This window comes from Cornus florida, unplaced genomic scaffold (assembly GCF_030987335.1).
Source record: "Cornus florida cultivar Cherokee Brave unplaced genomic scaffold, ASM3098733v1 CherokeeBrave_3.0.0_Hap2_Chr01, whole genome shotgun sequence".
NCBI lineage: Eukaryota > Viridiplantae > Streptophyta > Magnoliopsida > Cornales > Cornaceae > Cornus > Cornus florida.
In genome coordinates, this window is record NW_026775571.1 from 44,313,227 (window position 1) to 44,457,405 (window position 144,179).

Genomic DNA, 144,179 nt, shown 5'->3' on the forward strand with positions numbered 1-144,179 from the left:
ACTGTACAAAACCCCCCTATACTAAGAATTGTCACCCTGACCTATCAAAAAATTGCATTTAAGGATAAAATTAAGGGATAAAATCACATAACCCCCCTCTACTTTCAAATTTGTACAAAAAAAAAAACCCATTAAAATTAAACACCCCCCTCAACTAAAAAAAGCTATCAAGTTACTCCAAAACTGATTACTAAGTTGTGAAATAACAAAATTAACCTTATGATTTAATGTTAAATTAATAATTAATAATTATAATTTTAAAATTACAAAAATAATTGTTTGACACCCATCCTACAAACCTGATATGCTATTGATTCATCAACTAATCCATCTTTTAATTTGGTACCTGCATACATTTTTATTCATGGGGAACTTTCTAGCAAAAATTGATTTTATGATTAAATCCTCCTATTAAATGAATGGTAATAAAAATTGACAACAAACAATGATAAACAAATCTTATACAATGAACAAATTATAGGTTTCTGAAGTGGAAAATTTATACAATTTGTCCTCATAATGCACAACATAACATGTTCTTCCAATCTTTTAACTTCTAGATGCAAAAGAACGCCCACCTTTCTAAAGTGGACTCCCAACTCGCCAGAACTCTTCGGATTGGTCCATGATGGCACATCGATTTTAGAAAGAGAGAGGGTGAGAGGAAGAAGACCCACTTAAAGAGGGTATTTTTGTCATTTTAAAATTATAATTATTAGTTTTTTAAAAAGATCATTAACATTCACTAATTGTTTTGGCACGAAAATGTTTCTTCTTTTTGTCGTAAATAATAACCATTATGCGAAGATGACAAACATAATAAATACTCTCTGTTTTTTTTTCTTTTCTTTTTTTTTATTTTAAAAAGGTAAGCATTGAGAAATTTTGTTCAATTAGCAGGGGAGGGTCATGGCCTCAAGTACACCAAAAAAAGCAAAAACGAGAGAAGACATCACAACCAAGAAATGCAATCAAACAAACAACAAATATAAATAATGAACACAAAGGAAACAAACATAATAAATACTTTCACCACCATCATTTATTGCATATAGATTATACCTCACCCTGTTTTGCAGGGTCATCAACATTGTTATTTGTGTTTTTTCTCGGAAAAATAGTCATTTGGGTTGTTGAAGAAGGACCATTTTTTTTCCCGGTTGATGAGGCCATGTCAACGAACTGGGAAAATTGCCAAAAAGCAAAAACAATTGTCCATCTAATTCGTTCGCTAAACACAATTACAAGACGTGACAAACATAACAGTGACAATGAATGTGGCCATAATTGTACAAGACGTTTTTGTATCTCTCATCCCATTGTTCTCCCTCTTTGACTAATTTAGAGTGCAATGTGTTGAACAAAGCATGAGGAGTTTCTCCATTACCGTTGGGACGAATTCTATATGAAGATGGCACCATCCCCTCCACCTCCTATCATGGTTAATGACAAAGAGTAATTAATTTAATAAAGAATGTCCTGAGTAATTAAGTACTAATTTTTAATCTAGCTATATTAAAACTTATTTTCACTATTTACATGAGCCAATTGAAGTTGGAAACAAACTACCCTAGCTCAAAATATGAATGGGAGTGGATTGCTACAACCAAATCATTATTCATCTCTCATCTTTCTTTCAATTGTAATAGCAGATTGCATGTAAATCGATCACTCCTTAAGGAAGGTCAAAGAATTAATATTTGGATAATATATAAAGATAAGGTCAAGAGATTAGCACCTCGTACCATTGTAGTTCTCTCTGCACTTTTATACATAAGAAAAGCAGCAATTGAATTGGTCTCAGCAGAGCATATCTAGTTTAAAAATAATTCCTAAAACATATATATATATATATATATATATATATATATATATATATAATGGTTTTGAACCCTGCAGGCATCCTCCCCATATTGGCCCTCACCTCAAGTTACTACATGTTATAGACACCAGCCGTTATAAATCACAAGTACAATGCATGGAAACCGGCAAAGAGGTGCGAATAAGACCATTCGGCCAAAAATAAATACATACCAGAAAGAAAAAGGATGATAATATCATTTAACAGAAACACATTTGATCAAAGTTATTACTCCTTTTTTTTTTTCAAAATTAAGAGTTCATTAATAGAGAAACAAACTAATACAAGATATCAATGGGGCATACTCCCAGAACTTAAAGAAGCTCAATGCCGCCAATCCCAGATGAGAAAAGAAAAAGTAAAAAAGTGAAACAAATAGAAATAGAATCGAAACAACAGGGAACACCAATATTTAAAGCAAATTCATTTCCTAGAAATACAAACAGGTAGGAGATAATTCTTCAGAAATAGCCATATAAAGAGAGATGGAATTGAGAGCTATAAATGACTGCAAGTCAAACAAATAGCAGGACAAAGAAATCCAAGTAAGGCTGTGCTCGGTAATTGAAAGACTCCAATAAATAATGGAAGACACAGATAAAAGCAGAGGACTTTGAAATTTAATGATTGCAGAAAAATGAAATTGGGGTAATTCCTAGTTAAGCTACAAATGTTTGTTGCTATCAGTAGGAAGAACAACTCTAAAACTGTATGTTAATATTACCTCACTTCAAGACCAAAAATAAAATATAAAAAATAAAGAAAATAAATGTAGAAATCATGTTTCTAGATGATAGCTGGTAATATATATATATATATGTTAAGTAGGTAACTCACACACACACGCATCATTTGTACCATCTAGAAACATCATTCCTATGATAGAATGTATCAATCAATTAATTGCATGGAACTTAATTGGAGTGGCAAAATTAAGTATAAATTAGGATGTTGTTGAAACTAGCTAATTAATTGCATGTAATGAATGAACGAATTTATTCAAACTAAAATCTAGGTCATGCTATATAATTTTTAAAAGAAATAAATAAATCAAGGTCAAGTTAATTAATTAAATATAACTTGATTCATGTAAAATAATAATAAATAAAGACAAAATAAATGAGCATAATTCATTTACATTTATATATCCATCTTTCATAATTTGTGAATTGATTTGCACTTGAGAATACTGCGACCATCTCTGCCATTCTATACATGTCCTCCTCATTAAAAGTCATCAATTCTGGTTGCCCCTTCTCCGATCCCATAAGACCAATGCCATACCTATGGATGCATGTATCAATCATATATATATATATATAATAAAAATTTGCATGCATCAGCAGCTAGCATTTATAAGATTTCATTCAAATTCAAATATAAGATATATACTTGTGTGTATATACTACATACCAAATCATTCGCTCAATATCAATTCGTTAAACAACGTCCATCTATTTGCTTCAGAATAATCTGAAAGTCAGATATAATTAGAGTCCTTGATCAATATTGAGAATATTATAAAAATTTTAAGAGTAAATATTAATTAATTAAACGCAATGCCCAGGATGGCTCAATATTGTAATTATGTTTATATTAATAATATTAAATTTGACCTTTCCAAAAAAAAAAAAAGGATTGCTCAATATAATTTGAGACGCTAGGCGACACTACTAAATGAGGCCTTTAAAAATTATACGACTATTTAGTTGAACCTTTGTATTGTAAGTTTTTATGTAATTTTTACTCATCACTAAGGCATCAAAATATTAGCATAAAAATTCATATTGAACAAAATATATCAACATGTGATGCATAAATTATTTAGGGTGTGATCAACTGAATGAAATTGGAGTATTGAAATTGGAATTGAAATTGTTGGAATTTGAGAAAAACAATGATAAGCGCCGAATATTGCATATTCAAGCGCCCTTTTTTGCATTAGTTAAGTCTATTTGTTGATTATGCTGTATATATTAGCTTTATTTGCATGTTTTTGTCTAATTTTCGGTCGGTTCCCCAAAGGAAGTTAAAAGTGTTGCTTTGATAAGTTTTTGAAGATCAAAGCACGCCGTTGCCAGAGACCGTCATTTTAGCCAAGTCCAGTGATCCGTGGAATCTATGACACTCTTCGCATGCTGTTTTAGGAAGTGTTTCACCATTAATCTGCGCAAAGAGGGTTCAAAAGCAAGAATTTCAGAGCAGAAGCTCATGTGCCAGCGGGCGCCCACCAAAATGCCCAGTGCCTTCGTCCTCCGCGGGCGCCCGCCAATCAGCAGACACAGGTGCATGGGCTGCATTGTTTCTTCCAATGCTATCCCCTTAACCCTTTTGTGTGGTCCTGATTTCTCCTAGGGTTGGTGAGCCACGAAAATGGAGGGAAAATGAGATTATTGTGGCTAGATAAGGGCTTGGAGGCTTTTGTTTTTTCTGGGATATCTCACATTTTAGCAGGCTTCTAGAGAGAAAAATATTGTAAGGTGGGGGGTTTGTGTGTTCTTGAGCTCAAAGTGCGAAAATGGAGTTGAAGATCACTCATTCTCCTTCCTCTCTTGCATCCATGAGTAACTAACTCCCTATCTAGAGAGGTGATGAAGCCCTCTCTAGTAAGCATGTTCTAGTCTTGGTTTAGTATGGGGAAAATGATGTATATATGCGATTATTTCACAATCTAGAGGTTACACTTGATGTAATGAACCTAAATTCGTATAAATGATTATGATGAATGTATTATCTTGTCTTAGATCATATTATCTCATGATTGTATGGCTTGAATTTTCATAATGACAATGGAGATGAGATTATGAAATGAGTTTCTTGGCATGTTGTATAAGAATCTTGATATTTCATAGCTTAGGACCCTCCTTTGATGGACTATTCTTGACTTTTGACTTCATGTGCTCCTATCATGTGATTGAAGGCTTGATAATCTCTAGCTTAGCAAGCATGTCTAAGGCTACACCCTAGTTTAGGTAGTTCAAGCATGTGTAACTTTGATAGGTTATTCTTGCCATTGATTTCATGAATTTCTTGAAGGAATGTAGCAATTTTGTGTTGTAACATTTCATGGTCACATATTTATATTGTTTCCTCAAGTTAATCTCAACTAACATGTTAATAGGGTAGGTAGTGGATTCACTTCCCTAATCCCCTGTAATGACCAGGTCATTCTCATTCCTTTCCTTCTTCCTCAAATTTTACGGATGAATTTTTTTCGTTGAAATTTCTTTTCTAGGTTTGATTTCTTGTCACTTAGTGTCGTCTCGAGTACTCGGAAATGGTTTCTGAGATTTTTTCTTGGGATTGATAACTTCCTTTAAGGACCGAGTCATTTTCACATTTTTCATTTTTCGTCACTATTCACTTTTGACTTTTCTCGGTTTCCATTTTTTCTTGCATAACCTCACTTTTTGTGCTCGGATTTGATTCCGACTTTGCATGCATCCATGATATTTAATTTCTAAGATATCTACATTTTTACTTTTGTAGAAAAACATATTAATTGTTTAATGTTCTTGTAAAGGGCATAGGTGCATGACTTTTGGTAATTATTCATAACTTGAGGGGTTGTAGTGTAATTATGCAAAGTAATTATTTTTCATCTTAGGGACCATTTTGTAATTTTATTTGGAAGATATTTTCAAAAAGGACTTGTTTGCAATTTTCGGAAAGTGTGACAAGTGTCACACTCTCATTGGTCCACTTGTTGACATTTGTGTGGAAACACTTTGGTGCCTTGGATGATGACATGTGGAGGGTGGAGATTCACCCACTTGTTGGCCTAGGATTAGTACACTTGTTGGCATGGATGGTTGACAAATGTAAGTTCAATATTAAGTCTTGGAAGTTTACATAGGATGGTGACAAGTGTAGGCTTGAGATTAAGCCTAGGAATGAACCATAGATTCATGACAATCGTAGGTTCACTATTTAGTCTTGCATTGTGTGTGTGTGAGAGATGGTGTAAGAGCACATAGTGAGTGGAGGATTTCTATCCCTTCCACTCACCATTTTACACTTTATCATTTTCATTTTCACTTGTCTTCAAGAACCATAACCTAGCCACCATTGGAGAAAAGCTTGGTTAATAGCTTTCTTCTTCATTTTGGCCTCCTTCCACTCACCTTAGACATAAAACCTTGGAAGACAAAAGCTTCCTCTCACTCCCCTCTTCATTAACCCTAAACTTGTTTTCCATTTTGAGCTTGGTTGCTTGGATTATAGAGATTCAATTCTCTATTGAGGTAGGGGTGGTTGTATGTTTATCCTCTTTGGGTTTTATATATATTGGAGCTTAATATATATTGATTACATACCTTTTTAAATTCTTATACTAGCATATAAATAAAGATTTTATATACTTGACTTAGGATTTGTGGATTAAAGCATGTATGTGACTATTAAATTGTATAGGTAGGCTATTATCTAATAAATTGCCTAATACTTATGATTCCATTGAGGTTTTATTATGGATATCTTGAGATTGCATTTATGATGTTAAGTAATATAGATTTCATTGAAAGTTTAGTATGAAAATCTTGTGTGTGGCACTTATAATTACTTGTAGGTATATTACTATATTTCATGATTTGCAATTATGGCCTATATTGATAGTAAATTAATATAACATGATGTGTAATATCATTAACTTGCCACTTTAGACATGTAAACCTTAAGACATAGGTTGTGTGGTTTTACCCTACTTGTGCTTGGTAGGTAGTTTCATGCATTGAGATTGCATAAATGTCATGAACTTGTTGATTTTTGGAAACTTGTAAGGATATGAGATGTTGATGGCTAGGGTTTGGCTCTAGTACGGAGGATAGGAATTCTCCTAAGTCATAGTGCGCACAAGGTAGTACCTTGTGGGTCGTAATTACCCAAAATAACTTGTATGGTCTCGTGGCCACATATCCTAGTCTTTCTATTATTTGATTTGCATTATATTCCAAGTTGTAAATCGTGGATTTCTTGTAGCTTGTGATTTGGTGATTTTAGTTTCAATACGGTTAGTGTATTTGTTCATGTATACTTGAATGCTATGTGGTTGTCATTTCAAATATTTGTATAGCTTGAGATGATCCCTTAGAGTACCTTGAAAACATAGACATTAGGTGGAATGCACCCTTGTGATGATCTATATTTGGTTCACATTATACTTGAAATTATAGGGTATATGCATGCACCACATCCTACGAGTAACTTGATTACTCACCCTAATTGTGTGGGTTATTTTACAGATAAGGAGACAATATTTGTGGATGCTCATCATCCATAGAGGCTCATGAGTACTTGAAGCATTTTTGTATATGGACATGCACTTGTTTAGTATGTTTTATCTTTTAGATGTTATATTTTGTATGCCATGGATGTATGGTATTTTAGAAGCTAAGATGGCTTCCTTTTTGTAATAAGTATCTAAGTATATTTGGAAGTGTTCATTTTACATGTATGACATGAGGCTAAAGGCCATTAACTCGAAAGGTTACAAGTATGTTTCCTCTAAAACTCAAGTATTGCCATTGTAGCTTATTTGTGAGAAATGGAGGCTTTGAATGCTAAAACTTGTTAATGGAATGTAAAGAGGCTTTAGGCCATGTTGGTACATCTATTTTATCATATTGCATGCACTTGCATACTCACTTTGGTAAACAACACCATCCTTGATGAAACAAAAACTCGAAGTAGCATTTTTAGGGAGTTTTACCCTATTCTGTTCCAGGGGCATTTTGGGTATTTCACAATGCATTTTTTTCATTTTTCATTGTGAGTCACATAGAAAATTCAATTTTGAGTGGGGTTTCTTCTTTGTGTTTTTCCAGAAAATGCCATCTTGGCCCTCAAAAATCTATATTTGTCCGAAAAATCCTTGCTGCCAGGTTTTGCAGATTTTTAGTGCAAAAGTACTTGGTACTATTCATCGACTTTTTTTTTGAAAAGTGTGACGATCGATCCAAAACTTCCGGGGGTCTTGTGGGTGTATTTTAAGATTGCATTTTCAATTTAGGCAATTTAAAAACCTTTCGATGCCCTATTTCCTTTCTTTGGGCAGTAGCTTGGAGAAATTTTTACCCCCTTGACCAGATTTTCTTGGGGGCATTCTGGGCATTTTACAATGCATTTATTTTGTTTCCGTCCCCATGCGGAGTAGGAAACTTGATTTTAGGGGGGGTTTCTTCTTTGATTTCTTCCAGAAAAGTCCGTTTAGATGCCCGTTTTTACTCTCAATTGTAACAGTAGTGGGTTGACGGCACTGTAGCTGTCACGGCCTTCATCGGGCCGCCACGACGTTGATTTTGTTTTTGACCTTTCTCCCTCATCCGGACTCCAAATCAAGTGAATTTTTTTTTGAAATTTATTAATTTTTCATTGTCTATCCAACGGTATGCTCGGTTGCATCCAGATATTTTTGAATAATTACCAATTTACCCTTTTAGCTTTATTGCTCATTTTTATTTGTTTTGTCGTTTCTCTTTCGTCCGAAATCCGAATAATGAAATTCTTGAGTCCATCATGATTAGTTTTTCACTATCTTCCCAGTGGTGTGCTTGATAGCACTTGAATCCACTTTTTTGCAAAATGACCATTTTGCCCCTAGGTTCCTTTTTGTCCGTTTTTGAAATGACACTTCCGCATTTGTTTTCCTTTGGGTTCCATGACTTCATTGAGGGTCACATTGGTGTCTTAGAGACGCATAGTATCTCTACCACCGTTGTTTCACCTTTCGCTTCCGCATTTCAGATCCATTATCGGGTCATCTTTTGGTCATCACTGACGCACCGGGTTTACAAAACTTGGGCCGTCACATCCCTTCTACATTATTTTTATCTTTTCAATTCCTTGCAAGTATTGTTTTATGCAATCTCTAATTCCTAGTTTCTAAGTGACAAACCAACCAAAACTCTATACCCTTTTTATCAAATTAAAAGTGAATTTAAAAACCTTAGTTGCCATAAATTAGCACTCCCAGTGGTTCGACTTACCTGACCAATAGCCCTATTTTACAATGATTTATGCTATTGCAATTGGTTGATTTATTATAGATCAAATATTAACCGATCAAACAACTAAAAAAATTTGATTTAAAATTTTCTCAAATTCTACCAATTTTAATTCCAATTCCAAATCCAAAACTGCAATTCAATGTAGCCGAGCACACTCTTAGAATAAATTATATGGACTAAACAAGAAATCTAATCAAATTACACACTTTATATAGTGAGCATAATACCATGAAAAACTAACTACTTTAGGAGACGTCTCTAGAATTATTAATGTAACCATGGTATTCCTATGGTTATCTAAAGCAAATATCATCTTATCCTTTTCTCTCTTTGTTTTTCTTTTTTTTTCCTTTTTTTAATGACAAAAATCTTTTCTAACTCTCTCAAATTAATTTAGTTTTATTTCAGTTTTGTTCTTTCTTTTATGTTTTTCAAACATTACCAGCGGTAAGAATTTTGTCAATTTGCCACTGTCAATGTCAAAGTAAGTTGAATCTTTGTATATCAAAAACAATGTAAGCAAACATAGCCTTGTATTATAGAGGGGAGTCACATAAGCCATAGGTTAAAAGGACAATTTTGGTAATCCTTATGGATAATGATTTTGGTGAATGAAGACAGAGAAGAGTCATAGGAAACTTTTTTTTTACAATTAAATCTATATTTATAGTATAAAAGGCAAGTGTTAGACCTAAATAGACTGTTTGCGCTGGAGAGGATCCTTGTCCAATAGATTGTATGATTTAATTATAAACTTAATTCCACAAGTGGAGGAAAGGAAAAAAGGGCGTTCGCTTTTTTCTAATCATATAAGATATTTTTATTGTAAGCTTATGCCTGCGCGCCCGTGTATATATATATATATATATATATATATATATATATATATATATATTAATTGCACAACCTAAAGACGTCAGTATCAACAGGGGGTTCATTTGGAAAAGGAGGAAATATAAATTTTTAGAAGTATTTGTGCAAAAGAGTGATTTTGTCGAAATAATAATGACTATTTTTAAATGGCATACTAACAGAGGGATAAACAATGTAAGCAATCGCAGCCATGTATATATTGTAATTGATAATATTACTTGATAGGGAAAAATAACCCTAGCCTATCTTGACTTAACAAAAAAGGGAATTAAATATTGACCTGCCACCAGATTTCTCCAACTCTCAGACGATAATATCTCGTTATTAAGGATAACCATTCTATTAGATAAGAATGATGACAAATCGTATCTAGAATAGGATTTGTCATGGGATAAGTTCAAATCTTATCAATGATAGGATTTCCACGAGGTAGGCTCCATGGGCTAAGGACAATGGAACTCCCTTATCAAGAATAAGGGAAGTGACTATAAAGACAAAGACGACTCGGGGATAAGGTACGCACAAAAAAACTCCTACTAAGCAAATTACGATTAAAATTCTCTATCGAGAATCCTTGCTGACTTGATCGTCGGAGGGTCAACGGCCGGCACCACACCGGTGTTTGACTTTGCCATCCTTATTTTGCAGGAAACGGTGTCGTACCAGACCGCGGCGAAATTCAACCTCAACAGTTGGCGCCGTCTGTGGGAACAGCGATTCCCTTGAATCGATTTATTACTCGTTGGGTATAGACGTTTGCGGTCCGGTATGGTTACCGAAGGAACACCGTCGCAGGGATCTGGTCAAAGGGAAGAGTCGGGTGAAAATCTAGACGTCCCAAATGACCAGACACGATTTGCAGCGTTGGAACTGCAGGTCCAAACTCTGAATCAGGGTATGGACCAGTTGATCCAACAAAATGCAGCACTCCTGCAACACCTTGTTCCACCGGTTCAACAGGGCTTGCCACGCCAAGACCTCTCGAATCCAAACAGGGGTAATGGGAATCTGGAAGAGCAGGATACTCATCCTCCCCGACATGAGACCGAAGTTGAACAAAGCCAGGTGGGAAACCGACATAGAGAGGTGATCCACCCCTTTCTTCCACGGAGTTCCCGACCCCATGAAGACACGACTGTCATTGAAAAGACCGAGGAAATTTCCCACGTTGACCTAGAGATACAGGATCTCAAGGCAAAGATGGAGGGTGTGATGCAGGCCATGAAGGGAAAAGGCATTGCAACCATAGATGGTTTGGTGCAGAAAACCAATTTGCCATTCAGCCCCTCGGTTATGAAATGCCCTTTGCCAAGCAAATTTAGAATGCCCACAATTGAGAGTTTCGACGGAACTAAAGATCCCCTCGACCACTTGGAAACTTTTCAGGCGCTTATGCACCTACACGCGATGCCGGATGAGATCATGTGCAGGGCTTTCCCAACTACTCTTAAAGGATCAGCACGGGTATGGTTCAACAAACTAAAGCCAGGAACCATCGAAACCTTTGAAGAATTGAGTAAGGGCTTCGTGGGCCATTTCATTGCTGGCCAGAGGCATAGAAGGCCGGCTACCCACCTCCTTACTGTGAAGCAACAGAAGGGAGAGTCACTGCGAGATTACATTAGTCGTTTTAACACGGAGATGTTACAGGTGGAGGAAGCGGATAACAAGGTGGCCCTAGCCACCTTCATGAGAGGACTTCAAACCTCAAGATTTCTCTTCTCTTTATCAGAGGAACCTCCTACCAACATGGCTGAGTTATTGGTTCAAGCTAAAAGACATATGAATGCTGAAGATGCAATGATTGCGAGAAAGGGAAAAGAAGGGGAGGATAAGAAGTCAGACAAGAAAAGGCCAGCCCTGACGATCAGATATGAAAAGGAAACCAAGTATAAGAAACCTATGGTCAACCAGAATGAAAGGGCATCTCGCTATAAGAACACGGAGAGGTATACAAATTACACTCCTTTAAATATGCCGATAGATCAAGTTTTCCTACAGATCCAGGATGAACCATATCTGAAGTGGCCACCGAAGTTGAAGTCAGATCCGGTAAGGAGACCTCGTGATAAGTATTGCAGGTTCCATAAAGACCATGGGCACGCTACAGAGGATTGCTTCGACCTTAAGGATCAAATTGAGACTCTGATCCGAAGGGGGCACATGCGAAAATTTATTGTGGGGAATGACGAAACCGACATTAACCCACTAAGAGCAGGCCGAGATAACCACCCTCTTGATCAACAACCAATAGGAGAGATCAGGGTCATAGCCGGGGGGTGTGCAGGAGTTGGAGAATCGAGCTCAGCCCGTAAGGCCTATGCAAGGAGAATGCGAAGCTCGTTTGAGGTGTGCGAAGTGGGAGCACAGATTCAACATCGAAAGATGCCTCGTTTAGGTGATCCAGTTATTACATTCTCAGATGAAGACATGAAAGATGTGCAGCAACCTCATGACGACCCTCTTGTCGTCACCATGATGATCGCTAACTATAATACTCGGCGAATCTTGGTAGATAATGGAAGTTCAGCTGATATCATTTTTCTTGATGCATTCAGCAAGATGAAGATTGGTAAGGAGAAACTCAGACCTACTAGATCACCATTGGTAGGATTCACGGGAGACAAAGTCTATCCTCTAGGAACAGTCATCCTTCATGTCACTGCAGGAACCAGCCCAAAGCAAGTCACTGTCATGGTCGACTTCTTGGTGGTGGATTGTCCATCTGCTTACAATGTCATCCTAGGAAGAGCGACCTTAAATTCGATGAGGGCTATCACTTCGACTTATCACCTATTAATGCGCTTCCCTACCGAGCATGGCGTGGGCGAACTAAGAGGAGATCAGTCCATTGCCAGAGAATGCTACGTTGCCTCTCTCAAAGAAAAGAGACAGCAGGAGGCTTTGATTGTTGATGAAGTTGAAGAGAATGAGCAAGACCGGGCTAAGCCAATCGAGGACTTGGTGGAGATATGCTTGAATGACACTGACATAACAAAAAAGGTGAAGATAGGGTCTCTGCTCCCCTCAGATTTCACAAATATTCTTATACAGTTCCTCAGACAGAATCAAGATGTATTCGCTTGGTCACATGAAGACATGCCCGGTATTAATCCAACTACGATTGAGCATCGATTAAACACAGATCCTACATTCAAACCTATCAGGCAAAAGCAAAGAACATTTGCCGCGGAAAGGAACATGGCTATATCAGAAGAGGTGAATAAGCTTATGAAAGCTGATTTCATCCAGGAGGTTCATTATCCCGACTGGTTGGCCAATGTTGTTTTGGTAAAAAAGGCCAATGGAAAATGGAGGTTGTGTGTAGACTTTACGGATTTAAATAAGGCGTACCCCAAAGACAGTTTCCCTCTACCAAGAATTGATATGTTGGTAGAAGGGACAGCTGGCCATGAGCTGCTCAGTTTTATGGATGCATACTCAGGGTATAACCAAATCTCAATGCACACGCCAGACAGAGATAAAACCTCTTTTATCACGGACAGAGGTTTATATTGCTATAAGGTGATGCCTTTTGGGCTAAAAAATGCTGGTGCAACATATCAGCGGCTAGTAAACCTGATGTTTAAGGACCAAATCGGAAGGAATATGGAAGTGTATGTGGATGACATGCTTGTAAAAAGCTTGAAAGCTCAAGACCATCTGGTTGATCTACAAGAAACGTTCCAAGTCCTCAGGAAACACCAGATGAAGCTCAACCCAAGTAAATGTGCCTTCGGAGTCTCCTCTGGGAAATTCCTCGGTTACATGGTAAGTAGAAGAGGGATAGAAGCTAACCCTGAGAAGGTCCAGGCGATTCTCAACATGCAGTCTCCAGCATCGACTAAGGAACTTCAAAGATTGACAGGAAGGATCGCAGCTCTGAACAGGTTGATTTCCAGGGCGACCGATAGGTGTTTGCCTTTTTTCCGTGTGCTCAGGAAAGCTTTTTCATGGACCCCTGAGTGCGAGCAAGCTTTTACAGAGCTAAAGGAGTATCTCACTTCACCACCATTATTGTCGCGGGCGATGCAAGGAGAACAGTTGTATTTGTACTTGGCAGTTTCTCCGTCGGCAGTAAGCTCAGCCTTGGTCCGCGAAGAGGATGGAAACCAGAAACCGGTATATTATATTAGTCGTGCATTCAAGGGGGCGGAAGAAAGATACCCAAGGATAGAAAAGTTGGCATTTGCTCTAGTTATCTCCGCGAGGAAACTCAGGCCTTACTTCCAAGCTCATACGATAATAGTATTGACGGACCAACCACTTAGGCAGGTTCTCCGCAAACCTGATACTTCAGGGCGACTCATGAAGTGGTCGGTAGAACTTGGAGAGTTCGATATCCAATATAAACCCCGAACGGCCTTAAAAGCCCAGGTACTGGCAGATGTTATAGCGGAATTCACACCAGAAGATGGGCCCGAGCATGCTGCAGATAAGCAGGAAGAAGCCGAATCTACTTGGACGTTATATGTGGATGGGTCTGTCAATGCCCGTGCAAGTGGGGCAGGGCTAGTAATTATCTTCCCAAATGGGGAATGCATCAAATATGCACTCAGGTTTGGTTTTAAAGCAACCAACAATGAGGCAGAGTATGAAGCCCTCCTAGCAGGCCTCAGGATGGCGAAAGCTTTGGAAGTTGAACGACTAGTAGCATATACTGACTCTCAACTAATAACTGGACAAGTCCAGGGGGAATATAAAGCCAAGGATGAGAAGATGAAGACCTATTTACATAAGATAGAGGATATCAAGGGCTTTTTAAAGAAGTTTTCTATTCACCGGATTCCCCGAGAAGAGAATGCGCAGGCAGACGCCCTGGCTCGATTGGCAACCACAGAGGAAGATAAAGCCATACCCGTGGGATATTTGGATGAGCCTAGCACGGTCTGGGATTGGCCACAGAAAATACACCAGGTGGCCCATGGCATGGAGTGGGCAGAACCCATTATCAGGTACATTGAGAACGAAGAGCTACCCCAGGACCGCATGGAAGCACGAAAGATTAGGATGCGTGCGGCAAAATATTCCCTCGTTGATGGGGTTCTCTACAAGAAGGGATTTTCTCTACCCTACTTGCGTTGTGTCTCCATTGATGAGGCAAATTACATTCTAAAGGACATACATGAAGGCCTTTGTGGAAATCATGCTGGGGGCAGATCACTAGCGCATAAAGCTATCCGACAAGGATACTTTTGGCCTACTATGAGGACAGATGCACTTGAGTTTGTGAAGAAATGTGACAAGTGTCAGAGATTCGCCAATGTCCCAAAACAACCAGCAGAAAAGTTAACCCCTCTTACAGGGCCGTGGCCTTTTGCCCAATGGGGGACAGACCTCATCGGCCCCTTACCCCAAGGGAAGGGATAAACTAAATACGTAATTGTGGCTATCGATTATTTCACCAAATGGGTAGAAGCTGAGCCATTAGCTCATCTTAGAGCGAATGAAGTAAAAAAGTTTTCTGGAAGACAATAATCTGCAGGTTCGGAGCACCAAGGGTAATTGTGACCGATAATGGGAAGCAGTTTGAAAGTGAGCAGTTCCTCGATTTTTGTAATGAACTTGGGATCAAAGTTCATTTCTCCTCTCCTGCCCATCCCCAAGCCAATGGGCAGGTTGAAGTCACGAATAGGACAATATTGAAGATGATCAAGACACGCCTAGAAAAGGCCAAGGGCTTGTGGCCTGAACAACTACCCGGAGTTTTATGAGCCTATCGCACTACCGTAAGAACCCCTACTGGGGAGACCCCTTTTGGGTTAGCTTTTGGAAGTGAAGCTGTGATCCCGGTAGAAACCAAGGTTGCTACCTTCAGAACCAAGTGTTTTGAACCTCAACAGAACGGAGTGGAACTACGATTAAACCTAGACTTGGTAGAAGAGAAAAGGGAGCAGGCCCAGGTCAAGGTTGCGGCTTACCAGCGGATGATATCCAAGTACTACAATGCCCGAGTCAAGCCAAGGAGGTTCGAGCCAGGAGACCTGGTGCTTCGTGAGGTTACCCCAGCTACTAAGGAAAAGGGGGAAGGAAAGTTAGCTCCCAATTGAGAGGGCCCTTATCGAGTAACCAAAAGCAACAGACCGGGGGCATACTGGTTAGAGTCACTTGGTGGGAGCCAGCTTCCCCACCCGTGGAATGCAGAACATTTGAGGAAATATTACCAGTAGGTACTCATGCCAGGCTGTGTTTTATTTTATTATCTCACTTTTAAAAGTGATAGAATGTTTTCAGCCACAATAAAGCAGACCAGTGTGTAACGGATGCTGATATTCAACTATCGATTATTATTTTCGATAGGTCTTTAATAAATGGTTATTCGTATTTATTGCACGTGTTTCTACTGAATTTTATAAGTCACATAAGGACTAGTGACACATTAAGTCCCCTTCTTTATTAAAAGAAGTAAGTGACTTTTCCTTACTAAAGGGACGAGCTGGGTGAAGCTCGTAAAAATATGTTCCTTCGAAAGAAGGACGGGCTGAGTGAAGCCTGGGAAAGTAAACAACAAGTATGGAACAATACCATGAAAGACAAAAGTAGAGCAACTATTCTCTGGATTCAAAGATATTCTGAAAAGTTTTAAAGGAACAACATACTGAGAAATCAAAAAACCTAATATATATATATATATATATATATATATATATATATATATATGACTAATACTATGGAATTCCATCTTCCTATTCGCTCTCACTTAGAACGTCATACCTAGAAAAGTCTATGTCTGGACGATCTTTGCCGACAAGAGCTTTGAACCGGTCAAAACCATCACAGCAAGCCTTGCCTATGAGCATCTTGAATTCATTAGAATTTTTAAAATTCTCCACAGCAGCTAGCTTCTCGAATTCCAGCTTATCAGAGTATTCTTTGGTAAGTTTCACTTTCTCATCTTGAAAGTTTAATTTTGCATTAGTCAAGTCATCTTCTTTTATTTTAAGTGTAGAAGTAACATCTTCATATTTAGCCTTGAGGGAAGCCATCTCTAAGGAAAGCTTCTCGTATTCTTTGGCGATAACAACAGAGTATGTAGTGCCCTATAAATAAATAAATAGTGGCGAACAGTTAAAAATAAATAAATAAATGAACGAAAAAAAAATAGATGCGCATAATAAGGGTAAAATCTCACCTGGCCGATTAGATGAAGAAATTTCTTTGAAAGCTCAGATGCTGGCAGACTCTGCAATCTGGCAGTGTTGTCTTTTACTTCCATTTTATGTAACCTGTCATTCGCGACATTAGCGTCATCGAGAATCGATTCCCCGTGGGAAAAGGCTTGGTTGGTTGATACTGAACAAAAACTTTCGAAACTAGTAGGAACCCCACCAAATCCGCTGAAACCTAGAGGTACAAGAGTAGGACCTGATAACACTCCTGGGCTTGCGGATGTACCATGATTCCCTTCTCCTACCCTTCGTAATTTTTTGGAAGCAGGAGTAGAAGGGAGATTACTTGACCGGACTTGGGCTAGGAGTCTTTTACTGAGCTTCTTGCCTGCATGAAAAGTAATAAAGGAAATACTTAATGAGATATTAACTAAAAATCAATAAGTTCACATATAAGTATGTTTGTTTTTCTTACCTTTCTCTAAGTGGGTGAAGGTTTCCTTTAAGCTATGAGCTCGTACATACAAATCTAAAGCCTCGTCAGTTATGAGATCGCTAAAGGTCTTTACTGGGTAAGAAGAGGCATTACCAACATGCTCGGCTTCTAGAATGGAGAGGGTTGGTTTGTCCTTAAATTCTGGGAAAAAGAATAATAAGTTGCACATAAAAAAAAAAAAAAAAAATTCTTATTCATGAACAGTACCCGAGGGTACTATTCACTTGGGTACAAAAAAAAAAAAAAAAAATTCCTATTCATGAACAGTACCCGAGGGTACTATTCCCTCGGGTGCAAAAAAAAAAAAAAAAAAAAAAAAAAAATTATTAATTTGGAAACTATATACAAATAAATCTTACCTGTTGGATCTGAATTATTCCATATAGTTGGAAATTTCCCGTATGCACCGGAAAAAAAGAAGAAACGACTCTTCCAACCTTTATTATTTTCAAGGGTTGCGACAAGGAGGAATGTCTTCTTTGATCTACACTGGAAGTACCAAAAATTGTCTTTTTTCTTCTTGGGATAATAAAAATGCAGGAATTGATTTACTGTTAGACGACCATTGCCACACTTTCCCCAAACAATCAAACAGCCTATAATAATTCTCCATGAATTAGGAGCAATTTGAGAAGGAGCTATCTTCAGATGAGAAAGAATTTCTTCTACAAATGGGTGAATCGGAAAACGCAAGCCCGCAGCAAAAGTCGACTCGAAAAAACATACCTCACCCAAACGAATAGAAGAACATCTATCTTCTGGTTTGGGTTTGTGAAGACGAATAGATGAAGGAATGGAATATTTAACTCTACAACTCTGTAAATTCTTATCATTCATTAAGGATTCTCCTTCACGAGGAGGTTGCTTGGAAAAAGCAGTCCTTGGTTTTGAGGAGTAATCAACACCAGATTCATCAGCATAGTCAGGATCGAGTTCTTCAACACTTTCAGAGGTTGAGTCCTCGGATTGAGATTCAGTATTCAAGTTATTTTCTGCACGAACATGATGAGGTATCGGATATCGCGAGAATAGCGAAACCACTTTGGAATTACACCAATAACCTGGTAGAGACAACTTGACCTAATTACGTATCTACAACGATCCACAATAAACTCACAGTTAGGATCCAGTTTGGAGGATTTCAGACCAAAAAGAAAAGGAAGGTAAATAAATAAATATATATTTATCTATTTATAGGAAAGAAAATTCTTTTTCAAGTAACAGTGAAGGTCTTGTAAAGGAGTCCTACTACAATATGGAAGGGGCCTGTAGTAAAAAGGAAACAAATGGAATATAGACAGTATTTCCTTGGTCCACCACGTACCCAGAAATAGGGGGCAACTGATAGGGAAAAATAACCCTAGCCTATCTTGACTTAACAAAAAAGGGAATTAAATATTGACCTGCCACCAGATTTCTCCAACTCTCAGACGATAATATCTCGTTATTAAGGATAACCATTCTATTAGATAAGAATGATGACAAATCGTATCTAGGATAGGATTTGTCATGGGATAAGTTCAAATCTTATTAAGGATAGGATTTCCATGAGGTAGGCTCCATGGGCTAAGGACGATGGAACTCCCTTATCAAGAATAAAGGAAGTGACTATAAAGACAAAGACGACTCAGAGATAAGGTACGCACAAAAAACTCCTACTAAGCAAATTACGATTAAAATTCTCTATCGAAAATCCTTGCTGACTTGATCGTCGGAGGGTCAACGGCCGGTACCACACCGGTGTTTGACTTTGCCATCCTTATTTTGTAGAAAACGGTATCGTACCAGACCGCGGCGAAATTCAACCTCAACATTACTTAAAGGTGATCGAGTTACATAAGCCATGGGTTACAAACACACATGACAAGACAGTACGTACAATTAATTTTCGGTGGCTAAAGCCTTTAAAAACTGATTGTACTAAAAACCATCTCTGGGCCCAAAAGCAATATTGTATGTTTCAACAATACAGGTAGTATACATGACACATTGACAACCTGGCCTTTTTCTGTACTGAAATGGATGTTGAAGGAACAGTGGTCCAGTTTCTTCTCCATTAATGCCTGTTTTATTAGACCTGAGTAGCAACGGCAGGTTCATTTGTTACGGGCTAGGGTTCATCACCGAAAAGTTGCACAAATAACCACCATTAACGGTTAATCAAGCTGTTAATTGTGGTTATTTGTTTTGTCAATTGTAAAAGCTTATTCCTTATTTATTTAAGCCAGGTGCTTAACCTAAAAAAGGAGGAAGAAGAAGAAGAAGAAGAAGAAGAAGTAGGCAATCCTCCCTTTGATTCTTTCTACCTTTTTTATTCCATTGAAATGATGTGTTTGTGTATTCCAAAACTCACACGTTTTAAAAATATATTAAAGGAGAGTTTTTTGAATTTTTTTTTTTTTGAAAGTTTAAGAAGATTTCTGTAAAAGAGCGATTTCAAAATGGTAACTTTTTTCATTATTAATGTGACCTAATGAACTTACCAGTATTTTAAACTGGTATCCTAATAGAGAGGGCTATTTGTCAAAAGGGGGAGAATACAATGGGGGTATAATACAAAATTGAAAGTTGAGGAGAGTTTTTTTTTTTTTTTTGTAACTAGAGGTATAGTTTAGTGTTCTTATTTTTTATTTTTGTAATTTATCTTATTAATTGTTGTGATAATCGCATAAATTTATTAGACTACAATATTATCTTGGAAAAAATGTGGTGTTTTTTTGGGGGAAAAAAGAAAGCCGTTTTATTTTGAGCCATTATATATCAAAAGAAACAAAACTAACTCCCGAATTATTAATGTTTACTTGATGTTTCAATGTTTATTTAAAGCACATATCATCATCCTATCTTTCTCACTCTCTCAAATTATTTTTGTTTTTGTTTCTATAACATTACCATCAGTAACAATTATGTCACTTTACCCATGTCATGTCATATAAGTTGATTTTTAAAAGGTAAAGTGCGAAAATAAAAAATACTTTTATTATATAAAAAGAATGTGTAAAAAATATTCATTCTATTTAGTATCATATAAATTCTTAATATTTTAAAATATGTGTAAATTGTTTAATTTTAGTAGGTTTTTTTGCACAAATAATTGATTGTCACCCATCCTACAAACCTGATATGCTATTGATTCATCAAATAATTTGGAAACTGCATACATTTTTATTCAATGGGGAACTTTCTAGCAAAAATTGATTTTATGATTAAATAGTCCTATTAAATGAATGGTAATAAAAATTAACAGCAAACAATGATAAACAAATCTTATACAATGAACAAATTATGGGTTTCTGAAGTGGAAAATTTATACAATTTGTCCTCATAATGCACAACATAGCATGTTCTTCCAATCTTTTAACTTCTGGATGCAAAAGAATGCCCACCTTTCTAAAGTGGGCTCACTCGTCGTCGACCAACTCGCCAGAACTCTTTGGATTGGTCCATGATGGCGCATCGATTTTAGAAAGAGAGAGGGTGAGAGGAAGCAGACCCACTTAAAGAGGGTATTTTTGTTATTTTAAAATTGTAATTATTAACTTTTTATTTAATATTAAATCATCAGGTTAAGTATGGAACAACTTGATTTTTTTTTTGGTTGAGGGAAGTGTTTAATTTTAATAAGATTTTTTTACTCAAATTTCAAAGTAGAGGGGGTTATGTAATTTTATCCCTAAAATCAGGAGTGAAGGTCATCGGAGTTCGAAGATTACCGATTTACCCTCTATTTATTTTATAGATTTATTATATGTTGTTGATGATGTGTCAAATGTAATCTCAATACCCAATATGTTAGTCGCTAAATGTTATGCATTTTAGTCCCTTAACTTGCATGTTTTATTGTTAGTAGTAATTTATTTGTGATTTTATATTTTTATTTATTTCAGGACTGTAATTATAAAATTAGTTCAGACCAGTGATTCCAAGCAATGTTGAAGATTCAAGTCTAATTATACTTAGAAAAGAGTCCAAGAGAAGTCACAAGTTGATGAGAATGGAAAGAAAAAGAAAAGGAAGAATCCTTCTCCAACTAGGAGGATACTTTCTCCAAAGTTTGTAACTTGAACTCGTTTTGATAATCTGTCTGTATCTCTCTCCTCGACTGTCAAAATAGCTAAATTGGGTTAAAAGGAAATTCGAAGAACTACAATTTTGTATTTAATAAGGATTTCATAAAACAGCTGTTTACCTTGTCAAAACTGAGTGAAAGTCTGTACGAATTTTAGAGTCCTTGTTTAACAGAATTTCCTTATATGTCTTTTATATGGCAAAAGGGAACTTTGGGACTGATCTTTTCTTATTTAAAGAGAGTTCTCTACATCATTAGAGCATCATACAGAGGAGCTTGAGACTAAAATTAGAGGAGAAGCATTCAGAAGAAAGAATGGATCAATCCGTGGCGGCGAAGATGTCTTACTTAACCACGAAGAATTCCATTTCAGTCATGCTTGGTTAAACGCTTTGCTAGGGTTGTGATGTAGTCCTAGCTTAGCACCACTAGTTTGATTGTATTTATTTATTGGAGAACAATTATTATTCATGCATGATTGTGTAACCTAAGGATCTTTAATTGACTTTTCAATAATAATCGGTTTTAAAATTTTAATTCAATTACAAAGTGTTTTTCTATCTTGTCTTAGATATTTGAATCTTGTGATTGAACACAACTCATTCACTTCTTGTAGTTGTAAATGAAATGGTTACACAATGGTTTTTCTCTAAATATAATGTTAAAGATTTGATGGATTATGCCTAGAAAAGATAGACCATACTATACCATAGAATAAAGTAGTTAGGTAGATGGTTTATGCCAATCGAAGATAGTCTATGCTTTGCTTTAATTTATATTATCTTCTAGCTGAATTAATATGTGCTTGTAGTCATGATTAATTCCTTATGCATGTTATATATATATCTCCAATAAATTGATGTAATTGATTGGTGGTGCGACATTAGTGGTGAAGTCATGTCCCTAGTTCTCTCTCTGATTTTCTACATCTTGTTTAATTATTGTTCTTTATTTTATTTTTCTACTTAGTTCATCTAGAATAAATCATCAAAATTTGGTTATCTTATTTTCAAGTTAATTTAGAATTTGAAAAATCTGTTAACAAACTTCATTAACATAAGTCCCTTCAATACGACACCCTTACAAGTAAGCCTCATCTGCAAAGATTCGTGCACTTTGCGAGTGGTACATATAAATCTTACAACAAGTTTTTGGCGCCATTGCCGGGAACTTGTTTTAGTTCTTGACAGATTATATTAAATTTTATAATTAATTTCAATTAGGATCTTAGTTTAGGATTTTATTTTATTTTATTTTGATTCTATTGACTATTTCAGGTGACAGTACATGTTTGGAAGATGTTCTTTGTCACTCTCTAAGATTCCATTAGACCCAGAAATCGAAAGGACTCTCAGACACTTGAAGAAAGATTTTGGAGGCCTTGAAAAGGAAATGATGGCGGATGATGGAGAGAACAACAGGGCTGTTGCAAGAGTGGTTCGCCGATTAATATATCACTATGATCCGGGTGTATATAACTCTTCATCTGCAGTTTGATATACTGAAGTGAGGACTACGAAATTAAGGTCAGTACTCTTTAGTTATTGCCTTTTTTTTACAGCCTATCAAAAGAGGATCCATACCGGCATTTGGATGACTTTGCAGAGGTGTGCAGAACAATAAAGATCCAGAGCTTTGACGATGTTCAACTGGTTCAATTCCTTGATAGCGAACTCCATCACTACCTAGGCAAAATTGAGACAAATTTTTTTGAACAAGTACTTCCTCATGGTGAGAAATACTCAATATCGCGATGCCATTACCTGTTTTGCTCAATAGCTTGACGAGCCTTTTCATGAGGCTTGGGATAGATTTAGAGACCTCCTTTGGAAGTGTCCTCGTCACGACATGCCAAAATGGCAACTTGTCAACTTCTTTCATAGGAGGCTCAATGAGGCACAAAAGTATATGGTGGATGCATTGTGTGATAAAAATTTTATGTTGAAGAGTGAAGAGGAGGCATGGCAACTCTTCAAAAATATTTATATAAGCATATTTCAAGAAAATGTAATATGAAAATTTTAATTTATTGAGTATATGACATTAACAAATTACGTTCTTCAATCAAGTTAACGATTAAAAAGGGAGATTTAGGGGAGGCAAGTGTAATTTCAAAAATTATAAAAAAGATTACTATAATTATGATAAATTATGGGAGGGAGAGATTCGCATAATTTATCCTAATGTATAATTAAAATAAAATTCAAATTCAAATACAAATTGATTTAGGTTGCTGCAACTTTATTCCCCTAGTTGAGTTGGAATTGAGTTTTTGAAAGAAAATCCAATAATTCCTATTGATAAAAGTAATTGCATAAATTGGTAAAAAAATTCAGGCTCGGGTCAGCGTTTGCCATCCCAAACTGTACTCGTATGACACGCGATTTTTTTTTTTACATATCTTTAATATTTTGTTATTGTATTATCAATTGTCCATTTAGATAACAAAAAGTACTTTAATGAGTCCTAAGTCCTAACATGACAATATTTAATTGACTCCGTGATTAATTTTTGCACTGTATTTATTTATTTATTTATTTAACCGTGTGGTAAACACGTCCGGTAAACACTTCCTTTGCCGCAAACTCGGCGATCTGTGACCACTCTGGAGGGATCTCATCGGCGACGGCGATCGGATAGGTACACATATTCTCTCTTTCATATTTCTCTTTCTTCTCCTCCTCTTCTTCAAATTGAAAACCCTTATTAACATTTTGCACTCTTCACTCAAACTCTAATTCTTCCTTTCTTTTCTTTTTTCGTTCTTCTTTTTCTTCAAATTTCTTTCATTCCCTTCAAAAAAATTGAAATGCCATCTTCAATTATACCCCTAAACCCTAAATCTCCTTCAACGTTCTCTGATTCAATTTTTTTTTTTTTTTCTCTCTCTTCTTCAAATTTCTTCTTCTTGTACTCATGTATGGGCGGTAAACTTCTCTCTCCTCCTCTTCTTCTTCTTCTTTAAATTTATTACTGCTATTTATGAACTTTTTTATTATATGTTTCTATGTATATATATATATATATATATATATATATATATATATATATATTCTTAATCTGTACTCACACACATGCCTCTACTAAAACCATGATCTTTCTTTAAGATGTAGGGGATTGGTACCACTAAGCCACTGAGGTGTTGATTATGTTTCTAAATTTTCTTTACTGCAAATTTTAGTGACATGCCGTTCAATTACTGCACTAATATTCTCCAACTACTAAACCAAAATTCATGCAAACAAAATAAAGTCATGTTGAAATTTACTAAAGCATGGATTTAGGTTCTGGAAGTTGTTTCTTTTTTTTTTTTTTTTTTTTTTTTTTTTTTTTTTTTTTTTTTTTGTATTTAGGTTCTGGAAGTTGAAATCAGATTAGAATCAAATGGCTTAAACAATGCATGAAATAGGCTTAAACTAACAAGCAAATAATTTTAACTCACAATGGGGTGGCTACACGTGGAGGACCATTTGTGCTTCGTTTGGTTGGAAGGATGGAAAAATGGATGGAAGAGATAGGAGGAGGGATGAATGAGATATCCCTAAGGAAGGGAGGGTGTCTTTCCCATTTTATGTTTGGTTGAATGGAATGAATAGTAGAAAGAATAAATGGAGTGATACTTTTTTCTTGTTTGGTTGGAAGGAAGGGAAGGAGAGTTCTTATATTATTTTTACCAATATACCCTTTTATATAAAATTATAAAAGTTAGATATTTATTTCAAAATTTTTGAAAAGGTTAAATTTGTAAATTGTCGATTCATAGGTAGTTATGCCTTCTTTCTTTCCCCCCCTTCCCCTCAAAAGTGGGCAGATAGAAAAACATAAAGGAAGGAGGGATGAAGCATCTCTCGTTGTTTCCTCCCTCTCTTCCCTTCCCTCCAACCAAACACGAAAATATTTATCCATCCCTCCTCTCATCCATCCCCCCGCAATCCTTCCCTCCAACCAAACATAGCATTGGTGTTCTAAGGCCCCCCTCAAGGTGGCCTTTGTTGCCTGGACTTCAGCGTTGGGAAATATCTTGACCTGGGATAATTTTAGGTGGAAGAGAAAGGTTGTGGTCAATTGTTGCTGAACGTGCAAGAGAGATGAGGAAAGGGTTGACCACCTTCTTTTGCACTCCAGTGGGTTTTGTTGTTTGGCTTGTTTGGGATTCGGTGGGTTATGTCTAAGTCTCCCAGAGGCTTGGTGGAAGCTTGGAGAGGTTGTATAGTGGGTTCTAGGCCCAAGTCCATGATTTTTGAAGGGTTACGCCTTTGTGCATCTGGTGGTGGTTATGGTTTCAAAGAAATAGGAGATCCTTTAAAGGGAAGGAAACTCCTATCGGTGCATTGAAATTATCCATTATTAACACTCTTTTTTGTTGGGTTCTAGGCCCAAGTCTATGATTTTTGAAGGATTACGCCTTTGTGCATCTAGTGGTGGTTATGGTTTCAAATAAATAGGAGATCCTTTGAAGGGAAGGAAACTACTATTGGTGCGTTGAAGTTCTCCATTATTAACACTCTTTTTTTTTGGGTTCTAATGAGAAATTGTCAATCCATGGAGAAAATAAATGATTTTTTTGGACTCTTTGAGAGCTTAGAGGTCCTAGTTGGCCTTGTGTAGCTTTTGAGGGATGCGTTCCCCTTTTGACCCTTCTTTTATACAATCTTATAAAAAAAATACTACTTGTGACGGCTCGAATTTCAAAGAACCCGATGCATCAACGAGTAACCCGTAAACTGACCCGATAACAAGTCCAAAATGCAGAAGCGAAAAAAAAAGGAAGAGGTCACTAGAGGTAAACAACACCTCTAGGACGACATGAGAACCGTATAAGAAGTCACAAGACTCATCTCAAAGGTGAAAGCGGAAGCAAACGTCAAAACGGGCAAAACTCGTCAACCAAGGGAAAAATGGTCATTTCATAGGTAAAAAGAGAATTTTGACTCTGAACAATCCAAATGGGGTCATTCTTGAGGCTATCTTTTAGGATATCCTTTTTTTTTTTTTTAATATATATATATATATATATATATATATATATATATAGTGGCAAATTAGGGGGTGGGGGGACTCGAACACGGGCACATCCGCTCGGGGAGCTGGGCGCTCTACCAACTAGGCCACTAAGTAATGTCCCAAAAAAAATCCTTTCAAACTCCTCTAATGTTGCCTAATCAGTTTTAAAAAACGACTCTCAAGTTCTTTCTAGGGTCCTGTTGTCCACTCACTGAAAAAATGAAATCTGAAAACTGAGGGGCCAAATGGGAGCTCAGGTTCCGTGCAACATCTTAGGAGTACCATGTGGCGCCCAATGGCCTAAACAATACCTTATGTGGTGCTATGTGACACTTGATGAACTGTTATAGGGCATTGTGTTTTCTCGTTGTTTGTTTGTGTTTGAAACTTCAAATTATGTTCTTTTTCTTTTTCTTTTCCTTTTTTTGATAAGCAAGTATTTTTTTTTTTTTTTTTAAATTCTTAGATGCACCCTGATACTTAATTCCAAATTATCCTTTAGGTCGTCAAAATTTTTCCTATGGGGTAATGAAAATATGACCTTTTAGGGGCTTTGGTCATTTTGTTTAAGGTGGTCAATGGTTAAAGATGTAAATCTAGGGAATTAGTTATAAGTCATACTAAATCCTCTCAACTTATTAGGAACCAAATACTTAATCAAGCTAGAGGCACCTCCAGATTGCCTGATAGAGCCAACATCGAGTTGTTCTTTACGACTCATTGAAAACTCTAAGATAGGCCCAAGCCCCAAGTCTTAACAATTTGTACAAAATGGGTTGTCTACACATGGTAACAAGACACACTAAATCTAAATCTAAGTCCTCCCCCAACTTTGTAGATGAATGAAGCTTGTTTTTTTGGGTTAGATTAGGCGATATTAATTCAAATTTTATAGGGTTACAGAACGGTATCTCAAAGTGATTGATGAGTTTGACATTCATATTAGAAAACTTTTGGTAATCATTTTCCCACCAATAGTGTAAAACATGAATGATGCCGCAAATTCTTTAGAAGATGGCATCCATGACGGAGTTTCTTACACCAAGGGAGTCGTGCTTTTGTTTTTGCAATTTTTTATTTTTTATTTTGGGTTTATTTATAAAGAAAAATATTGAAATTTGAGTATGTAGGCCTCTACAGCAGGAAGATTGCAAGTAAAATATTGGTCTAGATTCATTTATTATACCTGTTTTTTGTGGATAACTCTGATTTGAACATGATATTTGGGCTATGGAAAGATTCTATAATAATCACTAGAGGAAGTACTTGGATAAGATAACAAAATTTTGGTTTCTTATCATCGAAAATTAATTAGCACATCTTGTCACTGGTGCTGCACCATCACAAAATGTGTTGGGAAACGTGCAAGTTTTAAAAACTTTTCGAGGGATTTTGATTCATAGATCTTGATTCATCACATAGAGACAAGTTTTATACAAAAATAAAAATATGATGTATCATTCAATTAATGGATTGAATACTTACATCAAAGGTCTGAGTAAACCTTTAAAACTTTCCTCTAAAGTGAATGTTCTCACTTATTGTAGATCTCTTAGCAAGATGCCTTCTTCTTGAATCTCCATCTTCTTGGTAATTGTTTTGCCTTTAGGAATCACTCATAAGCCTCCATGAATGACCTTGGAAAACTAGGCTTGTGGGAGCCTCCATTAGATGAGAACATAAACCCTAATTTTCTAGAGAGAGAAAATTTATTCCTTTTTTTCTTTTCATAAAAATCACCCTAAAATATACATAGACCATGTATATTTATAGACAACATAAAAATAAAGAAAAGGAAACAACAAATCCTTCTCCATCTCTAATTCATATGTCTCAAATCTAATATGATTCCAATATCAAGTTGGGCTATGAGTGAGAATCCATTGGGCCTATTATTTTATTGGCTACAATGAATTAATAATTGGCCCGGTCCATGGACCCAATTTCAATTAATTCATAAATTAATTTCTACTCCACTAAAAGAAATTAATTGAACTCTAATTAAATAATAAATAACCTCTAAGTCAATATTGCACTTTGACCCCTCTATGCATAATTAGTTATCGGATAAATAAAGCCATCAATCCGACTACTTAATTAATATATCTATTTTGGTACCTCTGATTATTTCTGGCTCGATCACAATAAAACATTTGTTTGACAAAAATAATAATTTAATAAATAAATATATAATAAATCATTTTGTCTAAAATCATACGAAGGCCTTCGAATTTACTTTGTGATCAACCATAATCAATACAAAATAAATACAAGTAGCAATGATGCAAATATTGAAAATATAACCCTCTAACTATTAATTACATAACTACCCGAAGTGTCGGTCTAAGGATCCCGAAGAATCCGCCGAACAAATCAAAGTAATTATTAATTAATAAAAGAGTCTATACTTTTCTCATGCTTAAGAGTCAAATGCCATGACGGTGATAGGGAGTAATTGCATACGACGGCTCTCGCAATATATCTCAACCTAACGCGGATCCAGTTCAAGTCTTAATTAATTATGAGTCCATCCATAATTACCGACTATGAACAATTTATAATTACTATTTATATATCATGCATTGATTGCCATCACATACATATATATAAATATTTCTTGTAATTACATGGACACTATCAATTTCATAGTGAATCGAAACATAATACATTGAATTCACCAATTGTATAAAACATAAATATTTCAGAAACGTCAGGAACATATGTCAATTAATCCAAACAGAAATTTGCTATGCTAGGGCATATAAATCCCAACAAAATGTTGGTGTTCAATTCTTATGGTTTAGAACCTCGTTTTAATAAAATGCAAGTTGTTTTATTTCCTAAAGTATATAATTTTACTCTTTTCTTTCAATAAGATAATTGGACTTAGTATCCTCTCTCTCTCTCTCTCTCTCTCTCTCTCTCTCACACACACACACACACTTATGGATGCATATTTAAGATTTGAAATATTAGGCTTACCGCATACGAGTTGGAAAGTTAGGGTCAGGGTGGGAGAGAAATGTAGCATTGTTAGAAATTGTCCTTAGTGCAAATTGGATTTAATTTAGATTTGGATATAATATTGACATTTGTGCCATACTCTGAGCCTCCGATGGATAGCTCATAGTCAATAACCCATAACATGTCGGTTTTTGTCGCCACAGAGTTGGTTTTGATGGGATTATGATTTAAATGACCCCATTGATAAGCAATTTTACTGTAGCATTCAGTTGATGAGCACAGCCTATGAATCTCTTGTTAAAGAAGCCTTTATTTTATTGCACAGGTAATTGCTGCTAAAACAAATGGAAGGTTGGTTTGATGAGATTTTTTTTTTCCTTGTTGGTTTTGATGAGATTGTGATTTAGATAATGATAACTTTTTGACATAGGATAAGTCTGCATTTGTGCAGGATTTCGCCATTTAGCTAGACGAGATCAGTTACAAATTAATATTTCAACAGAGACATTATTATACTGGAGAATTGAATATTCCTTTTTCAATTGTTTGTCGATAGTTTTCTAATTCTATTCTGATTTCTGATCAATATTCTATATTGCTCTTATGATGTTAGGTCGGAACAACTTACTTGAGAATGATTTTAAGCGGATGCTCCCCGTTCTCTGGGAGTGTTTTTATGAATTATAGGAAATGTAACTCCAGGTCTTACTACTCAGCTTCTGTGAGTGTCTCTTGTTTGCCTGCCAAAGTTCCATCCTCTACCATTTGGAATTCGTCGAGATCTCGTCAAGAATTAAAATCGTTATCTTTTGGAGGTATGTAAATGTACTTGTCAAGTTGGTTTTTTTAATGTATAAGATTCATTTAAACTTCGTTTGGTATATTAGGGAAAAGAAAATTATATTCTAGTAAGTGTTTTGATATGGCCTAGAAATAGATTTTGGCTCAAGAAGTTTTTGTCTTGTGGACAAATAAGTTACATGATTCTACATTAAGAAAAAGGTTGGTTGTTCATGCCTTATTTATGTAATTATATTTTGTTATATTGAGTTTTTATTCTAAGTTCCTCAACATTATATGTTATTTTTGGCCCAACCTTTTCTGGAAATGGCTTTGAAGCTTCAACAGAAATTTGAAACCTACGACCTTGGAGCAACATCTGAGAGACTTGACCACGAGATGGTTCCTTCCACTTTAATGTCAATTGTGTACCAGAACCAATAAGCCTTAATGCTATCCATCAAGAATAGGACTGTTTGCGAGGGTTGATAGCCTTATTTCAAACAAATATCTTATACTATTCACGTATCTCAATGATATTGCATATTGTTAACTGATCAGGATGCACACATCATTTTTTATCTTATGTCAAAGTAAACCGAATTGTGAAGTGTATCTATTGACATTACATTGGATATAGGATGTTTTGCTATTAAAAAATGTCCTTCACTTCGTTTTCTTTTTCTTTCTTTCATTTTTCTATTTTGGCTGCTTCAAAAGAGATTAATAAATGAATTTCCTGTTTTGGGCCTCATGTCAAATGGATTAAATTCTTCATATAGGCTGTTCTTCTTTTTAACAAGAATATGCTAATCATTCTTCATTTAGATAAAGCTAAATTTTGATAGCAACTTGAAGATTGTATGTCGTGTTGGTATTCCTTATTCTTTGTTCTCTCTCTCTCTATATATGTGTGTGTGTGTGTGTGTGTGTGTGTGTGTCCTTATGCAGGACCAGCACTCTACATATTTCTGCTGCGTCAACGCCATTTTTAACTGGTGATCAAGGTGGCTTGTCAGATAGAATACCCATGCTAACAAGGCGGCAGAGATTTTTTATTTCCCCAAGAGCCTCAAAGAATGTCCCTTACAGTTTCCAGGACCCTGTCAAGAAGCCACGATGGTGGTGGAGGACTTTAGCCTGCCTATCCTATTTTAAGCCCCTCCGCGAGCCATGGACGTTTGCTAAAACAGCATATCATCTCCACCCGTTCTCAGAGGAAAAATGCTTGACATACCCTTTCAGGTTAGCTCATGGTAGATTGCCGTGGTGGTGGTTCGGAATGGCATATATCTTTATTGTATATCTTGGAGCGGTGAAGAAGGAATGGCCCCACTTCTATATGTTTCATAATATGATGGCCATGCTATTGCCGATTCCCTTGCAGATGATGTTGATTGTAAGCATTTGGATGCCACTCACTGTATATTTGGGTAAGGTTGGCATGCATTTTTGGACTGCTTTTACATTTGTTTACCTTTTCACGGTTCTGGTGTGTATGAGGTGCGCTCTTGCTGGGAAGCATGCCGATGCCCCATTTTTCTGTGATGCAGCATATATTCTGTCCTTGTATAGGAGGGGCAAATGATTATTGTGTTTTCTTTTTGTAGGGTATGTTGGTGACTTCTTTAGTTTTAAATTTGTTCATTTTAATGCTTTATTGCTCATTGATATTGGCTGTATAAAAACCATCATTTGGAATTTTTAAGACTTTGGAGTAGGAGCTGCTGTATAGGCATTGTGTTGTGTCTTTAAATTCCTTTTCTCTGATCCTATTGTATGTGTGCGTGTATGGGTAATGGATTTCAGGTGGTAAGCTTTTGGCTTGAACTTGAATGACTAATGGCGGCTTTTGCTTTGTACTTTTGTTTTGACCCGAAACAGAAGCAACGTTTTTACTTTAGAGTATGTTCAAAATTATTCAAAAACGTGTTTGGTAACGTTATATTTGTTGCAAGATTTTTAGAAGCAAAAATATGAAAACATATTTGTTAAAAAAGTTATTCATTGTTATAGTGCTTTTGCTACTGTGCAGAAACAACTGGGAGCACCAAATTGTTTTGGCCTCTTTTTCGAGAATGTTTCGATACTATTCTAATCGCAGCAAAAGTTACCAAACACGTTTTCTGGTTTTGCGTCGTTATTACACTATCCGGAGCGAAAAATACAAAGCAGAAATGATTGCCAAACACGGCCTTTATGTCTGTAACATTGCTTCATGGAACTTGAAATACAACTACAGCATACTAACCACTAAATAACACAAAATGAATGACATGAAAATATTCATGGTTACAATCCACGGGGATAATTCAAACGTCATACACTTGCTTGCCACTGAACTTGACCTCAATCGGGTTCACATTCTTGCCAATGGATCTCAGATTCAACCTGACCCCTTGACGGCCAGGGTTCACCTTCTCGGGGTACACCCCATCCTTGGGATGCAAGTATTGGACCTCCCCATTAGGGAAGACCCTATAAAATTGGTACGTAATCTTGTACTTGGACCTTAGTCTAGTACCAAGTGCCAAGCACTGTTCTTTTCTAGCCAGTTTGAGCAGGTTAGGACCTTGTCTCATTATGGCTGCACCACCAGTGGGCATTTCAAATATTTGTTCCTTGGGGGATTCCCAAGTGATCACATAAAATTCTTCAACTTGGGCCTTTCTTAGTAGCCCACCAGTGCTGCCACCAAAAATTGGTGAAGGGGTGGTTGGGTCCAATTCAGGTGTTGTGAACCCCACTGGCGCCTCTTTTGTGGCTGCTTCCTCCGCCGCGGCCTTAACGGTCGTTCGTGACGGCGCCATCGGGAATTTGAGCGTTTTGGGTGTGGTGAATGAGATGAGTGATGATTGTTTCCATGGAGCGACCGCACAGTCGCCTGATTTTGGGGTGGAGAGAGTTGGGGTGAAGAGAGAAGCTTGGGTTGCCATGGCCATCAATAGAGAAAGAGAGAGAGAAAGAGAAGGAGGAGGAGGTTGAAACAATGGTGGTAATAGTTTAAATTTTGTGTCGAAGGAGCAATGTCACGGGAACGTTTTGAATGGGTGGGTATTGGATAAGGTGATATACTGATATGTCTTGGACCAATTAGAATGTCACTTTTGATACGTAGTAGTTACATTATGTCACGACTTGTTTGTTCTTTATGGGTTTCCTTTTCGTTATTTATTAATTTATTTATTATTACTATTATTATTATTTTTGTTGAATAAGAGAAGAACTAATGTGTATAATTTTTGGGACACGAGTAAATAAAATAATATAAAATATTACATAAAGATAAAATAAATTAAAATAAAATAAAATCATATATTCTATAGCCATAATCATTCTCTAATTATAAAACTAAAATGTAAAACATTCTCGTGAATATATTATGCCAAAGAAGTAAATCTTCACGTGAATTTGGGAAATTCATTGTATTCTTAACTTCGGCTAAATCTGAAAATTAATAAGGTGAACACAATGGGCCAGTAAGAAAAGAACTCTAAATTCGTATATAATGAGAAAAAACTCTAAAAGAAGTTGACCAGATGGATAAGGTGATGAGGTGATAAATACCGTTAGCAACATAAATTCAAAAAGTAGTTTTGATGTAATAAATATGAAATTCAAATTATCGACAAAGGCTCTCCTTGAAGATTGCAACAAACTCCCAGCTCAGTTTACTATAAAAGCAAACTCCTATCAACCAATGAGGTACGGGCAATATTGAACTCCACTTCATTAATTGCTTAATTTATTTTTTCTGTAAGCTGGCCTAACCATCGGAGGTTGTTTGGTAGGCACCACACCGATGTCAAGAGAAAACGTTGTCGTTTCGGATTGTTGTAGACTAATTTTCATTAGTTGGCGCCGTCTATAAGAACTGAGGTAGTTCTCTTTAAAAACGATTATGGTCTTACGATCTGGATTGGAGCGCGGTAAGGGAACATCGTTGCAGGCCTCTGGTCAGGAAGAAATGTAGGGGGAACCCCCTTACGTCCCAAATGACCTAGAGCGCGTCGCAGCGTTGGAACAAGAAGTTCAAACCCCGAGTCAAACCCTGAATCAGGGAATGAATGAGCTGATCCGGCAAAATGCAATAATCCTATAACGTTTTGTTCCCCTAGGTCCCCCTCTAGGGCAAGGTCATCACCATAACGAAATCCCACCTCAAGATCATCCCAACCTAAATGCTGAGGAGGGAAATCGTGAAGTGCAAGGTAACGAGCCTTCCCATGAGGAGGCTCTTGCAGAACATAGCCAAATTGCTGATCAACATAGAGAAGCGGGTCACCCATCTCCCCCACGTAGCTCTAGACCATTAGCCTCGACCTACGTTGGTGAAAAGACTGAGGAGGTCACCCACATCGACCTACAGATCCAGAACCTCAAAGCCAAGATAGAAGATGTGATGCAAGCTATGAAGGGAAAAGGCTCTGCTACCACCTAGACGACCTTGTTCAAAAACCAAATTTGCCTTTTAGCCTGACTATCATGAAATGCCAATTGCCTAGCAAGTTCAAAATGCCAACATTTGAGAGCTTTGATGGGACTCATGATCCTCTTGATCACCTGGAGACTTTCCAGGCACTTATGCATCTCCAAGCTGTACCAGACTAGATAATGTGTCGGGCCTTTCCTACTACTCTCAAAGGGTCAGCATGGGTATGGTTTAATAAATTAAAACCAGGCTCGATCGAGACCTTTGCAGAGTTGAGCAAGGGATTTGTAAGTCATTTCATTCCAGGTCAAAGGCACAGAAGGCCAGCCACTCACTTGCTCACCGTGAAATAATAGAAAGGAGAACCATTGCGAGAGTATATCAAACGGTTTAACACCAAAATGCTGCAGGTAAATGAAGCCGATGACAAGGTAGCACTCACCGCCTTCATGGGAGGACTGCATAAATCTAGATTCATTTTTTCCTTGTCAAAGGAACCTCTAACCAGTATGGTAGAATTATTGGTCAGAGCCAGGAAACATATGAATGCGAGGATACGATGAATGCGCGAGAGGGGAAAAAAGGATAAGATAAGAAGGCGAATAAAAAAAGATCACAGCCTGGTGCTAAGGACGAGAAGGAGACCAAATTTAAAAAGTCTTCAATCAATCAAAGTGAGAGGACATCTCGTTACAAGAGCTCAGATAAGTACACCAACTACACCCTGCTCAATATGCCTATAGATCAGGTTTTAATGCAGATTCAGGATGATCCCTCCCTAAAATGGCCTTCGAAGTTGAAATCTGATCCCTCAAGAAGGCCTCGGGACAAATATTGCAGGTTCCACAGGGATCATGGGCATACCACGGAGGATTGTATCGACCTAAAAGATCAGATTAAGAATTTGATTCGAAAGGGTCACTTGCAAAGGTTTATGGCAGTAGATGATAGACGAGGTACTAATCCCGCACAAGGAAGGCGGACAATTGTCCTCCAAAACAACAACCAGTAGGTGAGATCAGAGTCACATTTGGAGGGTATGCAGGAAGAGGTGAAACAGCCACAAAAAATATATGCAAGAAGAACAAGAACAGAAGTGAATGAGGTGGGAATGTTCAACCCTTCGTTAAAAACACTCAGGTATGGTGACACTACCATTATATTTTCAGAGGCCGATGCCAAAGGGATACAACAACCCCACGATGATCCTCTGGTTGTCTCAATGGTCGTAGCTAACTACATCATAAGGCTTATACTTATTGACAATGGGAGTTCCGCTAATATAATATTTTCCCATATATTCGACCAAATGATGATAGGCCGGGAAAGGTTACGACCCATGAAATCTCATCTCGTGGGGTTTTCAGGAGATAAGGTATATCCACCAGGAGTAGTTACCCTTCTAGTGACTACAGGAACCAGCCCAAAGCATATCACTTTTATGGTTGATTTTGTAGTGGTGGATTCCCCTTCAGCGTATAATGTTATCCTTGCGAGGACAATCCTAAACTCTATTAGGGCCATTACCTTAACTTATCACCTCCTTATGCATTTCCCAACAGAGCATGGGATAGGTGAGTTGAGGGGTGACCAAGCCACAACTCGTGAATGCTATCTCACTTTTCTCAGAGAAAAAATGTCCCAAGAAACTCTGATAATTGAATGGGTAGAAGTAAAAGACCGAGATGAGGTAAAAAAAGCAGGAAGTTCGACGAGCCAAACCAATGGAAGACCTACTGGAGGTGAGCTTGAATGATGAGGCTAAGAAGAAAGTGAGAATAGGATCCTTACTTCGACCTGGCATAAAGGGTGAACTCATTCAATTTCTCAAGCAAAACCAGGATGTGTTCACTTGGACTCATGGTAAAAGGGAGATCATTTGATTCCCGAGCTTGATCAAGAATTTTCTTGTTGAATTTCTTTAACATACCTAAAAAAAAAAAAAAAAGGTACTTTAAAATAAATATACAATTAATAAATTTATAAATAGGAGAAAGGCGAGATCACCTGCCTTGCTCAAACTGAGTGAGGTATAGCCTTGTTTGCTAAAAAGTAAGGCTTACCTGCCACTGTAATTGCTTTATATTAAAATTGTTGCTCAATTTGCAAGTACTGCTCGAGTAGGACTCAATCAACAAGCCTTATTGGAGCAATAACACCAAAATTAGTCTCCTATGGATCTCAGACTCTATTTTTCCTTGTTTGTATGTTATGTACTTAATATATATTTACTCATCCATACAACCCACCTGACAACTAATGAAATATGTATTTGTGATATATATATATATATATATATATATATATATATATATTAAAGAGTTGGATTCCTTTGATAGCCTGTATACATAAATATATTGTTACATATAAGAATTGATAATGCAATGTACGTACACATGGTACATAGGTGCACTGAAAGACTATCTTTTGAAACCCTTTCTTTAATAATAATAAAAAAAATAAAAATAGTAACAAGAGTCTGAGCTCTCTAAATAAAAATTTAGTAAAAATTTGGCTCTGCCTTACTGAAATGAATAAGGTAGAACCTAAATCAATAAATTAGAATTAGGCTCACATGCCTTTTTCAAAATAAATAGATAAAAATAATAATAATCTTTGCATGATATATTGATGCCTTGCTTCAATTATCCTATCTATTTTTAAATAAAACTCTAAACATTTACTATGGAATTTTGAAGTCAAATTTGTTAAGTTCTAGAATTAATAAAATTCAAAAGAAAAAAAAAATTATATATATATATATATATATATATATATATATATATATATATATATATATATATATATATATATATATATAGTATGTACCGTCTTTTGTACAGGATGACTCAGGTTTGGGACCCAAGCCATGGACAAATAAGGCCTGGACAGTTACCAATGTGGAAAAATCCGACACTCCATGGTCAACGGCATTCAACACTTTTTCGAAGTCGTGAGACGAAGAATCAGGCACTAATTTGAAGTATGAAAAATTGATAATTAAAGATCATAAGGAACCCAAAATCATCAACAAAAATAAAGTACCGAATTTACCAGAGGAGTTTGGATTGTCCCGTACATGAGGAACAGATTTTCCTCCTCTGAAAAAGAGATTCTCATGAGGAGAAAATTCCAAATCGTCACCTGAAACATAAAAGAAACGATTTTTCCATCCTTTGTTGTTGGATGGATTTCCGGTAATGAGTACATTCTTCTTATCCCGGATGGAAAAATACCACCAATCACCCATCCTCTTAGGTAAGTAACAATGGAGGAATTGGGCAACTGTTAGCGAGCCGTTGCCACAAGTTCGCCAAAGAACCATGCAACCCAACATTGCTCTCCAGGCATTTGGTGTAAGTTGAGTTGGGGTAAGGTTGAGATGGTTAAGAACTTCTCTAATAATAGTAGGGACAGGGAACTGTAGACCAGACAAAAGAGCGAACTCTTTCATTAGGAACGGGAAGCCGCAGACAAACAGTTTTGGGAATCAAATATTTCGACCTAAAACGTTCTAAGTCCCCTGAAGTGAGTGAACATTCCATATCTTGCACCTTCTCTACAAGCCTTTTGAATGGTGAAAATGAGTCGTACTCGGATCCTTCCTCATCACTGGTCTCTTCGCGCAAACTAATCACTTTATATGAAGACATGGTAGGATCATATAAAGAGTATGCAACAAATAAAAGAGTGTCTACATTTTCAACCATCGAATACAAGCGTTTATCTGCATCAGAACTCGTGAATTCTTGAAACAAATGATTCAACGGACTGAAACGACTAAAATATAGGAGACAAGCAAAAAGAAAAAAAATATTGGCGATCCAAAGAATCCAGTATGTCTCTGTGTGTGTATATATATACGAAGAAGTTCTGCTACAAAAAGAAAAAATAATAATAAATTTTTTTTGGAAGATACTGAAATTTCTTCACCAAACATGAATGGCAGAGCTATCGAGAGACCTTACCCAGGTACGCTTTATAAAGAATTGGTAAATAGGATTGAAATTCAGTCTCTTGCTACACAAAAATTCTAATTGTTTTAGAATTCAAAACCAATATATATATATATATATATATATATATATATATATATGTATGTATTGCACTGGAGTTCTAATTGTTTTAGAATTGGATTAAGCATCACTGGGCAAACATTGTTTCCTGTTTATCATCAAATTTATCTATTAGAACATTCTACTTAATCATATTCTTGCTTTGAGAAGTTTTTTTTTTATAGTTCCAATTTTATCAAGATTTAAAATTATATATATATATATATATATATATATATATATATATATATATATATAAAAGAAGATAGAGGTTGAAACTAGAACATGCCCACTCACCAAAGAGGCCGACCACTGATTGCCCATTCACACTTATCTAATCCACACTAGAGCCACATATTTTTATTTTTCATTTTATTTTTAGCATAACCAATTCACTTATAATTAGATTGGGACTTACCTTCCTCTTTCATCAGGCCGCCGCCGGAACCGGACTGATACAATGAGGGTTAGGCTCGATCATTGGCCTTGATCTGCTCTGTCCCTTCATCACTCATCACTCATCGATTTTGTATCAGTAGTCATAAGGATTATAGCTCCTTTGACTACAAAGGGATCTACTACAAATGGGTTCACATCATGGGAGGCTGCTGTTTGGCCACGTTGATGATGGCTGTTTCTTTATTTTAAGGATGTGGTTGTAATGAACTCAACTCCTCTGTTGGTTTTGTGTTGTTGCTTTAGCTAAATTGTACAATTTATCATTTATTCATTATTATTTATTACAGAGTCATTTGGTAAAGTAACCTGGGCACATGAAACTAACATAAACAAATAGTTTTTTCTTTTTTGCTCATAACATATACATATTAGAAAGTGGTGAGAATTTACAGCACGATCCCGACTATTGGCAAGCCAAAATTCGGGACTGAGGGGCAACTGATGAGGAAAAACTCTAAAAGAAGTTGAACAGATGGATAAGGTGATGAGGTGATAAATGTCGTTAGCAACATAAATTCTAAAAGTAGTTTTGATCTGATAAATATGAAATTCAAATTATTGACAAAGGCTCTCCTTGAAGATTGCAACAAACTCCCAACTCAGTTGACTATAAAAACAAACTCTTATCAACCAATGAGGTACGGGCAATATTGAACTCCACTTCATTAATTGCTTAATTTATTTCTTCTGTAAACTAACTTAGCCATCGAAGGTTGTTTGGCAGGCACCATACCAGTGTCAAAAGAAAACGTTGTCGTTTTGGATCGTTGCAGACTAATATTCGTCAGTATATATAAAAAGATAAAAATATCAGGTATAATTAGAAACAAAATTGAAATATAAAAGAAACAAAAATGCATATAGTATAATCCAAACCCAAGTACTAACTCAAATCTAATAGGAAGTTAATCAAAATAATCTCTGACATGTATAGCGCGGATTCTGATAATTTTTCGGTGAACTGTTAACTCCCAACTAAATTCCAAAACAATTCTTTTAACTAAAGGACATTCACTCCATATTTTCATCTAATTATACATGTACAAGCATACCATAGGAAATGGCCTTTTGCAAAGGTGAAAGCATATAGAAAAACCAAGAATGTGTTCATGTATGAAAAGAAATGTTTAAATTTAACATTTTTTTTAATGCTTTTACTTCCTCAATATCCATGTTGATTTGCAATATAGATGCATTGGTTGTCTAAAGATTGACACCTGAAACATGATACACTTTGATGTTATTATTGTAATTGTTGTAAAATATTGTATAAGTTATCACATTGTACAGTATTGTATGAGTTGTCACACATGTACAATTAGTATTGTATGAGTTGTTACACATGTACAGTTAGTATTGTATAAGTTGTCACCTACCCCTCATTACCATATATAGAATTACTATATATAGGATTTACTTGTTCTCCACTCACCTACTCCTATAACTTCTCCTGTATAAACCCCATTATATTATTATATTACTCACTCAATAAGATATACGTTTTCATATATTCTCTCTCTCTCTCTCTTTCAACATAGTATCAGAGCGGAAATCGATCCCTCTTTAAATTTTTCCTTTTTTTTTAGTCTTATTCAGACTCCGATCTTAATTCCATCTCAGCTTCTCTCAGCAATCGCTTCTTGGCGATTTCTCCTCGGTTATCTCAGTTCTCATCTCGACAATCTCTCTCGGATCCCTCCTAGGCTATCTCTCAGTAATATCTTCTCAGTGATCACTCATCGGTGATCTCAGTTATCGTCTCGGCAATCTCTCTCGAATCCCTCCTCGGCTTTCTCCTTGATAATTTCTCTCGGGTTCATCTTGGCTCGATCTTAGTTTTCTTATTTCGGTTCCCTCTCGCTACTATATCTCATTTGTTCGGCAGCTCTTGTGATGGATACTAAGGAATCTTATCTAATTGGGTCAATCACCAGCACCAAACTGAAAGGCTCAAACTATCTTCAGTAGTCTCGAGCTGTAGAGGTGTTCTTACAGGCTTGAGGAAAACTGTCATATCTTAAATCATCCAAACCCACCACTGATTAAAAGATTATTGAAGCTTGGGAGAAAGAAAATGTTTATATTATGACTTGGTTATGGAACAACTTGGAGCTTGAGATTTTTAACAACGTGTCATTCTCATAATTTACCAAAGATATCTGGGAAAATTTCAGGGAAATGTATTCTTCAAAGAAGAATATTTCTCGTATTTATCAGTTGTACCAGGATATTTTTAATCTCTAGCAGGGAGATCGTTCTGTTAAAGATTATTACTCAGAATTGAAGGGCATGTGGGAAGAATTGAATGTCTATCAACCATTGACTACAGACATAAAACAACAAAAAGGGCATAGGGAGGAGTTTCGGGTGGCAAAATTTTTATCTGGACTTAAACCCAAACTAGCTCCAATTAGTTCGCAGATTTTGTCTAGCAAGGAGATACACACAACAAGTGAAATTTTTGCTTGAGTTTGAAGAGCATCTATTTATACCACTGTGATTGAGAAGGACAACCACTCTACTCTTGTTGTTCCCACTGAGTGACATGATACTTTTTGTGGAGGATGAGGCGGGGCAGAGGTCCTTCCAACCCAGGTCGTGGTACTCGTGGCGGTAAAGGGGGTCGTGACAGCAAGAAGTGTACTCATTGTGGCCGAAACAGTCACTATGTTGACTTCTGCTGGGCTCTCATGGCAAGCCAGCTTGGGCTAATCAAGCTTCGATTTCGGAGGAAACTACTCTCACTCCTGTGAATTAATAAGTTGTTCTCTCTAAAGCTGAATATGATTCTCTGGTAAAGCGTGAACGTGCAAATAAGGCCTCCTCCACCGCTACTATCGTTACTTCAGGTAATACGTATCTCTATGCTTCCTCTTCTACACATTGGATCATTGATTAAGGGGTATCTGATTGATCGGTTGGTTAAGTATACATCAACCTTCGCAATAGCACGAATCATTGTAAAATAGGGTTATTGGTCGGGTAAGTCGAACCACTGGGACTGCGCTAGTCTAAGGCAACCTAAGTGTCTAGAGTCATTCTTAGGATGATGAAGGGGTGTTCATAGAGGTTTTGTTTGTTGTCACTTAAATTAGGAATTCAAAGTGCATAAAACACTAATTTGCAAGGAATTTAGGATGAAAAGATTAAGAAGAGGAGACTAGGGAAGTGAATCCACCTCCATCCCTATACATATGCTAGATTAGACCTAAATTGGGGGAAAAACAACATATGATGGTCAAGACTTACATAGCAACACATGGTTGCCATGTAAGTAATCAAGAGGTACATTAGGTCTCAAACAAGTATAATCCATCAAAAGATAAACATGCTTAGACTACCTAACGAAGGTGTAGCTTATACACATTTACTTAAATGAGAGACTATCAAGTTCTTGACAAAATGATAAAGCACATGGAGTTAGAGATTAAGCATACACCATCAAAGGATTTCCTAAGCAATGGTCTATCAAAGTCACCTATCAACATGCCATGAAACCATTTCATAACCTTGCTTCCACTCTCACCATGAAAACTCAAGCAATATGATTACTCTAAGACATCATCTAAAACAAGATAATCAACTTAAAGAAATCATCCATACATGTATCAACATTCATTACAACAAATGAGGTGCTCTTGGTTATGAGAAGATCATAAAATATACATGGCAAATCCCCAAAATAGACTATCCTAGGACATGCTTACAAGGGAGGGACTTCATCACCTCCCTAGAGGAAGAGTTAGTTACCCATTGGAGCCTTAGAATGAAGAAGAACCATGGATCCTCCTTCCATTTTCGAGCTCCCCTTTCTTGCTCCAAGAACTCCTCTTCTTTTGCTCTCTTCTCTCTCCTCTATCTTATAAAAATGAAAGATTCATCAATTGTGTGGCCTCCCTCCCTTATCTTCTAGAGATAAGCCTCTAAAAACCCCCACCAACCAACATCTCCAACCAACCATTAAAGAGGGAAATTAGAATTGAGGAACCCAAGATGCAAGTGGCTAAAAATGGGCCATTTCCGGATGCAATTCTGCCCTAATTTCGAGCACTCGAAATAAGGGCTCGAGCACTCGAAATTGGAGCAGAATGCTCCATTCTTGCCTTGCTCCGCCCGAACTTACTTTGGTTAAATGGCCATAACTTTGCGTTCCAAACTCTGAATGATGAACCGTTTGAAGATTTGGAAAGCTAATTCAGAGCACTAAATACTTCATGTTTTGGTGGAGATCCAATTCTCAAGGATGGTTGGTCGAAAATGAAGATCAAGGCAGAATTTTATTGCTGCCAGGCAGTTCTGTGCACCTCTGGTAACAAGGCCATAACTCTCTGTTCCGAGCTCCGAATGACAAACCGTTTGAAGATTTAGAAAGGAAATTCAGAGCTCTAAATATGCCATTTTATAATGGAAGTCCAGATCTCGAGCTTTCTGGGTCAAAAGTGGCAATCAAAATCGAGTTCCACTGCTGCCTGAAATTCAGCTTTTGAGCACATTGTTGATCAAAAATCCACAACACCTTATTTTTGCTCCTTTTGGGCCAAGGAACCTGAAAATGCATAAAAACATAGAAATGAAGATAATCTACATAAATTAACATACAACGGACTTTACTAATGCAATTTAGGGTGCTTGAATATACAATATTCGGCGCTTATCACTGATCACATGACAGGCAACCTATCTTCTTCTTTTTTTCTGATATTTCTCATGTTTTCTCACCATCGATTGTTACTATAGCGAATGGTGCCAAATCGCCTGTTCATAGAATTGGTACCTTCTGCACTTCGGGTCTCACTTTTTCATCAATTTTATATATCCCTCAATTTTCATTCAATTTATTATCAGTTCGCAAAATCATATCAGATTTAAATTGTTTTTTCTCCATTTTCTCCTTCCCGTTGTGTCTTTCAGGATCTCAAGACGAAGAATAAGATTGGTGGGGGGTTTAAGAAGGATGGTCTTTACTACTTTCAGCCAACTACTGCTCCGACAGCTCTACATTCCACCTCATCTTCAACTTACCAGTGGCATTGCCGCCTTGGACATCCCTCTTCAAATAGTCTTCGAGCCTTGGTCCCTTCTTTAGTTGATTTTGCTAAGTTTAATTGAACTATTTACTAACTCAGTAAACATCGTCGGACTACTTTTAAGTCTCGTTTTGATAATAAAAGTTTAAAACCTTTTGAGTTAGTACATTTGGATGTTTAGGGATCAGCTCACATTACTGGTTTATTTGGTGCTCGTTATTTTGTGTCATTTATTGATGATTATTCATATTAAATACAAAATAGATAACTCTGTATTGTATATTGATGTATGAGAGTAGGTTACACAAGAGGGATTTATATAGGAGGGATTATGTGTGATGAATAATTAAACCCGATATATATATGGTAACTATATATATGGTAATTCTATACAAGGTTAGAATATATTATACAATATAATAATAATATATTCTACAATATATTCTAACAGCCCCCTTTAAAATCAATGTGGATTGAATGAAACCATCTTGAGTTTGGAAATGAAATCTTGAAAGTGGTATGGCGGAAGCGATTTAGTGAAAACATTAACGATCTGATCTTGTGAAGTGATGGACCGCAATTGTATGGTCTTCTAAAGAAGATGATGACGTGGTAGTGTTTATGTGGCAATTGATGACGTGGCGAAATGACGTGAAGGTGCTGCGTGGCTATATGACATGGCCTGACATGTGGTGCGGCGTGGATCTAACGCGGCAGTGGTGATATGGCAGGATGACGTGATGTTGACGTTGTCATCCCCGATGGTAACTACTATAAACTGATGGGTGATGAATTTGTGAAGAATCACCAAGTTAGAGGCGTATGTAAGCGCATGATGACCACTGATGGCGCGTGGTGGCACGGTGACAAAGCTGAAACTGGCTAAACCTACCGGCGGCATGTGAAAGCACGTGTGTGGTGTTTTCTAACTGTTTTTGGAGGCGTCGGGATGATTTAAGTGTGATCTTTTGCCTGGTATGTTCAGAATTGCGAAAAAACTTGCAGAAACTCAAATTCGAACCCCTAAAAGGATGTATGCTTGATGAACTTATTGGAAGCCATCAGAGAAGAAAGAAAAAAAATTAAAATAAAATAAACAGAGAACTTGGCTCTGATACAATGTTAAATACAAAAGAGAGAACTCTGTATTGTATATTGATGTGTGAGAGTATGTTACACAAAAGGGGTATATATAGGAGGGGTTATGTGTGATGAACAAGTAAACCATATATATATATGGTAACTATATATATGGTAATCCTATACAAGGTTATATATATTATACAACAAAGTAATAATATATTGTACAATATATTCTAACAATTCACGTTTAACTTGGGTTTATATTCTTAAAGATAGATCTCAAGTATTCTCTGTTTTTCAATCATTTTATGCGAAAATTCAAAATCAGTTTGATGTAAAAGTACTTGTTCTTAAAACTAACAATGCCCTTGAATATACACTTCATGCTTTTCAAAAGTTTCTTGAGTCGAGGGGCATTATCCATTAAACATCTTGTGTTGATAACCCTCAACAAAATGGAGTTGCTGAACGGAAGAATGACCCACTCATAGCTATCGCCTGTGCCTTAATAATTCAAATGCATGTTTCAAAACATTTTTGGGTAGATGTAGTTCTGGTTCTTGCTTATCTTTTAAACCACATGCCTTCTAGGGTCCTTCAAGGAAAATCACCTTTCCAAATGATGTTTCTTGACAAAAAACCATTATGCATTCCTCCAAAGGTGTTTGGGTGTGTTTGTTTTATTCATAAACTAAGCCCGAGACGAGACAAACCTAATCCTCATGTTCACAAATGTATTTTCTTAGGTTATTCTCACATTCAAAAGGGATATAAATGTTACAGTCCAACTTTTCGTAAACAATTTGTGTGTGCAAATGTGACTTTCTTTGAGGATGTTCCTTATTATTCCCAGAAAGGTAGTTGTTTGGAGGACTCTATTCTTCAAGAGTTTGTTCTTCCAACTCCAGTTTTTGATTATGACATCCCACCAGCTCTTCTTGTCTATGCTCATCTCCAGAAAAGAATAGTTAATCATATTCCAATGACTGAAATAGTAAACCCAGCCTTGCCACTTCCACCGGTCGCTTCAACGCCTGGAGATTCTTCCATCTCTCCGGACTCTGATCTTGATTAACCCATTGTTGTTCGGAAAGGTAAACAGTCTTGTTCCAATCACCCTATCTCCAATTTTGTATCGTATAATAAATTATCCTCCTCCTTTCAAGCGGTTTTTTTTTTTTTTTTTTTTTTTTTTGTCATTATCCTCTATTGCTCTCCCTAAGTCCTACAGGGAGGCACTTTTTTGTGATACCCCCTAGTTTCGGAACACGGGTTGATCAAGTCTGCGCACAAAATCAGAGGATATTATAACAATTGAAATATTTCAAACAAGCACAGAGTACAAAAATAAAAAAAAAATAAAAAAAAATAAAAAAATAAATAACTCGTTGAAGGAAAATCTATTAAATAATAAAACCATTAATAATTCTCCAATGGTTACAGCTCGGGAATCCCGTAACTCAAGGACCCCTTAACGAAAATCCACTATTCAGAAATTCATCAATACATACTGAAGTAATAATATCCTACTTTGAAATAAAATAGAAAGAATGGATAAGTCCTCTAGCTGCGGATTCTCAACCTTGAGACTTGAAACTTCTAATAACCTGAAAAACAAATCGCGAGTTAAACCCTACAAGTTAGCTCTCTCTACCAAGCCTCTGAAAACCAATAAACAAATCATCTCTCACCAAAACCAATCCTATTAAAGTTTTTATCTTTAATAAACAATAATGCACATATATATAAATAATTATATATAATACACTAATCACATCCATTAATAGATTCATTAAATTTAAAACCATTAAACAATGATTAAATTAATAATCATTTCTAGACCAATCCACAATTTCTTTTAAAGAGAAATTTCTTTAACCTTAATTCAATCCTAAACAATTATTAAACCATTTAAATAATAAAATATAATTAAAGGAATAATATATTTAATCCAATCCCTAATAATAATTGTAATTATTTAAATCATATATCCAATATTCAAGCTTTAACAAATCATTCATGTCTGCACCAATATTATTTTATTAATATAAAATAATATACTAACCTTTAAATACTAGATTATTCTAATATAAGAATATTTAATCATAATCCAACTTACACATTCAATAACCATAGATGAAATTTTAAACATCTAACACACAACAATTTAATTACGTTTTGGCAAATAAACCATGTCATTATAAATATATTTATTTATACATTGCCAATTCAACCATGCTTCCACAAGTATATTTATTTATACATTTAGCAAATCAATCATACCATTATAAATATATTTGTTTATATATTGGCAACTCAACTATGCCTCCATAAGTATATTTATTTATACATTGGCAATTCAACCATACTTCCACAAATATATTTATTTATACTTTTAAAATAACAACTCATCAATGCTTACTATGTATGTATTTTATTCATACAAATACCTAAGCAATATATTTAAGCCCCTGGCGACCCATCCATGCCTAGAATTCAACCATGTACCAAACTTTAAAATTAATTTAACAACAAAACAAATCATACATAGGCATTCTATGCATATTATACGCATATCATTAATTTAACAACGAGCCTATCAAGATATACCAAAATAAGAAAAATAATATTAATCATCTTAAATAATATATACATATACACATATATTATTTAATATTTATATGTGTATAACACCTTCCTTAATAATCTTTGATTATTTAAAATCATATATACATATATATCAATATATATCAATATATATATATATATATATATATATATATATATATATATATACTCCATTCTATACAAAATATAAATTAATTAAACCATATTAGAAATGGTTTCTCATAAATACTCCATTTCGGTTTATATAATTTTCTAACACCGTTTCACTAAAATGTAAGTATTTTCTATTAGGATGGGAATCTAATAATGAAATTGGTACCATTGGAAAGAGGACGAAAAATCCTTAAATTTGAACTCAAGAATGACCCAATTTTCGATTTAAGATGACTAAGTTATGACCGTTTCAATTTCTATGTGTCGAAACAGGCCAACAGGGATTTCTCACGCGCGCCCACGCGTTTACCATGCATTTGCACGCGCAGGATTCAAGCTCTGTGTGTGCTGGCGCGTTCTGATTGGCTGGAGTCTTTTAACTTTTGTGAGCTCACCCATATCAGATTATAGCATTGAGCTCACATGAATGCACCCACACCATATTAGCTCACTTGAGCTCATATGTATGCACCAACACCTAATGATCTCACCTGAGCTCACATGTATATACCCACACCAGACCTCTCACCTAAGCTCATATGAATACACTCACACCAGATCAACTGCCCATTAATTAAGACACATAAGAGGCCTAGATTCCATGCGTACCGTAATAGCACGCGTCGCATCACACCGAATCAATCTACTTACCTTTAAATGATCCCATGGTCTAGATCAGCGTGTGTACTAAATTTCTATGCACTCGCTCATACTGGATTTCAACCCTATTATTGCGCACATACTACTAACGCCTCCAGTGTGTATATGTATAAATAACATTTATATAATTTTGCCAAAACAATATAAAAACAATTCTAGAATAATTCTGAAAAATACAAAATAAATTTAGAAAATTTAGAAAAATTCCAGAAAATTCCCAAAACTTCTATAAACCCTAATTAACCATTTTGGGTCATAGATCAAGTATAACAATGATTTTAAATATATACAACCTATATATATAATTAAAATATAACAATTCTAAAAATAAAATAATAATAAAACATACTTTTAATACTCCGATTTAATCCTAATTTAATCAAATAAAATTTAACTTAATATTTTTGATTAATTCATTCTAACCAAGATTTAAATTAATAATTTAATTAAAGTGTTAATACTCAAGGTGAAATCTTTATGGGTTCTAAGAGGAAAGTTAGAGAAGAACTCACCTGAAGGTTTCAAAACGAAATCGACACTTCAAATTTTGATTGTTTCTTCCAATCCCAACGTACTCCTTCTCAGATCCGGCCTTCTCATTGTCAGCCCTTCTTCTTCCTCTTTCTCTGCCTATCTTATTTTTCTAACATGTAAACCTTTTAATCATAAAGTTTTATGTGTATATTTATACACATTAGAATCCAAATCCTATTCCTACTAGGACTACCAAATAAAATAATAAAATAATAATCTCTAAATAATATAATATATATAAACATATATTATACTACATATATATATATATATATATATATATATCTTCCATAATTAACTATTGGTTAATTAAATCATATATCCTATATATATCCATAAATAAATATATATATATATATATATATCATTCCATAACGTTTATTAATTAATTATATTTATATATAATTAAATATACATATTTATAATTATACAAAAATGATCATTTAAATAATCAAATAACCATTGACCTTTATTAATTAACCCAATAAGGCTTCATACAAGCCCAAGACCACATCTTTTGGTCCAACTTCCCTTAAGCTCAAATTCAATTAATTTAAATAAATCAAATAATTAAATAAACACTTAAATTAAAATAATTTATTACATGAATCACATAAATAAAATAAGAAATTACAATCAAGTTACATCATACCAATAAAATCAATACATCAATAATTTAATCAATAATCAAACACACACACAACAATCATCATATCAATCACGAAATATAATTTAATTAAAATAAGATAATTAATCTAAGCACTCAATTTAAATAAAACAAATCATTTAAAAATAAAATAAAAATAATTAATCCCAATTAAATCAAACAAATCATTTTTCAAAATAAAATAAAATTAATTAATCCCAATTAATAAATCCTTTAAAATATCAGGGTATTACATTTCTCATCCAGGGTGGAGGAAAGTTATGAAAGAAGAAATAAACGCTTTAAAATTGAATCATACTTGGGACCTTGTTCGTAAGCCTGCTGTTACTCAGGTTGTTGGTTGTCGTTGGGTTTTTACTGTTAAACAAAAGCCTTATGGTACTATTTACCATCTCAAAGCTAGACTTGTTGCTAAAGGCTACACTCAAACTTATGGCCTTGATTATACTGAGACGTTCTCTCCTATGGCGAAACTGAATTTTGTTCGTGTGATAATCTCTCTTGCAGCTAATCTAGACTGGCCATTTCATCAACTTGATGTTAAAAATACCTTTCTACATGGTGACCTTACTGAGACAGTTTATATGACTCAACCACCTAGGTTTGAGTCTAAGGATGAGTGTGTGTGTGTTATCTCAAGAAGTCTATCTATGGCCTCAAATAGTCACCTTGTGCATGGTTTAATAAGTTCAGTAAAGTAGTGGTAGCTCATGGTATAACCAGAAGCCAGGCTGACCACTCTATCTTTTTTTAAGAAAACAAAACGTGATATTGTGATTCTTGTGGTGGTAGATGATATATTTATCACCAGTAGTGACAAAGATGGGATATAAGTTCTAATCCATCACTTGAGTTTTAGCTTTCTTACTAAGGATTTGGGCAAACTTCGGTATTTTCTAGGAATTGAGGTGGCTCGGTCGAAGGAAGGCATTAGGCTTTCTCAGTGGAACTATACTCTTGATCTTTTACAAGATACTAGATATCTTGGTTCGAAACCTGTAGCTACACCCATGGAGACTAATGTAAAACTTAAAGTGGATGATGGTGACCCACTCGATGATCCAGAGATGTATCGGAGACTTGTAGGTAAACTTATTTACCTCATAATCATTCGTCCAGAGATCTCCTATGCAGTCAGTGTTGTCAGCCAGTTCATGACTAGTCCTCAAGTACCTCACATAGAGGCAGTTGTACACCTCTTGAAGTATCTCAAGGGTGCTTCAGGACGTGGTCTACTTTATCGATCTTCTCGACATCTTCAGATTAAGGAATACTCAGATGCAGATTGGGCCAGTTCTCCTTCTGATCAACTGTCCACCACGGGTTACTACACCTTCATAAGAAGAAATCTAGTAACTTGGAAGAGTAAGAAACGGCCAGTTGTGGCTCGTTCCAGTGCTGAAACAGAGTATCGTGCCATGACACACACTGCTTGTGAACTTACTTGGTTGAAAACTCTTTCACAAGAACTTGGGATTTTAGTCCATTACCTAATTCCTCTCCGTTGTGATAATCAGGCAGCTATTCATATTGCTAGCAATCCAGTCTACCATGAAAGGACTAAACACATTGAAATAGATTGCCATTTTATTCGATCTAAAGTTGACTCGAATAAGATTGTTACACCTTTTGTTCCTTCTGGTAGGCAGCTGGCAAGCATCTTCACTAAGGCGCTTACGAAGAACTGTATTGATTCCATATGTAACAAGCTGGGAGTGATCGGTTGATCAACTATACATCAACCTTCGCAATAGCACAAATTATTGTAAAATAGGGCTATTGGTCGGGTAAGTCGAACCACTAGGACTGCGTTAGTCTAATACAACCTAAATGTCTAGAATCATTCTTAGAATGATGAAGGGTTTATAGAGGTTTTGTTGGATGTCACTTAAGCTAGGAAATTAAAAGTGCATAAAACAATAAATTGCAAGAATTCAAGGGAGTGAAGTACAAGTAAAGAAGGCTAGGGAAATGAATCCACCTCCATCCCTATACACATGCTAGGTTAAGATTAATTTAAGGGAAAAACAACATATATGATAGTCATGATACATAACAATACTAGGTTGCTATAATATCCTTAAGAATTTCATTTAAATAGAAAGGCAAGAATAAACCATCAAAGGTTCACATGATCAACTACCTAAACTAAAATGTAGCTTAGAACATGCTTACTAAGTCAAGGATTATCAAGCCCTAATTTAAATGGTGAATGCACATAAAGCTAAGAATCAAGTATAGACCATCAAAGGGAAACCCTAAGCCATGAACTATCTAGGTTCTCCAACTCCATGCCATTAAAACCATTCCATGATCTAACTTCCATTGTCACAATGGAAGTGCAAGCAATATGATTAAGAAAAGTAACCATCCAAGACAAGATAAATAACTCACAATAATCATTTATAAACATTCAACATTCATTACAACAAAAATGAGGCTCTTGATCATGGAAAGACTATCAAAAATACATTGTAATCCCCAAAAATAAACTATACTAACACATGCTTACAAAGGAGGGGTTTCATCACCTCCCTAGATGAGGTTTAGTTGCCCATTGGTGAGCTAGAAGAAGGAAGAAGCATCATCCTCATCTCCATTTTCGTGCACCCTCTTTGGAGCTTGAAGAACACACCTTTCTTTTGCTCTCTTCTCTCTCCTCCCTCTTGTCAAAATGAAGGATGTCATGCATGTGGCCCTTAGTTGCCTTATGTCTTTCAACCAAGCTCTCTCTCTCCTCCAAAGACATTCCCAACTACTCCATAAAGAAGGAGGGTGGAAATGTGGAAACCAATGCACAAGTGGGCTGAAGAGGAAGCCATTTCCGAGCTGCATTCTGCCTGAATTTCGAGTGCTCGAAATAGGGCCTCGAGCACTCGAAAATGGAGCAGATTACTCCATGCTTGCTTTGCTTCGCCCGGACCTACTTTGGTAAAACGGCTATAACTTTGTACTCCGAACTCTGAATGACAACCCGTTTGAAGATTTGGAAAGCTGATTTAGAGCTCTAAAAACTTTATGTTTTGGTGGAGATCCAATTCTCAAGTTTGGTTGGTCGAAATTGAAGAGCAAGGCAGAAACTCATTGCTGCCAGGCAGTTCTGAGCACCTCTAATAAGAAGATCATAACTCTCTGCTCCGAACTCCGAATGATGAACCGCTTGAAGATTTGGAAAGCTGATTCAGAGCTCTACATCTTTTATGTTATGATGGAAGTCTAGTTCTTGAGTTTTCTAGGTCGAAAATGACGACAAAAGTCAGGTTCCACTGCTGCCAAGCTTCAGCATTGTGCCTTTGCATTCAAAATTTCAACAAAACATCATTCTTGCTTCTTTTAAGCCAATGAACCTGAAAATAAACAAAAATGCACAAATGAAGGTAATCTACATAATAAAATCAAATAATGGACTTAACTAATGCAATTTAGGGCGCTTGAATATGCAATATTCGGCGCTTATCAGGGAGTTATTGACATTTATTCTCCAGCTTGAGGGGGAGTGTTGTACAGTATTGTATAAGTTGTCACGTTGTATAGTATTGTATGAGTTGTCACACATGTACAGTTAGTATTATATGAGGGGTAGGTGACAACTCATACCATATATAGAATTACCATGTATAAGGTTTACTTGTTCTCTACTCAATTACTCATGTACCTTCTCCTATATAAACACCATTGTATTATTGAAATTATGGAAGGATTATGGAGAGATAGTTTATCCTTAAATCTGGATATTGCATCATCAAATAATGCTGCTTGACTTTGGGTTCTTTGAAAGGTTTTTAAAATTTTAAAAATTTTTAGGAACAACCAGTTAGCTTTTCGGTAGATATATTAATTTAAAAGTAGTAGCACAAAATTTACTTACTTCGCGATCCATAAATATTACTTTTAGTAGGCTTCCTGATCTTTCGTTGTTGTATTTGTGAATATTTCCTTTGCGAAGGACGATTATTTTCATTGTCCAAATTGATTGGTCAACACTCAGCAAATTGATTGTGTCAAATTTGCGACTACTGTAACATGTGTAGATGTTGGATACTATAAAAATTTACATTGTGTTTAGAATTTAGATTGAAGGAATTGGAAGGAAAGAAAAGAAAGAATGAAGAATGATAAATTGTATTTGGTTAAAATTGAAAAGAAAAAGAAAAGTAAAAGAACAAGGAATCAAAGAGAAATCAAATTCATGTAACTTTCCAGAGAAGATTAAATTTGATGAAATTGATGTTCAATATCTTTAACCATTAAAATAAAATCAAAATCAAAAATAAAAAATCAAAGAAATGAGTCCAAAGAGAAAACTGAATCAAAATTATTTCATAGAATTAAAAGAGAAATCAAATTCATGTAACTTTCCAGAAAAGATTAAATTTGTTGAAATTGATGTTCAATATCTCTAACCCTTAAAATAAAATTAAAATCAATACTTATGATTTAGTTTTTCGCAACTAATGAAACAATAAAGGGGAAAACTGGAAAAATACAGAGTGAAAAAAATAAAAACAGAATATCACAACCACGAGTGAAATCTTTTGTAGATATTCTAAGCAAACAAGCAAAGAATGGAAACAAGCACATAAAAAAACTCTCCACCTTTTTAGCCCAAAACAATGAAACTCTTTTCACGAGCTCAAATCAATTAAAATCAAAAGTCAAAATAGAAATAAGATTTACCATAACAAAAATTTACCTTGATAGGAAAATGTCACAAGCAGCGTCATGTTTATAACGTTTCCAATTAATGACGGCTGGGAAATACCTGATTGTCAAAAAAAAATTTCAATTCTCTGTGAGTTTTTAACTTTTTACCTTATTTATTCTCGGCAAACAAACATATAGAAAGGAAACAAATACACACAAAAACTCTACACCTTTACAACATAAATCAATGAAAATCTATATCTCTTTAGAGTCCAAATCAATGAAAATCAAAATAAAAAATTACCTTGATAGCAAAATGTCAAAAGCAATATTGAAATTGTTGCAGCACAAGTATTCACGTTTGTGGGTTTTCTGGTTACAGAAAATAGTCGTTTGTGGGTTCATTGTTAGTTTTTAATCCTTTCATCTTTTTTTTTGCCCGTTGAATACAAATTAATTTGCTTTGAATGATCTAAACGTGTTTTTTTTTTTTTTTTTTTTTTTTTTTTTTTTTTTTGTGAAAAGTAAATTATTTATTAATTAGTGAATCCTAGATAACAACAATCATACCTGATATCACCATATTCTAGCGTTATGCGTTGAAGGATTCCAAAAGCCAATATCCAGCAGATATAATTACGATTTTGTGGAACTGAAAATGGATACAAACGAAGGGGTGGGTTTTACATTAACGATAGGGTTTGTGTATTAGGGTAGGTTTTCTGAAGGTATCTATTTTGCATTAATTATATTAAGAAACGTGGTTACTATATTATAAGCAGAAACCACCTCTTTATTTATTTTTTTTATTTTTTTATCATATTAATAATAATAATAAACATAATATAAATTATGTGTACTAATAATAGTGCATATTGTTGGAAATGGGGCATACAAAACTGGAACTTTGGATGAAATTTGGAGTAAATTCCGCCAAGATTTTTTTGCCAATCTATAGACGAACGCATTCCTCTTTGCAAGGAGATGAACGTGATATATTTACTTTCTCAAATCTGTTTCCGAGTGAATGAGAAATTGGCTCCAAAGTGAAGTATTTGATAAGCCTAAATAGGTTTGCAAAATGTGGGAAGTACTTGTCCCATATGGAAAAAATGTTGAAACCATTTGAAGTTTAAATAAGTTAGCCAAGTTTGGGATTTGGATTTGGGCCCAAGGGCACCCAAGTTTTAGGAGGAGGACCTAGATAAGCTTGGGTTCAAATCGTTTATCACGCGCACCTCACCCGCCCGACCCTGTCTGGGCTTGGGCTTGATTGTAAAATATGGTTAATTTTTTATTAAACGAAAATGAGCATGTATTAGATTTTATTTTATCTTGGCTGGGCTTATTCAAGATGGGCCTATGTTTTAATTTTTTGGCTGGGCTTCAGACGGGTTTTATAAATGGGTTAAAAACAGTTTTCTGGTATTTTAAATTTAAATTAAAACCATAAAACAGTTTTACAGTTTTTTTCCAAAGGGTGCACCTAGTTTTGAACCATTGTGACCCAATGTTGCACCCACCTGAAAAGGCACCTTGCAGCCTATAAATACCCCCTATTTGGATCATTTTTAATTCACACCAAATCCATAAATCCTTCTTCTTTGATTCTGAATTTTCTCTTCTCTCTTCTTGCATACAGACCCTTGGTTTGTGGGTTCGGGTCTTAATCTTGTGGGTTCGAGCCTTAACCAATGAGTTCGACTCAGAGAATACTACACCAGTTCGCCTATTTCTTTAGTTTACAGTGCCACTACTGAAGAAAAACAAGTCATTATATCATGGAAGATAGACGTTACTGAATCTGTTAGCACTATAATGGGGCGAATTTGTCTTAAGGATATGGAATCAAATTCTAGTCTCGACTTATCTTCATATTCTATTGTTCTATTTAGTTTTATTTTATTACTTATATATAACTATATAATATAAAAAATAATATATATAAATTATTATTTTATAATAATAATTACAAATATACATTATATTTTTACATAATATTTAAATAAATAATATTATAATATATAATATAATTAGACCATATTTTGGACAACACATATACGTGTGCCTGTGAGTTTGGCGGATTGTTGGTTGAGAGACTTGGCCTTCCTCAGCTGATACAGCTATACACTTGCAACAAAGACTCTAATCAGTAACAGGAAGAGAAGAAGTTTGGTTGTACCTTTCTTGAAAGAGGAAGGGTGGTGGGAGATGAGATAGAGAGTGCTCTCTTGTCCATCTAACAACATCCTCAAAGTCTTTTGACTAACAAAGTTACAAAAGGATGTGACTTTGGCCCTGGGCTACATACATACATAGAATGATTATGGGTAAAGGTCTCATGGAATTGGTCAAATCAGCGGATTGAAATGAAATATATCCCCGATGTGGGGAAACTAGGTGTGGTTGGGCCAATTAATAGCTTGTTTTCTTAGCTTCCCTCGGCTACTAATAGTGTGGGATAAGACCTTACAACTATAAATATGAGAGCGACGTTTGTTTTATTTTTTTTCTTGTTTTTTATTTATAATAAAATAGTATGAATTTATTTATAATAAAAAAATAGAGCTCTTGAATTTTTTGTTATGATTTTTTTTCCCTATATACATTTATATAGGATCCATGATACTTTAATGAACCTTTTTTATGAATTTTTTTGTTATTTATTATATACATACATTAATATATTCTTATCTATATTATTAATAAGGCATGAATCATGATACTTTAATGAACCTTTTTTATGGAAAAATAAAAAATATTAATAAATTTCTTACACTTTTAGAATTGTATACAAATTTAAAAATATTGATATAGATATAGATTTAGATATATCACAACATATATTGTATTAGTATTTTCGTCCCATAATTTTTGTGAGTCGAATTTTTTTAAGTGAATATTTAATATAAAGACGGCAGTAATTTATAATTATATAAAAAAAATATGATTAAAAATAATATTAAATAACTTAATAATAAAAAATGATAATAAGTTAAAATTTTTGAAGTGAACAATTTAAATACGCGTTGGAGAGTATATACCGCATTATATAACAATCAAAATACCGGCCCAATATTGTTGACCCCAGTACGACTAGCTTATGGGATAACAATCAAAGTTTGAAACTTTTGGGACTTTTTGGTGCTACTTTGCTTGCACGCTGACCTTAAACTTCTATTTGCACTTGGATTTTTTTTTAGATATGAAAAACGGTTAAGCAATGTAGATGCCCATTTATTTTTCTTTCCTTTTCAACTTTAATTTTGAAGCAAACATTTTATACCTTTCCTCCTTTACTTTGTTTGCTTTTCCTTTCCTCTTTCCTCTTTCCTCTTTCCTCTTTCCCTAGATCTAAAGTTAGTACGGAGACCAAAGAGAGGGAGGGAGAGGGAGAGAGGTGTTCGTGCTGGACGTCGCTGTGGTCCTGCTAGATCTGTGATCCAATCATTTAGTGATTGATCGATCGAACGATCTCGATCTCGTCCTCTCAAGTTCCGACGTTTCTGTAAACTATTCATCTTCGAGTTTAAGAATTTCACTTTCGTCTGTGATACAGTTATAGTACTATAGACATTTATATCACATCATATATAGATATATTTAGCATATGAGAGCATAAAATGGGCGCCGCCAAGAAGAAATCCACTTCCCACACCTCTTCTAGTTCTGCTTCTCAAGATCCTGATATGTCGATCTCAGGCAAGTGTTTCAATTTTTGTTTGTTTTTTTTTTTTTCTCCTTCATTTCTTTTATATATGTTAGTTTTGTTAGTTATGTTTTGTGGGTTTGCGTTAGTTGAGTCTATATTGCAATGATTGTTATATTGCAATGATTTTGAGTTTGAAAATTTTGTATGAAATTGTTTGGGCTCATATGTTGTCTATTCGGTAGTTGTTTGTTTTATTGGAGTGTGAAAGTGGTTGTGGATGAGTAGAGTCTTAATTTGTTGTATACATAATGCTAAACGTGAATTTGTATCTGTGGATTCAAAGCTTAAATTACTTTCTTATCAATAATTGAATTCTCTGCGGGAGCAATGGACATTAACATAACAACTAAACCAGTTCGTACATTAACCAAATTCATTTTGGTAATAAACTTTGATAATCTGTAGCTCTGGATATTTCCGTACTTTCCATTTCTATAATCATATATATTTATACAAATGATATTATGTTTATGTACAATGGATTTATGATCCATCAAAATATTCCTCCCCAGAACATCATGTGAACTTTAAATTTGATGCGTTAACACTATTCCTAATACTCTCAGAAACTTTGACGAATTTCAGTATGATGGACTTTTCAATTATTATAGTTGTGTGTTCTGAATCACATGTTTAAATTAGTGAAGAAATTTTTTATTTTTATTTTTTTATAAGTAAATATGTATTAGAAAGCATTCAAAAGAGGAACTCAACCCAAACACTACACAAAGTCCAAGGCCAAAAGGGAGACTCAGGACTCAAGGAACCCCAGGAATCAACTATCTCCTTTATAGATTTACAATATCTCCTCATAACCCAGCTAAAAAGAGAGCTAACAACAAGAAATTTTATAGAAGATTCCTCTTGATCGAAGCATCTTCTATTCCTTTCCTTCCATAAGCACCACCAAACGCAAAAGGGCGCCTCCCTCCAAAACTCACGGGCATGGGATGCCACAAAACACTCCCTCCAAGCATCAATCAAACCTCTTGAAGACCGAGGCATGAAGTCCCCAACATTTGTTAGCCACGGTCCACGGGGCAATGCAAAAGGAGGTGATCATCAGACTCCCCATTCCTCTTACACATGCAACACCAATTGACAGTGACCTAAGTAATGAAGAAAATTCAATTGGATATTAGAGACTGAACAAAGGTTTAAGTTTCTAAGGATAGAATTTGTATCTATAAAGATAAAATAATAGCTTGACCTTGTTGGATTTCTGAGAACTGAGTAAAATTCAGATTTAGAATGAGTGTCAACAAAAACTTGTTTATTGGAATTTATGCAGCTTACTTCTTTCTTTAGAAATCTCGTGTTTTTCTCTCTTAATATGTGTATATATGTTTATATATACTCTTTTCTCTTTCTCCAGCAGCCCTCTTTCTATCTCTTCTCTATTGTTTCCGGAATCTCTCTCTGTCTTTCTTCTATAAATATATTTATACTATTTTTGTGCTGTTGACTGCTCCATCCTTGTATCTATACATGTACTTTGGGAGAGAATTGGCATAGTTATCCTTATTGGCTATGTCTATTACCCGAGGAGCAGCCTTCATTAATTCGTCCGTTCTCTATTTCCATTTTTGTGTGGTGTCTTTAGTACTGAAAGGGGCCGAAGGCTTGGTTGTATCTCAGGAGCCCTTTCTTACAAAGTCTAGCCCCTCATTCAGTAGTTTCCTTGTACTAGTGATCTTCAAACATCAAGAATTTCCCTTTCCTTTGTTTATTTAGCTGCCAACTATGTCAACTTTCCTTAAATACGCTGAGAAATTGTTTTGTCCGGAAATTTTCCTTCTTGCTTAATAATCAAAGAAAGGCAACCAACTATTTGTATTGAACAAGTCAATTACTAGTACTACAGTGATGCCACTTTCCCTTTTGGATTGAAAAGACACCAACTTATTTATTCACTCCTTTAAATTTTAAAAGTTCAATGCTCCGTTTGGTTGGAGGGATGCATAATGGATGGAAGGGAAAGGGGGACGGATTGATGAGGCATTCCTAGGGAAGAGGTGTTTTCCTCACTTTTTGTTTGGTTGAATGGAAGGGATAGTAGAAAGGATGTATGGGACTATGGGGTGACACCTTTTTTTTTGTTTGGTTGGAAGGAAGGGAGAGGGAGTTGCTATATTTTTTACCAATATACCCTCATTATATAAATTTATAAAAAATTTAAAAGTAAATATTTATTTATTTATTCGAAAGTTCAACCAAAAGCGCACATACCCCACAATATTGCCCCTAACAGGGCTACGCACTTTTAGGATGAAAAGTCTCGAGTGAGCTCATCTCGACATATTTGCAATTCTGTGACAGTGGAAGTGATAAAATGCATCGTCTAAGCTCACCTTTGTCTATAATTTTTTCCCTTATCTATGATGACTTCAACTTGTAACATAGTTCTTACTTCTTACAATTTCAGTTAATAATCATGATAATATATAGTTTTTATCTATCTTTTCCTGGATTCAAATATTGTAAGTAATATATTTGAAACATATACATGTGCGATGAACTTTTGAAAAATATTTGAAACATATACATGCACAACGCGTTAGGCTAGTGTAGTAATTCAATTTAAAAATGAACTTTTAAGGTGGAGTTTAATAATTATTTTCTCAATAAAAAAACGTAGTCTTAATAACTAGAAATACATTATTGTTTATGTGTGATAGAATTTCAGTAGGGTTTAACAAGTGATTTTGTAAATAATTGAAGGTTAAAATTGGTATTACATATTTGTAAGGCAGTTTTTCTTTCTTTTCCTCCTCTCTTCCAATATTGGAAGGTTAAAAAAACATGGGCTAGGAGAGCCGAGAGATGCTTCCTCCCTCCTTGCATCCTCCCTCTTTTCTCTTCTCAACCAAACAAGGGAAGTTTCTTCTGTCTCTCCTCTCTTCCATCCTTCCTCAATTCCTACTTCCAACCAAACATAGCATAATTCATGTAGGGACTTTACTTACTATCATATATATATTTTTTTGATGAGTAAGATTTCATTAAAGGTGCTCAAGAGGGGAGCGCTCCCAAAAGAATACACAAGACGCCAAAGGCGACTACTATAGCTTTAAGCTATCCACAAAATCCAAAAGATGCCCTAAATATTTACAATTGTGCCCATTTACCAAAAAAATTGAAGAATACAATATCTTGTATTTGAGAGACCAAACATGTGTCTCCTCACCCTCGAAGGATCTCCTATTTCTCTCATACCATAAGCCCCACCATAAACAAAGGGAATGACGCTTCAAACATCCCTAGCTCGGCTCTCCACTAGACACCATCTCCAAGCCTTAACCAACTCCACTGTGGATCTTGGGAACACCCAAGACATGCCAAACACGATAAAAAACATAGCCCAAAATTCTCTAGCCACTGGCAGTGCAGACGAAGGTGATTCACGAATTCCTCCGTTTTCTTACACGCACAACACCAGTTAACCACAGTATGTCGTCTCCTCCTAAGATTGTCAAGGGTAATAATACTTTCGTGAGCAGCACAACATGCAAAGAAAGCCACCCTCAATGGGGATTTTGACCTCCTAATTGCCTTCCACGGAAAGGGAGGACCTAGGATCTCCGAAAGGCTGTGATAAAAAGCTCTAACCTCAAACGCCCCTCTTGGAGTACTCTCCCACACCATCTCATCCATTCCCTCCCCCTCCACCACCTGGCTATAGAGCAAGGCTAAGAACTTTGCAACCTCCGTAAGTTCCCAATCATGAAACTCTCTACGAAAATGCACATCCCAAGTCAACCTTCCGCTATCAAGCCGATAACAGTCTGCAATCAAAGCATGTCTTCTCGAAGAAATCCTGAATAACCGAGGAAACCTACGAGACAAAGACAAGTCCCCACGCTAGCGATCCTCTCAAAACCTGACGTGACTCCCACTTCGAACTCTGAATCGGATACATTTGGAAAACTTATCCCACCCCTTCCGGATACGCTTCCAAGTGCCCATCCCCGCCATCACCCTCCCCATGACGACAAGCAATGACCCTCCTCCATAGTCGAGGCCTCTCCCTTCCAAGTCTCCAAAGCCATTTGCCTAACAAAACATTGTTGAACAAATCCAATCTCCGAATGCCCAAGCCCACCTTGTGAAGCAGGGAGCACACCTTATCCCAGTTCACCAAATGGTATTTGAACTCATCACTTTTGCCGCCCCATAGGAAATTCATTTGTATCTCCTCAAGTCGTTGAATAATGGCCTTTGGCATCAGAAAGATAGACAAATAGTAGGTTGGAAGGTTTGAAAGGGTGCTTTTCATTAGGGTAATATTCCCCCCTTTCAAAAGGTATTGCTTCTTCCACCCTGCAAGCCTCCTTTCAAAACGCTCGACCATGCGGTCCCAAACTGAAATGCTACTCGAAACAGCTCCCAAAGGGAGTCCAAGATAAGAAAATGGGAGGGTGCCAACACCACACCCAAGAATATCTGCAAAGTCCTGAATACCATCGACTGCCCCAACTGGGACCAACTCACCCTTCCCGATATTGATCTTCAGCCTCGAAACAACTTGAAAGCAGGCCAGTACACACCTTAAGAACCTCAACTGATCCACCCTAGCATCACAAAAAAGGATAGTATCATCTGCAAACAGTAGGTGAGAAATAACCAGCTCATTAGGACTGTTTCCCACCGAGAACCCTTGAATAAATCCCAATACTTCTGCCCTCCTCATCAGTCTGCTGAACGCCTCCATGACAATGATAAGATCACCCTGGTGCAAACCTCGAGGGCCAGCGAAGAAGCCAGCTAGGGAACCATTCACTAAGACTGAGAACTGCGCAGTCGAAATACATTGAAAGATCCACTTCCTCCATCTAGGACCAAAGCCCATCCTTTCCAGCATATACATCAAGAAGTTCCAACAAACATGATCATAAGCCTTCTCGATATCAAGCTTGCAAATACACCACTTGCGCTTCCCATTTGCAAATGAAGGCTTCCACCACCTTCCTCTTGTCCGGTTCGTTCAAAGCCCTGAACATTCCAAGAAACTATTTTGAGCTTCATAGACATACAATCTCTTTCCCCCCTCCCCTCTTCCACCTTTTCTTCTTCTCACTTCATCCTTCATCTTCTGACTTCCACCTCCACTTCTCCCCTCATAGTTAACATAGGAGATACGACTATTGAGCTCCCTCTCCCCCTTCCGGTGAGGAGACATCTTATGCCTTACCACAGTCCACTCATTGTCATTTGCTTGGAACATCTCATGAACGCTGTTAACGTTGCCTGCACTTGACAAACCCAGCAAATTACCCACCCCTTCAATACAATGCATGAACCATTCCCCATCTGTTCCTGCCATTTGAAGTGCTATTTGCGTATCCCGGACTGTGGCCAAAGGGATATCAATCCCAACAGTTCCACTGTTCTCCCAAACTGGTGGTTGAATTTCAGCACCCCCACCAAACTCAACAACAGGCAAAACCTCACCTTTACTTATCTGCAGGTCAACCATTTCCCTCTCCCTAGGGCGGAAAGGTCCTCTGCCCGCAGAAGCATCACTGGCCTCATGTAATATTGAACATCAAAATTATCATTGAGGCCAGCACAGTGGAGCTGTAGATCTGCACGAAGGGCTTCTGCAGATGCTTTCCCAATGCGTATCTTGGTTCCACTGCCAATGCACAAAACCACACTCCCATCATCCTTGCCACTTGACAGAATCTTCATCTGGTCACACTTTGTTTTAGCAAACTTGCCACTGTAATTAGAGAGAACCCCTGTATTGCCGGAGAAAACTGACAAACTCTCAGAGTCTTCCTCCGAACAACCGTCGGAACCAGTCAATTTCTCGCTATCTTCCTCCGCGGATGCCCTTTCAAACACAGGTGAAAGTTTCCCATTCTCCAGCAACAAACCCCCACCAAACTCTTTAATATAACTCCTCAACACCCCACAAGAAGGAGAAGAAGAAAAAGGACATATCTGAGAGGTTGAGACAGAGCACATACGTGGACAATTAGGAGACCCAGACAATTTCATCCATTTCTGTTTTTGTCTGTGAGACTATCTTCTGCCTTTTGCCCGGACAGGTTGAGCAATTCAGTGGTGCATCAACCTAGTTCCAACCTCCGCTCTAGCCCCGTCATCTCTTCACTTCTTTGATGTATTTGCCTTGGTTCTGTTCCTCAAGTTTGGATGATCATGAGCAATATCAGTTGAGCAACAATCAATCCCAGAAATTGGCCCAAAAGAATTACTTAAGGGAGGACCAAGTAATTGGTCATCCAAGGGTCTGGACTTCTGTCCACTGGGCTTAAGAACATGGGCTTCAGTCTGGAATCAACATTAGGAACCCAAGAGCCTGAAGACGTGCGATCCTGGCCCAAATGTTTCTTATAATTCTCATTAGGCTTGAACGAAGTTGGGCCCTTCAACTGGACCCTGTTATTCAAAGAAGCATTGGGCTCAGATCTGTTCATTTGATCATATAAATGAAAATGCCCAGCCCATGAGATCTGGACAAAAGAATCACGTGTCTTCCGTGTGCTAGAGTCGGCACGCGTCGAAGGAGCATGATTCAAAAACTGCCTCCCGTTGATAAGGCGTTCTATGTTTGCCACGTTTCCTGCAAAATCCTTGATCAGCTGGGCCAGCATCACTCGCGCCCCTCGGGTGAGATCCACCTCCCCATCTTCTTCTTCTATTTTGGTGGACAACCCTCTGCAACTTCCGACCATCCCTCCAACCGTGGTAGTGCTCAACTCCTTTCCTTCCTTTCGCCATCATATTTCACCAATCCTCCTCCCTCAACAGAGAATACCCATCCCCTCCTTCCAGACTCTCAGTTGTTGGCACAAGCTCAGGAAGAACCTCTTCCCATACAGCCACCTTGTAATCGAGGCGATCATCATGAACGAAAATTGACGGCGGGCACTCACATCCATCACTCACCATTGATTCGAACAAGCTCGGCATTCTTCCTTTCATCTGCTTCCACCCAAATAAAGCCGCCACACAGATCCCCCACAGTGACGAACAAAGCTTGACACCTGAGATGTAGGGGAATACCGTACAACACAACCCTCTCCATCCCCTTCTCCTTCGGCACACCGGAGCATCCCACCCTAAAGCACCAGTTGTCCACACGCAGCGTGGTCCTACCCCGGCAAAGGCATCACTCCAACTCCACAAGAGACTCACCAAGCAACCAACGGGCCAGTGGCCTAGCGGTATCAGCCTCTTATTTTCCAAAGGGAGATCAGTGGTTCAAGTCTCAAAATAGACAAGTGTGTGTGAGTACCAACTAGGAAAAAAAAAAAAAAAAAAAGACTCACCAAGCACGCGAGGCCCAATCTGCAATTTGCTTCATGTCACCCACTTCTTTGTCAAATTTCCCCACCGAACACGACCTGAGATCCTCCCTTCTTCTCTCTGTAGAAACATCGTCCAAGTAGATAGAGGACCTCTGTGGGGATTAGCTGCCTTGACTGTTCCCCCCTGAAACAGACGAGGCAGCTTTGCGTTCTCCAGAAAAGATTTCATATAGACCAAGGATCATAAACAGATACCATGATCATATTAACACTTATTCAAACCAAATTTTAACATGCTATTTTCAGAACTCTTTGACTTAGCTTTCCTTTTAGTAGATCTTCATTGCGAAATTAAATTTCTTAGTTTCCATTCATAGTTTATCCCTCTTTAATTGGAATTATTTCCTTCATCAAGATATTATCTTTTCAATGTGTGTGTGTTTGTGTATATATATTAAGTAATAGAATTCCATTACACAGTTTGTATGGTCAAATTTTTATTTAAAAAGATTTCTTCTATGAGCTAACAAGTTTTTTTTTTTTTTAATTGCAGAACTACAGGCAAAGCATCAACAGGAACTAGAAAATTTGACGCTAACAGCACAACCTTTCAAAACATTAAATCTTTTCATTTTGGCTAGTATTGAATATATCAAACGATCAGTATTATATCTTTTGGCGCATGGTGGGTTGCTTATGCTTTTGAGTACCTTTGTGACGATTCTTGGAATTTTGCTTGTGACCATTGATGGTCCTCATGAAAAGGTACTTTAGTTTGACAATTATTTTTGAAACTTTTTAGTCTGGTACATGTTATGATAACATAGATGACTTGCAAAATCATTATTTTGTAGATAAGAATTTAGAAAACTGTTGACTACTGTCAACGGAGGCTCCTTATTGATGTAATCATTGCTAAATAGGAATTCGAGTACAATCAGTTTATGGTGGCTCCTTGGCCTCTCAAACAGATTTAATCTCAAAGCTCCTTGCCATATACGATGAGGATGACATTTTATATTTCATGACCGTATTAGTTTTTATATATTTCTATTGAATACACCCGCATCCAACTGGGACGTGAACCCTGCACCTCATGTCATGGTGCTTACAAGTATTCAATTGATTTTTGGCATGTGACTTGTTAAAGTTTCTTAATACTTGTGAATGCTGATAGATGTTGCTTACCTATTTCTGCAGCATGTTGAAGAGATTCTTAAATATGTACGGTTTGGATTGTGGTGGGTGGCCCTTGGTGTTGCATCTTCTATTGGTCTTGGTGAGCAAAATTAAATGAATAAAATATATGCGTTCTAGTGCCTTGACCAGTATTTTGTTGATAATTACTGGAGCTGTTTTGGTTGACGTGCTATCGTGGTATGGAAATTAATTGTAACTTTGTTAGCTAAAACTTCTGGTATTACAATTCAAAGTTGGATATGCATGCATTATAACATTTATGTAGGTTTGGCTAGGCAAACTCTATGTGTGTGTGTAACTGCCCAAATCCCATGATCCGGTGCATTAACTAGAAAGCTCAAACCCGACCCGTAGACCAGGGCTACAATGCAGAAGCTAAAACCCATATTAGCCTACATGGCTAATGTGACCAAGAAAAGGGTGTCAAAATAAGTCCATTAATATCATAATAAACATTGAAGAACAATATAAGAGGTTCCAAACACGAAAGGAATGGTGAAGTGAAATCCATTTGAGAGTGTGTGTAGCATACAAGGGTGTAATTTACATAAGGAAACAAAGATACATAAAAGTGGCTCTAAGGCCTCATTACATTAAGTTCAAGTTATACAAAAGAGATGAGAAGAAATGGAAATCATTAGAGAACTCCAAAAGCTAAAATGAGTTCCCTAACCATTTCCATTCTCAAGTAAACACATTACATTTCCAAATACACCAAAAACCAAAATACTACGTAAGCATGCTAAACACTTCGCATGTGAACGTATAACAAAAGAGGTCCAAGCCAACACAAGTTGATCCAAGCTAAGGAATATGTGCATCCAAGAATAGCACCTCTTTACCTGAAAAATGTTAAATCAACTAGGGTGAGTAATTTACATTACTCCGTAGGAAAATGCATTATAAAGTTAAACTAGGTTTTTTTGGCCCCGCAAATATAGTACAAGCTACGTAAGTATGGGACATGCCTCCTAACGTCTAGTATAAGGGAATTCCTAAAAGTTCACCTAGAACTAACAATTGAATCCAATTCGAAAATATGATAAGCAAGATATATGCACTCAATGCAAACCAAGCCTAGCTACACTATTACATAGGTCAACTTGGAAATATAGACCGAAATAAAATAATAGGGATAACTTGGACTTACACACACACGATCACATGTATAATGTGCACTGGAAAAATAGCTATTACCGGGCTATTAACCCGCTGGGAACTACCCTAGTGGCCACTATACATTGGGGAGCTTGAGCTCACTCTTGAGAGCCAAACCTTCACATTCTCAAAGTAACATTGTCCCAAGTATCTCCCAAAAATCAACAATCATGTCCACAATGTATCACATACATACTAAACCGAATAATGCACTTCACATTTCACAAGCACACTTAAGTTCCAAGACACACACACAACATGTCCTATAGTCTTCAATGCTACTATGACATGGATTTCAATGCAATGACATTATTGAGCATTTTGTAATATCAAGGCAAAAGGGAATTAAAGCATGATAGCATCTCATTGTCAAAGTACACTAGTAACCTATCCAACCATCAATTTATGCTCTCAAATAATTATTCAATGGTCTACACATTAAATCCACTATGTAAAGAATATATATATATATATAGATATATATATCATAAAATAATTTTTACATAAGAGGCTATATGATAATATAAGCATTCAAGGTTGTAGTAAACTAAGTTAACCATAAAATCATAATACATGGACAATTAGAACCATTTGCAATATTCTTCATGCTTTAGAACATTAAACAAGTCTAGGTTATGAATTAAAGTATGCTAGAAACTCTCATAACTCACACAATACAAGCACTACATGCAATATATCCCAAAACACAAAGAAAGCTTTTGTTTAAAATCATACTACACCCCCTACCTCACCCTAGGAAAGCAACCTAGAAAAATCCAAATGCAAAGTGGTCCAAAGCCAAAACAAAAACAAGGGTTTTGTTGGCCTTGGTGTCCCCAAACTTTTCCCCTTCTATGGTGTGTCCAAAAGATTAAAGGAAGGTGAAGGAATTCAAGGTCCAAGGTTTGGCTTCAATGGAGGTAGAGAGAAAAAGTGAGGAAGAAGATGCAAATTAGGAGAAAAAGTGATATATATCAAAAACACATACCGTAGCACTACCTCTCTCACACACTACCATCCAAGCCCTCCACTAGTCACCATCCTAGCCCTCCACATGTCACCAACCACACTTTAACACATGGTCCAATAAAAACAAAACACTTGTCTCAACTTTCCTTAATTGCACAAAGGTTCCTCCAAGAAAATATCTCCAAAAGATAATCGCACTAATGCCCAAAATGAAATTATCTTCAAAAGATATTCGCACAAAGACCCCCGAAAATGAAAATGTCCTCACAACATAATCGCACAAATACCCCCACAAAATATAAATTAAAATGCATACTAGTTCTATGCAATTCTATAATGTCATGAGGGTAGAATATATAATGATTAAATGAATGAAGTGTTGGGAGCCATTCCCGAACACTTGACCTTGTCTTGGGCCCACACAACCCTAAGATGAAAAGGAAATAAAATAAAATAAAAATAATAAATAATAAAAAAAAAACTCAGAAAAATAAAAGATTACATGGTCATCACAGTGTGTGTGTGTGTTGGGTACTCCAGTGCGTGTGTGATGTTACCAAATTCTAAATATTTGGATTTAATAGTCCACTATATAATATATTATATTGTCATAGTTTGTTCAAAATTATTGGGTGATGCCGACCTGTTATCAAAGCTTTCAACAAGCTTTAATTTTGAATGTAACCAGGGTATACGTGGGTGTCAACACTTGAGATTGACCCAATGTGCACTTTTACATACAGTGCAGAAAAATGGTGTTAAATCAGATATGCATTATGAAACAAAATAAGATTCAGGTGCCTGATGCAGTTCAACATAAATCTGCTACATCAAATTGCTCGCCTTTTTTGTAGGATAAATTTTTGTGACCACTGACCACCATTACAAGGTTTTCTAGAGATCTGGAACTTGATTGCTTCATTGATTATCTTGTTATCTGGAGTGCTAAAACCTGACTGCTTCATTGAATATTTTGTTATTTGGAATTCTACTCAACGATACATGGACTCCTGAAAAATGAATGAATTATGTCAGTCAGACAAGCAGCACTCGTAGATGGGTATGACGTACGTGTCAGACATGTTTTGGGCATGTATTTACTGTAATTTAAATTTAAATTTAAAATGATTGTACATAAAAATATTTTGCTATGTTGCTTATATTACATTATTTATTTGAACCAAGTAAAAGAATTATTTACCTTAGAAAATAAATAAAAAATATTAACTCATATGAATATTTAGATGTGTCTCTGATACCTTGGATTCTATTATTATATATAAAGGACTCTTAGACACATCTGTACCATGTAAAGTAGGTGCTAAATTCAAGATATGAGAGTAATATGCAAAATTCTTGTCAGGATGAGTATAGAACTTCTCAATGGAACCTTTCTCCTTTAGTCTTCCTACGCTTTTCTCAATGTGAGTCAGACAAGCAGCACTCGTAGATGGGTATGACATATGTGCCAGAAACATATGTTTGGACATGTATTTGCAATAATAAAAATTTAAAATTTACAAATGGTTGCACATAAAAATATTTTGTTATGTTGCTTATATTAAATTATTTGGTTGAACCAAGTAAAAACATTATTTACCTTAGAAAATAAATGAAAAATATTAACTCATATGAATATTTAGCTGTCCTGTTTCCTTGAATTCTAGTATTTTATAAACAGGTCTCTTAAGACACATATCTGTACCATGTAAAGGAGGTGCTAAATTCATAATATGAGAGTAATATGCAAAATTCTTGTCAGGAATAGTATAGAACTTCTCAATGGAACCTTTCTTCTTTAGTCTTCCTACGTTCTTCTGTGTGATGTGTGTCTGTGTGGAAACTGTGCCATTCTGTTTTCCAAAATTAAATGTTTTCTGCTCATAATCGACTTTGAATGGGATAGTCGCAGGATTTTCTTAATTTTTTACATTAAAGCTTTTGAAGTCTGTTAGCTTGAACATTATATCTGAAGTTATTCAGCTTCTTGTGTAAGCTAGAATCAAATATCAATTAACTGTTGAAAAACACCATTCCTTGTTTATTTTGCTGCTATTTGATTAAAATAATAAGTATCTGTCTTTTATGTGTGGTAAAATCTTCAACCTTAACATAGCAGTACTGAGACTAATCGTGTAATGTCTCCCTATTTATTTCAGGATCTGGTTTGCACACTTTTGTCCTTTATCTGGGTCCTCATATTGCATTGTTCACGATAAAAGCGATGCAGTGTGGCCGAGTTGATATTAAAAGTGCTCCATATGATACCATACAATTGAAAAGTGGGCCCACATGGCTTGACAAGGATTGCTCAGAATTTGGGGCTCCGTTGTTTGCATCTTCACATGGTTCACGGGTTCCACTTAGCAGTATATTGCCACAGGTCCAGATAGAGGCAATTTTGTGGGGCATTGGGACTGCACTTGGAGAGCTCCCTCCATACTTTATTTCAAGAGCAGGTATGAGTACCAGTGTTATGTTTATGTAGTCTTAGATTACTAATGTTTCTTCACACGTAAACTAAGAAAATTGAATTTTCTGTGGGATGAATTAATAGCAATATTATCTTCTAAAAGTATTTTTGGACTTTTGGGGAACATTTTTATTGAGACTGGTGTATAAAGTTATGAGCATAATAATGTCAAATCAAGTCATGGGATTGTGTTTCCTTCCTATTTTATATGATGTTTTGTATTTAGGAATGTGTTTTGCCTCATGTTTACCTAACGTTGAGGTTTTCAGTCATAATTCCAACATTGATAAATCTTTAGTATTTTTGACTTCTTTCACGGATTGATGTTCACTAATTATGTTAAAATATCGGCTATTAGTAATCAGCTTAGGAGAATTATTAATGTGTTTGTGGCTATGGATGATCTCATTTTATGTATCAAAGGTTTTGATGGAAGCATGATTTTGTTCCCAGTTGTCAGAGTGCCTTCTGTATGCACATGTGTGGAAGGGAGGAGGGTATCAGTGGATGGGGAAGTTGCAATGTTTACTGTCACATGGATGACACCTGTGTAGAGTACTGGTTAAACAGTTCAAATATATATTGCTTGAAGTGAAATGGAAAAGTTCCTTCTGTATGCCAGCATACCGAAGACCATAAGTCCATCACCAACCCCACTCCATTTGTTTACTCTTCTTACATGGATAATTTCTGCAATAGTTGTTGAATTTATGCTATATGGATAACTGTTTCCTTCAGGTACACCCGTGTCGGCATGACACGGCATGACATGGGTATAATAAGTATGGGATACATGTCTGCACAAATACCCAAATTCGACACTTTGATTTACCAAATGTTATGTTGGAATAAGAAGAAAATATCAAATTCGATAGTTGAGAAGAGTTTCCTACTTATGAGATAGATGAAAATCCTTTTTTTTTTTAATTTTTTTCTTTTTTTTTTTTTTTTTTTTTTTGTTTTACACCTTGTTTAATTGAATTCTAATTTATGTGAACTTCTTTTGATTGAGTAATGATTATACCTTGAGAACAATCAAATCATGCATTAGAATGTGTCCATGTACCCTCACCTGATACTCATACCGAGTCCATGTTACATGCTAGTGATTTCTCTGCATATATGGCTAGTTTCTACCACATTTGCATTTGTTATGTAAGTAATGCTACGATCATCCTGTTTTGTCTGATTATATGCTTTTTTTGCTCATCTTACAAGGCAGCTTCTTAATCTTTTGGCAATCTATATCTTTATGCAGCATGCATGTCGGGTAACAAATTGGATGCCATGGAAGAATTGGATGCTTCTCAGTCCAAAGATAATGGAGTTGTAGCTACTCACTTAAATCAAATCAAGTGCTGGTTTCTGTCGCATTCACAATATTTGAACTTTTTTACAATTTTAGTGCTTGCATCGGTTAGCTTTCATTTGCTCTTCATTTTCTTGCAAGATTTATTGCAAGATTGTTTGTCAATTTTCTATTACTTATTAACTTCTAGTATATGAGATCCTCATTTTTGAATGAATATTTTTTTCTTGGATGATATGTATCTTCCTATGCCTCTTTGTTGAGGAAGAGGGAGGGGTTGCGAAGAATGTAGTGTTTTGCCACAGCTTATATGTTGATTGTTAATATGTATTCTGTTGGTTAACTAATAGGTGCCAAATCCTCTATTTGACCTTGCTGGCATCATGTGTGGACAATTCGGGATCCCTTTCTGGAAGTTTTTTCTTGCAACATTGATTGGAAAGGCTATTATTAAAACTCACATACAGGTTTGTGAAGGTCTTGTTCTTGTACTTCCATTTGTTGGACGCTTTTAAGCGCATGTTTATAGTTTTAGCTGCCATTATGAAGGTGTAAAACTGGTTTAGATTTTCAGACAATGATGTTTTGGCTTCTGATTAGTGCTAGGTTGATTATTCTTCTGCAGACAGTATTCATTATTTCAGTTTGCAATAATCAACTCCTTGATTGGATAGAAAACGAGTTGATTTGGTTGCTTGGCCTTATACCTGGTTTTTCTTCTGCCCTTCCCAATCTCATCGCCAAACTGCATGCAATGAAAGACAAGTATATGGCAACCCCTCCTCCTGTGCCCTCAAATATCAAGGTAGATTCTCATGCTGGATAAGGCTCCGTTTATTTTTTGGATGGAATTTGACAGTAGACTGCCCGATTTTGGACACGAATTGTCACTTTGAATGTTTTTTGCTGTGATTCATTTTATTCTGTTCCTTTTTCACATGTTTCTCAGGTGAAGAAGTGGGATTTGTCGTTTGCTTCAATTTGGAACACTGTTGTATGGCTTATGCTTATGAACTTCTTCGTTAAGATCGTGACTGCAACAGCACAGAGATATCTTAAAAAACAGCAGGAAAAGGATTTGGCTGCGTTGAGAAACTCTGAGCATCAAGGCTCATAATCGAGCCTGATCATTGCATCTCGATGAATGTGTGAACTAACTTTTCCTGCCTTTTTTTTTTTTTTCTTTTTTTGTTGTATTACTATTTTCTTCTTTTTATTCGGTTACAACTATAATTAATGGAATTTAAGTGACAGCTCTTTCATAACTAACCCATCAAAGCAACCGGAAAACTCTATTCATCTGAAGTCCTGCCAGAAACTTGTACAGATTATTTTTTTAAACTGTTGTGAATTTTGGCAAGACGAATTCTTTGCTTGGTCATCTTTTTGATTGTATTTTGGACTTTCGAAGTAATGATTATGGTACTTCAAAAAGCACCTTGGAACAGGCTTACACGACTGTGTTAGCTCTCTCTCTCTCTCTCTCTCTCTCACACACACACACACACACACATATGCATGCAGAACTGAACTTGGGTCATGTGGTCACGACCATGAGAACGATGACATCTCCCTTCCCAGCGACCTCTGAACAAGAGCACGTTCAGAGGGGGTTTTGAACTTACCAAAGATATTCAAATTACATTTCGACGACCTCACACTTGCTTTAGCAATCAGAAAAAAGATGGTCGGCATAAAACAGTGTGAATACCAAACCATCCAATTCAGCAGTGTGAAACCTCCCATTAATCCTGTTAGTGATTTATCGCCAAATCCAAAAGCTTTAAGCACATGAAACAAGAAGTCCCAAGACACATAATCCTATTAGCTGTTTGTTTTGGGGATGAGGCAGATACAAAGAATTGATGCCCTTTGAGAAGAAAAATTTGCACAACATTTACCATTGGGCCTGGACTTTTTTTGTTTTTTCTCGGAAAAGCAAACACACATTTTTGCACATGCCCGGGATCGTACCTCTCCCCTCTTCTTTGAAGATGGGAAACACACATTTTTGCACGTGCCCCCTCTTCTTTGAAGATGGGAAACACACATTTTTGCACGTGCCCGGGATCGTACCTCTCCCCTCTTCTTTGAAGATAGGGAGGCCATACCCCTTTGGTATTTGTCAACGGTTGTTTAATTTCATTAGTGTTGACTTCACTTTACAAATATTAACTGTGCTTGGAATTATGACACTCAAGCTTTGTGTTATCAAACACAATCAAGTTATAAGGTATCACCAAGTGACAAATGACATAGTTAGTAGAGCGTTCAGCTTCTTAAGTAGGTATGTCCTTATTCCTCTAGTTTGCAGGGATACAAAAACAAAAAATAAAAAATAAAAAGGAAGTTATATCTAAAGCATAATGAGACAACTCACCATGAGCTATTTAGGTTGGGTTTGTAAATAATTAATTGTTCTTTTATAAAGTGACTCTAGAAAAATAAACTTGAGAAATTAATGTTGTTCTATACTTTTGTTTTTCATCCTTAACAAAATAACGAAAGAGTTAGTTTCTAAGTTGACGATAAGGTTACTTTATTGCGATTTGAAAGTCACGGATCAAAATAAAAAACAATCTCTTCATGTGGTGTACATTTGACCATCTCTAAATCTTACAATGGCGAAAGCTATAATTTCCTAGTCAATACTCAAACTTTTGAATCTAAACTCAACAATAGTCGAAAACAGAAAAAATGGAAGCATGGTAATCTAATATTTAGGAGCTTAAAAGGGGTATTGAACAAACAAATTCAAAAACTGAGCTACTATTGAACTCCTACTGTCACTCACAGCATATATCTTTTATCAAAATCAGACCATAATACACTTACGTCTGAGTGTTTTGACTTCAACTTCATCTTCTCCAAAAGAACCTTCGAAATTATTTTCAGGCCATCTCATAAGTCCTTGGGCCTGAAGTATCCATGAACTTCTTCCACACAGGATGCTGCTTCCACACCCTCTCGACCATGACATCAATGGGCACGCCCTTCGTCTCCGGTAACAGGAACACCACGAACAACCCCATGGCCAAAATCCAAGCAGAGAAGAAGAAGAAAATGCCGGCACGCATGTTGCAGAGCATGGACAAGAAGGCCTGAGCGATGATGAAAGTGAACAACATGTTGGCGCTAACCGCGAACGCGAAGCCGGCTGTCCTTGTCTCCAGAGGGAACGTCTCACTTGGTATCAACCAGCCAAGAGGACCCCATGACCATGCAAAGCACATCACAAACAAACACACCAGCACCACCACCACAGCTGCTAATCCTTTGTCGAGGGAACCAGTGGTTTTCAATTTAGCCATTAGAATCACTCCTATTGTCATCTGCATTATTAGAAGCATATATAATAAACTGGTTAACCAATGAAGCTCAAATATTTATTTATAAAATTTGAAGGTTTTGAATATATAATATGGCACCATCAAAGTAAGCAAATCTTAGTCCCATTACGCAAATTAACTAGGGATTATTAAGTATCAATAGTGCTAATGACCCATATTTATCAGTTAATAGAGTTAAAAGGTCAAAAGTCTTATAGTTTCAAAAAAAATGAAATTGACCAAAATGCTTACGTGTACATAAAAAAACACTGTATACCCTCGCTGAAGTACCACTTTTAGGCACATAAGTATCACTTTTTGTGTACGGAGGTATCACTTTTTATGCATCAGGTATCACTTTGTTTTGTGCGCAGAGGTATTACTTTTATCACATATGTATCACTTTTGTTGCACATAGGTACCACTTTTTTGTGCAACACAAAAAGTGGTACAAAAAGTGCTTGATGATAAAAAGTGGTACCTGCATGCACAAAAAGTGATACTTATGTGCCTAAAAGTGATACCTGGGTAAACAGTGTTTTTCCATATTTTTATTTTTTTGAAATTATAAAAATTTGATTCCATCAAATGGTAAAAATAAGTCATTAGCACCATTTATATGTAATTATTCCAATTAACTAAATAAAGGAATTATAACGTATGTATAGAGTTTTTGGACCATTATTTACTATTTTATGTTGTCAAAGTCGTGATGTTTCAAAAAAATGGTGTTAATTAAAATGCTGACGTGTACATAAAAAAAAAACATTGTTCATTAATTGTCCAAAGTCCAATCTACCCGTACTATTTTAAAGTACTACTTTTGTGCATGTAAATACCACTCTTGTGTACATAGATATCACCTTTTATACACCTAGGTATTATTTTGTGCCGATCATGTCATAATGAAAAAAAAGTACATGCGTGAATAAAAAGTGGTACCTAATAATTTGGTCAGCACAAAAAATGGTATATGAAAATAGTAAAGATAATTTGGACACTGAAAACAGTATTTTTTTTTTGACCTCGAGGTTAGCATTTTGGTCAACTATAGCTATCCAAAATATCATTATTTTGATTCTATAAAATAGTAAATAAAGATTAAAAACTCCGTGTATAAGTAATCTATTCCTAACCAACAAGTGTTTCTTGGATCACATTCATGTAGTCACGACAACGGTTTTACGCGGACTGTGAAGTTACCTGATGTAAAGATAACCATGTAATTGTAATTTTCTGCAATATAAGTGAAATGTACCTGGCAAATGAACATCTGGACACAAGCTTGGAGAAGCAGTTTCCTCCTCCCAGCCCTATCCACAGCATAGATCGAGACAAAAGTGCTCAGCACATTCACAGTTCCGGTGATGACCGCCGACAACAGCGAAGCGTCATTCTTGAACCCGACGGTCTGGAACAAAACCGGTGCGTAGAACATTATGGCATTGATCCCTGTGAACTGCTGGAACACTTGCATCATGATGCCGATGATCAGCGGGGGCATGCTCGAGCGCTTCATCAGCTTCTTGAATGGATGCCTGACTAGTTTGGCTTGCTCACACGCCATTTTGATCTGTTCAAATTCGGCTTCTACGTCGCTCACACCCCTAATCTTCTTCAGTGCTTCTCTCCCTTTATTCTCTTTGCCGCGCTCAACCAGGCTCGTCGGTGACTCGGTGATGACCAGCGAGCCCAGGAACAGGAAAAGGGCGGGAACGCCTGCTAAACCTAAAGAAACCCTCCATCCATGTGGATGTAGTTTTGATGTGCCGTAGTTCACCATATTGGCAATGAGGATACCGATTGTTACGAAGAGTTGGAAGAGAATGTTGACAGCGCCGCGGTGTTGGACCGGTGCAATCTCGGTCAGGAAGAGAGGAACGGACTGCAATTTTTTTTTAAGGTTCAATTTTATCAGAACCATGGATGAAAACCTATGTGACTAAAGGTAGTTTTGATCTTTATATTAACTGCAAATCATGATAATATTTTATTTTTAGTTGTCTGTTTAAGGGATTATTACGAAAACATGGGTTTGTGTTTGCTTGAACTTGAACTTAAACTCAAATGCGAATGCATCTCCTTCAAAAGATGAGATTATACCAACTGGGTTAGAGAGGTTGGGAGGTCTAGAGCCAGGCACAGACCCATTAAGAAATTTTTTTTCTTTGCAAAATTACTTATAATTTTTTTTTCTTTGCTTGAAGATGTTTTGTTTTATGTCTTGATATGCCTTGATTAGGCTGTGTCCCATGTGGGGTATGTTCCATGTGTCTCTTGTATTTATTGTTTATATTTATAAAAAAAAATTTCCATTTAGAAAAAAAAAAAAAAAAAATGTTCTCCTTTTTTGTAAAATTTTTAAAAATAGCCTACTCAATTTATAATGATATTCACTATATATTAATATTGTTCAAGGCGGTTTCCTGTCATACAATTATCGTCAGTCTAGAGGCATTACATTAACAAAACACATAGTAACGTATGTATATACCTCATTGCCAAATCCAACTCCAACGCCGAAAAGGATCCTCCCAAGAATGAGCATCCATTTCTGTGAAGCCGCACAACTTAAGGCGGCTCCAAGCAAGAAAAAGCTCCCCGCCATAACAATGGTGGGTTGCCGGCCAAGTAGAGAGCAAGACTTTGATGCACCAAAACTTGCAACAAGAGCAGCAAGGTACAAAGAAGATGTGAAGAGCTGGAGAGATTGGTCATCGTATTTGCAATAATTGTTTTCCTTGGCGTGAAGTTTCCTTTCATGAACAGCCGGAAAGAATTTCATCAAGAAATCATCCATGGCCGTCACTCCACCTATATATAAAACCAGGAAATTAATGATCAGAGCCACAACCACCTTACTTGATCATGTGCACCATATAATTTATACTTCGATACAAATGAAATTATGAAATTACAATGCCTAAACCTGCACGGATGTCAGTAATAGACTCAGAATTGTATGAGAGGGGACGGCCTTGAATAATAAAAATATATAGTACCTGAAATTCCAATATCATAACCAAACATAAGGCCTCCAAAGGCTGCAAGAATCCAACATGCTACAACATAGAAAGTGATTTTGGATCTGAAATATGTGTAACTACTGTCAGTGGCTGCCATCTTAATTTGCAAACCCTAATTATAACATTCATAGGAAATGGTAGTGGTGATGGTTGTTTAATTATATATTCTCACTCTCTTGCTCTACACTTTTTGTTCCTATGAATTGAGAGGTAAAATAATGTTTTGAGATGTGGAATGGGAAACATTTGAAGTGTCCATTTTACTAATTTGGGGGTTTCTTAATTTGGGATGACATAAAAACAAAAACAAAAAAAACACTTGGATTTGTGGAACTGAGGACATTCTAAATTTGGGAAGGTGTTGGACTGAGGAAAAATAAAAACATTTGGTTTTGTGGAATTGAGGAAGACTATTGACGTTTATGCTTTATTTTAGGAGAAAATTAATGTTTATAATTAGAGTCACTTGCAAGTAGGATCTCCATGGACTAAATTCTTCGTATATTTAAAAAGTCTAGAGACAATCATGACGTGTTGGTCCATTTATTAGAATTAGGTTTGAGGATTTTGTGTGGAATTTTTTTTTGAGTTTCTTGACCCCGAAATGAGTTATCACATTTGTTAGTCTGTGTTTTTATCATTGTTGATTTACAGTAACGGAGTGGGAATAATAAATAATAAACAAAAAAGAAGAGGATTTGTCACTCACTCGCTACTTACTATTGAAGGTTTCTAATTGTATCATATAAGATTTCTTGTCATTGAAAAAAAATATTGTATCATATAAGATTATGCCATTCTTGTGAGAAAATTATCATTAAGTCCTATTTTTTTTGCTTTAAAAAGACAAGTAAATTCTAAAAAATTTCAATAGAACCAATAAGTTCTACTTTAAAATCTGTTTTCATTTAATTTCTAAACTACTAAATCTTTCAAATATTTTACCCTAAACAAATAGAAAAAGGTTTCTCAATTATGATTTCTTTTTAGAAATTGACATGTAATTTTGTTATATATATATATTGTTGTAGGTGTATTATAGCAACCACTACATATAGGGATGACAAATATCCTCACTCTTTTGGATAACCGATTATGTAAATAGAGATGAGAATGAATCTGTATTGAAAAACACTACAACAAAATACTGTTGTGGTGGCAAAATTTTAACAGTAGTTTTTAAAAAATATTAATGCTGCTATTTATATGTTTGTAACATCATTTTTAATAAATGCCGCACTTAACTGTTGTACAACATGAGCCCATTTTTTATTTTTATTTTTCATTATTCATTGGGAAAATTACGTATAAATGGAATCAAAGTTCCATATTTACTTAGAGGCTGAGTCAAAGTTCCATATTTCTCTAAAATGGATTGCTGAGTTGGCACATGATTTTTTACTGTTTAGAAATTGTGGTGCTTAAAATACCCTTCCACGAAGGTACTACTTTTTCTTCGAAGGTACTACTTTTTTGAACTGAAGGTACTACTTTTTGGTGTCCAGGTACCATGTTTTTTAAACACCCGCGAAGGTACTACTTTTTCTCCGAAGGTACTACTTTTTTGAACTGAAGGTACTACTTTTTTGAACTAAAGGTACTACTTTTTTGTTAGGGAAGGGCATTTTAGGCACCACAATTTTTTAAACAGTAAAAAACCATGTGCCACCTCAGCAATCCATTTTAGAGAAATATGGAACTTTGACTCAGTCTCTAAGTAAATATGGAACTTTGACTCCATTTATATGTAATTTTTCCTTATTCATTTCTTATTTGTCCATCGGTTCTCACTTTCTCTTTCTACCCCCACTCCTAATCGCTCATCACTTTCTCTCTTTACCCTTGTTCCTCTCTCTGATCTCTAGCTCCACACTGGCTTCTCGCTTGTCTCATCATTGTGGCTCTTAAAATCATACTCTAAACCCTAATATTACGAATTTTCTCACTATTTCTGTGTGGATTTCTTCTCTTTGTTTGCTAAGTTTTTCAATGGAGAGCTTGATTTACATTTGATCTCCCAAAATCAGACCGTGAACTCTATGCTTACGAGTTTTTCTCACTCTATTTAAGCATATATCTTCTCTGTTTGGAAAATTTTCAATCGAAAAGATTCATTTACATTTGAGATATATTCAGTTGTGCTATTTGATTTAGGAGCCAACTCGACATCTGATTCGTCAAAACAAGCCAACGTTCATCGCTGCTATCTTCATTTTTGTCCACTCGTGGGTAAATTTCACAAGCATTGCTCCATTTTTTTTTTTGGAATTCATTATTTAATTGGGGATTGAAGTTAATTTTGTATGAAACCCTAACTTTCTATGTATTTGAAGTTTGTACGTGTGTCTGTGTGTGTATATATAGTTGAAATTATACACACACACACACACACATATAGTTGAAATTATATAGATATAGTTATTGTTAATGCAAAATTTTTTGTCCTTTTTTATCTCATTTCTGTTCATATCCCTTTCTCTCTCTGTACGTGTGTGTATGTATGTGCTTTTATTTTCTAGCGTTTCAATTTGGGTAGTTCAATTTTATTTTTCTGGCATTTCAATTTGGCGTTTCAATTTTATTTTCCTTTGGTATTTGTGAGTTGTGTGTAATTAGGTTTATGAAGGAAGTCACAAGTTTCATCTTGGTATGTCGACCTTGATATTGGTATTTTTCTAGCTTTTGATCGATCTAACAAGAAACTTGTCAGAATATAATAATATTAGTATGAATTAAAAAAATACTTGGTGAGATTTTTGGAATTTGACTTGATCGATAATTTTTTTTTTTTGGAATAGTTAAACAATTCTATATATATATATATATATATATATATATATATATATATAAAATATTGTACACTGTGGCCCATAAGAGCAACAAGCAAGCCCAACAAACTAACACACAAGCCCAAAAAAACTAATACATCTAGTTGCAGCATGTATCAGGTACAGAGAGAAGACCCGTGAATAGCCATGGATAATGAATATGAAAATTGTTAGCGATGGATGTTCAGTGCAACTCCGTTGACGGACCAGCAGTAGCGATTAGGGCAAGTTCTATCCCTCGCCATCTCAATTCAGTCTGAAGGCATCGGTGGTGGATGATCAGCCGTTGGCGAGAGGACCCATTCAACAGCTAGGGCAGAGAAGGAGGGGTTCTTTGAAGCTTTAAGAGATTCTGCAATGGAGGATGTAATCAACCTCAGAACCCTCGATTACGATGACGGCAAGCTCCTGTAAAGTTTATTATTTCGCTCTTGCCAAATGTGGTATATAAAAATAGCAAAGGCAAGTCTACATACCCCATCTACAATGGTGTCTTGATTCCAATGCTAACAGGCCCAGTTAACAAATTGACCCCAGTTGATACTCAGTGTGTAAAATCGACATTTGTCTTAGATGAATTTCCATAATGGTGAGACAAATTCACACTTAAAAAATATATGGGAGTGCGATTCAGGAAGAGCTGAGCAAAGAATGCACATGTTACCCAATTCGCTATTACTCATACACTTGCTATCAGGGGTTGGAAGCTTTGATTGCACTGCTATTCAGAGTATCATCCTTTTATGAGAAATGGCAATTGAAGACCATACAAGTTTGAACCATGGGATATGAGATGGGGGTGGAGATAATGCAGTAATTGTATGCTTGAGCGAATACCCGCACTCTATATGATTAGGTCCTTGGATTGTGATGGAGGAGGAAGGCCAGTAAGCTCAGGTATGATCGATGTGAGCTAGTTAGGGAATATCCAAGTATTTGAGTCAATAAATTGACTGACTTTAGTATTGAAGTTATATCCCATTGCTTTGATGTCATTCTCCGAGAAACGCTGTGTGAGAGGCCCAATATTGAGCCAATGATCAGTCCAGAAGTGAGTACTATTACCATTCTTCACCTGATGAATAAGAAGTTGTTTGGCAAGAGACCTTAACTGTAAAATCTTCCTCTAGTTCCATGAACAAGATTGTGGAGCCTTCATTGTCCAGAAGCAACCATCCATGAACAAGTCCTGCTCTAATATACCCAATTCTTTACTTTCCCCCTGTATGCAGCTCCCGTATATGCCTAAGGATAGTAGCTCTATTCGCCTAACCAAGATTTAGAAGACCCAATCCACCATTTGCTTTAGGCTTGCAAACTTTGGACCAATCAACCCTAGACCCTCTCTTTGTAAGATCAACTTTAGTCCATAAAAACCTTCTTAAGATATCAATGATGTCATTAATGATCTTCATTGGCAATATAAAAATACTGGATAAATGCATTTGAGTTGAGATAAGAATTGACTTAGTGAGCACTAATCTGCATGCATAAGAAAGGATCCTAGAGAACCAATGATTAATCCTTGCTGTGATTTTGTCAAGAAGAGGTTGGCAATCAGCTACTTATGGAATTTATTGATTATTTTGGGACATTCTTGAGGATTTTGTTGAACAGATTGATCTGTGACAACTAGGGTTTGGCTCTAGTAGGCGAGCTCAAGCGTTCCAACTTTATAGTGGCCATTTTGGTGGTTCCCTTCGGATTAATAGTCCGAAAATAACTACGGTTGGTTGCCGGTAGTCTTATTCCAGAAGAACCATTTTACCACTTCACACAATATGTGCGACCGAGGGGTGCGTGTGTGATGAGATATCCCTTTTCTTTGTTAATTTTTAAGTTGGCATCTATGTATAGTTGCAACTTGACTTATTGTGTTATTTTCGACACTCGGTTTTGTTTCAAGTTGGCATCCTTGTGTAATTGTGACTTAAGTATTTGTTGTATTTCGTTTGCTATTATATGCCTACTAGTAATGAAATGGATGTTGTGTATTCATATTGAGATTCATATAATGATATGGATATGTCTAAGCACAATTGGTAGCTTAGGATGATACTTTTAGGATTTTTCCTAGAATTAAACGTTAGGGAGCATATCCCATTGTATTGTTGACATGTGCTACTCTTGTGAGGTCAAAGGAATATAATATGTGTACATATCTAGCATAGTTCCTACTGAGCATTGTAAGCTCGCCCCTCGTTGATTCCCCTTTCAGGTTAAGGCAAGGCTCTTAAAAACGACGCTTCTCATATTTGTTTTTGGAAGATGTATATGTATATCTGTTGCCATCTTATGTTGTAACTAATTTGGATATTATAATTCAAGGTAAGACGTATATTTGATTAAGTGTAAACTCACTTGAAATGTATGGTTCATTTTATATAAATTATTTAATGAGGCCACGAGGCTATTTTTATGTCAATGTATATGTTTCTCATCATTAATTGCACACTTGTATGAGTATTTGCATGCACATACTTTGATTCACGATGTTAATGCCATGGTTTATGTTTTATGAGGTTGGGGGTGGATTTTACATAGTACATAGCATTGTTAGGTACCAAGGAGGTGCCCATGAGCTTAGGAATTATTTCAAGCATGTTTTGCACTTTCTGGGGCTTAAAGCTCGAGCATTCTTCTCAATACTTGAGCATTACCCTCAAAACTCGAGTAATTTTTTTCAATGCTCGGGCATTTTTTCCTCAAAACTCTAGCATTGGCTTGAGAGCTCAAGCATTGTACTTTCCTTGAGAAATTTATTTACCACATCCCCATTTGTGCTCGAGCATTTTCTTTTTGAGTTCTTGCATTTTTCTCAATGCTCTTGTATATTTGTTCCTCTTTCTTTAAATGGTCATCTCTCTTTCGTTTTAAACCCGAATTACATTATTCTTGAGCGTAAATTGTAAGGTTTTGAGCTAGCTTTCAAATGGTGAATACCCCATCCTCTATATTTTTCATAAAATAACCATTTCACCCTTAGCTTCCGCATTATGACCTTTTACATTAGCTTCTGCATTTGTTGCCCGGGTTTTCGGGTAGGGTTTGCATCTATGTGACGGTCCTAGTTTTTCAAGCCAGTATATCATGTGATGACCCGAAATGAAAACACTCCGAATCCGACGATACTCATAGGTTATGTCGGGGACAACGAGTGAAACAACTTTAACCTTTGAGGCACCATGAAAATCCAAACCCGAACTCAAAAATGGTCGGAATTGGCTTCTAATAAGGGGGAAAGGTGCGCCTCGCTAAGACCTACGATAAACGCTAAGGCACTACGACATTTTACACGAGGGAAGAAGGTGCAAAAGAAGAAAAGAAGGTGGCAGCCCCTTGGGCTGCCATGTTTGCCGGCCAAGAGGGGAGGAAGAAGGGAAATGAAATGTTTTAATTTTATCACTCCCTATTTATAGTAAAACCCTAAAAGTGACCCGAAAAGGCCCCGCCAGGTCTGAAAAAGTAGAATTTGAGCAGACGCACTCAAATGGCAAAACACCGTGAACAAAAAAAAACAAAAAATGAAAAAAAATGAACAACGGTAGAAACGACGTCGAAAATCGAGTCCCGTGTAGAGAGATATGCCCCGAACAAGTTCGGCGCTAACCGGGGCCAAAAACCCAAAAACTGCAAGGAATGACCAGCAGCCAATCCTAAGAGTTCATGACTCAACGAAATATGAATCCCGTACGAGAATCTAGACTCAAAACGAGGCATTTTGTAATAAATTTCGTTAATTGCTTAATGACCCCTATAAAAAGGGATAACTGCAAAACTGTCCAGAATGAAAATATCTTCCAAAAGATATTTTTTAAAAAACCTCTAAATCAAAATATCTTAAAAAGATATTTATGAAAAATACCCCAAGAAACAAAAAATGTTTCTGAAGAATCTCTTCATCCACGCCCCTGCGGGAAAAAGAAACAACCGGCGAGTTTTTCTCCAAAAGTAAAGTTACGACTTTCAAGAAAACCAACTAGAATGAAAGTACGTGAAGTCAAAAATCAACTCCAAACACGAAGAGTGAGGTTACGCGAAAGGAAATTTCAACAAAAAAAATTAACCGGCAAAAATGGAGAAAAATGAAAGGAAGGAAAATGACCGGGTCATTACAATCTACTTGCTTAATGCACTGGATTATGGGATTTGGGGTATTACATTGAAAATATAATACCCATGCAATATATCATATTATGTTGTAACATTGTAATATCATTAAATCAAGAATTTAACATATTGACATTGTTGAATTGTCAATTTAAAGTTATTATTTTCACGATGTAAAGTTGTTGCATTGGGCAGAAGACATAAATGATACAGGAGAAGATCTTGGTTCAATTGCCAAGAATATTACATCTAACCGTGAGACACCTCTCCAACGAGTTGATATACTAACGCAATGTCAACCACCCCATGGGAGACCAAGGTAACAAGACGTCGAAATAAGGAACACAATCAGAAGTGACATGGCAGCACAAATAGTTACTAGAACCCGCCCACAACGTACCCAAGGTACGGTAGCATCGACAGCATCAAGTGCCCGCCCACACTTGCATTACTAGTTAGGTAATGCAAGGTAGCATCAACGGCAACTAGCACTCGCCTACACACAACCTGTATGGTAGCATGACAGTATAAAGCCTTAATTCTTCATCTGCCCTTAACAAGCTTACTCATGAAACCTATCGATACAAATGACATCAATGCCAAATGATCGTCACCAAAAGCACCACGGGAACCAAGCATTCTGTGAGAGTTGCGATATGGTCCAAAGATGTTCGGCCGGACCATTCTGGCCAATCCAAAACTCTGACAATAATATCATAGGCAACGCTGCACTTAAGGCCTTAAATCATCAATGCTAGAAAAACTGACAATCTCAAGTGCAGTTCTAGAATGATAACGGAATGAACTAATTAAAACAATTAGTCACAGAACATATATATATACAAGTATACACAAGTATACTAAGCAAAATCGAAACGGAAACGCAATATATATATATATATAAGTATACATTCACAAGTATATTAAATAGTACTAAATTCATAATATACAAGTATATAGACTCAAGTATACTATACTAAAACAAGGTGAAATATACAACGTGCAAGCACACTAGGTACAAGTATACTAAGTGTAAATGAAACTCCTTGTACCAAACAACTAAACACATAGTGTACAAGGGCAATTAAATATGCTACCTATCATATAGGGGTCAAGCATCAGAGACACGCTACACATCACCTATGACACCAGCATGTTAAACAGATATGGTATATGGAAAACACATTATTTATATCAGCACATAACTACCAAATAGTCACATCCCCTAAATATGTTTCTAAGGCATGCTCAAAATAACAAAGCATATAAACATGTAAGAATGACTATACAATTAACAATCCCACAAAACAATGACAAGAAGGAATGAAATGCCTCTCAAAAAGACGAACTCACTGAAAGTGAAGCCTAAAAACCCGGATGAGTCCAATCCCTCACCGCAAGGAAATGAATCATCTCCTAGAATGAACACTAAGGTCCCTGAAACAAAGAGTCTACAAGTCTTTTCCAAGATTGGCTCAAACACAAGGTGGAATCCTAACGCCACACAAAACAAATGACGAGGTAACGGATAGTCCCAATACTAGCCATCACGAGACGCCAACAAGCGAACACCTTTCAAGACGTCGATGAGTTCGATGAGAATTCTACAGGATCCTATCGGAACCCTAACACGAAATCCCAAGTCTTCAAGGACGAGGGAGAGTAATTAATTGCACCAATGCAATTAATTACGCAGAAACACTCACACCCCAACCTTAGCTTGTAAGAACTGTCCAAGGCAAGACAAAAAGAATCCTAGGTCAACGCACCTATTAAATCTCCAACCGTCACTCTAAGAAAAAGAGATACGAGAACCTCGCCGTTGAGGCTTACGAAAACAAACCTCCCAATCCCCAAGGAAGGACTCGAGTCAATCCCGACTCATCGTCCCATGACGCTAGAAACAAGACCCCAATGACGTCATCACATCAAGGTCACCACAAAACCCCAAGAGATGATACCAACACTCTAGACACTCCCCGACCACGTCGTAAAGCTATGAAGGAAAAGGAGACGAAACAGTGCCTCCCTGGCCCACGTCGCATTCCACTAGGCAAAGACTGCGACCCTACGCTCACGTGAGCCTTATTCGCATCAACCGTCAAACTAAGGTCTTAAAACACCCAAACTAACAAAACAAACAAGAAGGTTCCCCGACTTGGGGTCCCTACAGAAAGAATTCCTCCTACCCAAAGAAGAAACTCTGCAAGAGAAGAATGTATCCAAGGGATACAATGGACTCCAAGAGACTATACCCTAACATCAATCTCTACCAACCAAACTGGAACAACCCACACAATGCCCAAACAAGACATAAAATAAACAGTTACCAAGTAACATAGTAACGGACTACATACTTACACAAGTAGTAAGGAATCACATAAGGCATGTTAATGTATGCATCATACAGTCATGCTAAGATGAATAAACACATATAACACGCTAAGGCAAACAAACATATCCAACATGCTAAGCAAACAAGTGTAAAATAACAAGCTAAGACAACCAAGCATATACAATGTACTGAAGCCTACAAGCATATACGGTATGCTAAGGCAAACAAGTACATACAATACGCTAAAGCAAATAGGCATATACAATGTACTCATGCAAACAAACACATACAATATGCTAAAACAGTTAAAGTAAACTTCTAAACATACGTCTACATAAGCACGTAAACATGTTATCAAGAAGCAACTAAAAACATAGAGCATGACAACACAAGCATGATATGCACCCAAAACCCGTTTTCCTAAGGTTTTCGAACCTAGGAGCTCTGATACCACTTGTGACGGCTTTGGTTTTTCAAGTCAGTGCGTTCTGTGATGACCCGTAAGATGACCCGAAACGAAAACGCTCCAAATCCGACGATACTCCAAGGTTATATTGGGGACAACGAGGGAAGCAACTTTAATCTTTGAGGCACTATGAAAATCCAAACCCGAACTCAAAAATAGTCGGAATCGGCTTCTAATAAGGGGGAAAGGTACGCCTTGCCAAGGCCTACGATAAACGCTAAGGCATTACGACATCTTACACGAGGGAAGAAGGTGCAAAAGAAAAAAAGAATGTGGCAGTCCCTTGGGCTGCCATGTCTACCGGCCAAGAAATGAGGAAAAAAGAAATGTTTTAATTTAGTAAAACCCTAAAAGTGACCCGAAAGGGCTCCGCCGGGTTTGAAAAAGTGAAATTTGAGCAGACGCGCTCAAACGGTAAAACACCGTGAATGAAAAAAAAATAAAATGAAAAAAAATGAATAACGGAAGAAACAACTTCGAAAATCGAGTCACGTGCAAAGAGATATGCTCCGAACAAGTTCGCCGCTAACCGGGGCTGAAAACCCAAAAACTGCAAGGAATGACCAACAGCCAATCCTAAGAGTTCACGACTCGAAGAAATATGAAAATGAATCCTATACGAGGATCCAGACTCAAAATGAGGCATTTTGCAATAACTTTCGTTAATTGCTCAACGACCTTACAAAAAGGGATAAATGCAAAACTGCTCAGAATGAAAATATCTTCCAAAAGATAATATTTTCTTAAAAACCCCTAAATCAAAATATCTTCAAAAGATATTTATGAAAAATACCCTAAGAAACAAAAAATGTTTCTAAAGAATCTCTTCATCCACGTCCATGCGGGAAAAAGAAACAATCGGCGAGCTTTTCTCCAAAAGTAAAGTTATGCCTTTCAAGGAAACCAACTAGAATGGAAGTACGTGAAGTCAAAAACCAACTTCAAGCATGAAGACTGAGGTTACATAAAAGGAAATTTCAACGAAAAAAATTAACCCGCAAAAATGGAGAAAAAGAAAAGGAAGGAAAATGACCGGGTCATTACAATCTATTTGCTTAATGCACTGGATTATGGGATTTGGGGTATTTCATTGAAAATATAATACCCATATAATATATCATATTGTGTTGCAACATTGTAACATCATTAAATCAAGAATTTAACATATTGACATTGTTGAATTGTCAATTTAAAGTTATTATTTTCACGATGTAAAGTTGTTGCATTGGGCAGAAGACATAAATGATACAGGAGAAGATCCTGGTTCAATTGCCAAGAATATTACATCTGTATAAAGTTATTTAAGTTGAATAAGGAAAATAAAATTAATAAAGGCCAACTACTTAAAGATTTTGGAAGATATGCACTACAAGAAATTTGATGTTTTGCAACAAAAATTTATCCCTAAACACAAAAGTTGTTGCAAAAACATTTGAATAATGAGTCCTACCCTTGAGGCCTACAAATTGTCTTAATCCAACGTGTAACTGCCAGGTCATTCTCAAAAAAGAAAAAAAAAAAAAAAGAAAAGTTAAAAAAAGAACACTTCTCCAACAATTATAGGAGCTCTCTCTCTCTCTCCTCCATTGTCCTCTGTGATCTATCTCATTCAATTGTAGAAAATTGATATATATATCCATTTATTATTCTTTTTTCTTTGATCAACTGAATTTATTTTTTTCCTTTGTTCACTTAGTCAAATGAATTCAGTAATTTTTTTTTCAAGAAACCTCTTTTTATAGAAAACCCAACTTGAAATAATTACAGATATAACCAAAATTCAGCTCTTGGGAGTCAGAATTCCCAAATTTTGCTGGTTTTGGTTAGAAACCGTCAAGACATCGCAAAATCCCTTAATATAAACACTTTTCTCTGAAAATTTGTTTTTCCATCTGATTTTGGATGGTAATCAGATCATTGAGCTAGAGAAGTCAATGGCGTTCAAGAAATTGCAACAAGCCGCTCATTCGCTTCCATTTATTTTTACGACAGGTAGAAATAGATCGTACGTAATAGTTGATGTCTGATTGTGTTTATATCAATTTTGAAAGGTGAAGGTTTGTATAGACTATAGACGGATGAGTTTACATGTTTAATGTTTTGATATATATATATACACACACACACATACACACTATTTTTGTCACAACTGTGTGCTATTTGATTTTGGACGAAGAACGCCATAATATGAAAGATCTTTCTCTTTCAACATGGTTACAAAGATTTGGAGATAGAGAAAGATCCAATTGTATTTGAAAAATAATAGAAGGTAGAAACGGAAATTGTAACAGAGGGGAATCGAGGAGAGAGAGCGATAGTGCATACCTATCTCTAACGTGGCGTATTCGGATTATAAATCAACTATATGGGTTGGTCATAGTATCATTACTCAACCTTTTTAGCAATAAAAAAAAATTTGTTGCGAGGTCGTCCCCAAAAGCTCGTCACAGAAGGTTATGCTACAAAAAAATGTTGCAAAAAGTCTTATCTATTGCAACAAAAAATCCCTTGTTGCTAAAGATATGACAATTAGCGACAAATAATTTGTCACTATTTCTCCAAAATTTGTCACTTTTTTTTTGTTGCTAAAAATAGAACAATTTGAAACAATATCTATTTTGTTGCTAAATATAGATTTATTTGCAACAAAACTATATTTGTTCTCATTTGGCAACAAATACAATAGTTGTCGCAAAACTTAAGCATTGGCAACAAACTATTTTTGTCCATTTAAAATGATGTAATTTGCAACAAAATTATTGTTGCTTAAGTCTAAGCTATTGCAACAAACTATATTTTGTTGCTAAATACAGTTTCAGAGGGTCCCACATGAGATTTTGCAACAACATTTTGCAACACTTATATTTTGTTGCAAAAAAGTACACATTAGGCGACGAATGTGCAAGTTTGTTGCAAAAAGTTAAACATTAGGCAACAAATTAAGAATTACCATCTTTTGCAACAAATTTGATTTCATCGCTAAGCATACATTCCCAATACCAATATTTGTTGTAGTGATGAAACTTAAGGTTAATTGCACTACACCCCTTGAGGTATTGGTCAATGTCACTCAGCGGCTGATTAATTTTTTTTGGACAATAACACCTCCAGAGCTTTTAAAATCTTGCATCCACATCCCTCCTGACCAACAAAAAGATTTAAATGACCTTTGACAAGTCAATAATTACTTTTTAATTTTGAAATGACCTGGATGCCCTTTCTAACTAATTTTAATATAACTAATTGACCCTTTATTTGGTCAATCGCATTAATCTTTCTATCTTTAATCCTAATTTACACCAACACAATAGAACCACCACCACCACTACACCAAAACCATCACTGTGACCCACACCACACTGAAACAACACCACCACTACAACAGAAAAAAATAAAAATAAAAAATTGAAACACTCACATAACCACCAGCTTCACTACACCAGAACCACCACTGCCACCCACACTACACCGAAACAACACAATCACCATAACAGAAAAAAAAAAAAAAAAAAAAAAAAAAAAAAAAAAAATAAAATTAATTAATTAATTAAAACACCAAATAACCTGGACACCACCATAACCACCACAACTACACCACCACCCCCACAGTAGGAAAAAAAAAATTGCAAACAACCATGACAAACCTAGACACTACCCAAAAAATAAACCCACCACCAGCACGTCACCATGTTTTCCCCCAAATTCTGGGGACTTGCCTAGTCGCCCCTCTCAATTGGGCTTCCAACCCAACCCATATGAACTTGTCGAAGTAGTAGTAAAGTAGAGGTACGAAAAAGCCGCGTTCTGGTATATAATATTTTAGTATTGGATCGGTCTTTCCGATAACACTCGTGTGAGGAAGCCTCACACATTCACCGCAGATGTACTCACCTAGTCAAGAAATCCTACCGCTGATTCACCAACCACCTTGCTCCACGGCCCATTCATCTCCGCCTAACTACGGACAAATTTTCTTCAATTTTAGGGGTGTCTATCTGTGCTCCGCGCAAGACGTTGCCGACATCCTTGGCGTCACCAGCCACGATCACGTCACCATGAGATTAGAGCTTTTTAGCAACAAGAAACGAGTGGTAATATTGGAGCAAAAGGTGACACCTTTGGACCAATTTGGGTGATGTACCGGAAGGGAGAGAGAAGATTAACAATGGAGAGAGAGAGCTGGTAGGTAAACAAAAAGCAATCCAAAAAAAAAAAAAAAAAAAAAAAAAAAAGAAGAAGGTAAAGAGATTTAGGTAAAGAGTGAGGATTAGTAGTTTTGTCAATTAAAAGGAGTGATATTTTTGTGAATTAATTGAATTAAATAATTAAGGACAAATATATCATTTGAAACGAAGGGTGTCAGCGCAATTATCCCCAAGAGTTATGTATGAGTTGAAGCGGCACATCTTTATGGTTTGACAATTAGCTCCCTTGCGGTCCTTTGAATGAACGAGTTGGGGAGGAAGTTATGTAAGGGCTGGCTAAAGATGCTACCATGGCCAAATTTTCCGTGCAACCCCCGTCAAATCATAATAATCAATTTGTTATCGTCTCTGATGTGTTTGAACGGTTAAATGACTTGGCATAGTGAAGCTTTATCACTTGAAAAAAAAAAAAAAAAAATTTGTATTTGTTCCGTTATTTCCATCTTGTCACCTACATCTAAAATCATAAAATAGATTTTATTTCTGATTATCATCCCATTAAGAAACACTTCTACTTTTTAGAAGTCAGTATTAATAACAAATGGTCTCTGTTAGAGTTTGATTCAATTAGCCGTATACTTAGATTATAATAGATTACTAAGGAATCGATCGAGACTTATTTAGCTTTTTACTTTAGAACAGTGCTACTTTTGAAAACCATTGCTAACGCCGCCTAGACTCCCTTCATATGGTGTAAAAGGAATTCCAATCCTCCTAAAATAAGTCATTCTTTACACTGAACTTCACTAAGAGCACAAACCTAATGTTTTGTGAGTTTTAGTTTCTTTAACAAATGATCGAACATTGGAGGTTAGTCAAAATTCCCGACTCAGCAGACATTTGACCATTTCTTTGCCTTCTCTTTCCTATTTTAACTCGACCGAAAAAAAAAATAAATAAATAAGCAAATACCATATATCGTGTCAGGCAACAATTTTCTCCACCATTCCACTATGCTTTATATCTTTTCCTTGTATGACCATATAAAATACAAGAATCAAGGTTCTCTCGGTTCATAACCCCCTGATATGTATGAAAAGAAAATAGATTTCAACTTAAACAAAAAAAATAAAAAGAAAAAAAAGAAAAAAAGAAGGGGAACCAAAAAAGATTGGAGGAACCAGAATAAAGAATTAGTCAGTCGACCGGACAGCAAGGTCAGCTGGAGTCTTGACCCAGAAGACCAAGGAGTGGGAGCTCTGCATCTGCATTCCTCGAAATCACTCTTTTGTCAGTCCGCCGAGATCTGTCAACAAAAATATTTTGGATGAGGGCCTAGGAACTGAATAAATTTTAATGGTTCAAGGTCCACAGTATTGAGCATTGCTACATTATTATCTTTTCCTATTTGATGGGAAGAAGCGTAGCATTGCTACAGTTTTGACAATTTGAGGAGCTAAAGCTACAAGTGCTTCAGTGAGGGAGGAATGACTCTTTGACGAGAAAAGAAACTGCACAGAAGTCACAGTGGAACTCGACGTATAATACTATTATACTAAATAATCAGGTGTTCAACATTTAATCAATTGAGTATTTTCAATAACCATATAAAAAAATAATAATAAAACTAAACTAAACTAAGACTTACAAGCAGCCTTACTGCATCCTCATATTCCATTATACAATTATCCGTGTTCATTGGGATAAAATAAATAAATTATTGGAATGGGTTTTGTGCCCTTCAGCCAAAACCCAATCTTAATAAAAATAAATAAATAAATTTGATGAAGTAACTTATAGAAGAGAGAGAGAGAGTTAATGTAAAGAATTTATCAATGTAAGCAACAATTAGCTCGCAATAAATCAAATTCATAATTTCCATGGACAAGTAAGAGAGTTCACAGAAATATATGAATAAAGCAGCATAGAGACCTTACACTGGTCGATTGAAGTTCTACAGCAGTCGAATCCTCATTATCCTACAATACAGATATCAACTTCTATCATTACAGAGTCCAGGGATGTCTGGTTAAATTGAGAGCTAGTGCAACTGAAATACCTCAATTAACAAATCTTTTCTGGTAAGCATGCCAAGAACACGAGAAGCACGAGGAACAACAAATATATGCCTCAATCCTAATTGGCGGAAAAGATTATACACCTGTTCCATCAGCAAAATGCAACATTCCATCAGATAATAGTTGAAAGACATACAGCTTACCTTACATGCAAGTAAGATGATCATAAGCAAAATGACAGCTATAGAATAATACATCTGAAATTGTCACCTTTGTTAAAGACATGTCTTCAGAGACTATATATGGGGAGGGGTTCACAAATGGGGCAAGATCTATGTACATTTCCAGGTCATCTGGACTTAAATGAATATCATCAATGCATATTCCTTTACTGGAAACAGGTTTCACAAATTCGCTGAAGTTGTGCCTGGAATTCAAAAGATCCATTGGATTTTCAGGACATCAATGAATAGGCAATGATAAAACTACTACCAAGTCTTTACATACCTGATTGGCAATGTACCACCTCTTGGATCACAGGGCAAAGGATTATGCTGGAAGTCTACCTTAGACTGCAGAAGTACCAACAGATGACTGCATAATATATCAAAAACTCGAGTGACAAAATTTTCAAATAATTTCGCTGAAGATTTCATTGGAAAAAATACAACATTATACTCTTTAGGAATACAATGACATTTACATAAAAATAAAGGAATTGTTATGTCAACCTGCGAAGCATGAGTCCAATGACTATGGTTTCTCCACTCCTCGAGTGATCTATAACCTGGACAGGGAAAAAGAATGAAGGATTACTTAGAGATCAGATGAGCACTAAACTAAAACCAGAGCAAGGGAAAAGCTTAACTTACAGGGAAGCCATTGTGATTGTTGCTTCTCAACATAGAAACAACATCCATAACCTTAACAACGCGAGGGAAGTAGACAACCTATCATAAGGAAGTTGACAAACTTTGAGCCAAATATCGGGATGCTAGAGAAGATAACAAGAAAGCTATAACATGTAGGAAACAACCACACACAACAAAGAACCCACAATTTGACATGTTTCTTCAAAGTTATAGTCAACTTCACTCTTACAGATACCAATTTTTTTTAAATAATAAAAAAAGGCCGCAGAAAATACACAACCCCAGAAGATGACACCTTAATTTTTATTAAGGTTTTTAAGCTCGTAATTTTGAGAGAGTTCTCAGATCAGACATCTTCAGTGGGTGTTCACACATTATAAAAAAAAGGAATGATATTGACCTTTTGATTACCACAGGCCTCCTTTGCCTTCATATTCCGCATTTGGTATTTAGGCCTCGACTCAAGTAACGGAATGCCCCTCAAGCGAGCCTGTTCTTCATACAAGCCTTCATTGAATGCATCACCAACAGCCTGAAGTGGGTAAAAATTTAGCACCATTCACTGTGTAACTAGGTGCACCGTGCAAAACTTTCAGAACAAACCTTTGATATAAGAAGAACAAGCATGATAAGAGGTAAGAGCTTCAAGTTATTGGTAATTTCAACCATAATGACACAAAGTGAAACAGTCATCCGCATGGAACCTCCAAGAAAAGAAGCAGCTCCCAATAAAGCATACCTGAAATTTCCACCAAGATGCATAAAAAGAATAAAACAAATCAGGAAAGAAAAAATGAAGAAAATATAGTGCACTATGAAAATTTTATATCAGGATTTATTATTTTTTTTTAAAAAAGTGCAATGTATATTCTGCATCACTAAATGTGTATAAATTTTAGCAAAACTAGGAAAATAAACCGAATGCTTAAAAATTTCCCACAATATGAGCCAGGGGAAAAACCATGTGGAGACCATGGCAGCCCAATTTTTGTAAAAATCCTAAAGAAATAGGTCCCTATATATACAGAGTTCCAAAATACCAAAAAAAAAAAAAAAGTTTATCCAATCCCATTTTGATTAAGGAATATACTGGGCTTTCTTTGCTTTTCAGGTCTGTGTTATACATGACCACATCGTAGCATCCTCATTTCTGCTACATCTGGCTTCTTTTTCAATGCCCAACACTCTTCTACATCCAATATAGCTGGCGTAATAATCATCCAATTAGAAATTTAGAATTTTTCTTTAAAACTATTATATATTCGTTTGTCACAAAGGATCAAGGTTGTCAAAATTGGGATTCTATGTTGGATCCATAGAATTGGGATCGTAGGATTTGGATCAAAGATAGTAAGTTTCTATAAAACTGTAGAAAAAATAACTTAACTAAATGTCTAAGTAATTTTCAAACTAAAAAAGAACGAAGATAAACACCAACGTCAACAACATAGGTTTAGAAGAGTGTCAAGAAACATCATATTTTCAAGTGGTAGTAATGATTTACTTCTTTGCATGACGGAATATTGATTTATGGATGTTAACTAACATGTAATCTAAAAGCTTAAGCTGTTAGAGAGGATCTAACTTTAATATTTAAATCTTTCAACACGCTCCCTCACATGTGGCCTTCTTTTGGTTCAACACGTGTTTCAATTTTTTATCAGGGTGACAGTGAGGTTAGAACTCAAGACCTTTGGCTCTGATACTATGTTAACTACCATCTACTCTTTTTTATTAAAGAAACCACTCAAAGGGGGAGTGAAACCCAAGGACAAAACAAGGCCAAAAGCGCCTCAAGCCTTCAAAGAGGCCAGAAAAACAACCAACTCTCTACAGATCAAAAATCTCTCCCTTAAACCCAACAAAAAAGAGTAGAAATAATAAACAACTTAAGCATAGAGATAGGCTTTTCCTTTCCATCGAAATATCTCCGATTTCTCTCAAGCCAAATGCACCACCAAATGCACAGAGGCGTCGATGAGAGCCCCAATTGAAAATCCTCTCCAAGCCTCAATCAACCCTCTAGAGGATCCAGGCATAACCCAAGGGATCCCAAACAGCCCAATCATCAAATCCCAACAGTCCCTAGCCATGCTGCAATGAAGAAGAAGGTGATCAACAGTCTCCTCATCTCGCAAGCACAAATAACATCTATTAATCACCACCTGATTCCTCCTCCTCAGATTATCCTGAGTCAAAATCCTACCCAAGACAGAAGTCCAAGCAAAGAAAGCCACCTTAAGAGGAGCCTTGGATCGCCAAATAGACTTCCAAGGGAAAAAAACCTCCAGCACCAACCGTAAGACACCTGAAGAAGGACCTCACCTCAAAACGACTCTGAGGGTTAGGAATCCAAAGCCAACAATCAGGATCTCCAACTGTAATCGTCTGACGGTACAACAACTCCCAAAACCGGGTGACCTCCTCAATCTCCCAATCCTGGAAGTGCCTCCTAAACTGAACATCCCAAGTCAATCTCTCGTTATCAGGATGATAACAGTCAATCACCATAGCCTGCCTATGAGAGGCAATCCTGAAGAGCCGAAGGAAAGCGAGCGCAAGAGGAAGCTCCCCACACCAAAGATCCTCCTACAATATAATCCTCCTACCATCCTTGATTCGAAAACGAACATGCTTGCAGAAATCATCCCACCCCTTCCGAATGGCAGTCCAAACCCCCACACCCCTAGGACCACGCACCACAAGAGAACTCCACCCTCCATTGCTCTCCCCAAATTTATGCGTAATAACCCTCCTCCAGAGCCACCACCTCTCCATCCCAAACCTCTACAGGCATTTCCCAACGAACCCCCCCCCCCCCCCCCCCCCGGCGGGTGCTGCAACCTCTCAATCCTCTCCGCCACAGAGGAAGGAATGTGAAAGAGAGAGATGAAATAAGTGGGGAAGCAAGAAAGGGTACTCTTAATCAGAGTGATCCGACCCCCCTTAGAGAGATACTGCTTCTTCCAACCCGCCAGCCTTCGTTCAAATCTATCCACGACCGGCCCCAACTCCCCACACATCTCGAAGCAACACCCAGGGGCAACCCTAAGTAAGAAATAGGAAAGGAACTAGTGCGACAACCAAGAATCTGGACAAACCTCTCAATCTCAGGGACATCCCCAACCGGCACAAGAATACTCTTACCAACATTCACCTTTAATCGAGAGACAACTTGGAACCAAACCAAAACACATCTCAGATATCTCAACTGAGCCGCATCAGCATCACAGAGCACTAAATTGTCATCAGCAAACATCAAGTAGGAAATCTCTAACTGGCTGGCAGCATCCCCTGCCCACCCTAAAGCCTCTCAAAAAATCCAAATCAACAGCCCTCTTAATCAATCTACTAAGGGCCTCCATCACAAAGAGGAACAAGAATGGAGAAATAGGATCCCCTTAAACTAGAGAAAAAACCGGTCAGAGCTCCATTCACAAGAACTGAAAAACGAGCACAGGAAATATAAAACAGGATCTATCTCCTCCAACGCTCCCCAAAACCCATCCTCTCCATCAAGTAGAGGAGAAAACTCCAACTCACATGATCGTACGCCTTCTCGATGTCCAATTTGCACAAAACACCCGGACTCCCACTACTAAATCTGGAATCCACACATGCACTAGCAATAAGAACTGAATCCAAATTTGTCGACCTGCTACAAAAGCATTCTGAGAATCAGAGATGACACCATCTAAGACCTTCCTCAACTTAGAGGCCAGGACTTTAGCAATCAACTTGTAAAAACACCCCACCAAGCTAATAGGGCGAAAATTCCTAACATCCAAAGCCCCTCCCTTTTTCGGAATGAGAGCAATAAACGTGGCGTTCAAGCTCGAAAGAGCCCTGAGCATGGAAAGCATGAAAAGTGCACATCACCTCCTCACGAACCACCTCCCAGCACTCCAAAAGAAATCTCATGGAAAAACCATCTGGACCTGGGGATTTATCCCCGTTATAGCTCTTCAGCACAGAAAAAACTTCTTCTTCAGAAAACGGCTCCTCCAGAACAGAGCTCTCCTAACCTGATAAAGAATCAAACTGAAGCCCTGCAAGCAAAGGTCTCCAACCAGCAGTTTATGTGAACAACATCGAGTAGTAATCTGCAATACCCTTGCATATCTCCTCCTCCTTACAAAACACCTCCCTATCCACTCGGATTCTCCTAATGTGATTTGACCCTTCTGTGAGCATTGGCAAGTCTACTCTAAAAGCTTAAGTTGTTAGAAAGGGCATAACTTTAATATATAAATCCTTCAACACACCCCTCACGTATGGCCGCCTTTTGGTCCAACAAGTATTTAAAATTTTTAATTATCAGGGCGATAGTGAGGTTTGAACACAGGACCTACCCTGGTCCGATACCATGTTAACTACCCTGGTCCGATACCATGTTAACTACCCATCTACTCTAAATAAGACAAAAATATTGAATGGACCTATTCCACCCCTCTAGGTCGTTTGAACACAAGACCTATCCTGGTCTGAACTATTGAAATCAATTAAGACAAAAATATGGAAATAATCAAATAACTAGATGATAATTGATCAACGGCTGAATGGACCAATCCACCCCTCTAGGTCGTTTCTTGATCCACAATCATTATCTAGGACACTTTCCTTTCATCAACATGAAATAAAGGGGGAAAAAAATCTTCATTATGAAGCATGATCAAATCATTCACCAGTTAACTTATTTGTTCATGAAAATTGAGTTAACATAGTGGCAGTTATAAATTAGTGTCGCAAACACCAAAAGCATGTTGACATTTCTAAGGTGAAGATAGTTTTAAAGAGTTACAAGATCATTTAGACTAGATCAATCTCTCTACACACACATACACACATATTTGTGTAAATTCTGCTTCAAAGTTATATCTTTAAAGCCAGAACAGAACAATCCCTCTCTCTCCTCCTCAGCTGTCTTTAAAATCTTTATTTTGCCCCAACCATATTCTTCAAAATCACAATCTAAAATCCAACTAATTTGTTCAACCATGTTTCTGTAGCATTCATCCATTTCTGTTCGTGCAGCAAGACTTCAGCATTACCATATTCACTACCACTATACTACAACTTTAATTATGATTTATGTATTGAGGATTGTGCATGGTACATAGTTGAAATGATGCAATTCACAGTGGGAGATGGTTTTTTATATCATATGGAGTATTATGAGAAGAAAGTATCAGTATAGCCACTGTCTATAGCAGAAGCATGCATAAAAATAAAATATAATCTAATACTAACAAATGTGAAGTGACTGTGAATCATTAGGTAAAGAATATCAAGAAATACTCATGCATTACTGTTCACTCTCATGTTCAATCAATTCAACACAAAAATCATCATTTAGGAAAATTCAACACAAAAGTTTTGGAAAAAACTATATTATATTACTGAGTATTTCTTATATATTTGAAAAGTAAATGAAGTATTTTGATATTAGTATTAATATGTAGACTCCTTTGGGAGGTTCTCTAAATACTTGCTATGCAAACTTTTCACCCCTATACATCACATGATTGTTTCAAAAGCGTTCCATTTACAACATTCTGATTCTAAATTGTTCATTATAATCTCTTCTATAATTTCCTAAAGTTTCAAGAGATGTATCTGCATTTCATTAAATATTCACTCTTTAAAAAAATAAAAAAATCACGTCATTACCGATACATCAACATTTTCTTTTATTGATAAGCAATAAGAATCTGACTCTTAACCCCTTACTCTCTTAAAGATCTTATATTACCAAGTAAAAGTACCCAGTGTGGTTCCGTTAACCTTAGTTCATCACATTTTTTAAAATGTTATATTGCCAAGTAAAATTACCCAGTTTGGTCCCCGTTAATCAAGGGTACTGGGAGGGGCAGAAACCAAGCAGACCTAACCTTGGGCATCATATTACCAAGTGTTTTTGACAAAATTAAATAGAATATTTGGATACTAACATTAATACATAAATGACTTAGTAATAATCTCTAATGTTCACGGTGCAAACATTCACCCCTATACATCATATTAACATACACATTCCTTTTATAATATTTTGATTGTTCGTCATAATCTCTTCTATATAAAAAAATTTAAAAAAAAAAAATGTACATGTTATCAAAATTTTAAAACAAAAGGGTTAGATGTACGCAACCTCACCTCCACATACGGAGAGGCTGATTCCTTATTTTGAAACCATGACCTCCAAGTCACAATAAAGCAACCCAACCATTGCTCCAAGGCTCACCCTCGTCTTATCAAATTTTCATTCTTTCAATAATATATATATATATATATAGGTAAAATGCCCACAAAAAACAAAAAAAGACCCGAATTTCATTTTTTGGCATTTTACCCCACTGTACTTCTAATTTAGTAACAAACTCCCCTAAATTTATCCAAAGATTTGCAATTCCTCCTGCAGTTTGCTAAAGGTTACAAAAGTGACATCACGTGTATTTCATGTGACACATCAGTTTGAAATTCCTACTTTACCCTTTCTATTGACTAAAATGTCCTTGGATCGATTTATGATCCATATAAAACTGGGTTGTTGCTCCATTTAAAGTAAAAATCACAAATGCCATTGCTTCAATTTATACATTTTGAAGTTTAAATCTCATCCTCTAAAGAGTCATGCCCACGATACAATCATCCGTTGCGGAAGGGGGGAGGGATTGCAAAATTTTTGGTAAGTCCAGGGGGCTTTGTTTCCAAACTAGAAATACAGGGGGTTAGTTACCAAAAATTGATAGTTTCTTGCACTATGCCAAAAATATTTTCACATTTCTGCTGATGTATTAGATCCCATGAGGGCAATTTCACCATTGTACGACAAGGGTTTTGACCCGATATATAAACATTGTAAAACTGAAAATCAACATTTCCATGCTCACCAAATATTATATTCTTAGTATCTTCCTTATCAAAAATAATATTCAACAATTTTTAGAAAATATCATGAAACTAATAAAATAAATAAAAAAACTTCATTACCCATAAAAATAATAATAAACAATAATAAAATGAATAAAATAGAAAGGAGGTAAGGAGCTCACGTTCCCTCTTCAATGTTAAGCTTCTTGTAAAAGCTAACGACAAACATGCCAACAAGTCGCCCATATGTTGATCCAATCATTATTCCAGGGACAAATTGACCAGCTGGAACGGCGGTACCAAAAGTCACCACTGCTAAGGAATAAAACATAACCTGAGAAACACACAACAAAAACACTCAACTAAACTGTAGCACAAAAATGCAATGCAATTGTACTATACCAAACGAAGGAAAGAAAAGCTAGTTTTACCAGTTACTTTTAGAAATCTTTGTCATAAGTGCGTGATAAAACATCAACTTTTAGGAATCTTTGTCAAAAATGCATGATAAAAACATCAAAACACAATCTTTAAGTCTTTGTGTAATATAGTAGCACTCCAGAGGGATAAAAATGGATTTTTAAAAAGTTCACAAACAATAAAAACTACAGGATCGTAACTATATTACATTGATCTTGTAGATTACTAACATGTTTTTCACAAATAATATCACTTTTGCGCACAAATGCATCAGCAAACCATTAACAGCCCTCCCCCCCCCCCCCCCCCCCCCCCCAAAAAAAAAAAAAAAAAAAAAACCACCCACCCACCCATAGAGAGAGAGATGAAACCCAAAATAGCCCCCGACCCACACTATGTAGTCATATTAACAAGAAATCTAAGAAGACAACATTTCCTTTTAATGTATGCAACAAACCAGCAAGCTCAATTCCCTGAAACAAACATTTTGTGACATTTAATTTTTCAAAGGACTACGCCAAACATTTCTAATATATGTAACATATTATCCATACAATAACATATCTTCTATAGAAGAATATATATAAATTTTGTCCGCTTCGGATATTATCAATTTTAATTTTAAGAATATCAACTATTAACCACTACACAAATAATATCAATTTTAAATATTTTTAAAAAATCAATCATTAACTGTAGTAACCATGTTCGTTCTTGGGGAAAAAATATCAGTTATGATACTAGATGTCATTAGTTGATTGAGAATTTTTTCAGATAAAATCATTCTGCATTTGAACAGGAGAAAAGAAGTTCAATAGGTGTTGAACAAGAGAAAAGCAGTTCAATAGGTGTTTACCAAAAAAATCAGCAGGGTTTGGGCACTGTACTCATGAATGGTTTTTGCACTAAACAAATTACGTATGGCATCATCCTGCAACAAAAATTACATAATCTATTAGAAGATGGAAATAATAAAGACATGTTTATATACATAAACACGAGACAACAGATGCTAAGTGAAATTCACTAAACCTGAGTATTGAAGAAAATAGTTGCAAGGTCGTTATATTCCTTGTCCTTGCCACAAAAAAACTGCAGATAACATAGAATTTAAATAAGAATAACCAAAAGCTGATGCAGATGGAAATTTGAGTGACATATCTATCAAATGTAATTTCGAGAATAAGGGAAGGGGTAAAGGATTCAAAACTTATAAGAAAAAATAAAAATAAAAATAAAAATAAAAAAATTCATATGATTCATAAGTATATTTGTAGCTTTGAAGGTTTTAAAGAAATGAAATAAACAGCCGATAACATAAATGACCAAAGCATAAGTAGACACCTCTGCTACAATATGAGAACCGATAACGACTTTAAGATATTATAAATGAAGGAAGATTTTAAATGGATTATTATGAGGTTACACCTTGAGTCAAGGTTTAGGGAAAATGAAAAACCTAAAAAATTGAGTAACCTGGACCACGCACCAGCCTTCTACCTCAATGCTAGGCTCTTCTTAAGTATGAAATAGAAGTCTCATTTGCCAAACTATAAACAAGCTATGAAAAGTGATGGTTGAATAATTTTCTTTTCCTAACCTCAATCCTTCAGCTCAGAAAACAAACTGCAACAACAGTAAGAGTTCTAATGCATCTTTTGCTACTTCATTTTCTCATTCTACTAGTTTCCTCTAATTTTATCCTACATTATTTTAGTTTTAATTAATGGAGTACATTATGTAAGAAATCCTTAGACCTCGATGCGTAGCCTCACCTCGTGAGTGGACAGGAAAGGTCACTTCTGCTATTCGTATCCCACAACTACTTCAAGAGAATATCTGATCCAGTTGAGGAACAAAATGCTAACTCGAGAAAATCTTATCTAGTTGAGGGAAAAAAAATCCTCACCACTAGGAAAGGAGAACCATAGAACCCCCAAATATAAGTATATGACCTGAGGCCCATAACTTTTCATCTAAGAGTAGCTTATCAAACGTAGACCAAATCATTACTTTGGCTGTGGTATATATATACATATATATAGAATTAAAAGTAAACCATTATTTACCAAGGTCAAAGGAGTAGGCACGTGCAACATCGCTTTCAACTCAATCCTGTATTATTATTATAATTATTATTATTATATATTTTTTGACAAAATCAATCCTGTATTTTTAAGGGTGCTTAAATTGCAGAATATGGAGGAAATGTTTTCAATTCCCCGGAAACAGGTAGGTATAACCCAGGTTCTAAAAATCAACCAACGCAAAGCAACTCGGTCGAGCTGTAACAGACTTGGCTTCTTGAGCCCATTACACTGCTGACTTGGTAGTGCCTCGGGCTGACTCAGCCCAGTTGCTACAGTAGCATCCTTCAAAATTTTCTCAGTAACAGCCCTCTATCAGTTACCTACAGGTAAAAACGGCCCTCTATCAATTATAAACTCAATCAAAAACTTATATCTGTGAATCAAACCCCCAAAAGTACAGGATTTGGATCATAGAACTCCAACCTTTCAACCAATTGGTATCTTTTCGAACATCTATATTTTTTATTTTTTATTTTTTCACTTAGATCTAACATGAAAAAATTGTTTGATTCTAGATCTATAGACTCTAATTTTTGGATATTGCATAGAATATCCGGATCTACCAATTTTTCAATTATTGTCAAATTTCCTTAAAGGGTCAAGTGTTTAAGTCTCATATTTTCATATAGTCATTGTGTTACAGATCACGTACATACATTATACGATGAAGTTAGTATGTACGTGATCTATAACACAATGACCATATGAAAATATGAGTGTTAAACACTTGACCCTTTAACTTCATCATATTATAGATCATACAAAAGTTGTAGATTTTAGTTTTCAATTTTTTAGGTGGTTTATATTACTTTCTGTATATTTTGTTTGCTACTTCTATAAATTAATAGTTTGAATTTTATATTTAGTTATTTCGAAAAAAAATAAAAATTTGTATGCATGCATTATTATACACTATATAAAGTATGTGTTCTAACTTATACTTTCTACATAATACTTCATATAAATTATTTTTACACAATTTAATGTATATTCTTATTTATAAAATCCCCCTATTCAGGAGGGAAAAAAAATAATAATAAAAAATAAATAAAAATAAAAATAAAAAATATATATATATATATTTTACACAATTTTAATTTTGTTAAATATTTTGGAAAAAATAAGAAAATTATAAAAATTAATAGAAAAAAATTGGAAAATTATAAAACAATGTAAAGTCAAATCTCATATCAAATCAACTCCTAAATATTCATCCTAATCCACTAAACATCATGACAAACACATATTTATTCCAGAGTAAACTTTACATTAGCTTTCCCAAAAAATAAAATAAAAAAATTATTATATCAGCTTGTTTAGGTCATTTTTTTTTTATAAGTAAAGATTGTATAAAGAAGCGTTCAAAAGGGGAACGCATCCAAAAATCACGGACTTGGGCCCCCACTTTGTGAGGGTTGAAAACTTCAGGACCACAGTTACTGCTACTGTTACAGAACATCGGATATACTCCAGGACTGTTACACATCTGAGGCAGCATCCATGATTAAAAGCATTGGATATAGCATTTGGTTAAAGATTAAAGTTGTACTCCAATTCTCCCTTTAACAGTACCATTAGGCCAGTTGATCTAAGTTGCTTATGGTAACTCTTTCTTTCATGCACCTAACAATAAATATAACTATCTAACACTCATTACTCACATACAGATGTGAAGAAAGTTACGCAATTTAAAAGCAAAAAAACCCTGAGCAAAATAAAACATCAATCCCAAATGGAGTTTCAAAATCATTATCATCCAATCAAGCTAGATCAAAGAGTTTATGCAACCAGTCTAAAGATTGAAACTTCCAAAAGGATACCATCTCTCCCCCACCCAATAAGCATTTCCACAAATCGCACTAATTGCAGCATTATCAGTTTACGCTCAGAGTACATTACAGTATAAGCTAAATAAAAAGTAAGAACGAAATAGAAACTAAATATAGCCATGGAATAATCCAAAATGAACAGTAAAGAACAACAGCAGATCTTACATCCACATAATTCCCATACATTCCCGGCGGGCGAGGGCATTCAATACCAGAACTAAGATCTGGTTCAGGGCAGGAACTGCATTTTCTAAAAAGTGGCAATCCAAAGGAAATAATTGAAGTAATCACCGAAATAAGACACACTTCAATAATCTGTAATATCAAGGAGGAGCAAAAAGGTCAGCCTTAAGAAATAACATCGTATCAGTGGAAAGACAAACATAAGCCAACACAGCCAATTGCAGTTTCCAAGTCTACAATAGGAAGCTTACTTTGACTCGATTTCCTTTCAAATGTAGATAATTTCGACGCCAGTGAGTTATGTAAAGAGTAAGCTGATTGAATAAGGCTCCTGCAAAAAATTAATTAATAAATAAAATAAAGAAAAGATTGAATACAAAACATATGATCGAAGCTTTCTATATATTTACTATATTTTGGGTAAGAAATTAAGAATATTTCAGTGCACTACCACCTACCGAGAAGACCTCCTATAACACCAATAATTGCCATTGGCAATAACTCTTCAAATGAGTAATCCTCTTGACCACTGAAAAGAAAAGAAGTTAGCAAGCTATAAATCCTCAATAGGGTGATTATTATAGAAGATCAAAAGAAAGTTCGGATCTAACTCAGAGGTGTCCCATATTATGAAGCCGCCAGAGCCAAAATGTCCACACTTTCCACTCTTACACCACCCCATTGCAGTACGGACCACAACAGCCACAATAGCAGAAGTGAAGAAGACACGCCACATAAGTTGACTCCTCCACCTTCAACAACAAAATGTGAATCCATATAAATTAAAATAGCATTTAACAGTTGAATATTCAGATAAGAATATGCCCAGCTAATTTATCTAAATATACTTTCATATAAATGAGCCATGAACTGACTTAAATTTATAAGCAAAAATGTTTGCATATACATACATTCAATTGTGTGCATATGCTAAAATGGTTACTTACATGAGTGTCTGTATGTACTAAGATACATATAAAAGCACATACATAAAAAGATAAATTTTCATTTACAAATGATATGCAAAAAGGCAGATGTAATCAAGAAGGAAAAAGAATACCAAGATGTAACCTCTTCTAATGCAAATAGCACACCACCAACTGGAGCTCTGAAAGCAGCAGCGACTCCAGCTGCACATCCACAGGTTACCTTTTCAAAACATTAGACCAATAAAAAATAAGAACATCAGAGGCAATGTCACCTCTTTTGTAAAAATAACTGCAGAAATCACTTTTTGACACATTTAGAAACTCCACCTAAGCAGGGGCGGAGGGAGGGCCATGGCCCCACCAAATTTTTCTCAACCCTCATTTATACTATGTATTTATGGTTAGCAATAGTAATTTTGCATAGAGAAATTAAAGCTGGCCCCCCAAACTTAAAAAAAAAAAAATATTATTATGGTTACATATTTATGGTTAATGAAAGTATTTTCCAAGAAAAAATACTATTGTAACCATTGTTAAAACTTGTTAGAAGTCTATTTATATCATTTATAAATGTGCTCTTTAAAAAATGGTTCCAATTATTTTATTTTTTTATTTTATATCACTAGTTTTCTGTTCCCCCCAGCCCCCACACCCAACCCCCCAGCCCCCACACCGAACACCCCCCCCCCCCCCCCCCCCAATTTTTATTTCTCCACCCCTGCACCTGAGAAATGCTAATGGAAGCCAAATAAACTATTAATACTTGAACACTATATATTTCAGTCCTGAACTAAAATAGATGTATATTCTGGAAGAATGAATTTATTGCTGGATGTAGGGGTGCAACTTAGGCAGGCCAACTTGAGCCCAGTCCCATTTTCCATGGGCTTGGGCAATAATTTTTACGATTAGGATTAGGGTTGGGCCTGTGTTGGAAAATCTCAACCTGAACTTAATTAGGATTGGGCTTGGGTTGAGGTGAGCAACCCAAGCCCAACCCGAACCTGAATTTTGATTTTATTTTTAATATATTTTTTATTTTGAATATAATATTTATATTTATATATATATATATTTAAAAATTCAGGTCGGGTTGTTCAGTCAGTGTTCCATTTGTTATTATGTAACTTCAATTACTTCAGTTGTGAAAAAGTTACAGTGGTTCATCTTTTTACTCTTCTGAATTATTCTGCCTAGTGGTAGATAATGTGCATTCCAAGTGCAGAAAAGAATGAGAAAGTATTCTACAAGTTGCATAAAGTAAGTGCGGTACAGGATTTTTTGAGAAAGTCAGTGTGGTAACCCGTAACCTGAAATCTCAGCCCGAGTTGCAAGCCCGTATCCAACCCGAACTAAAAACTTTATGAATGGGTTGGACTCAGATTGGTTAACTCAGGTAGAAGGTCGAGTTAGGGTTGAACATTCACATGTCGGGTTGAGCTCGAGTTGTACCTCCAACCTGCTCGAGTTGCACCCTTGGCACTGGATGTGAAGATGCAAATAATAGAATTACTAAAAAAAATATTGGGAATACAATTGTACTACATTGGAAAACTTTGTACATGATAGTTATACGTACTCAATGAATGGAGAAATTTAGGGATTTAAGCTTTAAATCTTAAGCTATTAAAGTGATTAAAACCAAACAAAGGTATCATCTTGGGGGTAGATCATAAACACAAAAATGAGGGACCGTCAATATAGGGCTCCTCACACATCAAGGAAAAAATGCTTTAGCAAACCCATAATGATTTTTTTATTTATTTTTTTTAAAAAGGGTACCTTAGGTTTGGCCTAATTTCACTGGCGTGTCAAAATTGGCTGAAATTACTAAACCATCCCTAAGGTTTGGTGCGCATGATCTAGGGGCGTACACGGTCCAGTTCGATACGGTTGCAAACTAAATCGGAACCGAACAATTCCCAACGATTCTTATAAAATTGGAACCAGAACCATTCGGACATGGAACCGAACCGAACCATGAAAGACCGGTTTGGTTCTGAACCACGATTCTTCTTTGCATTTTGGCAGGTGAGTGAGTTGAAGAGGACATAGGTTGCATGACAATGGGGAGGTTGAGGGAGGAGGAGTGGGGGTGGTGTATGACGAGTTTGATGCCGATGAAGGGAGGGAAGGATAGAGTGACCAAGAGGGCACGAGGAGGAGAGAGGAATAGAGGGTTGTTTGGTGGGTTTAGTGAATGGGGATTGGATGGTGGATGAGGCTCGGGGGAGAGAGGTTTGGAGGTGGTGGATCAGGGTTTTGTAGGAATGGAGTGAGCGGAGAGTGGGTGTGCCGATGAATATTGGCGTTGTCATGGTGGCAGCGACGGTGGCGTTACTGGGTGTTGTCTTGGTGGATGGGTCTTGTCTGGTTGCCATTGATGAGTGTTTGAAGCTTTGCCTTTGAAACACATTAGAAATGGAGGTGTCATGTGGACCTATCTGATATACACGCACTTGTAATATGGTTTAGTATTTTGTAAGACAGACTGTAGCGTTGTTAGCTATACTGTTATATTATTAATATTATGATATACATATGTATTTAGTTATGGTTTGGCTCAGTCATAATGGCCCTGGAACCAGAACTGAACAGTTAACTCATGATTCTTTAATTTAGGAACCAGAACCGAACCGTAAAAGAACCTAACCAAACCAACAGTTCGGTTCGGTTCGTACGGGTTTGCCAATTCCAACAGTTTCTTGTGCACCCCTAGTGGGATCTATGTGACCCCCTCCCATAATAAGTTATATATTTTGTAATACCAAATATGCCCTAAGATCATTAAAAGGACATAAAATAGAAATAACCCTAGATTTCATTCTGAAATTTCAAGTTATTAACAAGGATGTTAAAGAAAATAACCTTGGTGAATTACCCAGAATGTAACCCATTTCATCTAAATCCTATTACTTAATATGAATTTTCTTCCCATTCCCACCTCTGATCTCACCCCCTTCCTTTCTTCTTCTTCCTCATCTACTTATTTTAGGTTGCTTGTTATGTGTTGGATTTAAACAAGAATGAAGAAAATGAATATGAGAGAAGAAGGAAGGGGGGGGGGGGGGGGGGAAGAGAAGTTATTTTTGAGATAGAGGAGGAAGAGCTCTAAAACAATTTGATAAAAGCATTGTTGATATTGTATCAAATTTCTCCCATTTAGGGTTATCGAGAGAGAGAGGATTGTGGATGAGAGAGATAGAGAATTGTTGATATGAAAGTCTCACTAATGGTATCGATTGAGAATGAATTGGTAGAAATTCTGAAAAATATTATAAGTAGGGGTTGAAGGCAGGGACTCATCACGTCCTTCACCCACCCACTTTCTCCGCACCATCACGTATGTCCACCACCACCAATCTCATTCATTCAACACAACCATAGCCCCACCCACCCCCTCCCCCCTCCCCCCCCCCCCCCCCCCCCCCCCCCCCCCCCCCCCCCCAAAAAAAAAAAAGCAAAAAAAAACAATTTCTGATTCTCTCGTTTCTCAATCTCTCTTTTCTTTTCCACTCCCTTTCAAACATTCATAACTACTACTCCAACAACACCAACCAAGGCCACTCCCTCTCAAACATTCATAACTACTACTCCAACACCACCAACCAAGCCCACCGCCCTAATGTCTTGAATTATATTATGATGTGTATTACTAGCAGTCTATTTAATTTTGAGTGTACATTATCATTCCATCTCATAAATTCCAGTTATTTGCATATATATGCTTGCTAGGGATTTGAACATTGGAATTTAAGCTTAAAGGTGTGAAATGATTCAGAAACTGCCTCAAGTAGTCAAAAGGAATCCATTAGCTTTTTTAAGTGGGCATAATCGTCTTTAAACTTGTACTGATTTTTGTTAATTATTTTATGGAATAAGTGTTTAATAAGCTCAAGGGTATCAAAGTCATTTTGCACCAACCATTCATATCCATTAGACGACAAACTCTGAGAGGGGGTCTGAATGTAGCTTCAGCCTTTCTTAGCATGCGTTTGTAATTAGATCAAACCTGAGAGAGGTCAGTGTAATTTACCATTAAAATTGATAAATGGAAAGACCAGACCAGTGCACAGAGGTTCTTAATTTAAGAACACATTGCATGGTTTACACCTCTCCTACATTTAATATCAAAGGTTTGGGCTGTATCCAGTCTACCTCTCCCACTCCCAACACCCTAAATTAATGGGGATCACACTGAGTAATGATCGTTATAACACCTTTCATACAAAGAGATGGGTTGAAGAAAATCACCGTATATTACTTCCAACAATATTCAGGAACTAAAAAAAAAAACACACACACAATAAAAACAAAACTTAAAAGAGACAAATAACATGCAAACAAAACCAAGTATGACAATCTTCAAAATTCTACACAAATAAAAGCTTCAAGGTCATGGCTTCATAGAAAGTCACTCACAAGATCACGGCGATCTCGATCACTTTTAAAAACTTGTAGCCACCTCAAACTTAGATGATATTTTGTTGATCCACCCTGATTTTTATTCATAAAATGGACAAAAAAATTAGTATATAGGCAGACATCGGACTAAAAATGTATGAAATGTGAAGTTCTAATAGCATAATGATCACAGTTAACTATGGTTTGAAAGTTCAATATGCAAAAGACAAGTGTAAAAAAGCTCAATTGGAAAATGACAAAATGGAAAACCAACATGCACCATAAGTAAGCAACACAATCAAATACTAAAATGCCACTTCCTGAGGACACAATAACCATGTCTAACACATTCTAGAAAACAAGAACCCTATCTAATGCGTATTTCATTTTCAATTGTTCTTATAATACAACTTTTGGTATTATGTACTACAGAATGTATTGAAATTGAATAAAACATATTTAATAGTTCATATTTAACACTCCCCTTTTAAAAGTTCAAAATGAATCCTGCACGTGCGCTCTCCCTCAATCCACAACATAAAGACCATGTCCCCAAAAAAATAGTAAGGCCTGAGTTAAATATTTATATGGACAAAAAATTTAAAACTTTTGTAGCATTGCAGTCCATAACAATCATTGACTAAACCTTAGACCAACAAGTTCCTCCTCAAGCATAGTTATTTCCAAATTTGGTATTGTTGAAGTGCACAACATGGTAAGAAAATCAACTAAATGCCTATTTTCTTTATATAATATATATTCAAGCATCGTGTGCTTACTTGTCCCAACAAAGAAGCAATGCATGCACCAGTATGAACAAGAGGACCCTCTTTGCCAAGGGCCAGACCACCTCCCACAGAACCAATGCTTCCAAATATCTTTAGACAGAGAACATATCACATATGAAACAATTATCATAAATCATAGTAAATACAGCAGAATTCCAAGAAATACCATCAGACCTTTCCAATCAAAGTTCTGAAAAGAAGGATGCCATGTGAATCAACGCCTGGACATTTGAATGATAATCAACGCCCTCTCAAAATATGTGATAACTTTGAATGGATAATTGACTACTCAATAAAAATGGCTGATTGACAAAGACAACTTACCATTCAAATAACCCTTGATTTCAGGAATACCGGATCCTGCAGCTGCTGGTGCGAATTGTGTGACAATATATACAGAAGAGAAGACTAAAACCAAGTTGATTAATATATATACTACAAATCCAGCCACGTAGGACTTTTGTATTATAGAAAAAGTCAATGAGAACTTCCATCCAGCAAAGTTCTCAACCGAAATATTAATGAAAACAGCAGCTAATCCAGTACCTGCAAGCAAGCCAAAAGGAACTCAGATAAATGAGCAAGCAAGGGTAGTTAGATAGCAAATTCAAAAGACAAACATTAAAGAGTCAAAATAAAAGTTCGAGTCCCCCATCGAAATTTGGGAGAACGAGATGTTATGAGTGTTATTAAGAATAGCTATCTCTATATGCCCCCCGAGCAAGTATAATCATAATATATTCTATGTTAAACAGCATTTTGCCGGCTATCCAAAAGTTCTATATCATAAGCAGGAGTTCTTTAAATAGTTTACAACATCATCCCTGAATATTGATTTATTTACACAAATACCATGAACCCAGGTACATCCTAGATGCTACCTAAGCTGCTATATACAATGATACAGAAATTTTTCAAAAGCATTCCATCTATGAACTGCTCCCAAGTTTGCCCCTGCTGGGAGCCCTCACTGCCACCTGGTTGAATCTCTGAAGGGAAATAGTGGAGGAAGTGAGCAAGAATCCCATTAGGAAACCTGCTTAAACAATTCCAGTGTAATTATTATGCTATCTTAAAGTCATTGCATCTGTCATCTATCAAACAGTTTTTAATAGTGATAATCATAAAAAAATTCCACATACATAACAGGTACGCAACAGATATACAATGGTAATTAACTTCATATCAACACAGCATTGAACAATACCGAAATTCCCATACTACAGGAGCAACCTACCAAACAAATGGCAGACTATTCACACAACAATAATACAAATCCATGAAACATCATACACTACTATGAAAGAGTTCAAATCTAATTAGGAAATCAACTCAATTTCCTGGCATATTACAGCCAATATACACCGATTAAAAGAAAAAAAAGTGTGAATTACCCTCAAGGAGTTTGAAACTAAGGCCTTGGGAAATTTATGCTACTTACTTGATTGAAGTTGCTAGATCTGACAATGGCTTCTTCATTTCTCAACATAAGTCATGATATGATAGAAGAAACAGGTATGCTAGGATGTAGACCAACAGATTCTCCTATTGAAGCTAATCAGTGCCTTAGAAGTGGTAAGGGTAGCCAAATAGATAAGGTAAGAAATCAAAGATTGGAGGATAAACTTATATTTCTATCTCATACTCATCCAGACATAGCATATGCAATAGAAGTTGCTAGTCAGTTACTGCAACATCCTTGCAGCACATGCCAAGAAGGTTTAAGCAATGCACAGAAGAAAACAATTTATAATCCAATATTTTTCTATCTGTTTCATAGTTTATGTCATTTCATTTCTCAGTTCTTTATTGTTCTTTTGCGAATGTATCATATTAACCTAGAGGCATTCACTGATGCAGATTCGGCAGGCTCGATTGATAAGAAAAACTAGTTCTGATTATTGCACCTTCCTAGGAGGAAATTTAGTCACTTGCTGAAGAAAAAAAAAAGTCAGTTGTGACCAAATCCAACGTGGAAGCTAAATACAACGCAAAGAGTATCTGAGCTTATCTGCCTCCAAACTTTGATGGAAGTGGGAATCATTGGCAACAGGCAAAGAAGCTTTATTGTGATAGCAAGGTAGTTATCGGTATTGCGCATACCCAGATCAACGTGATAGAATAAATCACATTGAACGATTTGTATGCTTCTGTGAAGTCGGAGGAGCAACTAGCTAATGTATTCACTAAAGACCTTAGCTAATGTATTCACTAAAGACCTTAGTATCAAATCTTTTTCTTTTTCATCCCACTTTATGCAAGAGTTTTACCTATACCAGGGGAATTCAAATAAGAAGAATTCAAAGATATGAACAAACATACTTTAGCAAGTCTTTTTCTTTTTCATCCCACTTTATGCAAGAGTTTTACCTATAACCAGGGGAATTCAAGTAAGAAGAATTCAAAGATATGGGCAAGCATACTTATTAAGAAACAAAGGCATGTTTGAGGAAAATAATACTTCCATCTTTGGGCATGTGGTAAAAACTAGTTCTAATGATAATATTCAAACCGTATTACCTAGTCTAAGTATATTAAAGTTACATCCAAATAAATAAATGCATGATCCATGTAAAGCTTTACATAGGCACAATGGTAATTTCATAGAGTGAAATGGATTGTTGCATGTGGATTGTGAAACCATTAGATATCTAAGATGCCACTCAAAGTGGCCTTCTTTACCTGGACAGTGGTGTGGGGCAAGATTTTGACACTTGACAACTTGAGGAGGCATAGACAAAATAATAGTTAACTGGTGTTGTATGTGCAAATGTTATGGAGAATCGGTGGATCATCTTCTTTTGCACTGTCCAGTGGCTTTTGTTTGTTTATTGTCTGTTGTTAGGCATGTTTGGAGTGTTGTGGGTGATGCCTAGATCTACGAGAGGACCGATTGAGGCTTGGAGAGGATACTTTGTGGGAGGTCATGCTCGTGGGTTTTGGAGGATGGTGCCGTTGTGCTTATGGTGGTGTCTATGGAGGGAGCGGAATAATAGATTCTTTGAAGGAAAGGAATCCTCGATTGTGGTTCTCAAGTCAACTTTTATTACATCTTTATGCTTTTGGGGTTCCGGAAGGCATTGTTCCTCCCCGGAGGAGACAATTGATTTTATTTCTTCTTTGGGTCCATAGGATCCTTTTGTTACTCATGAGGCGCGTTCCTCTTTTGAACGCTTTTTATTGAATTTGCTTAATTATCAAAAAGAAAAAAAAGAAGAAGATACCGTTAGATATAATTATGGAAAAATGTTTTGTACTCATCTCCTCTCAATGTCATAGTATGGTAACCTTTTCTTTTCTTTTCTTGTTCTTCTTATTCTTCTTCATTTTTTTAATAAACATATCTGGTGATTCTGGTCGTATGTGTATCCACTTCCTCTATTTCTCCCCATTATGTGGTTATTTAGACTTACCTTAGGCTTACTCCAGCCAAATGAGTTTGGTTTTGGAATTCTTGTTTTGGTGCCTAATGATATCCATTTGTCATTTTTGCTTCAATGATGTGCCAGGAAGTCATATATAACTCCATTTTACTATGTCTCCTTAGTTTACCCTTTCACTTGGTGCCTTCAACCTAAACTGCCCATCCTAATTCCTGTAGTTTTATGCTTTCTTCTTTTTCACTTTTCCATCTAAACATGCTTATGTTATCTAGAATATTTTAAGATATCCTGTCTATTCAAACAATATCCTCAAATGCTCGAGCAATATCCCAAACATTATAAGTTCTAAGCTCCCCCTCAAGTTGGTGCACAGATATCCCTCATTTCCACCTTGCATAAAGTGGAATGAAAAAGAAAAAGACTCGCTACTGTGGTCTTTAGGGAATACATTAGTTAGTTGCTCCTCCGACTTCACAGAAGCATACAAATCGTTCAATATGATTTATTCTATCACGTTGCTATCACAATACGGATAACTACCTTGATATCACAATAAAGCTTCTTTGCCTGTTGCCAATGATTACCATTTTACCTACTGTAACTATTAAGAGTTTTATCTATAACCAGGGGAATTCAAGTAATGAACTTGGAATGGAGCAATAAGACAGTAGGACCAGTTTGTAGATTTTTCTGCTTTTTTGTTCTTATGTTTAAAAGCTTCTTTTTTCCAATTTATTTTGGGATACATGTTTCTTGAACCTTTTTTTTTTTTTTTTTTTCATTTTTTCGAAGATCTGTATAAAATCAAGCATATGAAAGAAATGCATTTAACAATATATATATATATATATATATATTGAAAAAAAAAAAAAAAAAAAGATCATCGAAAGAACACTAAATAATCTAAGTGACATGTGAAAAGAGAGATTGAGATTTTGATGTTTAGGAATACATGCCAATAGTCATAAACCAAGGGCAGAACCTATCTACTCACCAATGCCAATGAGCAGCGCAAAGAACCATTTCACTGCCACATAATATCCAACGTAAAGCTTTCCTCTCTGTGCCTGCAGATATCAAATTACAAATCAAATCGTTTATATATATATATATATATGCACATATAGGTCGAACTAAAAAAACATAGTTATTATCAGAAACTGAACTCAGAAACACAACCTGCTCTTCCCTATACGCCCAATTCTCAATCACTTCATAGTCGAGACTCTCTACACTGTTTCCATCAGTTTTCTTCGATATGCCGACCTCATCCGCCGCACCATCCTCCGAATTCGGCAGCCGAGACCAGGCCAGTTTCGCACTCTCTATACCGTTCTGAAGATGATTAGATAACATGATTTTCAATCCTCTCTATATATACATATACATATACATATATATATATATATATGTATATAAGAATTGTAACCTTTAAGCTCAAAATTCTAATCCAATCCTAAACCCTAAATTTTGCTATAAAGAAAACCCAGAACTTTAATCCTCCTCGTGAACGATTTCAAGCAAGCTTATGAAGCTTCGCGGTTGGTGCTCTATTGCAGATCAGCCTACGAGATTCAAACAATTCACAGAACAAATATTAATTTGCTTTGAGAAGAAGAGAGATAGATACGTTTAGTGAGAGAATTGGGAGGTGGGTCTGACTATTCCGTAGCTTCGTGAAGAAATTTCTCTCTCTCTCTCATCCGTCATTTGTTTCTAAGCTCCTCCGATTAATGACTCTAATTTCCATTTCCTTTGTAATTAGGTTGAGATTGATTTTGCGATTGAGTTATGATCCGGTACAGCTAGGCTGTACATAAAAAATTTCACTTTTAGTTTTTTTCTGTTATACATGTTCTCGGATTATTGGTGCTGAACGAATCACCCATTGACAAGTAAGTAAAGGCGTAAATTTTAAGTCAACTTTATTTCACTTTTTAAACTTACATGTCAATTGATGATTGGCCTCAATGTAATAATTTCTTAGTGTCCAGATTTTACAAGTCATAATTCGCCATTAAATACCTACAACTTCCGCCCTGCATGCATTGAGTGTTTATCAAAAATAATTCTTTATTAAAAAATTCTTAGGTTTTTAATCTGATCATTTTTTAATCATTCTGAATTTGAATTATGACATTTTAGGAGTTGTTTGGATCATTTTTGATAAGACTCCACTGTTGATTAACAAAGACAGAGAATGCAAAACTCAAAACAAACTCCACGAGTAACCAACAATTTCAACAAGACACTTATATTTAATGTTATTTTTAAATTATTATATTTTTGGATTGGTAGCAGTAGTATCACCGTTCCAACAAGACACTTATATTTAAAATTATATTTAAATTATTATATTCTTGGTTTGGTTGCAGTAATATTATATAATATTCACTCTGACTCACTACATAATAATATAGTATTTGATTATTAATAGGAAAAGGTTATACTTGGCAGTAATATGTTATGGGATGCATATGAGGATGATGTATGGAATAAAAAGGAATGTGTGGTGCGCCTACCATTCATGGCGCTAAGTACAGTCAAAGGATGGTGACTTCGTGGCTCTTCGCTCAACCATTTTAGACCACGTGCGGAATAATAGTCAAAGACTCCAAAAGTATTCTACTCCACGTCAAATATTTTTCAGGATTTTTTTTTTATTTTTTAATATTTAATTATCGTAAAATATTTATAAAAAAAAAATATTAAAATTTAATAAAAATAATTTATTTATTAATTTTTGTCAAGTTATTTTACATACTCCATCCCAATGGACTCGACCTCAATCTTAATGTAAATTTTTGTCAAATACCAATAAAATAAAAATAAAAAAATATTTTCATAAAATAAAAAAAAAATTTATTTTTTATTTTTTAGCGTTTGATAAAAATTTAGGTCGAATATATCAAACGAGCTTATAAAATAATTTGTCAAAAATTAATAAATAAGTTATTTTTAATAAATTTTAATATATTTTTTTTCTAAATATTTTATGACAACTAAATAAGTGGAGGGATTGGGTGTTTTTTATAATTTAGGGTTAAATTTACAAAAACCTTCCTATATTTTTAAAATCGTGCATAAAATCTTCAGTAAGATTAAAAAAATTCATGAATTAACAAAACTTATCAAGTTACCCTCAAATTCTTAGTTGACCCATTAAATGAATTGTGAAATGTCAAATTTGATCTTGTTATTTAATTTTAAATTAAATAATACAATTATTATATTAAATTTACAAAATATTAGGGTGGCAGAAGAAATGATGAATATTTTGGCTTTACAATTAGGGATTTTTACATATAAATGGAGTTAGGGAGCCATATTTACTCATGGATGGAGTCAAAGTCTTATATTTTCACAAAAATGAGTTTGACCTAAATGATGACATGGCACATGAAGTTTTACTGTTTAAAATATTTGTTACCTAAAATGCCCTTCTCCCTATTCCAATGCATTTACCTTATCACCCTTGGTTAGAAAACATGGTACCTAGAGGCCAAAAAGTGGTATCTTCAGTTCAAAAACGTGGTACCTTTAGAACAAAAGTGGTATCTTCGTAAAATGGACTTATTTTTGCAATTGAAAATGACATTAAACCCCACACCACTAATTAAGTTGCACATTATATCCATAAACAGCTCCATTAGCGCTATAAATAACACAAAATATTCTCTAAGCTAGTTAAGCGAGTGTTTAGAAAACATGGTACCTGAAGACCAAAAAGTGGTACCTTCAGTTCAAAAACATGATACCTTTAGAATAAAAATGGTACCTTCGTAAAAGGAACTTATTTTTGCAATTGAAAATGAAATTAAACCCCACACCGTTAATTAAGTTGCACATTAGATCCATAAACAGCTCCATTAGCGCCATAAATAACACAATATTCTCCAAGCTAGCTAAGCAAGTGTTTACGAAACATGGTACCTGGAGGCCAAAAAGTGGTACCTTCAGTTCAAAAACGTGGTACCTATGGGAAAAAAGTGGTACCTTTGCAAAATGGATTTATTTTTGCAATTGAAAATGGTATTAAACCCCACACCGCTAATTAGGTTGCACATTACATCCACAAATAAATCCATTAGTGTCATAAAGAGTACAAAATATATTCCAATCTAGCTGACTTGAGGGAATGAATAGTAAAAAATATACTCCAAGAGCACTTAAAACATTGTTTATCTGCAATTTTTTTTTTTTTTTTTTAATTCTACAATATATTGTAAACACAATTATTCTCTACTTGATAGGTAAAGAAGCTGCTTTTAAGCCAATTCCATAATGGAATAGTACCTGCAACCCAAATTATCCTTCAGGAGGTGCGCTTGGTTCTTACAAAATAGGAACTTACCTCCACAAATTAATGTAAGAGCTGTCGAAATTAGGGTTAGGGCTTTAAGCTTGTAAGGAGTAAGATCAAACAATGGTGAAACCTCGCAAAAAGTTCTCTTTACCTGATAAGTGCCCTCAGTTCTTCAAAGTTTTTCTCCCGGAACTAAATCCGTTCATCAATTAAAAAATTCATCAATGTAAATCAACACCTATCACTACAACAAAAAATTCATTCTACAATTAAAAAATTCACCATTTATCAATTTTCTACTCCAATTGACCATTTATCAATGTTCCAAAACAAGAACTAAATCCATTTGTCAAGAAAATTATCAATTTCCTAACACTGCTGTTGAAAAATTTATAAACCTTTTTATTAAATAGAAGAGCCTAACATGTATTTATTAAATAGAACAACCAAAATCCATTACTTTTCATTAAATCAAAACCATCAAGTGAAGTACCATGTTTACAAAATACTTTAAGTCACAACGAATGTCAAAAAAGTTATCAACCATCCAATCTAATAAAGTCAACAAGAAATAAAAAAACTAAATCACTAAATTTAAAGGAAGCAATCATCTTTTGCAAAATAAGAACACAATTATTAAGTTTGAACATTTATTAGCCCCCACTCGTCCGTACAAAGTCTTGATTGCAATATTAGCCTCCACTCATCCATATAAAGTCTTGATGGCAAGAATCGATCCTCCAATCACACTGTCAAAAAAAAAAAAAGGTTACTACATTTAATTGTATCACAGATACATTAACGAAAAAATTAACGGAAAAGGTGAAGGAGAGGAACTAAAAACGTGGACAAATTTTCAAACTCTTAAACAAAATGAAAAAATATAATTAAATGCATAAGATGAGGCATTCCAGAATTTCTAGACTGAGGCATTCCAAAATTTCAATAACATATCAGTATAATTATAATTGTATGTAAAGAAAAATATAATTCTAGACTAGGGCATTCCAGAATCTCAATAACACATTAATCTCTTTAAGTTATAATGTATAAGATGTATGTTTGAATTCATGATAATCATTTTATTCTCATCATACAATTAATATATATATATATATATATATATATATATATATATATATATAGCATCTTACAATTAATTAGGACCCAAATCTATATCAAAATTCTAAATGGTCTTCATATATAAGAGGTCTAAAGACCAAATTGTCTCCCTATTATCATTGAAAAATTCTAAAGATTTAATTATGACCCAGATCCATATCAAACATGATCTTTGGATACCATAATTTTTTTAACAATTGTATTATTGAAATAGTTATTCAAAAGTCCCAAACAGCCTTGCCGATTAAAATGGTGCGAAAAAAAAATCTACCATACCAACTATTTAGATGTAGTATATGATAATTAAGAAATATTTATGTTATTTATGGCATTAATAAAGCTTTTTATGGATCTAATGTGAGGTTTAATATCATTTTCAATTGTAAAAATAAGTTCCTTTTACGAAGGTACCATTTTTGTTCTAAAGGTACCACGTTTTTGAACTGAAGGTACCACTTTTTGGCCTCCAGGTACCATGTTTTCTAAATACTCGTTTAGCTAGCTTAGAGAATATTTTGTGTTATTCATAGCGCTAATAGAGCTGTTTATGGATGTAATGTGCAACTTAATTAGCGGTGTGAGGTTTAATGCCATTTTCAATTGCAAAAATAAGTCCCTTTTACGAAGGTACTACTTTTGTTCTAAAGGTACCACGTTTTTGAATTGAAGGTACCACTTTTTGCCTCCAGGTACCATGTTTTCTAAACAAGGGTACTAAGGTAAATACATTGGAATAGGGAGAAGAGCATTTTAGGCAACAAAAATTTTAAACAGTAAAACTTCATGTGCCATGTCATCATTTAGGTCAAACTCATTTTTGTGAAAATATAAGACTTTGACTTTATCCATGAGTAAATATGGCTTTCTAACTCCATTTATATGTAAAAATCCCTTACAATTAAAGGGATGGATGGTAACAATGGCGATTTGGTGAGAAGAGAGAAGCAATCCCAAACAAGCTCTTAGAATTAAAGTGATGGATGATAACAATGGCGATTTGGTGGGAAGAGAAAAGTAATCCCAAATGAGCTCTTAGAGTCGTACTTTGGAGTTTAATTTATATTATGATATGATGTTAGAGGTTAAGATTTAATTAGATAAGAGTAGTGCGAACCACTTTGCCCTTATGTTGTCCTTAAGGAATGCCTGAAATAATTTATGTTAATGTTTTTCTTTATTATGGAATTTAGCTAATTAAATTATAGATTTAACTTGAGATCAGGGACGTAAACCAATGAAGGCTTAGGGGTACGTGCTCCTGGTGCCCTACGGCCGCTACCTCTATAGTATCTATGGTAATTTTTTTCTTTTACATATGTATGAAAATTTTTATACAATGTCACCCTAGATATTATAATTTCTAAAATTATTTCTTTATTTTTTCTTTAGAAAAAAGTCAAATTTTCTTTTTTTAATTAAAACTCTTAACTTTTTCCTTTTAAAATTTTCTAAAATTTTTTTTTTTTAACTTCTTAAAATTCTTCTTTTTAATGCGCACATTTTAATAATCTTCTTTTTCTTCTTTTGTATTTTATATTTGTTATGTTATATATATATATATATGTGTGTGTGTGTGTGTGTGTGTGTGTGTGTGTGTGTATATTTTGCACCATGCCCCGACTTAAAATTTTGAAATCCTTGCTCTTGCTTGGTATGATTTTTGATTGGATTTTGTTAAGGTACGTCTAATTTCATTTATGTAAATAAACATTTTACCACGTTGAATTTTGGCGTTACAATTAGTTATCCAAAAATCGTAATTTACTCTATAAAAAATGAGTATAAAATTTTTAACGCAATCCAGAGGAATTAAAAGCGGATGCTACCATGATATTCAAGAGACCCCAAAAGGATATCTTTATGTAGGAGAGAATTTTGCCCGATATTAGTTTTCTATACCAAAATTTGTTAGGGCCAAATATATTTTTCGTTGATTAAAAATCGACAAGGACTACATATATATATATAGAAAGAGAGAGAGAATCTTGATCTCTTGCTCAACGGAATTAATGAAACTTTTTCGACAATGATATTTTGTCCACACTTTCTATAGTGATCTAAATCCACTTATTAACTTTATAAAATAAAAGAAATAAAAAATAAAAAAGAAATCGTAGCGATCCAAATCCACTTATCAGCTTTTAAATATATATATATATATATATATATATATTGCAGTGACAATTGACTATCTTAAAAATACTTTGGTGATAGAGTAATATATAATAGTAATAACAACGGGTGGATTGGCCACCAATGAATGTTTCTAATCCTTTTCTTTTTTCTTTTTTTTGTTCTTTTTGTTTTTGAAAAAGTTGGTTGCTATGCTGCGGTACACCATTGGCTTACCTTTACATTGATTATTGAACTCTTATTAACAGAATAACAGAGGACTCCATTAAGTAAAGCAAGTGGAGGACTAGGGTTATTATAGTTTACGAGCCGCCCCAACTTTCTCTCCCACCTCTCTCTCTAACCCTGTCTTCTTCATCACTTTACCTCCCTGCTCCCTTTTATGGGAATGGAGAGATGATGGCCGCTTCCCACGGCTATAATAAACTCAGTGTGTTTTAATAAATGCGTTCCGCGGGTGTTTTTTTTTAATTATTTTTTTTTTTATTTATGCCGTTTTTGTTTTCTTCGGCTAGATTTGTTCCTGTTAGGTTCTTTTTCGGATCACATGGGCAGATCTGTTGTTTCCTCAGACTAGATCTCTGGTCTAGGTCGGTTTTGGTTTTTCCTGCCTCGATTTAATCTTTTTCCCCTTGATTTGATCTTATGCGGGGTTTCTTGTGTGTCGGAGTGCCTTATGGTTGTAACTTTGGAGCGGTTGCTGTGCTGATGGCCAGACCTTTCGGTCTCTCCAGTTTGCTGCGTTCTCTTATGGTGGTTCCGTTTGTAAAGTGTAGGGCTCTATTTCTTCCACAAATCTAGAGTCTGTTCTTCATTTATTTGCTTTACTTCAAGATTTGTATGCCTTTTCTGGCTTAGCTTTTGGCCTTTATGCCTTCGAATGACAAAAAAAAAAAAAAAAAAAAAAAATTACCTTCTATTGTTGTGTAATATTAATTTTGGAAACTAAAAAGAGTGTGATATCCTAAGTCACACAATTCTTCTCAACAGATGTCGCTCTCACGCTCCGAACGAGCTCACGTTCTGCGTGCTCTCACTTATGACTTAATTATGCCGCTCTCACGCTTCTGTTATCGAATTCACTCCCACTCCCGCTTTATGTGACTTAGGTGATACCCTTAATTTCTATGTATAAGTTGGACAGAGTTATACCAAAAAATTAAGAGATATAAAAAACAATTGATAATAATCAAGCACATAATACAAGTTACAAAAACTGGAATAAATAAAAGCAGAAAAGAATATTAACATTAAATGAGTCAATAATCCATAAATATATAAACTCTATTTATTATAACTTGGAATCCCGTAAGTCAATGACTCCTAAATCCAAATCCCATAACCTATAATCAAAATAAATAATACTAAAGTCTAAATAATAAATGAATTTTTTTACTTTGAAGTAAACCGAAAGAGTGGATGATGAATGACGCCTTTAAACTGTTGAGTCTTCAACCTTGTGGCTGGAACTGACGAGGACCTGAAATATCATCAAAAGGTGGGTTAAACTAATGAGTAGGTCCTCTCTACTATGACCCAATCAAAAAATCGATAGATTAGTCATCTATACCAATATCGACCCAACAATAAATAACTATACATATGAGATAATAAATTTATACAATGTATAATGAACTCAACCATAATTGGGAGAAACAACTAGATACACACACAGTGTATAGGCAACTGAACCATGCGTAGGAGTAAATAGTCCTATACATGAAGCATATAGCTTGGCAACATGTGCTTGAAAATTAAACCACATACCCAGATAGCTCAATCATGTCTTTGGCAACACATCCAATGGGTAAATGTGTGACTGCGTTTATTAGTCAGCCCACCATCATTCCACCATACACAATTCAAATTACAGAATGATAAATATCATTTAACATTGAGAAAGAATAAATATGATTAATATTATTTATTATAATGCACGATACAATTCTAATATGATTAATATCATATAACATACATACACCATGTATTTAATTCATACATTCCTTTTATTAATTTTAGTGTAGCATAATACCTTACGTGAACTACTCTAAGGTGGTGTCACCCCCCTGGCGGGGTCTGGGGCAGTGCCCCAAAGGCCAAAATACACTACTAAAACGTTATGGTAAAACTTTATTGTTTCGGGAAACTTATCATATTTTTGTCCCATCGTGCGAGTTCCTACTCGATCGATCCCATCTCGATCGATCGAGTTGGCGGGGGTCCAAAATACACCCACTCAGTTCCATCGTGCGAAGTGGAACTCAATCATTTGAGTTGCGTACTTGATCGTTCAAGTTTTACACTCAATCGATTGAGTTTAGCCTGGGCGTGAATTCTTCAACGCGATTTTGGGTATCAATTCCAGATTTAATAGTTTCAGTCCAATTATGCATAATAGAAGCAAAAACAGTGAACTAAACTAGTTTTAAATATGTAATTACAAATAATCACAAGTAAAGAACAATTCAAACACGCATAACAACAACGAAATAATGTATGATCATAGGTCTCCTTATAAAATTCATTAAAATTTAAATGTTTAAAGTTTTAAAATCAGAATCTTATGATCACAAGTTTAGTTTTTAAAATGGTGATTAACATACAATTTCTAATTTTAACGAGGTGAGAAGCTTATAAGTTCAAAGGGGAAAGAGAAGAGTAACGACTTGCCTTTAGATTTCAGAGTAAAACTGAATCGCAAACCTCTCCGAATTCTTTTTCTCCAACATCGGTAACCTTAGGGTTTGCCGCCTTTTCTCTCTTGTTGCCTCCCTCTCTATCTCATGCTCCCCCTCTCTCTTTCTCGTTCTCTAAATCTATATGTATATAATATAATTGATTAACTAACCCTAATAATAATATACTAGTATAATATAATTCAAAATAATTAAAAATATAAAATGTCACATAGGCTTAAATAAGCACCTACTAGAGCCCATCTAGGCCTCCTAATCTCATGGTCCAATAATTAACCTATGATCCAATTATACTAAATATGGCCTAATGCAAAATGAATAAACAACTAATACACATTAAATAATAGAACATTTAATTCACATAAAAAATTAATAACACATTAAATAATAGAATATTAAGTAAACATAGTTAATTTAAATGAATTAGTTTAAATAAAAACCCATTGTTAAATCCTTTAAAATTACAGGGTGTTTCCAGTAGCAGTGGTGTGAGATTGTTATTAACTTTGGTGTGAAGGGTAGTGATTGTCTTAAGCTGGTATCCTTGCAGGTTTTATGAGATTTTCTATGAGAAAGCGGTTGTTGCCTTGTTGGGGTCTCTCCGTTTAATGAGGATATATTTTAGGGATGAAATCTTTTTAAAGGTGATAGATTGTAACATTTCGTATTTTTACGAAATTTTCTCCATTTTTTTTTTCTTTTTATTTCAGTGCCTCTTAAATTGCGCGCCATGTGGGTTTTGGTATTTTTCTAGATTTTCTTTTTATTTATCTATCCATTTTAGTGTGGCATTGTATATGGGTATTAATGTATGAGTGTATATATATATGTGTGTGTGTGTGTGTGATAATAGGTGTAGTTAAGTGTGAGGGAGATATTTGGTGGCATGATTGTGATTGAGAGGAAGTGAGATGGGCATTTGATTCATTATGGGTTTCTTTGACTTTTGACCAAGGAAAGTGCTAGAAGTGGGTGACTTGGCCTCTTTTTCACCATTCTTCTCCTCTCAATCCCGGTCACAATTCTCTCTATCTCTTTCCATTCATTCTCTCTCTCTGTATTCCTCTTCATTCTTTCTAAATTCCTTCAAGTTGGAGGAATAATTGATTCAAGTAGTAGCTAGCAAAGTTGTAGAGCTCGACAAGGGCAACGTTTTGGCAACAATCTTGCAAGCTTTTGGTGGATTTTGAGTTTGGGATCTAGGAGATTTGGTTACTTTCTTGAGGTAGGGGAGTCTAAACTATAAATCCTTGGATTTTAGTGAGTTGTATATTTGTTCTTGATTATGTGTTTTACGATTTTATTCAACATGCTAGTTTTATGATGAAATGTTGATTGAGATGTTTTGAGCATGAGATATTGTTTGATATACTTGGTCCATAGTGTGTGAAAGATAATTTGATTTACTTGTTCAAGAGCATACCAATTTTATGATAACATGTTTGATTAATAACATGTATTGATGATTTTATGATTTGGATATTTATGATGAAATATATATTAAATGATGTTTCTTGGATATAATTGTGATGGATGGAAAGAGGGCATGCATATCATGATCATTTGAGCTGAGGTTGTGATTTGGTATTAAAGAGTGGCAAAAAGGTTGAGACTAGTGGGCTGAGGATGGTGTCCCAAAGGTTTAGGAAATGACGTTGGTTTGAAATTGAAATTCGGTGGATACCATTTTCAGATTGATTGGTTGGGTATTCTAGGCCCTAAAATGGCGTGTGAGGATTCAACGCCAGGGATATATACTATGTTCCTTCTTGATGTAGGTGGATGCTTTCCCAAGTTAGGTTGATGTTTGTGACGAGCTTAGTTGACGGATGTTTTGGTTAGAAATGAAGAAAAGGGTATTGCATTTTCATGACATTGCATGTTTTGCTAAAAACTATGAAACTGTATGTGTATGGATGATGTTGTTATTCCCATGATTCTATTCCTTATTCTTCCTCTTCTTTGGTTGTGATTTACGGGGTTTTTAAGGGGTGTATTTTAGGGTATCGCTACTGAGTTATTGAGCTCACTCCTATATTTATTAACATTTTCAGGAAAGGAAAGGAAATTAAGGATGGCATATCTTCACGACCTTATATATGACTAGGAGATTATATTGATGCCTTGTGTACCTTTAGTTTATAGTTGATGACCATTTTGTAAAAGAGATGTATTTATAGCCATGTCGGCTTCCTTTTGTAATCAAACTCTTTTGGATTTGTATATATAATGGAATATGTATAAGTTTGATCCTTAAACGATGTATGAATAACTTATTTTGATGGTTAAATGCATTATTTTTACAAGACATGATCTTCATGAACTTGTATTTTCATGTTCTTGCACTTTGGGATTTATTTGTATGGGTTGGGAAATGATCTAATCGATCACATTCATTTTGGGCACCATCTGATCAGTTAGATGGGGTCATCTAACTAGTTAGATCAGATCTAGATCCCATCTGATCGGTTAGATGCTCCCATCTGATCGGTTAGTTGGGTATAACAAAGAGGAAATGTTTTTTGGGATTTTCATCTAATTAATCAGATGAGGGCACCTGATCGGTTAGATTGTCCTGCATATTGGCACCTTTATAGGTGTTGTCATCTAATCGATCAGATGACTCCATCTGATCGGTTACATGAACTATATATTGCATTTTAACCCCAAACTTTAGTATAATTACATAATTGTCCCTAGACTTAATCATAATTATTAGATTACCATACAAAATGATAATTTCACCCCTTATGGATCTTAAATCATTATAATTATACAAAATGACCATTTTGCCCCTATTGGGACTCAAATATTAAGTTAATGTAAAATGACCGTAGTAGCCTTGCATATTCTTGGGTTCGGGTAAGGACCCAGTTAGCAGTTCGGATCCAGCGGATCTGGGTTGTTACACGAACACGAGGACTATAGGCATGAATCAAATTTAACATCAATGGATGTGATATCAAAAGGATAGTGATTGGTTTGTTTAGAACTAAAGCTAAGATTAAACTAAATACAGAGTAAGAGAGGTTTAGGGCATGTAATTCACCACTAAGCCCATGTAAATGCACCAAATGCCTTCAATTAATAAGGAAAACAAGTTGTATATTGAGGGTATGGCTACAAGCACACATTAAGAAGCAATCAAATATTACAAATGCAATGAATAAGCATAAACTATCAAACTCAAGCATGAATTGTCTACTTAACTATAATTAATCTAATGGTGTAGTATAATTCACCAAGACTAAGTATAATTCATCAAATCAATAGCAATTATATCCTACTTAAATTATTGCATCATCATCATTGAACATAATTACAAAAAGTTTTCAATAGAGATCAATCATCAATCAACTACACATAAGATAACATATAGATAGTTGAAGATTAATGGAAGAATTCAGTAATTCAATTTTTGGTACAACCAAATATGAATCCACTAGACCAAACAATCATATACAAATAAGAAATCCCCAAAAAAATAAAGATAAGTGATACAATTGCACACGCTTAGGCTTCATCCAAGCCTTAAGTGAAGATTTAGCCGGCCACAGAGAGGATGAATATATGTGGTGTTCAAGGCTTCAATCACCATCTTTAACCTCAGCATCACCTTCTTCTTCAACTTGAGAGCAAATCCTAGAGAGAGAAAGTAAAGAAAAGATCCCCAAAATTTGATCCCAAGTGCAATCCCCTTTTACAATGGCCTTCATTCTCTATTTATTGTTGACTCTCAAGCTCCAAAATTGGTCAGATCATGTACACAAAGGTCAGTAATCGCGTGCACTGTGGCTTGGGTCAGAACCAAAAATCAAGTCTACATCTAAACATTGGTGGTTGATAAATGTTTACCAATTATAATCAACACTTGCAATTGCACAAATCATTGTAAATTAGGCCTATCGTAAGGGTAAGTTGAACCACAGGGATTGCTAGTTTATGGCAATCAATGTTGTCAAATCACTTTATTTGAGGGAAGAAGTGTAAAAGGTTTGGTTTGTTTGTCACTTAGAACTAAAAAGGAAATTTGCATAAAACCGTAAATGGAAGGAATTTAAGAGGAGAGGAACTTATGTAGAGAGGGCTAGGGAAGTGAATCCACTACCAACCATATAAACATGCTAGCTTGTGATTAACTTGGGAAATAACTTATGTATATGACAATGATATGCAGTAATACAAGATTGCTACATTATCTTCAAGAAGTTCATAAAATCAAGTATTAAGCATAATCTATCAAAGTTTCACATGCTTGAACTACCTAAACTAGATTGTAGCTATGACATGCTCACTAAGCTAGGGAATATTAAACTCCTCAATAACTATGATAATAACACATGAAGTCAAAAACCAAGAATAATCCATCAAAGGGAAGCCCTAAGCTATGGACTATCAAACTTCTCATACAACATGCCATTAAAAACCATTTCATAATCTCATCTCCATTCTCACTATGAAGATGCAAGTCATACAATCATGAGAAAATATAATCTAAGACAAGATAATAGATTCAACATAATCATTTATAGAAATTAAGATCCATTACAACTTGTGTAGAGCTCTAGATTATGAAACTACCATATACATGCTTCATTCCCCAAATTAAAGACAAAACTAGAGCATGCTTACAAAGAAGGGCTTCATCACCTCCTTAGAAAGGGAGTTAGTTACCCGTAGAAGCAAGGGAGGAAGAGGTTGAGGAGATCTTCTCCTCCATTTTCGCACCTCCTAGCCAAAATACACACAAGCTCTCAAGAACACAATATTTTTCTCTCTAGAAATCCTTACAAAGTTGGAGGATGCCTTTACAATGATTCAAGCCCTTTGTATATGCAAAATATCCTACCAAACTCTCTTAATTCGTGGCTCAAAATCCTTAGAAGAGTGCAGAGCCATCCCTTCAATCAAGGGGACAACATTGGGTGAAACAATGCAACCTACGACTTGCTGTCTGTAGCTTGGCGGGCGCCCGCGAGGTATCAAGGCTGGCATCCACGCGCTGGCAATGGGGCATTTGGGGCTGCTGCTGGCAACTGGCGGGCGCTCGCAGTGCATGGCGAGGCCCTGCCAAATCTGAAACTTACTGTCCTTTGGCGTCCGCAGGAATTGGCTTGCAGTGATGGAAGCCCGCCAAGGTACCACTAAGGCTCATATCTCCTTCTTGAATTAACTTTGGCTTGGCTCGATGACGCTATCCTTCTTCTTAGCACTTTGCAGAGAGTGCCATGAGTTCAATGGCACAAATTAGCTTGGCAAAACTGTAGATTCCCGGCCCGGCATGCTTTGATCTTTAAGAACTCACCGAAACATCATTTTTATTCCTTTTTGGGAAACAAACCTAAAAATATATAAAAACATGCAAATAAAGATAACCTATACAATAGAACCAACTAATGGACTTAACTAATGCAAATGAGGGCGCTTGAATATGAAATATTCGGTGCTTATTAAACATTCTGCCACGACTTACGATCGATTGCATAGATCCTTACGATTGATTGTATTTTCCTGCACTGTGAATTTTCTGCTCTTTTGAGTTGCCCCTTTCTCGCTGATGTTCGGTTGGCCTTCCCAAAGACTTCAATGCACTTGAATAAACCACTTTTAGCTCTAGGAATCTGTAATCGACAATAAATCAAATAAGAACTAAGAGAAAGAATAAAGATGGGATTAAGGTGCTAACAAATGCTAGATTAAGGGCCGAGATGTAGATTTTTCAACACTTATCGACTCTATATAAAATATCTATTTGACTCCCAATGCAACATTAAATACTCAGGACTTTTCAATAGTAGTCTAGAGTATCTAGACTTCTCTTTAACATTTTGAAACATTTTTATTACATATTAATATATTAATATAAGTTAGCTATTTAAAGCTATTTAGATTTTGTCATTTCTCACCATGTGAACTTTACTAGTTGTATAACCAATCAAGCAAGACATTTTTGTGGCCATCTACGTATTCAAGTTTCAAAGAGCTTGCTATTTAATACACAAACAAATAATGTCCCCTTAAGTTTAGCTCTTGCAAAATAACATTTTGAACTTGGCAACATTTCAATTAACTTACCAAATTTGTATGTCCAATCAATAGGACTTAGATCCCCTCCATTTTAGGAGGTCCCGTGTTCTTGTTCAGTGTCTTAAAACTACAGCGTTTTGAGCTAGGCACAACAACTCGTCTTTATTATAACCTTCTAAAAAATAAAAAAAAAAACTTACCATTATTATATTTATTCTCTTTATCCTCTCTCTCCTTCCATATCTCTATCACTCTTTTTTCTCTGCTTCATACCCCACCCTTTAACCATGGGCATCTCCACCTCTTACACCTCTACCTTCTAATGATGGCCATCACTCTCCCCTCTCAACCTCCTACCACCACCTGTTAGGAACCTACTATTATTTAGTTTATTTTAGGAATATTGTTTCTTTCCAATTATTTTTTACTATGTTAAGAAGTGTGCTATTTTTATTTTTTATATATATACTCGTGTAATGGAATTAAGGTTATGCTGAATAAAAAATAATATTTTTGGTGGCTAATCCCCAATTCAAAGGATTATCGGTGGTTGATCTCTAATCAAAAGATCAATTTAGGGTTTAGAACCCTATCATCTAGTATCAGAGCATTCGATCTAAGATTGCCCATTTTTTTTTTCCCTTTTTATTTTCTACTGTTAATCATCTTTATATACAATTTCGTTAGTATTCTCAATATGATGGTCCTCAAGGAACTGGAAGAACAGGTTGTTGCCTTTACTACTAGGATGGATGCGATGTTGCGTGATAATCAAGTTAGTTTTCAGCAACTTCAAACAGCTGTGTTGGTCCTAACAGATAAACAAGTAGCCCAACCAAATCATCTTCGTCCCCAATTTGATGATTGCATACCAGTACAGGGCGATAACCTTGCTCGACTACTTCACCGTGATGGCGATGAAGATCGGCGAGTTGGTCTAATCATTCAAATTCGCACTCTCCGAATTGATTTTCCAAAATTCGACGGTACTGATCCTGAAGGGTGGTTATTTCAATCAGAATAATTCCAAGAACTCAATGGGCTTTTAGAGGAGCAGATGGTTCCATTAGCTATAGTGCATCTTCAAGGAGATGCTGTTTCGTGGTATCATTGGATTAAACAGTCTTTGGGTATTTTGACATGGCAATAATTTTCTCGTGCAATATGTATTCACTTTGGGTCTCGACAACACATTAATCCTTACAGTTCACTAGCGAAACTATCTCAATTTGGCACTGTCCGTGAATTTATTACCGAGTTTGAGCGACTTGTTAATATGGTTTTTGGTATGCTTGAGTCGCATCAAGTTAGTATTTTTCTGTCGGGACTTCGTGCGGATATTAAGGCTGGTGTTCGATTGCTTCGCTCGCTGAGTTAAAATAAGGCCTTTGAATTGGCACTCTATCAAGAAGATGCAATTAATGCAATAGCGGGCCATAATACGACAAGGTTTATTACTCGCCTATCTCTTTTTCGACCTTCTAACATAACGTTTACACCTAAGCCTATTACTAAATTGCCAAATTTATCTTCGGGTGTTAAAAGGTTGTCATAGGCTGAGCAGAAGGAACGAAGAGAAAAGGGGCTTTGTTTTAATTGTGATGAAATTTATAAGTCTGGGCATCGGTGTCAAAAACCTCAATTATCTCTCTTGGAAGGTGAAATAGATGACGAAGTTGCAGCATATGAAATTGAAGCTGTAGAAGTTGGTGGCACTGAATCTTCCACTTCAAGAAATTTCTTTACATGCTCTTATGAGTTCAACTCGGCCTGAAACTATGCGTATCACCGGCACTCTAAAAAATCACCCGATTACTATCCTCATCAACTCTGGTTCTACCAATAATTTCCTTTTATCACTAGACAATGTGGTTATCTCGTTCAGAGGGACAAGACTTTACGTGTCATGGTGGCTAATGGTGGATTTTTAAATACTCTGGGAAGTTGTCCTGATATTTAACTTAACTTACAAGGCTATGTTTTCTCCATCGAATTTTTCTTGTTGGGTATTTTTGGTTGTGAGGTGGTTTTAAGAGCCCCATGGTTGTTATTGTTAGGCGTAATTGCTTGGGATTTCGCTACTTTAATCATGAAATTTACGATGGCTGCTCATGAGTTCACTGTGGTGGGAAATGGTTCTCCTATTGTAACTCTCCTAGATAAGGGAGTAGTACAATTTCTTTTACGGTGTGAGCGTCAGGGGTCCTTCTATAGTTATCTTCTAATTCTTCACTCTCTTCTGAATTTTCTGTATCATCTGCATTACTACTTGACATTGCTGCTCTACTTTCAGAATTTTTTGATATTTTTGGTATACCTACTACTCTTCCACCTGTTCGATCTTATGATCATCAAATTCCCCTTTTGCCTGGATCTTCACCAGTAAATGTGCGCCCTTATCGGTATCCCCATTTCCAGAATGATGAAATAGAAAAGGTTGTTATGGAATTACGAGAGGCAGGTCTTATTCGTCCAGGCTCGAGTCTATACTCATCTCCAGTTTTGTTGGTTCGGAAAAACGATGGTTCATGATGTATGTGTGTTGATTACCGCACGCTCAATAAAGTAACAGTTAAGGATCGCTTCTCTATTCCTGTGGTGGAGAAATTACTTGATGAGTTACATGGAGCAACTATTTTTTCCAAGTTAGATCTTCGTTCTGAATATCATAAAATTTGGGTGCATGAATCGGATATCCTTAAGACAGTTTTCGCACACATGAGGGCCATTATGAATTTTTGGTCATGCCATTCGGTCTTTCTAGTGCTCCTGCTACGTTCTAACGTTTAATGAATGATCTTTTTTGTTCTTACTTGCACAAGTTTGTGCTTGTCTTCTTTGTTGATATTTTGGTGTACAGTACTTCTCTCTCTGACCATCTTCACCACTTATCTATCATTTTTGGTATTTTGCGTACTAATCACTTGAGTGTGAAGGAATCAAAATGCTTTTTTTCTCAACGTTCTATTGGATATCTCGGCCATGTTATTTCTGCTAAGGGGGTGTTAGTTGACAATGACAAAATTACTAGTATTAGGGACTGGCCTATTCCATCCTCATTGAAGGGTCATCGTAGGTTTTTAGGCCTGACTGGGTATTATTGCAAATTTGTTAAAGATTATTGCAAAATTAGTGCACCTTTGACCCAATTGCTGAAGAAAGATTCTTTTGTTTAGACTGAAGCTAATGCTTTCTCCAACTTGAAATTTGGCTTAACCACGACACTAGTTATGGTACCCCTCGATTCTAGAGCCACGAGTGATCAAGTCCGAGCATAGATCTGAGAGATACCAAACAATCAATATATAAACAAGTATAGATTACAAGAAGAAATTTAAAGAATAAATAATAATTAAGTTGAAAGATTTCTAAATAATAAATCCTCAAAATATAATAATATAATCCATTAAATCCAAAACCTCCAATATTTATTACAACTCGGGAATCCATCTAGTAGACCCCTAATAAAATCTCAAACTGGATAACAGAAAAACTAAACTGAAAGAAAATCCAAACCAAAAGCATAAAGAGATATCCTACGTCGTCAGAGGAGTGAGTGACTGTCTCTGCTCAGCAAAATCAAACTCTAAGACTAGAACTGTCCGATACCTGAAAAAAATAATAGTGGGTCAGGCCCACGAATGAGTTCTACTCTACTGCAATCCAAACAAAGACCCGATACGCATATACATCCTAGACAACTCAACAATAGCTAAATAGTCCATATATGTATAAATACACAGTATAGGACGCTCACTAGTCCATAGGTCTGTCTTAACCTGAATAGAAGGTAATATGCAAATCACACATAAAGTGGGCATGTATACATAGACCTACCAGGAACCATGTCTACTATGTCCAGTTATCCATCCAAGGCGGTATATACACCCTAACCATGATCCTGAGACTCAAGCTCATATCACAGTACCATAATTATATATATATATATATATATATATATATATATATAAATCCATCCAAAAACCGAGGTATGTCATTCCACTGTTTATTGACCTGACACAACTATAAGTAGGACTTAACTTTTATAGTTAATCCATTCCCTTATTCCAGAGTAGGTAGAACTTAGCGTTATGAATTAATCCACCCCTAATATGCCACCGTCCCGTACTGGTGCATAACATCCACAAATCCAATAGTTGATGAATTAAATAATAAATTAAAACATCAACTAATCCAAAATAAGCATATTAATTTTTAAGATAGTCAACTATGCTTATTACATTGTTGAAACATGATTAACATTATTTAAATATACATAGAAAAATTGCTAAAATAATAATAAGCAATTATATCCTTTGTTCAATAATCAACATGCAGATTTACTGTTGAAATACATGTTATTCCATTCCTTAGCCTATTAATGTAAATCATGCTTCCAAGTATTTTTAAATGTCTACAACAGTCATTTAAATCATTCATAGCAACTTAAAATAACTTAAAACTACTCCAAATAGCCAAACAGAACCCAAATTGATGAAGGGAGCCGCATCCCTTATAAGGGCCTAGCGCCCTTCCAAAGCCATCTGAACGCTCGTTCGGCAATCCTCAGCACCGAGCGTTTGTCCGAAGCCATCGGAACACTCGTTCGGCATCCTTATCACCGAGTGTTTGTCCGAAGCCATCCGAACACTCGTTCGGCATCCTCAGCACCAAGCGTTTATCCGAAGCCATCCGTTGTCCGAAGCTATCCGAATGCTCATTCGGCATCCTCAGTACCAAGCGTTTGTTCAAGCCGTCCAAATGCGCGTTTGGCAATCGTCAGTGCCGAGCGTTTGTTTAAGCCGTCTGAACACTCGTTCGGCGGTCGTTAGTGCCGAGCACTCGTTCGGCTTTTCTCCTTCGGAGCCGCCTCCCTCCAAGAGGGAGCCATCTCTCTCCCTGATATCATCCATCGTTCTAATCTCTGGCGACCTCCAATCATTACAACCATCTCTGTTAAGATCTTTAATGGTCCTAACTAAATCCCAAATTATTCTAGAACATATTCGATATCCAATATACATTATCAACACCAGTTTAAACAAGTAATTATGTAAGAAAACTCAAGTTCAAGCAGTTAAAAATTCATTACCATACATACTGTTATAATCTGATCCACTATGCATAATAAGACCAATTTAAAACTTAATTACTCCTGGAGTTTGTTTAGGCATGTAAAGAATACAAAGCCTAAGGGAGAGAATTAGACATAGAACTTGCCTCCAAGATTTCAGATTGAAATCTTTCTTCTTCTTCTTAGTTCTCCGGCGACTCCTTGTTTGCTGTCAACCTCTCTACTGCACGCTCTAGCCCACGCATAACCCTCTCTTTCTTCCACCTTGGTCCAGTCCTAATCCTTAGTCGAATTCCTAACTTGTTCTCTCTATTTTTCTCTCAAACCTCACTATTCGTGAAATAGGCTAGACAGACGTATACCAGTATATTTATAGGTAAATAACTATAACCTACTTCTATTCCTGTGAGGAGACGGAAAAGAAAAACACCAACATAAAATATAAAATAGCTATATGTATATAAGTCAGGATTTCATAAATACATACATATATCATAATAATGACACTAATTTAACCATTATTAATACTTAAATAAATAAAGTAACCTTATATACACATATACCCATATATATATATATATAACCATCTATGGGTATTAACCGTACCCATTTAACCTCCTATCCAAGTAGTCCATGTGACCCAAACGGTTGATCCATTACTACTTTCCAAGCCCAACTCCATTAAAATAAAAATAGAACTAAACATTTAATTTAAATATTTAATTAACAACTAACAGCCACCTAAGCATATAATATCAAATAAACAAATAACTCAATTTAAACAAGTAAACAATTAACAATTAAACAAATAGACAAATAACCAAGTAATAAATTTAAAAATGCACAAAACCCTAAAAGAATAATCAAGTAATAAAGCCCTAAAAGAATAATCAAGTAATAAATTTAGAAATGCACAAAAACTATAAAAGAAAATACTGAGACTATCCTTTTTAAAATTAGGAGTATTACACCAGTGTTGGCACTTCCTAATTTCTCTAAAGAATTTCTCATCGAGTATGATGCTTCGGGCAATGGTTTGGGTGCAGTTCTTATGCAAGGTGGTCATCCAATTGCTTATTTTAGCAAGGCGCTTTCTAAAAAAAAATTGGATCCTCAATTTATGATAAAGAGATGTTTGCGATTGTTTCTACAATTCATAAATGGCGTCCTTATTTATTGGGTCATCTTTGAAATTTACACGGATCATCGGAGTCTTAAATATTTTTTGGAGCAATGGATTTCTTCAATTGAACAACAAAAGTGGTTGTCTAAATTATTGGGCTATGATTATGAGATTATGTTCCAAGGCATTGACAATAGGGGTGTTGATGCTTTATCTCGTGTTTTTGAGGTGTCGGGTCTTCTCGGCATCTCTTCCCCTATTTTTTCTGGCATTGATGATATTGTTCAAGAATGTCACTTAATTGATTCAATGCGAGCTATTATCACAGGTTTGCAACACTCTTCTTTGTCCAATAAGTACTATTCTTATGTGAATGAAATTCTTCACTATAAAGGCCGTATTATGGTTGTTCCTTCTTCTCATTGGTGTTCTAAATTATTGCATGAGTTCCATTCCACACCAACGGGTGGTCATTCTGGGTTTTTATGCACTTACAAGCGCTTGCATCATAATTTTTATTGGCCCGGTATGAAACGAGCAACTAAGTCTTTTATTGCTCAATGTGATGTTTGTGAATGCAATAAAACTGAATCTCTTTCATCCTTTGCCAATTCCTAATGATGAGTGGCTTGATTTATCTATAGATTTTATTGAAGGATTGCCTCTTTTAAATCGCAAAACTATAATTTTAGTGGTTGTGGATCGCCTCTTTAAATATGCTCACTTTAGTGCTCTTTTTCATCCATATACTCCCACTACTGCTGTTAATATTTTTATAAGGGATGTTGTTCGTCTGTATAGCATGCCTCATATAATTGTCAATGATTGAGATCCCACATTTCTTAGTAATTTTTGGGAAGCCTTTTTCACTATGAATGGTACGCAATTATGTCGAAATTTAGCTTATCACCCTCAGACAAATGGCCAAACCGAGGTTATTAATCGCATTTTAGAGTGTTATCTTAGATGTTTTGTTGGTCAACAACCTCAAAATTGGTCCCGTTGGTTACCTTGGGCTAAATGGTGGTACAATACCACCTATCATTCTGCTATTCAAATGACTCATTTTGAAGTTATGTATAGCCGTCCTCCTCCTTCAGTTTCAGTTTATCTTCCAAGTAGTACTACTGTTTATGCTGTGGATTTGGCATTACGGGATTGGGATCGTACTTCGTAACTTTTAAAGGCTCATTTGTAATTTGCTCAAGCTCGTATGAAAGTTCATGCTGATGCCAATCACACATAGCGTTGTTTTCAGGTAAACGATTGGGTTTTTCTACAGTTGCAACCCTATCGACAGTCCACTGTTGCATCTCAAAATTATTCCAAGCTTTCTCAATGTTTTTATTGGCTTTTCCGCATTCTTGCAAAGATTAGTTCAATCGCTTATAAGTTGGATCTACTTGCCGGGTGTCGTATACATCCAACTTTTCATGTCTTTGCCTTGAAGTTGAAATTAATTGGGTGTTCATGTTAATGTTGAACCTCACTTACCCTCTATGTCTATGTCTGATACCACTGAATAGGTGCCTGAAAAAATTTTAGATTGAGGAATCTTCAAGAAGAACAACTATGCTGTTACTCGTTGGCTCATTAAGTAGCAGGACCATCTTGTTGAGGAAGCTACTTGGGAAGATTATGAGGATTTTTGTGTTGTTATTCAGACTTTTCGGCTTGAGGACAAGCTATGGTTCAAGGGGGATAGAATGTTAGGAACCTACTACTATTTAGTTTATTTTAGGAATATTGTTTCTTTCCAATTATTATTTGCTACGTTAGGAAGTCAGCTATTTCTATTTTTCATATATATATGATGCTCGTGTAATGAAATTAGTGTTATGATGAATAAAAACTGATATTTTTGGTGGCTAATCCCCAATTCAAAGGATTATCGGTGGTTGATCTCCAATCAAAAGATCAATTTAGGGTTTAGATCCCTATCACCACCCCTCTCTCCACCAACCACCATATTTATAGACGCATTTACCTTGATAAGGATGTGCACCTAAACACATATGTATAAATCTAATTTGAACAAGAACCAATATATCCACGCAAATACACTCACGAATCAATACATATATATAAAATCATACATTATTCTTCTTTGTTAAAAATCATTTAATTTTTTTTAATTAGTTTTCATCATGTTGATATATTTGTGAGGGTTGATTAATATTCCAAAAACAAAACAGGCTATTTAAAGGATTGGGTTAATACTGTCTTAATTAGTTTTAAATGACTGCCAAATATACCCTCCAAACGTCAACGTTTCCTATTACATTAAAAGAAAAGAGAGAGAGAAAATGACCACCTTGTTTCCTATGAAGCATGGACACGAGTACGACATGGCAAGGACAAGGCGATACAGTAAATATATATATATATAAAGGACACGAACATAGAGACGACAAGTATACGATAATAAAATAATAATATAATTTAATATTATATATAAAAGAATTTAATTTTTGCTCAATTTCTCATTTTTATTTTATTTTTATATATATTCGAAAGTCACAAGTCTCATTTATTTATTTTGTTGCAAGGTTAAGAAAAATATATATACATGTACAAGTTGGCCGACAACCAAGAAAAAAAAAATGGCTTTATTGAAGCCCAAAAAAATGCAAATTTAAACAGCCCAATTGGACTAACAAGACTACAACAAGCTCAGTGGAACCAACAAGACACTTTGTTTGGTCACAAGTCCTATCCTTATGACCAAACAAGCTGTAAAAGAGAGAAGATATTTGAAATCACATAAATTCAGAGCGTTTCTCTCTCTCTCTATCATCCCCTCTATCCTTTCTGGTTCTAAAGGTGTTTCCTTTCCAACGACGTGCAAACAAACTGAGGTTTAAGCCAAGATTGTACTATGATGTTATGTGTATCAATTTATGGTTTATACAATGATTTGTATTTTGAATTTAAGAATGGACATATTATTATATTCTTCTTCTTCTTCTTTTTATTTTTATTTTTTTTTCCCTAAGCCTTAATCCTCTCTAATCGGAACTGCACGATATTTTAGTAGTCATGCAAATTTGGCATTCTTGGCATCCAAACAATGAAATTTTGTTGAAATACATCTTAAGCCACCAGAGTAACAAGTGAGTGATAATATTTAGTCCATTTTGAATCGAATATGGGAAGTTGTCCAGACCTAATAACCAGACAAAATACATGGAATCACATGTCTGACAACATCTTGAAGTAAAAAATCTCAAAAAATGACTGAAAATTCAAAAAATGGCACAAAATGCAACTTTGGGCAAAATAGGGGCTCCAAAGATTACGTTTTTGGGGTCAATCCCAAGGTTCTCAAATGTTCAAGATATGCCAGTAGGGTATGTTCACTAATAAAATGCTTTGATTGTGTGATACCCCCAGATTTTTGAATGCGGGTTGGCCAGACCCACGCCCAAATACCCGGGGATATCAAAAACAAATCGGTAATAATTGAACACAGAATACAAGAGAATAAATAAGAATAAATAAAGATGTTGAAATGAACACTAAAATAATAATCCAATAAATCCTCAGAATAAATTAAAAATTAAATAATAAAATATTCTGATACAACCAATCTTCCAATACAACTCAGGAATCCATATTGTGTGGATCCCTAGAAAAAAACAATTAAATAAGTAATCATAATGACTGTCTACATCTAAAAGATGAAATATAATTGAATCTCCTAAGTAGACTCGGAAGAGTGAAGTAGACTGATCCCTACTCAGCACGAACAATTCTCAACACCTAAAGAACATATGAAAAATAATGGTGGGTCAAGCCCACAAACAAGTTCTACTTTACTACAGTCCAAGCAGAGATTCAATACACGTATACATCTTAGTTAATCCAACAATAAATAGTAGTCCGTATATGGTGTGTGCTTGTCAAGGCACCCAAATTGTGCGTAGTGTGGCCAAGTTTGAATTTATAAAGTGCCACTACTACCTCTAACTACTAATATAGCTAGGGTGAGTAGGGATCGTCCCAAGGGAATTGGAAGTAATATTGATATGGAAATAAGGTCGGATTAGTAGGTCAAGTGATCAAAAAGTGGTTTAATTGGTTAAATTAAATTACAATGTAAATAAATTCAATATAAAGCATTTGAAGTAAATAAAGGGTAGAGAAATAAGAGTGAGAGGTCTTGGGACTTAGAGGTCACCACTAAACATCATCTTTCTAGATACTCAATGTGTAATGAATGAGGAGAAATATATGTTGCAATACTAATATGTGTGATTGATTGAATCAACAAGCATGTATGACTAATTAAGTATACATTATCTAGACAACCTAATGAATAGCAATATATTAAACTAAGCCATTATTCCTTCCTTTAAGCTCACAATCAAAACACATTAACAAGTTAGAGAATTATACTACTTGCATTCATAAGCATGGAACATCAAACAACAAGCATGGATTGTCCTCTCATCTAAGAAAGTAAGGCAACTACACTACAACTAATCTAGGGACATGAAAATTAAACTAATTAAACTAAGGTAGATGCACAATCTATCAAGAAATGAGTATGAACCACCAAACAAGCCACAAAAGTATTCTATTAAAGCACTATGCCTTGACAATCTCTAGATTCATAGCATCAATACATATAGACATGCATCAATATCACAAAACCAAGAGATAAATACATGAACATCTATTCTAGCATACATAGACATATGAATAGAATGAAATGATCAATTGGAAGTATGAAACAGCACAAATCATTGTAGAAACAAGATTCATAAATAAATCAAATGTCATGATCAAGACAAGAATTAAAACATAAATCCCCTTAAAATATAAGACATCAAGATTTAGAAGGCATGCTTAGGGCTAACTCTAGCCCTAATAAGATGTTTAGCCACTCATTGATGTAGTCATCCAACCCTCAAGGGTCATCTCCATGGTAGGAATGATCTTTTTCTTGATGGACACCCTAGATGAATGGAAGGATTCCCAAATGATGTGTATCTCTCTAATCTCTAGACTCCTCTGTGATACCCCTCGATTCTAGAGCCACGGGTGATCAAGTCCGAGCACAGATCCGAG

General features: G+C 35.8%; 6 protein-coding genes across 7 annotated transcripts; 2 read left to right on the forward strand and 4 right to left on the reverse strand.

Moving 5' to 3' along the window:
• Nucleotides 1-16,424: 16,424 nt before the first annotated feature.
• LOC132271446 (uncharacterized) lies at nt 16,425-17,546 on the reverse strand. The gene is made up of 2 exons (XM_059772836.1): nt 16,871-17,546; nt 16,425-16,778 (listed from the first exon to the last, which is right to left on the reverse strand). Exons 1-2 carry the CDS (start codon nt 16,952-16,954, stop codon nt 16,425-16,427), a joined length of 438 nt encoding a protein of 145 aa, XP_059628819.1. The 5' UTR covers nt 16,955-17,546.
• A 5,153-nt stretch (nt 17,547-22,699) lies between these two features.
• On the forward strand, nt 22,700-31,748 carry LOC132271456 (protein TIC 20-I, chloroplastic-like). Its single transcript, XM_059772842.1, has 3 exons — nt 22,700-22,849; nt 29,706-29,731; nt 31,019-31,748. Exons 1-3 carry the CDS (start codon nt 22,700-22,702, stop codon nt 31,746-31,748), a joined length of 906 nt encoding a protein of 301 aa, XP_059628825.1.
• Nucleotides 31,749-32,472: 724 nt separating this feature from the next.
• Nucleotides 32,473-33,145, reverse strand: LOC132295245 (photosystem I reaction center subunit II, chloroplastic-like). The gene has a single exon (XM_059793457.1). It carries the CDS (start codon nt 33,100-33,102, stop codon nt 32,473-32,475), a length of 630 nt encoding a protein of 209 aa, XP_059649440.1. The 5' UTR covers nt 33,103-33,145.
• A 24,560-nt stretch (nt 33,146-57,705) lies between these two features.
• Nucleotides 57,706-74,053, forward strand: LOC132295594 (vacuole membrane protein KMS1-like). Its single transcript, XM_059793904.1, has 8 exons — nt 57,706-58,204; nt 66,045-66,256; nt 66,692-66,770; nt 70,978-71,277; nt 72,550-72,707; nt 72,951-73,067; nt 73,226-73,405; nt 73,550-74,053. Exons 1-8 carry the CDS (start codon nt 58,126-58,128, stop codon nt 73,715-73,717), a joined length of 1,293 nt encoding a protein of 430 aa, XP_059649887.1. The 5' UTR covers nt 57,706-58,125; the 3' UTR covers nt 73,718-74,053.
• Nucleotides 72,433-83,901, reverse strand: LOC132295585 (sugar transport protein 8-like). Its single transcript, XM_059793894.1, has 6 exons — nt 83,879-83,901; nt 78,932-79,017; nt 78,424-78,743; nt 77,188-77,814; nt 75,518-75,932; nt 72,433-72,539 (listed from the first exon to the last, which is right to left on the reverse strand). The coding sequence occupies exons 1-6, from the start codon at nt 83,899-83,901 to the stop codon at nt 72,481-72,483; spliced, it is 1,530 nt and encodes a 509-aa protein (XP_059649877.1). The 3' UTR covers nt 72,433-72,480.
• A 9,919-nt stretch (nt 83,902-93,820) lies between these two features.
• LOC132295603 (chloride channel protein CLC-d) lies at nt 93,821-118,362 on the reverse strand. 2 transcript variants are annotated; one of them, XM_059793913.1, is made up of 23 exons: nt 117,805-118,362; nt 117,620-117,692; nt 113,567-113,788; nt 113,417-113,463; nt 113,234-113,332; nt 112,473-112,547; nt 108,182-108,270; nt 107,733-107,873; nt 107,580-107,650; nt 107,373-107,452; nt 107,104-107,253; nt 104,052-104,111; nt 103,876-103,950; nt 102,782-102,933; nt 96,333-96,468; nt 96,130-96,261; nt 95,730-95,807; nt 95,589-95,644; nt 95,365-95,451; nt 95,128-95,284; nt 94,899-95,000; nt 94,772-94,818; nt 93,821-94,145 (listed from the first exon to the last, which is right to left on the reverse strand). In XM_059793913.1, exons 1-23 carry the CDS (start codon nt 117,979-117,981, stop codon nt 94,058-94,060), a joined length of 2,394 nt encoding a protein of 797 aa, XP_059649896.1. In that variant the 5' UTR covers nt 117,982-118,362; the 3' UTR covers nt 93,821-94,057. The 2 variants fall into 2 exon arrangements, with proteins under 2 accessions (XP_059649896.1, XP_059649903.1); XM_059793920.1 differs by having other exon boundaries at nt 94,777-94,818; nt 117,805-118,361.
• Between the last annotated feature and the right edge of the window lie 25,817 nt (nt 118,363-144,179).

Excerpts from the sequence above, each read along its gene's own strand:
- LOC132271446 (XM_059772836.1), bottom strand. The coding sequence starts at position 16,954 with ATGGAAGTAAAAGACAACACTGCCAGATTGCAGAGTCTGCCAGCATCT. Across the intron at positions 16,779-16,870 it reads TTCTTCATCTAATCGGCCAG|GGCACTACATACTCTGTTGT; the intron begins GTGAGATTTTAC and ends ATTTATTTATAG.
- LOC132295594 (XM_059793904.1), top strand. The coding sequence starts at position 58,126 with ATGGGCGCCGCCAAGAAGAAATCCACTTCCCACACCTCTTCTAGTTCT. Across the intron at positions 71,278-72,549 it reads ATACTTTATTTCAAGAGCAG|CATGCATGTCGGGTAACAAA; the intron begins GTATGAGTACCA and ends ATCTTTATGCAG. Across the intron at positions 72,708-72,950 it reads CAATTTTAGTGCTTGCATCG|GTGCCAAATCCTCTATTTGA; the intron begins GTTAGCTTTCAT and ends GTTAACTAATAG.
- LOC132271456 (XM_059772842.1), top strand. The coding sequence starts at position 22,700 with ATGTTTGGAAGATGTTCTTTGTCACTCTCTAAGATTCCATTAGACCCA. Across the intron at positions 22,850-29,705 it reads ACAGGGCTGTTGCAAGAGTG|GTAATTGCTGCTAAAACAAA; the intron begins GTTCGCCGATTA and ends TTTATTGCACAG. Across the intron at positions 29,732-31,018 it reads GCTGCTAAAACAAATGGAAG|ATTGTATGTCGTGTTGGTAT; the intron begins GTTGGTTTGATG and ends AGCAACTTGAAG.
- LOC132295245 (XM_059793457.1), bottom strand. The coding sequence starts at position 33,102 with ATGGCCATGGCAACCCAAGCTTCTCTCTTCACCCCAACTCTCTCCACC.
- LOC132295585 (XM_059793894.1), bottom strand. The coding sequence starts at position 83,901 with ATGTCAACAATACAATGGGATAT. Across the intron at positions 79,018-83,878 it reads TCAACAATACAATGGGATAT|ATCCAAAATCACTTTCTATG; the intron begins GCTCCCTAACGT and ends CACATATTTCAG. Across the intron at positions 72,540-75,517 it reads GAAGTTCATGGATACTTCAG|ATATAGATTGCCAAAAGATT; the intron begins GCCCAAGGACTT and ends TGCTGCATAAAG.
- LOC132295603 (XM_059793913.1), bottom strand. The coding sequence starts at position 117,981 with ATGTTATCTAATCATCTTCAGAACGGTATAGAGAGTGCGAAACTGGCC. Across the intron at positions 113,464-113,566 it reads AATCAAGGGTTATTTGAATG|GCGTTGATTCACATGGCATC; the intron begins GTAAGTTGTCTT and ends TCAAATGTCCAG. Across the intron at positions 96,262-96,332 it reads TTGTTCTTCTTATATCAAAG|GCTGTTGGTGATGCATTCAA; the intron begins GTTTGTTCTGAA and ends TACCCACTTCAG.